Here is a 144179-nt window from a genome sequence, read left to right as displayed (position 1 = left end):
CAACCCTGGATGGTAAACGGATTAAGCAAGAAAGAAAGTGAAACTTAACTCTCTCCCAATATTTTATTCAATGAATATAATAAGATAACAAGATGCAAGAACAAGGTAGTATATGACATATTTAAGCACGTGCTATACTTACAAAATAATAATAATAATAATAATAATAATAATAATAATAATAATAATAATAATAATAATAATAATAATAATAATAATGGTTCATGTTTGTGGGTTACTGTAGTCACGTCCTAGTTCGTGAACCATGGGCAACGGCTGAGTGGCCTAGTAAGTGGTCCTGAGAGTCGGGATACCAGTTGCTATGGAATGGGAGTGGGCATCTCGGACATATTCTGAGTCGTGGCCCTCCTTGTGCTCAGGCGGCTAGGACTACACAATTCACCGGTGGTCCATAACCCGTTAGAGGAGAGATCCTCACTTGGACTATGTGCAAGTAGGGCAGCATCCTGCTTCATGAATTAACCGAGCTCAGAACACTTTAAGCAAGCCTCGGACCTATGGGAGTAATGGAGTCCCACTCCCATTTGACACGCGAGGGACTCCTTGGAAACAACTTGGCGAACGAAATGGAATTCGATGGGGAGCTATCAATATTAATGGGGCTTATGGAAGAAAGAAGGTAGAACTTGCTGAGTCAGCAAAGAGGATGCATCTGGATGTGCTAGGAGTAAGTGATATTCGGGTAAGGGGAGATAAGGAGGAAGAGATAGGAGATTATAAAGTGTACTTGACGGGTGTTAGAAAGGGAAGGGCAGAGTCTGGGGTAGGGCTCTTTATCAGGAATACCATTGCACGCAACATAGTTTCTGTCAGGCACGTAAGTGAGCGAATGATGTGGGTAGATTTGTCAGTGGGAGGAATTAGGACAAGAATTGTGTCCGTGTATTCACCATGTGAGGGTGCAGATGAGGATGAAGTTGACAAGTTTTATGAAGCATTGAGTGACATCGTGGTCAGGGTGAACAGCAAGGATAGAATAGTGCTAATGGGCGATTTCAATGCGAGAGTTGGGAATAGAACTGAAGGATACGAAAGGGTGATTGGTAAATGTGGGGAAGATATGGAAGCTAATGGGAATGGGAAGCGTTTGCTGGACTTCTGTGCTAGTATGGGTTTAGCTGTTACGAATACATTCTTCAAGCATAAGGCTATTCACCGCTACACATGGGAGGCTAGGGGTACCAGATCCATAATAGACTATATCTTAACAGACTTCGAATTCAGGAAATCTTTTAGGAATGTACGAGTTTTTCGGGGATTTTTCGATGATACAGACCATTATCTGATCTGTAGTGAACTAAGTATCTCTAGGCCTAGGGTAGAGAAAGTGAAATCTGTCTGCAAACGAATAAGGGTAGAAAATCTCCAGGACGAGGAAATTAGACAGAAGTACATGGGTATGATTAGTGAGAAGTTTCGAACAGTAGACAGTAAGCAGGTTCAGGATATAGAAAGTGAATGGGTGGCATACAGGGATGCTGTAGTAGAAACAGCAAGGGAATGCCTAGGAACAAGTGTGTGTAAGGATGGGAAAAGGCGAACATCTTGGTGGAATGATGAAGTGAGAGCAGCTTGTAAACGTAAAAAGAAGGCTTATCAGAAATGGCTCCAAACAAGGGCCGAGGCAGACAGGGATTTGTACGTAGATGAAAGAAACACAGCGAAACAAATAGTTGTTGAATCCAAAAATAAGTCATGGGAAGATTTTGGTAATAACCTGGAAAGGCTAGGTCAAGCAGCAGGGAAACCTTTCTGGACAGTAATAAAGAATCTTAGGAAGGGAGGGAAAAAGGAAATGAACAGTGTTTTGAGTAATTCAGGTGAACTCATAACAGATCCCAGGGAATCACTGGAGAGGTGGAGGGAATATTTTGAACATCTTCTCAATGTAAAAGGAAATCATCATGGTGGTGTTGCAAACAGTCAAGCTCATGGGGAGGAGGAAAATGATGTTGGTGAAATTATGCTTGAGGAAGTGGAAAGGATAGTAAATAAACTCCATTGTCATAAGGTAGCAGGAATAGATGAAATTAGACCTGAAATGGTGAAGTATAGTGGGAAGGCAGGGATGAAATGGCTTCATAGAGTAGTCAAATTAGCGTGGAGTGTTGGTAAGGTACCTTCAGATTGGACAAAAGCAGTAATTGCACCTATCTATAAGCAAGGGAACAGGAAGGATTGCAACAACTATCGAGGTATCTCACTGATTAGTATACCAGGCAAAGTATTCACAGGCATCTTGGAAGGGAGGGTGCGATCAGTCGTTGAGAGGAAGTTGGATGAAAACTAGTGTGGTTTCAGACCACAGAGAGGCTGTCAGGATCAGATTTTCAGTATGCGCCAGGTAATTGAAAAATGCTACGAGAGGAATAGGCAGTTGTGTTTATGTTTCGTAGATCTAGAGAAATCATATGACAGGGTACCGAGGGAAAAGATGTTCGCTATACTGGGGGACTATGGAATTAAAGGTAGATTATTAAAATCAATCAAAGGCATTTATGTTGACAATTGGGCTTCAGTGAGAGTTGATGGTAGAATGAGTTCTTGGTTCAGGGTACTTACAGGAGTTAGACAAGGCTGTAATCTTTCACCTTTGCTGTTTGTAGTTTACATGGATCATATGCTGAAAGGTATAAAATGGCAGGGAGGGATTCAGTTAGGTGGAAATGTAGTAAGCAGCCTGGCCTATGCTGACGACTTGGTCTTAATGGCAGACTGTGCCGAAAGCCTGCAGTCTAACATCTTGGAACTTGAAAATAGGTGCAATGAGTATGGTATGAAAATTAGCCTCTCGAAGACTAAATTGATGTCAGTAGGTAAGAAATCCAACAGAATTGAATGTCAGATTGGTGATACAAAGCTAGAACAGGTCGATAATTTCAAGTATTTAGGTTGTGTGTTTTCCCAGGATGGTAATATAGTAAGTGAGATTGAATCAAGGTGTAGTAAAGCTAATGCAGTGAGCTCGCAGTTGCGATCAGCAGTATTCTGTAAGAAGGAAGTCAGCTCCCAGACGAAACTATCTTTACATCGGTCTGTTTTCAGACCAACTTTGCTTTATGGGAGCGAAAGCTGGGTGGACTCAGGATATCTTATTCATAAGTTAGAAGTAACAGACATGAAAGTAGCAAGAATGTTTGCTGGTACAAACAGGTGGGAACAATGGCAGGAGGGAACTCGGAATGAAGAGATAAAGGCAAATTTAGGAATGAACTCGATGGATGAAGCTGTACGCATAAACCGGCTTCGGTGGTGGGGTCATGTGAGGCGAATGGAGGAGGATAGGTTACCTAGGAGAATAATGGACTCTGTTATGGAGGGTAAGAGAAGTAGAGGGAGACCAAGACGACGATGGTTAGACTCTGTTTCTAACGATTTAAAGATGAGAGGTATAGAACTAAATGAGGCCACAACACTAGTTGCAAATCGAGGATTGTGGCGACGTTTAGTAAATTCTCAGAGGCTTGCAGACTGAACGCTGAAAGGCATAACAGTGTATAATGATAATGTATGTATGTATAATAATAATAGGAATGAAAAAAGTATTTTAATTGTAAAATTTAATCCGCCAGCTCAGTTACCCCACCACACTAACGGTTAGCAACAAAACACCGGCCGGTACTACCTTTAAACCGATGGAAAAGCAACAAGAAATAAATCAAATTATTAAAACCAATCACAAGGGCAAGAAAAATTAACACCAAATAGGTACTTACAAAACAGCCCCAGTTAAAAAACACCCAGATAAAAAAGGAGAAATATACTTGCTTCGGCGTTGAACCACTCAGATAATGAAAGAAAACTCATGTTTCAATGAAATAAGATTTTAATTAAAGAAAAAATTAATCATGAAACCTAAAACGAATATTGTCCCGTTTAATAGAACAATAAGTAACTTAAGTGAATTGAAAACAATGAGTTAATAACAGAAAATAACACGGATTGAAAACATTAAGTCAATAACAGAAAATTACACGGGCCCGTTTACTAGACTCACTTAAATAAATTAAAATAAAAGTTCGTAAACCTTGGGAAAAACCATTCACTAAACAAGTTCCAGTGAAACTTATTGACAAGGTGAGGCTTCACAGGAGCATAGAATTCTAGCCCAATCAATGAATTACGAGGGCTCAAATAATTTCAAATAACAGAAATCAGAAATTAAAACAGGGAAAAGGCAGAATCTGAGAATTTGAAAGGAGCTGGGAAATGTTTCACAGGAAACCAAAATTCATGAGTAAACATCAGTCACACAGCCAACTCGCACAAACCAACCGGGCCACACCCACTATACCCCAAAACACAATCGTCACCCTAGCAACGAATACACACGCCAGCAAACGGCCAATCATGGGCCAAGGCCACAACAAAGGTCAGAAACATAAGATTATCAACAGAAAATTAGTCCACCCAAGGCATAAATTACTAGAAAATAGGGGAAAGAGGAATTCAAAGAGCAAATAAATAAATAGGACCTAGATTGTATTCCTCTGCAGAACCTCACGTAGCCTTAAACCACTGTGTACAAAAACATGATCTGAATTTACATAATCAGTTATAGTTCTTTAACGGCTGAAAAATGATGGTTAGAAAATTAAGAAGAAAGAATTTTGGCACTCTGCCGATTACTACCTGTACATGCCGTATTTTTTTACTATTAACTGTACTTCATCATCACGCAAGACGTTCAGAGCGAACTTGGTTTGTTTACATTCAGAGGAGCGAGCAGGCGAGCCAGCGACAGCTGCGTGTGTGACGTAGCTGCAGGGACAATGTAGACTACCCGCCTGACGCCACGTGTAGCCTGCCTGACCTGGTATGTTCTGGATATGAACGTCACCCCTTCGCGAACATTCGATTGAAAATTTTTTAAAACTTCTGTAATAATAATCACAGCGACTTGAGCGATACCTCATTTTGAAGAGGATAACGTAAACGTCTTGAATTGTGAATCTCAAGTAAATCCGTAGAGAGATTCACGAGATAATCAGCCTCAAGAGGTCACGCTATCTGATGACATAGGAGCCCCAAACTGAATAAAAGGAGAGCTCACTTTACCCAGATCAGACAGCCATAGCTGGGTGTCCAGTCTGACTCTCCACGCTGCAGTGTTCGTCGAAGTGCTGACAGAGGCTATCTTCGAATATTCAAAGTCTTCATGTGGGACTTAAACTCTGACAGGCATGTTGAACTTATAATTTGTGTGCGTGATGAACTACAAAGTAACCAAGACTTTATGAAGGACATTGAGTCTATTAGTCGAAGTTGAACATAGAATATTGGCGTGTGTTTAAGTTCTAATTATTCAAAGTCTTTTTATAGTAGACTTGGATTATATCCGTCAAGTTGAACTTATAGTCTGTGCGTGTGTTGGAACTCTGATTATGACAAGTCGCGTATTGGACTTAGGTGACAACAGTCAAGTCGAACTTATATTCTGTGCGCTTGTAGAAACTTCTCGATATAACTTAATTTCCTTCTCGTAGAACTGAGTTTATTACCATGTTGCCTATTTGAAGCTCAGCCTCTGAACAAACATGTCATTAATTACAATGTGGCACTACTAAATTATACTATTAACTGTGACAATTTGTTAAATCTCAGTCAGCATAATCTCCTTAATAGACAAGTGTTTATGAAAATGTTCTAACTTTTTCATGAATGTTAACTCAAGTGATTACCATAATCGTGTGCTACGACACCAAGGTTTAAATCCGAACTCAAACTGTGTTGTTTATCCAATTCAAACAAAATTGTGTATTATTTCTTCTGAGCAGTGTGTAAATTATTTGTGTGTGACTGACAGCAGTGTCTCTGATAAACTCTCGAACAGTCACCTATTTTATTTTATGTCAAGTGCCCCTAACAACGAACTGTACTTTTCATTTCAACCGTATTTCTTCGTGAAATTGTTTAGTGTTATTTCATGACTGACAGCAGTGTCTTTGATAAACTCTAGAGCAGTCATATATTTCTTCAATGTCAAGTGCTACTTTATTGCGTGGAAAATCACCACGAACTGTGCGTGAACAATTTTCAGTTTCATTATTTCTCTTTATGAACTGTGCTTTATTTTCTTCCAATCTCAATGCTACCTGCATCTTCATCTTTAGTGAACTTATAAATTCTGTCTACAAGATTAAGAGTGAATTCGACTGCATATCACAACCACATTAAATGAAACAGTGCTGTTAAACCAAAGTGTCGGGGGACTGTGTAATTCTGGACACTCGTATAAGTTATGTGACGAGTGATTACCCCGCAACATCGTCGGAGGTCGTCGGAGAACGTCGAAGATCGTCCAGAACGTCGATAGTTCGAGACTCAAACCCATATTGAACCAACCTGGGTGTTCCGGCCTTATCTCAACGTAATATTGGCAACTTCCAGAACATGTTCCAGCCCCGTTCAGCCTGGTGAACTGGGATCACGGGTCATCGAAAGGCGATGTTGAAGACCGCGACTATTAACAGTAAGGTGATGTGCACTTTGAAAAGCATTTTCTGAATAAAAAGTTATCATTCTAATTATTTAAATGTTTTCTTGTAGAAAGGACCCTGCCTCCTGTACCAAGCCCTAGCTAGAAACCACCCAGAATTGCCCTGAGACCTACTTCGTGCTAACTTTGATATTAATTCATAAAGTCGGGCTATTTTACTGGTACAGTACATACATGACATATATTACATTTCCTTGGGAGATTATCCTATATAATAGCATCTAATTATAATATTCAATATATAGTATTCAAACAGTTTTATCCGGCCTCATTTCACCCTACTGTATGGTTCCTTTTAAGTATGCACGGTTATATCTTACTATATTTAACAATAGACTTTTGCCTTTTATTACACATGGTTAGATGGTATTGTCACAGAGCTGGTTACACAGTGCGCATACACAGTTTTTGGATGGTTCGCGGTGTTTCTTGTTCTGACAGATTTTAAGGTGAAAACCATGGATTGCCAGTCTGGTGAGTACGTTCCTTAGTTTCTGGTTTATCAAATTACACGAAACAATCAGTGGTAACCAGAAAGAAATCTCCGCAAGCAGTGTATGTCTTACAGTGCTTGATATCAGCTGAAAATGTATTCCAAAGTTGGGACTCTGTCACATCGAATGATCTATTGTACAGCTAAACAACCTAACTTGACTTATAAAAAGACGGTCTGAAGAAAGGAAAAAGAAACATAGTGAAACAATGAAGGGGTATTGGAAGAAAAGAAGGAACAACAACAAAGGTTGAAGAACTGAAATTGTAACGTGGTCCCTAATAGGCCCTAACGCTACAAGAAGAAGAAGAAGAAGAAGAAGAAGAATAAAGCCCTGTATCGTGTAGATCGTCCTTCGATGAGTTGGGTACAGCTACAGCTAAAAAAGGTTTTGCAACTCGTTTATTTTATACACGTTCCTGACAAATGCGACTGTATTTACACAGTGCAACTATCCGCATATCAGGATAATATAAAATACTGCGAAATGGACGAGAAACTGTCTTAAAAAATTAAATGAATGTGTGAAGTGAGGGACGCCTGACAAGAGAAGCTCTACGTGAAGCACTTCACGGCGTGTGTCAGTGTACGGCAAAGGACCTTGGTTATCAACAAGGAGATTCAAGATGAGAATTCTGGTATCGGCAATTGTTTCTACTGGGGTCCGTTACTCTGTGTCTAACTGTATGATACTAACAGACTTTCCATTTCCATCTTCCTGGAAGGGCGGGTTACTGAGGAACGAGGTCCTAGGTAGAGAATCACGTAAGGCATACATGTAACATTCAATACTGTTTCACCCTTGTGCCTTAAGTTGTACGCAGACATATTTATTTTCCAGCCAAGTCATACTCCGGACCTATCCGCAATAATCGTCCCCATTATCATTAATATGAAATAATGGCATAATATTTACAGGGCTTCTGTATATAGGCGATAAACTATCAAATGGAATGACTCTGCACTTAGATTTAATTTTATGGAAATCTGATCACTTTATTTTCTTCCAATTATCCTGACGAGTATTTGGATTGTGGAAGAGGTTACATTACTTACGGTGTTTCATGCATACAACTCACTGCGTTGACTATAGATATCTACTAGTTTTCTATCCCTTAAATTATTCAAGAAATGGATAACGGACTTCACTTCGCACTGAGGAGCCTCGCGATTGTGTTTAGAAAAGTTAAACTCTCAGAAATATCTCCTCATAAACTGATTGTCTCGAAGTTATTTAAAGCCTGCCAATAGTTAAGGAAATTCTTTATGGATACTTCACAGCTGCAGCCACTGCATGTACGAATGTAACTTACGATTGTAATATCCTATGTACAATTTAAGCAGAAGGTTTTGGATTATGTCTCAGAAATGTATAGTTCTATATTTTAAATGACACGTTGGGTACCATTTATATACAGCAAAGAATATAAAAATTGATATTTCCTCTACCCTTTCATCTGTCATAATATTCAGTTGGGAAGAAACACTCAGGGAATTCGAAAGAGTTAGGTCATATCCACCCCAATAAAAAATTATTTCATTGTTACTAGTCAATGGGGATCAAGCAATCTTCAATATCAGGACGTCTCATCCTTTCACCACTGCCTCCACGGGAACTGTGTTAAAGTAGATGATATGACTTAACAAAGAATGTTCTCGAGGTGGGATCGACCGTAACATTGTCCCATAATCGAGAAAACTCGCAACGGTGGTGGTTCGTCTTGACGACGTATTATGAAAAAGCTTTTAGTGTCAAGATGTCATCTCCTTGCTATTTGTATCACGCTCCAAAAGCATGAAGATTCTATAAAAGTTTGGTGTTTCTCGTAAGAACCTGAGATGTCTCCAAGGAATCAATAAAGATAACCGTAAGCCCAAGTTTCAGTGCTGTCAGTAAGGCTGTTCTATCGAGATAGAGAGGATGTTACGGTATTGAGCACTCCCTTATGTCTTCCCATTCGCTGGTATCATCCGCTCTTCCTTGAGTACGTTCGTGAAAACAAATATTCAGGTCTCCTCAGTAATTTCTGTAATCGGTATAGTCAGTAAAACGAAATCAATTGAAATTCAAAATAATTATAAAATGTTAATAGAGCTGCTAAATATTTTAAGAAAACATGAAAACATACTTCAAAATTACCTCTTAGGCCTAAATAATCCAACTACTCTCACAAGGTGTTTAAGGGCAATTAGTTTATCTGTTTCATTAGTCTAAATTAACGCATAATGATTTCCTTCTGGGTTTGTGTTTCATTATTACCTCTCCTTTTCATCCATTTCTTACCAGTCTGTATCCTCCAATCGCATTTTTGCGAATTAGAGATATTTTATCGGAATCATCCTGCTTCTTCTAGTATTCACAATTGTTCAATACTAAAAATTTAAAATAAATTATTAATCTGTGAGCTTGCATCCGGGAGATAGTGGGTATGAACTCCAATGTCGGCAGCCCTGATGGTTTTCCGTGGTTTCCCATTCTCACACCAAGCAAATGCTGAGGCTTTACCTTAATTAAGGCCACGGCCGATTCCTTCCCATTCCCAGGCCTTTCCTATCCCATCGTTGCCATAAGACCTATCTGTGTCGGTGCACTATCTTTCTTCCTTTCCTTTCTTAATTTGTATTTTGAGATCCCTACTAATACAATAAATCTGAGAATATGTTTATAGAACTATCGCCTCTAAATGACTTGCTGCATCTAGATTACACCTGTGGAGTTGGGGGTATGTGTCTATATAGTGAATTTGATGGTGATGGTGCTATGTGTTGGTATTTATTTTTTTTTTTTTTTGCTATTTGCTTTACGTCGCACCGACACAGATAGGTCTTATGGCGACGATGGGACAGGAAAGGCCTAGGAGTTGGAAGGAAGCGGCCGTGGCCTTAATTAAGGTACAGCCCCAGCATTTGCCTGGTGTGAAAATGGAAAACCACGGAAAACCATCTTCAGGGCTGCCGATAGTGGGATTCGAACCTACTATCTCCCGGATGCAAGCTCACAGCCGCGCGCCTCTACGCGCACGGCCAACTCGCCCGGTATGTGTTGGTATAATAGGTATAGTGAAATAATAGAGTAAGTTGTAAGTGGTATATAGTAAGATAATTTTGAGTTGATTGGGAATGTTAAGGGTAAGTGAATAATTGCGGAGTTGGATGGAGTTTTCGGTAGGTAATGAAGTGTGTTTATTTATTGCTGAAATGTGGAGATGGAGAAGTGATGGTATATGTAATGGCAGAATTTAAGTGTTGAGAGGGATGAGAATTGAGAAGTGTTTGTTTGTAAATTTTGGTTTGGTGGACGTGATGGCAAATTTAATGTGGAGTTTGGCTTGGTATTTAAATTGATTATGCATGGTTGAATATGATCAGCAAACAGATAAGTAGTACAAGGATAAAGTTGCAACGTGAGCAGAATACGTAATGGCAGAATGTAAGTGTAGCGAAGACATTATGATGAGGTACACATACCCGGCTGGTGATCTAAGAGGAATGGAATGTGCAATGGTTTGCGTGTCTAGTCAAGAGGGGCATGAAGGTCTTTGACTTTCTTAATACCGCTTATTTTATTTCAACTTTATTATGTCTTTAAATTATATTTTATTTAAATTGCACATTCTGGAAAGGCAATAGAAATATTCAGGGGAGACGTTGGACGTGGCATGAAAGGACCGAGGATGACTGCCGTGGTGACCCTCACTTTAGGGGTTACGTTTCCGGAGTATCCCAGGAATTTCATGGCGTGTCTAAGGAGTACGTTTGATTCTTCTTATTTTTATTTTGTTTGTGCATTTCTGTTTATTGCGTGCATTATTTTTCTTTTCTTTTTTCTGTGCAGTATATGGGTTAGAAAGTGTGAATTTTGGCATAGGCTGGACATTGTTATTTTTCTCAATTAACGGATCAAATGGGTACTTGGTACTGTAGATCTAGAGAAAAATAATAATGTATCGTGTATCATATCTAGATTGCATTTCACGTAAAGTTAGACGGAATAAAATTTAAGCCACTTATTATCATTCTGCCTCTTATGGAGGCCATTGAGCGAAAGAAAATGAGAAGGAAGGTTGGCGAAAATGTACTCTGAGATCCTTAAAAGTGAAGACATAGTCTGAACGTTTAAGAAATAGAACCTACCAAGTGTGCTTAGAATGCAACATTTTACGAAGCAGTTCTTATGCATTTGCTGCCTAACCCGAACAGTCTTGCAGGAAAATACGCTTCTATGTGTATTGATGCATATTTCACACGAATAAACCAAAATAATGTACAAACTATTGGTCCAACTAGAAACAAAATAGAATAATAAGTTCAGGATTTAGAATAGAATTTGCTATGACAATGTTCGTAGGTTTACTAGAAAGGTTTACTAGAAAACTTAACGTGGTGTTATATTCAGCTGTTTTAACTACTTAAATACTTGTAAATATGAAATCGAACATGTTGTATCTCTTTAGGCTGTCTTCAGGTGTTCTATTTAGTAACAATTCCTGAGGAATAAAATCAATTTACTGAGGCTGGGGGATACAATTGGAGTTACATTTATAAAAAAACACACTGTACAACATGTTACATTTTCTGTGCATGTTTATAGGAAATGTAATTAATGGTACTATAAAAGTTAAGATGTGGAGTATTGCTATTGCGAACAGGACATGCCACTTTGTATGGGGTCTGCTCTGTGTTGTGAACCAGTGCTGTATAAAACAGATAAGTAGGGTTTGGAAGCTGAAAATTTATAAATTGCTTAAAAAATCTGTAAAGAAAGACGTAAAAATACACAGAAAACCCTAGAAATTGGCAAAGAGGACGTAAAACGCCATCCCAATTCATTCATAATATTAGTTGTACATCTGGTATATTTCACTAGGGAATATAATGTTTTAATATGGATAAAATGATGATATGCATTATACAGTACAAATATATATGAGTGGAATACTTCTTCTTTCAGACGTTGTACATTTTTAGATTAACATAGTTTAAAAACAATGAATTCCGTGTCTGTTAAAAAATTACTTTCAGAATTTAGAATGAAATGCTTTTTCCACCTAGAATAAATTCAGCGAACCCGAAATGGACATCCTAGAGAAATAACTTTAAATTACGATAACTGGAACCATATTTGGCTTAACCACACTAGGGTTACAGAAATTGGAATTCGGAAATCTTACCTCAGTCACAATACTCATCTCCAGGTTCTTAGGTGCAAAGGATCGTCGGTTTTCAGACAGCACGTTGCGAAACATCGAGAAAGTTCTCTCCACATCAACGGATGCTAAATGTTCATACTTGAAGCAAACGAGATCTTCCTCTTCAGAAACACTCACACCAAATTTTCTCTCTTCAATATTTCACATATTTTGCACATAGCTCGATACCCCTGATTTTTTTCAAGTATCAGTTTCTTTTTCATTTCACTTCACTTAGTTTTAGTTTCATTTTCTTTCTACAGAAAAGATGTTTAAGAGGTGTTAGATGAACTAATGAAGATTCGAATTGAGGACGTGCAGTACAAATTTAGTCGATACAAGGTGAATTTGCAAAAAAAAAACCATTATGGACTAAATATGGCTGTAAACCAAAACCCGTCAAGAAAGGCAAACAGGACAAATAAAACTCACCAATTTCAATCAATCAATCAATCAATCAATCAATCAATCAATCATTACTGATCTGCATTCAGGACAGTTGCCTAGGTGGCAGATTCCCTATCTGTTGTTTTCCTAGCATTTTCTTAACGATTGCAAAGGAATTGGACATTTATTGAACATCTCTCTTGGTAAGTTATTCGAATCCCAATCTCCCCTTTCTATAAACGAATATTTGCCCCAATTTCTCCTCTTAAATTCCAAATTTATCTTCATATTGTGATCTTTCCTACTTTTAAAGACACCACTCAAACTTATCCGTCTACTGATGTCATTCCAGGCCATCTCTACTGACAGCTCGGAAGATACACTTAGTCGAGCAGCTCGTCTCCTTTCTCCCAAGTCTTCCCAGCCCAAACTAGCAACATTTTTGTAATGCTACTCTTTTGTCGGAAATCACCCAGAACAAATCGAGCTGCTTTTCGTTGGATTTTTTCCAGTTTTTGAATCATCCTGGTGACTGTCCCATCCACTGGAACAACACTCTAGTTGGGATCTTGCCAGAGACTTAATACGCCCTCTCCTTTACATCTATACTACTACCACAGGCCTACGATGGCCTATAATGAACATACATTATGTTGCGCCTCGTCTATCCTGTACTCTCTGAAGTTGGTTAGCTGATGGATCGCTTACTTCAAGAAAACTCATTACAGATGCTAGCTCGTTGGTATTGTCCGTGATAGTGGATAGAGCCTCATCAATTTCCTTTTCCCAAAAAACTGGGATACAAGTAGGCAGTTCTAATGACTCTTGAAGTTTGGCTATATCTGCTACAACCGTGCCTCCAGATTGATCCTTTCTAATGAGTAACTTGTAAATCAATTCCTCCTTGCGCAAGTACCCAGGAGCGAGGACTTCGCGAGCACCAGACATGTTGACAGGAAGTTAATAATTTGAAAAAATTCCCTGCGACCGAGAAAATTCTTCGAGTTCGAAACAGAACCTACATTTTTTTGCTATTTAGCTTTACGTCGCACCGACACAGGTTTTATGGCGACACTGAACCTACTTTTAGCCGTCAAAATGAGTCTTAATCTTGACCCATTCAACCACGCTCTGTTACCACTTGTTCCGTGGGTTATCCGTGGAGCAGAAAGAGGTGAAAGAAAGTGCTGGGTAGAATGGGTCTATCTACGATATCAAAAATTGAATTAAAACTTTAAACAAAGGTCATATTTCTTTTCAAATAAACAAACTTAACAAATTTTCACTTAGTGAAATAACAATGACAAATTTGGGAAAAAATATAAAACCTCAGAATAGTAAATTTAACAATATTGGGCTTCGAGCCCTTTGTTTACACATTTACAATTACAGAAGAAAAATTGTTTAGACAAAGATAGAAATCTCCCAAAATTCAAGAGCACTTGCTCCAAAGGTTACAATCTCTAGCCTTCCAGAGGCATCCCTCACTATTACAGAAAACTCTGGAAAGATCTTACATGCTCTCCAACATCAACAAATTCCATGCAGCATCCTCAAGGCAACATTACATCAAAAATCTTACACTCTCTGGCCTCTTTAAGCATAATTTACAATTGAAATTACTTTTACACAGGGCTATCTGTTACCCAGACTACTGGGCCTTCGTAGAAAAGGAAACAGGTTAGATTACTGGTCCGAACACAAAATGAACTCCTAGATAATGAAGTATAAAATCCTAACTGGGCTCTCGACCAGATTATGCAGGGGCTAATCCCAAGCTACTGAGGTGACTTGAAAGAAGGTTACTTCAATGCATTACAGAAAAAAAAAACAGTTGCGAAATCGTAGTCACCTCAAACCAAGTTGAAGCGGAACTCGAGAGGGTAACGCAGTCTCTATCCCCGATTTACAGTTTTAAGACTTTATGGAATTTTACATTGGCCGAAAGAAAGTTTACATTTAAGAGAACACGAGGTTACATAATCGGAAATTAGGACCTTCCCTTCCTGTATATCAGCGGAGGCAGCTACAGAAAAATAAGTCTGGTGGTCATTACCTCGGCTGCTGGAGTGTCAGGTGAAGAATGAGGTGCCTCACCTCCTGTCTTAATACACACAATCAGAAATACGGTGATCAATAGACAAGGTAGCCAGAAAAACCGCAGTTTATATACGCGAGGGGACGGTTGTAGAGGGTTTTGGACTAATCCGGACACACCCTCTCAATTTTATTGGCAAATTCAAAAGTTACACCCAAAAACTAACAAGAAGCCTGTGATAGGCTGACAAATAATTACAGAAAATTCCTATTGGCTAGATTCAAAACTGGCGGAATGAGAAAGAAGTGTTGCAAACCTGGAAATATATTAAAAAATAAATGAACATTAATTTAGTTGGGAAACATAAGAACAACAAATTTCTTTAAATCACTAATTCCTCCGTCTCTCATCAGAGTGCATGACCACAGTTTTGTGTAGAGACATCTATGGAGATATGTTCAAACATCTTGATGTACATGAAAACAAAACAAAATAACCTCAATCAGTTTAGGAAACTTAGACATGACAAACTTCTCAATTATTCAGTAGTGACATCTTCTGATTAATATCCCAACTTCATGCAAAAGCAGTTTACATTTTGTTGGATAGATAGAGTTCATTAAGGCGCTTCTTTTGAATGCTCGGTGTTCAGATGTACCTCCCGGTACTATTATTATTATTATTATTATTATTATTATTATTATTATTATTATTATTATTATTATAACTGAGCCTTTGCCTCCTCATTTACCCTCCTGCAATTCACCTTATTTATTTGTACCAGCAATTATTCTCGTTACTTTCATGTCTGTTACTTCTAAATTATGAAAAGGACATCCTGATTCCACCCAGATTTCACTCCCATACAACAAAGCTGGTCTGAAAGCAGACTGGTGTAAAGGTGGTTTATTTCGAGTGCTAGCTTATTTGTTACAGAATACTGTTGATGGCAACTGCGAGCTCACTGCATTACCTTTGTTGCACTTGATCCAATCTCACTTACTATACCTCCATCCCAGAAGATTTGTATTCCCAACCTGACATACTGGAAATGCTCATTTACATTTCATACCTATTTTCAAGTTGGAAGGTATTATATTGCAGGTTTTCTTCACAGTCTGCCATTGAGCATAAGTCATCGGCATAGACCAAACTGCTTATTACATTTCCACTTAGCTTAATCATTCCTTGTCACTTTATATCTTTCAGTAAATGATTCCTGTAAACTATGAAGACAAAAGTAAAGGACTGCTGTAATGAACCTGTTTCGCTTCCCGTTATCTTTCATTTAAGCTTAATATTTGTAACTTTTCGCCGTATAAATTGATATGTTAATTTGTATACTACATATCGATAGAAAATCAAGTAATACATATCGACGTGCATATTTTTATTTTATTACAATGTGGAAATTATTTTAAATATGACATTTAATCTATCTAAGAATACTCACAAATATAGCTTAGACAAAAGTACGTTTCTTTATAGTTATTTAACCCTTGGCCGTCAAAATAGTCTTGGAATCAAACTGGCACAACAACGCTTTTTACGTTATGTTAGACCATCAGTCAATAATTGGAAGTTGATAAGTTAGGGGCCCATTACAGTGTAGACCATTATATTTTGTCCTACAGCTCAGTGATATCAGGACATTAGGCATTCGGGTGATCGTTCCTGCGTGTTCAATAACCACATAATTTTGCAACTCATAAAAATAAACACGACCACCTCATTACAAACTGAAATGAATGAACCTTCACTCCCCTGTAGGGTTGGCAACTTAGTAATGATATCACCACAGCGTGAATTCTGCAGTGGTGGGCATTATTTTAAATATGGCATACATTTCACTTAAATAAGAACACTGAGAAGTTATAGCACAGACAAAACTATATTGGATTGCTGTTACTGATCTTCATACTGTAATATCTTGCGTTGTAAAGAACAGCTCGGGAATGAGGGTATACAAATGTTATCCTCTTCCTGTAATCCAGTTTTATCAGCTTAAAGTATACTCATATTTCCATTATTTGTACAAGTGTATCTATTCTTATGTTAGGTTACACAGTTCGACTTCCAATCAATCAAGAAAATGAATGCATCACTCCTTTATAGCCTTCTCTCCAATCATGGATGAACAGCAACTGTGGCGAGATTATTAATTTATTATAATAGCTTTTAGCTTATGGGGCAAAATAGTAAACATACACCACCTAGCAACGTACTGCAAATGAGAATTTGTACACGCATCCATAACGAAAATCACGCACCAAGAAATTGTTGTTGCTTTTGCTGCCGAATTCGGCTTGAAGCTACATCTTGAGCAGATAGTCAAATATTGAATATAATGACGTAATTAGTTGGATGGTCTTGTCATCAGAGATCATGGCCAATGTGAAGGCTCTCAGACGGTGGGAACGTCCTGGAACGTTGCTTCCGGTTGGTGAAAGCTCGTGGACTACTCGACTTGCCCCTATGGCTTACCAGAAGAGATTTCTCTTAGTTGTAAGTGTCTGAGAGGAAGCGCATTGTTGGAAGGTCTGTGCCCGTGCAGCTGTTTTCCTAGTGACTACAACCTACGTGGAGTGAAAAGTTTTGTTTTCCGAAGAAGTCCACGATGGAGGAGAAACACATCGAGAGAGAAAACTTTTATATGACACCTCACATGCTGACTACTTGAAAATCAAATTGAAATCACAGTTGCAAGTTCTTTTAATTGTTTATTTAATTATGAATATTTTAGTAGACATTTTATATTCAGCAGACTCCCCATTTAACGGACGAATTTTTATTGTAAAAATAGCATATATTAGTATATTTTCTATATACATATGTATTTCATAACTTGTATGAACTATTAATAAGGACAAGAATTAATTAGTTGGGAGGATTCAGACTTGTCATGAAAAATAAAATAAACACGGTATCTTGAAATTTATTTTCTACTTCTACAAATTCTTTATAATTATTTACAGTAGACAGAAAATCAGCGTTCCTTCATGCTCATACTCCGTAACAGACTATTTAAAATTTTACTAGTATGACAAAATGTAGGAGTGGTATAGAACTATGCTGACACTGTGTGAAACATGTTAGTAGTTATATTAATATATAGTGCAATATAGTGAGTGGTTGTTATTGGTTGCTGTAGTACTTTAGCGGAGGTTTCATAACACCTATAGATGTGCGGTCCTCTTTAGAGCTGAGCGTACTGTAGATAAAAAGTGTATACAGTTCAATTTCGTTTCAAAATTTACGAATATTTCCCCCCATATATATGTACTTATCTGAGTTTTCACCTTTCTTTATCGTTATTCAGTAGATGTGTCATTTCCATACCCTTAATTTATAAGTCCACTTTCCTATTTTCTTGTGTAAGTACTTTACTCTTTTAAACCTCCCATCAACTATCAAATTGTTACTGTCATTTCCCTTTTACTTAACATTTTCGTCCATATTCACTCACCTGGATTATTTACTTGCTTGCTTACTTACTTTACATATGTCTACCAGTGTTATCTTGCTGTTACATTCTGTGCATATTATTTGTATTTCTATATCTGGTACGACGTGTCTACTGTCGGTCATATTCCAACCATGGGCGTGTATTATTGATGCCTCTAATGCTAAGTTAACGAACCTTGTACGATGCTTGCCGGCATGCCAGTTGAAATAGCCAGTCACTAGGTCTAATCGCTGGACAAGCCAGTGTGCCAGCACCTGCCCAAGTCATTTAAATCAAACATGAAGGAATTGCATGGCAACTGGCGTTCTTCCACTACTGATCACAAAACCTACACCACTGATTGGCCTCCTGTAAATATCCCTAGCAACTACATTTGAAGTGAAGTATTTGTAGACGCGAACAAACACTGACAGCATTCGAAGACTGGCTCTTGAAACAAGAAGAGCTACACTTGCAAGTGGTGTATCGTACATCACTTTATCAGATCACGTAATAATTGATGTTGTTAAACACAACAGTACCTCAATTGAGCTGTTGAAATCTTCAGACAGTTTCATACTCCTGAGAATCTCGATAATGCAGATCTATTTCGATATCTCAAGAAGTTACCGGTGATGATATTACACATGAAGTTTCGGACCATACCTTTCGTCCTTGTTTTTCTTTCTCTCCTCGATCAACAATTTCAATAACTGGACACACTACATTAATTTAAAACGTAGTAAGATATTTTTTTAAAGTTCTTTTCCCCTCGAGCATTTGGACAGCTTGTCCAACTTTGACTGTCTTTGCTACCGCCGGCATCCTCTAAACAGAGATTGCACTGGGTGGACGCAATTCGCACATCCAGTTACTGTGCAACTGACACACCATTCACTGGAAGCATGTAAATTACGCTTACCAGTGTTGCTTCTAAGCACCATTACCTAAAATTCAGTAGAATACAAGTAAAACATGTGTGACAATCATTTCAAATGCATATACTAATAATGTGCAAAAGAGGATTGGTTCTCACTGAGAGAACTGAATTATTATCACCAAGTATGTGCATATTGTGCCGAAGAGTGTTAACAGCAAGGGACGATTAATTTGAAACAGTCCAAAACCAGTGAATTTAATCACATTGCCCCTTAGTTGATTCGAGAAGAGTTTCAACTCTTCTGTACAAGGCATATCGTGTTTTACAAGCAGTAGTTTGTCAGCTAGAAACCTAGTTTCCTCTGCTTGGAGAATGGTTGAATGACAGGTGAAAGAAATACTTAATACATTAATGGAATTTAGTAAAACTATGAATAGAATTATCCAAGTTCCAGAGATGTGGTACTGAGATGTACGGACTAGCATATAGTATAAATTACATAATATATTAACAAAATTAAAGGAGAGCATGATGAGGACTGGAAAGCCGTATATGTTATCTATATGGCCACATAATTCACATAAGTGAAGGTGTATTGTTCGTAATATTGTCAGTTCTTCACAAAAGCCAACAGGTAATACCATTATTGAGATGTGTTGGTTGTGGTATGTGGGTGTGAAGGCTACTGACATTCCATGATTGTAAACAGAAGTCCTCTTACGTGATAAGATGTCTCTCATCTGCTCATTTACTTCCATAAACCTCCTCTTCACTGAGATTAGTACATTTATATATTGCATGCTAATGATGGCTTCCAAGCAACACGAGAAGAAAAGCGAGAACGTGCGAATGTACTGTGAGTACCAATGAACTATACCGAAGTACGTCATCACACTTATCACAAATATTGCCAGCAGACACTGCAACACAATACAGTGGCTCTTTTCTACAAAAGAAAGAGAACGAATATGCGAGATTTTAAAATCGATGTATTCTAATAACTGTAAAATACGTTGGTAATGCTTGAGGTTGACCATAATGTTCATTATGCAGTGACTGATGCCTATAAAATTTGATTGAACTATGTACATCAAATCTAGAGCACAGTCTATGCGAGAATTAATTTTACATTCGAAGAATATGGTGGAAATTACAGCCCCAAGAGTTACAGAGATATATACACCCAACAGGAGACACGAATAAACAAGTCTACATTTTGAATACATCAGAGTTCCAGTAGTGGTTATTGTGTACGGCAGAAGACCAAAAATAGCCGAGATGTACGCTAGAGACTTGAAAGCTCGCATGGTGATCCAGTAGCAGTATAACCGATATGTAACAGGTTTGTGTTCCCATTGGGTGACTTGCATTTAAGTTTGATCATTTTTTATTCAAAATGGAAGTTCAATAAAAATATTATAGTACGCAGAACTGACAGGAATGTTATCATACTTTTATTTGCTGTACTTTTGTATATTGTGATCGATCGGATGTGTGAAGGAAGAAATCCATTAGTGAATTCGAATACAAAGTCAAACTAAACAAGTGAAATAAGAGCTATTACTTTAAAGCGATGTTCAACGAGGGGAGTGACGGCGCTATAGATCCAAGTTATGTATTCGGGAGGTGAGTGGTTCAAACCCCACCGTCAGCTGTCCTTAGTATGACTTTATGTGATTTGCCATTTTTACTTCCAGGTAAAATGCCGGGAACAATTCATGTTCATAGGCCACAGCCGATTCGTTCCACCTTGTTACCCAATTTTATCAACCATCGTTCATTTCATCTTCATTAGCTCCTCAAGTGATATTGTTGTCAGGAAGAGCACCAGGCGGTAAAATGATGCCATAAAATATCATCTCACCTCATGCTGGACCCCGTATCAGGAGATATGCAGGGCTTTATTTTTAACACTTGACCGATGCGTACGCCTCTCGGCAACCAAGCGTGCGTGCAGTGCGCACTCTCGGACTACCTGCTTCAAATAGTGTGTATAAAAGACAATGCAGTCTTACACTATAAAAAATTCGCATCTGAAAAAGATGACCTGTGGGTCGATTAAACCATCAAGGACCGATGAAAGACACCATTGCTTCCGCTGGATCATCAGCACTTAAACAAAGAGCCTGTGTAAATGTTAACGGCTTGAGCTTTAGCAGCTTTGCTTATTTGTGTGCAGAAAAAACCGAAACCCGTACTTCTGCTAATTTCTGGATCGATTAGTTCGGTGATTGTTCAAGATTTGCACGAATCTCATGTAGATTTTACCCTGTTAAAACTGTTCGTTTGCGCTTGAATTTCTTGTTTTCCACCGAGTCAGTACTGTCAAATTCATTTGCGGTATTGTGAAATTCTCTTCCAGAAGGTGGCACTTCGCCAGGAGTGTTCCGAAACATTTCTACACGACCCGACGCGCAGATTCGTATTTACAATACTTTCTTATACACGAAGATGCGCTGCTATAATGAAAGCACCTTTGCAAATGAACAATTCAGGACTTATACCTTCGATTTAGCACTCGCCATCTCCCTCTACATATATACTTCAATGTGATGTTTAGTACCTACTTTATACACAGGTGTTGTTGTAACAAGTGTTGTTCATTTTCTGTCAAATCTGAGTGAGCACTTGGTCGAAGGAATCAGTGTCAAACTTTGTATTCGTCGTTCCGTTCTATAGCCTTTCGTAATAAAATGTTAACATACACTTTATCAGGTACGCATTCAAAATATGATTGCACTTTGCTCGGGAGACGCTAGAGTTTGCTGATGTCAGCTGTTAGACGACAGTGGGGAGAGCAGCAGGCACGTCAGTGAACCGAGTACGGTGTTCACTTGAGTCTGACATTACCCGCAGGACAAGATGAATTTTAGAGTAGAATTTGTGAGTTTTTCAAGTGCAAAAGCAATAGGACGAATCCGGTATGGATTGTGTGTTGATCGTTCAGGGCAGGGCCTCGGAGGACGCATGCGCCTTGTACATGCACTGTGCACGGTGCAAAAGACGACTTCGCGAGGTTGCCCAGAGTGCAGACCCCCACTCCTCGATTTGGAGCAATAGCGTTGTCTCTCTCTTTCCCCACGCCTGTCTCGCTCGCTGCCCCTGTCCCTTTTCCTCACTTGCTCCGTACCGCTCCAAATCCGAGCCGAGTTGAGCCGAGCTTAGCCAAGTACCCAAGAGACGAAACGTTGGTCCGAGCCGAACCGAGTGGAAACGGATGCACAGTGCACGGAGCTCTTGAGCGCGTGACATTTTGGGCGTTTGAGAGGCCCTGGTTCAGGGTCTACAAACGTTTTGCTCAACACCAAAAGGAGAGTATTGGAGCGAAAAGAAGCGCTGTACCATCAAGGGCTGACTGATTGACGAACTGAGCAGTCATAGATCAAGCTTAATGCTGCATCTGGCGATAGAGCCGGATGTCAGAACACCAGACGTAAACAAGCAGCTCCTGGCATGGCAGAGTTCAATCGTACTTTGGACGCGCAATACCAAAAAACTTGAGTAGTTCTCTTGCGTTGTGAAAACGATAAGTAGTGGTCAGGATAATTAGTGCTAAATGTTATCTTTTTACCTTATTCTAAAAGTGTAGAATAGCACACACTCAGCTGTAGAGAGAGCATCGTATTATGGTGAAGAAGGGATGATTAACACTTTTTAAACTCTTCATGTAACAATAATATAATTATGATGTCTCTGTTTTACTGTGATACCTCCATGCACTCACTCATTTGGCAATCATCATAACGTCAGCAAGACCAAGATTTTTCATTAATTTGTTCGCTAATGCGCCAGTATATCATGTGACGGCTGACGATACGTTTACCTCGCCACCCAATAGTATGTATTTTGTACGACATTTTCATCGTCATATTGGGTTTAGACAGTGGACAGCCTTTAAGTGGAATCCTCAGTTCTGTATGTTTCTAACCGTGGTTCTATTGGAATATCTTTATTTTAGATACCACATACTATCTTGAACGAGCCCAAAATTGGAGTACTTTCGACTTTACCTGAGAGCACTCTCTGGCGTTAGTACAAAGAACACCAATCGCTGTAAGTGGTTTGGAACTCAACTGACTTAAATTTACCACTGGATTATCCCACAAATTGGAGCTTAAACGTTAATTAACGTGTAATTTGAAAATCATACCTCCTATCAGCTTGCATTCGGGAGATAGTGGGTTCGAGTCCTACTATCGGCAGGCGTGAAGATGGTATTCCGTGGTTTCCCATTTTCACTCCGGACAAATCCGGGACTGTACCTTAGTTAAGGCCACGGTCGCTTCCTTTCCACTCCTAACTCTTTCCTATGCCATTGTCGCTATAAGACCTATCTGTGTCGGTGCGACGTTAAGCAAATTGTAAAAAAAATCCTACTAACTGCTATTTATTCTGATGATATGAAAGGAAGCTTATAGGGAACCGTATTGACATGCCCGGAATCAGCTGTTTCCTTCCATTTCGGTGATATGATGCCGTGTGGACTCAGAAGTGGCCTAGAGCAGATCTTCCTTCCTGACACTCATGGTTAACCAGGGCGCCTGCATGAGGGATATGATGGTGATGATGATGATGATGATGATGTCGATACGACGAGGAGATGGGGAAAGAGAACGTGAAACCTAGTGTTGGCACATAACCTACTCCTGTCGAAAAACACCAAGGGATCTGTCAAAGGCTTAACGTCCCCATCTGAAAGACGAATCGTATTCAAAAGCATCATACTCCCTCGCTCTATACGAACACTAGGGAGATTCGTGAAATTAAACCCAATCTTTTGATGCATAATCTACACTAGCGATTAGAGAAGAACTTTTCAAACAACGGGACTCGAACCAGTTAACCGCGGGCTAAGGCCATAACGACTTCACAGTACAACGATCATAGCCACCAAGTAGGTTCTCCCAGCTGCTCTGAAATGTCATTGTTTGTTGAATATAACTTATTCTTTCTTTAGATTTGTGAAAATGGGGAAGAATAGCATTGGATGGAATTGGAAATGGAGAGAAATAGGGATGTGGAAAGAACAAAAATACCGCCTCTTTCCTGAACTACTGAAAATATGGTAATACTTTATCTCAACCATTATTAACTTGAACATTTATTGATTTTGAAATTTAAAAGCATAATCTATATTTTATACATACAAATGTGCTTGTGTGTGTGTGTGTGTGTGTGTGTGTGTGTGTGTGTGTGTGTGTGTGTGTGTGTGTGTGTGTGTGTGTGTGTGTAAATTACGCATCTCTTCGTAAACCACTGGAGCAAATACAACCAAACTTAGTACACTTCTGACTTACCATTTGGAGATGAGCACAGTGGAGGTAAGCTATCCGTAGCACCCTTAGGGATTGAGGGTCAGGGGGGCGGGGTAGTTATAAAAATAATCGAAAATAGTGTCGAGTCCAAAGTTTTCAGGGTAGCTGAGATCAATAGTGACACTCCGGAGTTTTCGAAGTCCAAGTTGAGCCCCCTTTTGAGTGGGTGGCGACGGGGTGTGAGATATAAAAATAACCGAAAAGAGTGTCGAATCCATAGTTTTCGGGATCGCTGAGATGAATAGTAACACTTTGGATTTTTTTGAAGTCCAAGTTCATCCCCTTTTGACATAGGGGGTGATAACGGGTGAAAATTAAAATGACGAAAATGACAGAGGTTATGGTTGTATGTGTGTATTTTCCAGCATAACTGTCATCTAAATTTGATACAAATAGCTTTTTTAAAATAATTCCTAGTTCCAGCTGGCTAATGTGGAAAAAATGTAATGTTTGCTCCAAAAAGTTGGGGGAGGGTGCCACTGTCCCTCCTCGCCCCACCCCCTAATCACCGCTACTGTTTGTAAACACGCCAAAGATGCAGAAAAGGAAATTTAATTATTAAATTATAAACGTGTAGAAATTCCACTCGATAATAGAGTTGCTTGTATGAAACAAAAACTAATACTGTTCGGTGAAATACGTGTGTATGGGGCATTGACCTACGTCTGTTTGGAGCTTCGGCTGCAATCCGACCAGGTTGTCCAGATTAAAATAATGTCTGTGTATTTGTCGCTGCTGAACACACTATCCATTGCCGATATGCTGACAGCAAATATAGTGCGGCTGTACCATACACCAGCCTAGAAATATGCGGTGGAAAACGATGTTTACTATTGCAAGTGGTGCATTAGACCTGTAACGCTGAGTAACATGCTGCGAGCGAGAAGCTGATTCTTATCTCTTCATATTCTGACATAACTTACCCGCTGGCAGTAGAGCAGCTGTGAAAATCAGTTGGTAGACATCCCATTCACCATTTGTGTATGCGCGACATTTGTAAGTAAAAAGTACGGCGTTCTTGGGCCACCAGGTATATAGGCCTATACCCAAGCTATCATACATTACTACAGAGTGGTGGTGGTGATTACTGTTACAAGAGGAAGTACAACTGGGCAACCATCCTCTATAACACTATTCAGAAGGAAAATGGTGAAGATCCGATACTACCAAAAAAGAATGTACAGACAAAGAAAGGGAAGAAGCACAGTGGACGTAAAAAGTGTAGAAATACTGAAACTAGCCACGATAAGATACTATGATTACTTAGAATTTCAAATTCATATACAATGTCATCTTTTCCGAAGTGGTTAGAGACTTGACCATTAATCAATCGCTTGTGGAGTTTCACGACTCCTACATTAGGTGGGAAAAGAATCTCATCACAATCAACAGCAACATCTACTTAATGATGATCATTAGTGTTACGGAGTTTCCGTGGAACAGAGAGAGGTGAAAGAAGGTTTGGGCTTGAATGGGTTGACGATATCAAAAATTAAATTGAAACTTTAAAATAAAGGTTATATTTCTTTTCAAATCTCAAACTTAACAAAACTTTTCTCTTAGTGAAATAACAAGGTACAAAGCAATGTTGATACACGAAATTTACAAATTCTGAGCTTCAAGCTCCAACTTACAAGTTTACAACGCCTCAAATGTAGCGTTTAGATAGACAAGGAGATAAATCTCCCAAGACGGAGCACTTTGCTCCAACCGTTACAATTTACAGCCTTCCAGAGGCGCCTCTCAATGTTACAGCAATCTCAGAAAAGAACTTACATGCTCTCCAACTTCAGCCTAGGAGGCAGTGCTCCCAATTTCTTACAGCCTACTCAAAGCAACATTACACAAGAAACTTACTCTTCTGGTCTCTCTAGGCCCAATCTACAATTTACAATTTTTGTATACAGGGGTATCTATTACCCAAACTACGGAGCCTTCGTGGAAAAGAAGAACAGGTTAGATAACTGGCCCAAACTCAAAGTGTATGGAGGCGTACGCTTGCGCTCCAAGAAAACCAAGTATAAAACCCTACTTTGGCTCGCGGCCCGATGATGCAGAGGCTAATCCCAAGCTACTGAGGTGACTAGAAAAAAAGGTTAATTAATACTTTACAGGAAGAAAAACAGTTACAAAATAGTAGTCACTCCAAGATAAATTGAAAGAGAGCTCGAGAGGGTAAAGCACTCTCTATCCCCGATTGACAGTTTAAGTCTTTTTTGAAATTTTACATTAGCAGAAATAAAGTTTACATTTTAGAAAACGGGAGGTTACACAGTTAAAGATCAGGTTCTTCCCCTCGGGTAAGTTTGCGGAGATAGCTACAGAGATAGACAACTGCTAGCCATTACCTGGGCTGATTTTTCTGCCTGCCGAAGAATGAGGCACCGCGCCTCCTGTCTTCACATACACACTCAGATCTTCGACGATCAATAAGACAAGGTAGCTTGAAATACCCGCAGCTTATATACCCGAGGGGAGAGTCCGAGAAAGCTCTGGACTAAATCCGGACACACCCTGTCATTTTATTGGTTCACCCAAAAGCTACAAGAAGCCCCTGATAGGCTGAAAAATAATTACAGAAAATTTGTTATTGGCCAGACACCAAAGCTGGTGGGAAGGGAAGGAAGTATTGCAAACCTCGAAGAATCAAAATAAATGAAAGTCAATTTAGTTGAGAAAGCCTATAAACACCAAACTTCTTTAAATCACTAATTCTTCCACCTTGCGCCAGAGTTCCTTTTTTGCTAGTTGCTTTACGTCGTATCGACACAGATAGGTCTTATGGCGACGATGGGACAGGGAAGGGCTGGGAGTGAGAAGGAAGCGGCCGTGGCCTTAATTAAGGTACACCCACAGCATTTGCCTGGTGTGAAACTGGGAAACCACGGAAAACCATCTTCAGGGCTGCCGACAGTGGGGTTCGAACCTACTATCTCCCGAATACTGGAAACTGGCCGCACTTAAGCGACTGCAGCTATCGAGCTCGGTGCGCCAGAGTACACGACCTCAGTTTTTTGGTAAGGACATTTATGGAGAAAAGTTCAAACGTCTTGATGTACACCAAAACAAAACAAATAAATCCAATCAGTTTAGGAAACTTTAAAATAACACAATACTCTGTTACTTATGAGTGACCTCTTCTGATTAATGTCCCAACTTCATGCTCTAACTATTTCAAGATTTGAATGAGAGATAGCGTTCCATAAAGCACTTCTTTTAAATGTGCGGGGTTGAGGTGTACCTCCCGATACAATTAGTGTAAACTCCGTCTGTAACGCTATGAACGGAGAAATGGTAAGAATATAAATGAAGCATGGAGAAGAAAAGTCGTCAGTGAAGAGTGTGGATTTGTGACATCTCTCAAGAAGGAAAACTGTACGATTCCTTCAGACGTAAACCATAAATTCTGAGCGTCATGAAGAGCTGATAATTATTTTTTCAAGGACAGATGTAGAGAGTGATATTAAATAGGCCTAAATAATAAAGTGCAGAAAGTTTGAGGGATATATAAAAAATCTGAATGTGTTTGCAATCGAAGAAATCCTAACTTATGGCTAAATTTTCCTAGCGTGGTGGCTTATCTGGAAGGCTCAGATTCGAATTCCGGTCGATCTCAGGTTTAAATTTTCACCTAATATCCCGTGAGGAAAGACTTCCGGTCTTGAAACCCCTGCCATAACCAAAATGAGCCTAGGCTGATTCAGTGATCCCAGAAATACACGGGAAAAGCTAAGGAAATTTGTACCGACTCTTACTGTAGTGCGATCAATTGGGAAAATGCTGGAAGGAAGCTGAACAAAATAGCAGTTTTAAAAGGGATATATATATTAATAAAAGTAATCTTAAGCACATTACGTATTTCGGTGCAAGTAATGTATATGGTAATAATTTAAACCAACCTTTATCAACTGGAAAATAAATTTATTTTTATAAATTTAAGAGATAAATTACACTTCACACACACAGCCATTCTTTCCATTCAAAGGACTGCAAAGTAGATAGTCACATGTCAAATCGAACTTTTCTTTTGCTATTTGCTGTACGTCGCACCGACACAGATATATCTTACGGCGACGATAGGACAGGAAAGGCCTAAGAATTGGAAGGAAGCGGCCGTGGCCTTAATTAAGGTACAGCCCCGGCATTTGCCTGGTGTGAAAATGGGAAACCATGGAAAACCATCTTCAGGGCTGCCGGCAGTGGGGCTCGAACCCACTATCTCCCGATTACTGGATACTGACCGCACTTAAGCGACTGCAGCTATCGAGCTCGGTCATAACGAACTAAGTTCCAAAAGAATCATTCTCAGATATTATGGCTTGAAGTTAAATTTAAAAATCATGTAGTTGATTCCTGTTTCTAATACTTTATAACGACAATTTACATAGTTATAATTTTCTACTTTCGGGAAACACAGAGCACCTTTCTATTCTGAATTACGTTCGTTTATCTGATTTTTTGGTTATGTCCATTCTGGCATATGAAATACATTTGGCTTGTACTAGAATACGACCATATTCATTCTTGATTCACACATATACATTACAAACAGAGATGAATGAACAAAATTCATCAAGCGGCACGCTTGGTAATACAAAATACCAGGACCCTTTGAAATGGAATTGCAGATAGAGACCCTTGAAAATCATACTACATGAAAAATTCGGTACCGATATTCTCACAGGTGCTGTAACTCCAGTCATGTTCAAAAGCGATGATTACGCTAGCACTAGCGAGATTATCATAAAATGCATGGTATACTGCAGGGACGTACTTCAGGAGACTTCTCACATCTTTAATCTTGTGTTCACTCAGAAGCCTACAATTCGTGTAGAGTATAGGATTTAATTCCCTTCCCCCAAGTTTGTTGGTCTGCCCTATAACTTTTCATTAAAATTTACTGAAACGCATTCATAGCTCTTGTTGTGAGAGTTGTATATTCCATTATATAAAGCTTTTCTTTCGTAAGTCTCATTTATTTGATCTTAAACCATTCAACTTTATCGCCTGAGTCACTCTTTTTTTATGGTTAACTAGATGTTGCTGCAGAATTACCGTGGATTAGAAATCTTCTGTTCCCATTACACTTACTTCAAAAGTATTTTCCCTACTCTTTCATTTGCAATTGGAGAGCTTATTTCCAAAGTGACGTAAATCTACGAAATGCAAAACTTCAAAACTCATTATGTATTATTTTCTTATAATTAAATTTAGATATGCATATAATGTAGTTTCATTCATTACTTCTATACACATCTTGACACCATACATACATACATACATACATACATACATACATACATACATACATACATACATACTGTGCATACATACATACTGTGCATACATACATACATACTGTGCATACATACATACATACATACATACATACTGCACCGTTCCGCGTCCGGGTGAGGATACATGAGATCCAGACTAGCTCTTAATAAATAATTCTATCTGATTAATAGTGATGGGTTGTGGGTTCCGCTTGAGAAAGTACGCCGATGGCCTATGGTAAATCTCAACCTACGCGGAAGGACGTCTCCAACACGCCATCAGTCGGATACCATACTCGCATGTCGCCGTAATTAATCGCAAATTTCAGGTTACTACGATATTTCAAGTGATTCGTACGTGTTGCTAACGAAATCGCAATCAGAAAATGAGTCATTACAGCCTTATATCTAGTTTTTATACTAAGTAGGCATTAAAAGAATTATATATTTTCACTACTCAGCTTTTATTGACAATTCAGTCTAAGTATCAAGTAAATGTTATGTAAAATATCGTTAAAAGTTGCCTCGTATAACGTAGACAGTTTCATAATGTTTTAAACATCTCCATCAGTTGCAATTACGTTGAAACAAAGGAAAATAGGTTTGGAAAAACCCGTAACAAGTAGTTGAAAACTAGGCCTTAATCATCGATTCATTAACTCTGGCCTGTCGAAATACGAAGTCTTAGTTAGGTAATGTACATAGAAATCAAATGAAAAAGAAAAATTAAAATATATAAATCAAATGAAACATATTAAATATAGTTGAAAGAATTAGATGCATCCAATTGGTTAAAAATGAAAAGAAAATTATACTCCCTACTATATACATCATTTCAGATTATAGTTTAAAATAGAATGTAGAGCGCAGTGAAAATAACCAAATAAATAATTAATTAAGATCTGGAATCTCTTCTCAATGAGCTGAATTACTCCTCAAAGGTACCAAAAATTCTATCATTTAACCATTAATTCACATATGACTAGTGAAATGAATGACACTTTGCTAAAACTTAACATCTGTGTCCATACACAGTAGAAATTACATGGGAAAGCAATGTCTGTTTTCTGAGGACTTCAGTTAACTCATATGTTTGAAAATTTGCATGTATGTTTCATATTTCATAGGGTCTGATCTCCATATAAGCAAATTCAGGTCCACTCTAAGTCGTAATTAATCTCAAATCAATTCTATCATAAGGCTTATGTGGCTCATTCACTCAATTATTATCTTAATCCATGGTTAAAATTCAATTTAATGCGTATCTGGCTGAATGTAGCATTGCCAAGTGTATTTAATTAACTTTCTAACAAATTATACCATAAGTGGAAAAATTGGCATATTAAAACACTCTACCTTCATCTAAAAATCCATACATGAATGACTAAGTCACCAGTGATGTGTCAAACTGCTCCCATAAAATCATGAATTAGGTTACCATGTGTGAGAGTACTTGAAAATGGTCCTAAATAACTCAGTGAAGGCCTAAATATTAACGTTATTAGCCTCTTGGCTCATCTGATGATCCTACATACTCTAACAACTCTGTATCGATGGCATTGAGATCGTATCCTAACCTATTTTGTGTATCTGGGAATAAAAACAGCAATTGAAAACAGTACGTTTCAATATATACCTTAGCATGCGCAATTTACACATACTATCATCTCTCAGAAGAATACTATGACCAACCTTTCAAATAAAAATAAATATCACCATCACAACTTAACGTACGCTTATATTATTACTTCATTCACCATTTATCACTTCAAATATCACGTAACATTCATATTAGTGCATCTCAAGCACTCATCTCATTAAATACGCTGCATATGTGCCCTAACCTACACATATAAAAACATTATCCTTACCGTCATAGTATCAAAGAAAAGTGTATCACAATACTAAGCTGTATTACTATACTTCGTCGTAAACATTCCCTAAATACGATCTCCAGGCTTGTTATTTCGATAAGCCATCACACATGTATATTGACATTTATATTATACTCTAACACTTCACTGATAACGATTAAAAAATATCTATCACTTTCTCTCACACCACATTGATAAATTTGCGAACGGCTTTCACTGGTATTTTACGCCTATATATGGGATTAACAGTAACTTCAGATGAATACCTACTTCCATGTAATTACAGTTCAATATTATCTACGCACGCACAATGTTACAAATCATATCACACATAGCCAAAAATAAAGGTTTCTACTTACGAAAAACGACTCATAGGGGACTTAACTTTGCTTATTGGGCCCTGTCTGCCATCTCGCTGTTGATCATCGGGAATGGTAGGCCTCGCTCCATGGTTCTGCTTTAGGTAATCGGGTCCATCTCATCTTCTCAGCTGATTACCAACCCTCCTGGGTCATCAATCTCGTAAAGCGCCACCATAGTCGGAGTAGTCTCTGCCTTGATCTTTTAGAACATCATAGTGGTCTCTAGTACGTCAGGAACAGAATAATACAATGTATTAGTTAATGTTGACATGCTGCAATTTATCTTCGTTTCGTACTGCCTATGATATCAGAATATATGTGCTCTGGGCCGTCTAGTTTCGCTATAACAGTTCTAACAGTGCTATTATTTGTAAACTCTCTCGCATGCCAAGCAAATGCAATTTTTCCGTGTTTATTAGAATTGCACTTGACATCTGGTTGGATTCTGCTCTCTACGATGTGTAGTATCAGACAAATATAAAGCTTCCAAGTCCAGCCGTGACGTATTAGTTGTACCAGACTTGACGATTCCTTTTTGCTGGTCTTAAATTTCGCGCAGTTATATCAATCTATGCAGTGACGTTGAGCGGGCTGCCGCGGATTTTATTCTCCTTAAATAGTTGATCTTAAAATCAGATAAGCTGGCCAGTTTCTTTACTCGACTCCGTCTTATTTGCCGTAGTGCTGAATTGAGTCTAGTGTTCTAATGGAAGTCTCTTTTTTTAATAATTAGTTTAAAATAATCCGCTTCTGTCATTCTTTTCTCACAGCCTTCTAAGAATGGTTCTTTCGGTGACTACCGGTTTAAAGGATTATCATTTCGGCTCGTACCGATGTTAGTTGCTTTCACATTGACCTTTTAATGGTTTGAACGCCATTTTTGTTCCTACTGCTGCAAATATAGGACGGTGAAATGGCACAATACATATATACATACATACATACATACATACATAACTTTATCATTACGACCGTTATGCTTTTCAGCGTTCAGTCTGCAAGCCACTGTGAATTTAATAAACTTCGCCACAATCCTCTATTTGCAACTAGTGCTGTGGTCTCATTTACTTCTTTACCTCTTATCTTTAAATCGTTAGAAACTAAATATAACCATCGTCGTTTTGGTCTCTCTCTACTTCTCTTACCCTTCATAACACAGTCCATTATCCTCCTATGTAACCTACCCTGCTCCATTCGCCTCACATGACAACTCCACCGAAGTCGGTTTATGCGTACAGCTTCCTCCATCGAGTTCATTCCTAACTTAGCCTTTATCTCCTCATTCCGAGTACCCTCCTGCCATTGTTCTCACCTGTGTGTACCAGCAATCATTCTCGCTACTTTCATGTCTTTTACTTCTAACTTATGAATAAGATATCCTAAGTACACCCAGCTTTCACTCCCGTAAAGCAAAGTCCGTCTGAGAACGGACCGATGTAAGGGTAGTTTCGTAGGGGAGCTGACATCCTTATTACAGAACACTCGCAACTGCGAGCTCACTACATTAGCTTTACTACACCTTGATTCAATCTCACTATATTTCCATCCTGGGAGAACACACAACCTAAGTACTTAAAATATCTGCCTGTTCTAGCTTTGTACCACCAATATGACATTCAATTCAGTTAAATATCTGACCTACTGACATCAATTTAGTCTTCGAAAGGGTAATTTCCGTACCATACTCATTGCACCTATCTTCAAGTTAAAAGATATTTGACTGCAATCTTTGGGCACAATCTGCTATAAAGACCAAGTCGTTAGCATAGGCCAGGATGCTTACTACATTTCCACCTCACTGAATTCCCCCCTGCCACTTTATACCCTTCAACAGATGATCCATGTAAACTACGAACTGCAAAGGTGAAAGATTAGTCTTGTCTAAACCCTGTAAGTACCCTGAACCAAGAACTCTTTCTACCATCAATTTTCACTGCAGCTCAATAGTCAACATAAATGCCTTTGATTGCATTTAAAAAATCTACGCTGAATTCCATAGATCCCCAGTATGGCGAACATCTTTTCCCTCGGTACCCTGTCACATGCTTTTTTTAGATCTACGAAATATAAGCACAACTGTCTATTTCTCTCGTAAAATGTTTCAATTACCTGGCGCCTACTGAAAATCTGATCCTGACAGCCCCTCTGTGGCCTGAAACCACGCTGGTTTTCATCCAACTTTCTCTCAACCCAAGATGCCAGTGAATATTTTGTCTTATATAGTAATCAATGGCATACCTCCAAAGGTGTTACAATCCTTCCTGTTCCCTTGCTTATATTATGTAGATAGATGCAATTAATGGTTTTGTCCAATCTGAAAGTACCTTACCAACACTCCATGCTAATCTATGAAGCCATTTCATCCGTGCCTTCTCACTATACTTCACATTTTCAGGTCTAATTTTATGTATTCCTGCTGCTTTATGATAGTGGAGCTTATTCACCATCCTTTCCACTTCCTGAAGCGTAACTTCACCAACATCATTTTCCTCCTCCCTGTCAGCTTTGTTGTTCGCGACTCTACCAGGAATATTTCCTGTTACATTGAGAAGATTTTCAAAATATTCCCTCCACCTCTCCAGTGATTCCCTGGGATCTAGTATTAATTCACCTTAATTACCCAAACACTGTTTATTTCCTTTTTCCATCCCTTCTTGAGATTCTTTTCTACTGTCCAGAAAGGTTTCCCTGCTGCTTGACCTAGCATTTCCAAGTTATTACCAAAATCCTCCCACGATTTCTTTCTATTTGTTTCGCTCTGTTTCTTTCATCAACGTACAATTCCCTGTCAGCATCGGCCATTGTTTGGAGCCATTTCTGACAAGCCTTCTATTTACGTTTACATGCTTTTCTCATTTCATCATTCCACCAAGATGTTCGCTTTTCCCATCTTTACACACAATCGTTCCTATGCATTCCCTTGCTGTTTCTACTACAGTATCCCTGTATGCCACCCATTCTCTTTCTGTATCTTGAATCTGCTTACTGTCCACTGTTCGAAACTGCTCACTAATCATATCCGTGTACTTCCGTCTAATTTCCTCGTCCTGGAGATTTTCTACCCTTATTTTTTGCAGACGTATTTCACTTTCTCTATCCTAGGCCTAGAGATACTTAGCTCACTACAGATCAGATAGTGATCTGTATCATCGAGAAATCCCCGAAAAATCCGTACATTACTAACAGACATCCTGAAATCGAAATCGATTAAGATATAGTTTATTATGTATCTCGTACCCCTAGTTTCCCATGTGTAGCGGTGAATAGTCTTATGCTTGAAGAATGCATTCGTAACAGCTAAACCCATACTAGTACAGAAGTCCAGTAACGCTTCCCATTCCCATTAGCTTCCATATCTTCCCCAAATTTAAAAATCACCCTTTCGTATCCTTCAGTTCTATTTCCAACTCTCTCATTAAAATCGCCCATTAGCACTATCCTATCCTTGCTTTTGACCCGGACTACAATGTTACGCAATGCTTCATAAAACTTTTCAACTTCATCCTCATCTGCATCCTCACATGATGAGTAAACTAAGACAATTCTCAACCTAATTCCTCCAACTGCCAAATCTACCCACACCATTCGCTCATTTACATGCCTAACAGAAACTATGTTGCGTGCAATAGTATTCCTGATACAGAGCCCTACCCCACACTCTGACATTCGCTTTTAACACCCGTTAAGTACACTTTATAATCTCCTATCACTTATTCGTTATCTCCCCTTACCCCAATATCACTTACTCCTAGCCAATTCAGACGCATCCTTTTTGCTGACTCTGCCAGTTCTACTTTCTTTCTTCCAAAAGCGCCATTAATATTGATAGCTCCCCATCGAATTCCATTTCGTTCGCCAAGTTGTTTCCACGAAGTCCCTCGTTTGTCAAATGGGAGTGGGACTCCGTTACTCCCATAGGTCTGAGGCTTGCATAAAATGTTCTGAGCTCGGTAAATGCATGAAGCAAGTTGCTACCCTACTTACACATAGTCCAAATGAGTATCTCCCCTCTGACTGGTTAGGGACCACCGGTGGATTATATAGTCCTAGCCGCCTGAGCACAAGGAGGGTCATGACTCAGAATATGTCCGAGATGCCCACTCCCATTCCATAGCAATTGATATCTCGACTCTCAGGACCACTTAATAGGCCACTCAGCCGTTGCCCATGGTTCACGAACCAGGACGTGACTACAATAACCCACACCATGCTATGTTTTAAAAATATCCCATCACTGGAAATGGTCTTAATTACCTTATTTAAGTTGTAATTAGGACGTTTTGGAACTAAATCATTTATTGACAAATGTTTCGAATGACATTTATGAATACTGAATTTGCTTAAATACAACGATGATTACTTAAATGTAAAATACTGATAGAAAATACAGTCTCCGGAGGAGGACTTTTAGCCACTTAGTTTACATGCCATAAACACTATTCCTCTACCAGCTGAAAGCAAAAATATCTCTGCGTCTTATCACGTAACGTACAGAGAGCCAGCGGATCTCTTTTAACATGGGATATAAAACGTATTGAGACTTAAACGTTCCCTGTACGTTAAGAAACTATTTTATGAAAGCTAAAAATTACAAAGCATCAATTTTGAATTTACGTCACCATCGGAAATAAGTTCTTCAATTACGTCGTGCTACTAGGATGGAGCATAGACCTCTGAGTTATCTCTCTATATATCTCTGAATGCGCCGTCGTTTGGTAGGTAAGAATGTCCTGGTTCAACGAACATGTATATAGTTTCTTCAATGCTTATCTCTAGAGACTGTGCCACAAACATCTAGAAATAGACCATCTTGAAATTTCCGTTCTGACCACCATAGCTGTGAGACTATTAGCGTTTCTTCATGAATATTCAGGTAGCGTAAGATGCAAAATCCTATCCATTGTGTACCTCTGGATAACACTCTCTCATTCCATGGATGCATCGTGTCTTTATTAGAGCAAAAGTCTTGGATTCCTAGATTGAAAAAAAAAAGGAAACTATCTTTTATAGTAGACTTTGTTAGTGATTAAGCGAGGTCTTTATGTTGAATGAAATCACGCTGGACCATTGTCAGATTTACTCATCTGTTAATCATTCTTCGTAGCATCCCCTCCACGCCCTGTTTTAGGGTGATTACGTTCTAGCTTTCTCTTCAAATCTGACACATCATCAGCAAAATTACTGTCTTCAGCTCACAGAATTTTAATTTTCAGCAGAGAATCACATGTGTGGATATATCCTTCTTTTGGGGTACGGAAGCTTAAATAGAAGTCGCATCTGAACAGACTCGCATACAGCGACTTGTGAACACGACCTTCTTGATTAATGTTTTCAACATATAGTCAGTAAACTAAACTCAAACTCAGATTAATGCACAAGGACTTTTTGTTTGAATCTTTTCTGGTGCAGTGGCTGTAAATTGCAGGGATTTTTTCAATGTGTTTCTAATCACATCTACAGTACTGGAGGGAATTTTATTCTGTGGTTTATGTGCTCCACGCTGGTTTTTTTATGGTACCTCCCTTAGTCATCTGTAGTGTTCTATGAATTTTAGAGGCGCTTGTATGCATTGTCTTCATAAACATGTCTTTGAATACTTCTGTGTCCCCTTCTGCAAATGATCGTACGATGAAGTATTTTCGTCTGAGTTTTCTTTAAATAATGACTACATCCGTTACTTGCCTGTGGTTGACACCTTGGCTGTTTGTGTTTTCCAAGAATTAAAATTGTAAAACTTTTCAAAAACTGCTTTCTTATCGCCTTGGTACACTTTTGTGCGACACTTCTTTAAATATTTGCATTCATAGTCTATGAAGAGTTTTTGAAGAACTATCCTTCCTTTGACAGTTGTATATTTATTTCCTCTGGTTCTGTTGACCTTCTTAATGGGTTTATTCCACTTGGCAGGGTCCAATTCCTTCCTTTTTATGGGACTGAAAGTGGCACTCAAATCTTATTTTTCCTCCTTTCGCTTTCTGTACGATTTTCCTTCTTTCGTTTTCGTTAATTTCCTTCACCACTTAGTGTTACATAGTCTTACATGCATATATGACTCTTAACAATTTATATACAATATCTGTAACAATTTTTCATTGGTATTATTTGCCAAAGCGCTTGAACTCCAAATACAGGATCAAAACGACCATTGGAAATTTAATATGCCAAAGCGGACCAACTCCAAAGACAACACCACAATCACATCGATTCATGAATGCGCGCAACTAACTCAACTAAAATCTTTATTTGTTCCTGAGGATACAATGAATCGAGTATTATAACACTGGCTCGGAACAAAAGAGTATCTGTGTATATACGTGAAAGAAGCATGATCCACTTTGGCAAAGGATAACCTCAAACTAAACCTGGCAGAATGAATCTGTACATTTTAAGCAAGATTATGCCAGAACAACTTTGTGATGTCACTTCCTCTTGGTTAATGGTAACTTTAGGCCACCTTGGCACAAGATAAATATTAGTATTGACCTTAATGTTATGCCAGTCTGTAAAAAATGTCCCATTTTGGCGCTTTATTCGATTTTTCGCGTAACCATCCTATCATCCTGTTTGAGAAGAAATTCACGTGTTCCAGGACAAAGTACGAGTAGACTTTAAGTGTTACTGCCATATGCAATAGATTAAGTGGAATCAGAACTTAAATATGCTAAGTGTGTGTTTGTGATGATCGATGCATCAAATCACAAAAGCTTAAAATTAATCCTACCTAAAGTGTTCAGAGCAAAGTAATGTATTTTCAGAACATCGGTGGAGAAACAACAGAATTATTTTCTAATTATCTTCTGGAAATCTTAAGAGAAAATTAATGAAGTTGAAAGATCGTCGTGTTTTGCCAAGATAACTGTAACACTAACTTTGGTGGGTATAAGAGGGCCGGAACAAACTACTGGTTTTTTTTCCTAAATTGAACATTGTACTAAAATTAAACATGCAAGGCATGTGTTGTGCAGCTCATGTGTGTACAAAGTGGTCTACAGACAAGTGCAGGCAGTCAGGAGCATAACGAATGTGACACAGGCCCTCCTGCCAAAATAAAAATTCGGCCCCACTGAAATACAGTGTAAAAGCTATTAATAACTTAATATAAATTTAATTACATCAAGTAGAAGTAATGCAATAAATTGTCAACTTATACGAACAAAGGAATTATTCGTTATTGTAAGATAATTAAAAACAATGCTTAAAAGGTTTCATTTGTCTGCTTCTGTACTTCAATGGCTAAGCTGCTGAACTCCAACCATGCACCACTTAGATGCTCGTACTTAACTTTAATTGGTTTCATTTTTCAATAACTCTGTATCCAATACCGAAGTCTCGGTTATAATCACTTATTCTGTTACAACACAGAAAAATAAACGAACAAAATTAAATCAACAACTTTTGAAAAATTTGAAAATATCAAACTGCACAAGTGATAAGCCTGTTATTAACTTCACGCAAAGAGAGCTCGTTCGAAACTGAGTTGAGTGACTTTTACTACAACTTATTTCTGTCATTGTACAATATTTCCGAGTAAATATGTGACAAAGTAAAATGTTCTACAAAATTTGTGCGTGATAGTATCGCAGGTGCACATCACGTAAGGAAAGTGTTATTTCCTAAATTTGGTACAAATTTTCATTGCTGTAATTATTTTAAAGTAATTTGGTGCAGGTCTTTTCTGAGGAACGTGTTGCGATGAGGCGATAGACTGCAATAAACTGCTGCTAGATGCAACCAAACGGCAATTCCTCTGCGTACAATTTGTAAAATACTAACTACGATATTTCGATTGATTCTTCAAAACCGCACAGACCATGTCCTTGCAAAGGGACATTAGGCTAGGATTCTGCGGGGCCTCTTAAAGGCCCCGGGCCCGCCTATACTGCAGGCCCTAACGTTACGCCCCTGCAGACACTATTGAACATCATATTTCAATATTTTCACATTTATGCCGTGCGTGTGGAGGAACTGGAATTGTTTTGTTATTTTTTTTTTTTTGCTACTGAATGTAAGCAGGTTCTGGGTAGCATTATCACTTATTGTTACCAGATGGGTTTTTTTTTTGCTAGTTACTTCACGTCACACCGACACAAATAGGTCTTATGGCGACAGTGGGACGGGAAAGGGCTAGGAGTGGGAAGGAAGAGGCCGTGGCCTTAATTAAGGTACAGCCTGGTGTGAAAATGGGAAACCACGGGAAACCATCTTCAGGGCTGCCGACAGTGGGGTTCGAACCTAATGTCTCCCGAATACTGGATACTGGCCGCACTTAAGCGACTGCCGCTATCGAGCTCGTTACCAGAAGTTATAAGGGTTATTGGTATGTATGAAGCATGTTTCAGTCTAAGTGTCCTACATTGCTAAAAACAATTTTTGAGAATGTACAGTCATTTCTGTGACTTAATATTTTACAAAGCTAATTGAAAAAGTTTACAAATTTGGACAGAATTAATATCTCAGCCATTGAATTACATTATGAATTAGATTGCTTAAAGAAAAGAAAGAAATCAGTAATAGGAAATGTAGTAAGTTTGAAACTTCATATTTTCACCCATTGGAAACATGCCACTATTAGCAATTTATTTTATAACTAGCTGATGTACTGTGTCGTTTTCGATGTATTTTTGTTCTACCTGTAGTAAGAAGTGTGAACATTCTCTTCTAGATGGCACTACTGAAGGACTACAATTATGCACCCTAGTGAGAAGTGAAAGAACTGTGTTTTTGGAGAAATTTAGTATTTATAAGTTTGTTCCTTATTAAATTTCTTTCAGCTTGTGTTTAAGTTGGCAACGTTAACCCTTTCTTTCTGCCAGTTTTGAAATTGGCCAATCATAAATTTCTGTAATTAATTTTCCACCAATCCGGGTTTTCTTCTTCAATCCTGACATGTAATCTTTTGGTCGTCCAATAAAAAGCTTGTGGGCGGGTGTTCTCATTCATGAAAGGTCTCGAATGTTCCGCGAGGGTATATAAACTGCTGATTTTCTGGTCTCTGCGCCACTTCAGTAACATCTCTCAAAGTGTAAAGTATGTAGCAGGGGGCGGGAAGCGCCTCTTTCTTCGGGTAGCAGTTCAACCACCAGGTAATGGCCGTTTTATAACTTATTTTCTTGCCAGCTCAGCAGTTTAACCCTCGGGGCGGGTTCGAAACCTTTTACCATGTAATTTTCATCTAAAATGTAATAGGCTCTTGGAAAAAAATTCTATCTCTTTAAACTACATATTGGGATAGAGAGTGCTTAACCCTCTCGAGCTCCCACTCATATTGCTTTGAGGTGAACTTATTTTCACAACCGTTTCTTACCTTCTAATGTAAAGTAAATCGTTTTCTCATATAAGTCACCTCTTTAGGATGGGATTAGCCCTTGCATTAACGGCCTAGTGCCAAGTAGGTTTTAAACAAAGTGTATTAGGAGTGCAAGGACGCCTCCTCTCAAGTTGGTATTTTTGGAGGCCATGTAATTGTCCTGTTTCTTCACTGAATAGGCCTCAGTAGGTTGGGTATTTTTGACCCCTGTGTTATTGTAATTGGAGGACAGCTTAAAGGTGGAGTTCGGTGTGGCCTTTGATAGGCTTGAATTTTGAGAGCGGGTTTGCTCTTTCTTAAAAGTTGATTTTGTGTGCCTCGAGGAGGCTTTATTAGGTAATTGGGAGCAAGTGCTCCTGGGCATGATTGGGGTTTTCTGCCCCTTGTCGAATCTTGCATACGGATAAAGTTGGGCTTACTGCTCAAGAATTGTGTGTCTGGCTCTCGGAGCCCAAATCCTGTAACACTGTAATTGTACATTCTCGATTTGTTGTTAGGCTACTGAGTACCTGTTATATTTGTTATTTCTTGATCTTGAAAAGAAAAATATAACCTTGTTAAATTTTAAAATTTACTTTAATTTCGTAGATTGAGTCCTATTCATCCCAGCACCTTCTTTCACCTCTAACTACCACGGATAACTCCGTAACACAAACAATGGTCAATTTGTTGTTGATCAATGTTATGCGCTTTCGATATTGTAGGCCTTCAAATTTAATTTTCTTCCGACTCTGAAATACCACTCTTACCATAGTAAGGTATGGTAAAACCGAATAAAACATAAATGATCGGAAAATGTATTCTCTATAACGTTTGTTATGTACTACGTTTCGATAGGACCAAAAACGTAGGTATTTAAAAGTTAAATTGTAGGTGCATTCTCCTAAACTACCATTTCATCTAGGGCGAATAAAATTGTATATAGCTTAAACTGTAGTTTCTTATTCCCCGACTATATTTACTGATTTTCATTAAATTCTGTTTACTCATTTTCTCGTGGCTCGGCGTTGATATGGACTTAGGAACACATATACAAATTCATGAATATCTGTGTTATCATAGCCGGTACAGTAAAAATGTATAATACATAAATAATCGGAAATTTATTTCTATATAACTTTAGTTATGTAGTATTTATCGATAGGACCACTAATAATATAAATATTGAGAATTACATTTTAGGCCTTCCCCAAAACTAGCATTTCACTCAGCGTGAATAAAATTATTTATAGCCTAGACTGTAGTGGCTCATCCCCCAACTTTACATACCGATTTTCACTACATTCTCTTCAGCCGTTTTCTCGTGATGCGCGTACAATTCATACATACATACATACAGACAGACAGACAGACAGACAGACAGACATAAATTACGGGAAGGTAAGCTGTGCATTTCCTTGTTACTATGGATATGACCGATACATAAATACCATTATTTTCAAATTCTGAGCAATATACAGACAAAACTCGTGTATATATATATACTAGCAAATGTACCCGTTCTTCGCTATGGTATTCTACAATGTATACGGATATCGAAGTAAATTGCTGTACATGAAGTGAATATAAAGAATTCATTGCATGTCTCTTGGCAATATCCGAGAAAAAGTATAGGGAGGTCCGCAGACGTTGTTTCCAGTGTGAAGTGCGAGTTGCAGAGTTGTGATGATAACGACAGGTCTACTTGTCTGCCGCAATTCACTATGCCTAACGTCAGTCACATTTTGATGGGTAAATTGGTTTATAATCGTGGGCACCCATACCTAATGATAAAGAGAATCAGGTAAAAGAGGTTTTTTTAAAATGCACGCTCCCTTGCCTTCTGCTAGTCAAATCAAGAAGGGAAGTATGCATTACAATGGTACACAGGCGTTGGAGAACTATCCTATTCTTATTGGTAGTTAAAGTCGATGTGGGGAGTACTGATTACAACAGCAGACGCCCTCCTGCTGAGAGTTACTATTGATTTGTAAAGTATTAATTACAATGTAAGACAAACCCCTTTCTAGATAGCTACAAATCGACTTAAATTAATAAATGTAGATCGACATACGGAAGTATATGCATGTTCACCTTCATTTACATAATAACTGCTGCTAAACGGTGCAGTCATATTGAAAAACGGATTGTATAAAAAGACGACTCTGGCCCCATTTAGCTATCTAAATGGCTGGCCCTATGATACTTCCTCGTATCTCATCTATTTAAAGGCAAGAATATTTTAGAAACGTTGAATAGGGGGAAATTTGTGTAAGGTTTTCACACAGTGAATTACTTTTCGGATACTTATGCGACAGCTTCAGACATATAATTTGTCTGGTGGGACAATATTCGTGTAGAATTTGATGATCCCATCTTTCCTATAAGTGAATCAAACCATCAATTATAAGTGTACAAAGTGCAAAATTTACGTAAATCCAGAATTAGAGCCAAATTTAACATAAGAGGTCGAGATACGACAGAAAGTCATAGGACCAAAGTTGTAGATCACTGCAAATTGAACGGAGATTGTGCCATCCGTTTAGTGATACGACTTAACGTTTAGCCACCAAATACCTCGAAAGGAAGGTCTGCACCGTCATTAATATTGCCTCCATATTTCGATACTTTTTGGGGTTAAAATATATATTTTTAAACATTTCGTAAATTTTCCATCGGTTACAGTCAAAAAGCAATAATTTTGCCAAATTTCTATTTTCTAACTCGTCTGGGAGATTGTGCTGCCATCTTGATATGGGAGAGGGGGTTAAAAATTAGGACTTTCAGGAAACTTTTAAGCCCATGAAACCTATAGGTTATCGTTCAGGATAAATATCACCGACTGTGTTCTTGGGCAGATTTGAAACTCTTAGCGTGTCCCTCTCAGAGAATTTTGAGAATTATGGATTTTTCTAGGGATACTGAAGTCATCAGGTCGTCTGGTACCAAGTTTTAAGTTTCTAGGATGCCTAGAATGGTCTCATTAATTCACGTCTGTTTTCATTATTATGCCTTAATTTATATATGTATAGTACAGTATCTATAGATCGCGCCAAACTGACTTCTATTTATTAATATGGATTTCTGTACATATTTCACCCGCTTCCGAAGTGGTTCTAGGGGCGTATTACTCCCACAATACGTTTTCCATGGAGTAAGTCATAATTGAAAGTCATACTGGAACATACACACGTCTATTACCTTGGGCATTCTCGACCATTTATTTCTTCAGCCTTTCTCACCCTCATGTTTGTGGGTTACTGTAGTCACGTCCTAGTTCGTGAACCATGGGCAACGGCTGAGTGGCCTAGTAAGTGGTCCTGTGAGTCGGGATACCAGTTGCTATGGAATGGGAGTGGACATCTCGGACATAATCTGAGTCGTGGCCCTCCTTGTGCTCAGGCGGCCAGGACTATACAATTCACCGGTGGCCCATAACCCGTTAGAGGAGAGATCCTCACTTGGACTATGTGCAAGTAGGGTGGCATCCTGCTTCATGAATTTACCGAGCTCAGAACATTTTAAGCAAGCCTCGGACCTATGGGAGTAACGGGGTCCCACTCCCATTTGACAGGCGAGGGACTCCTTGGAAACAACTTGGCGAACGAAATGGAATTCGATGGGAAGCTATCAATATTAATGGGGCTTATGGAAGAAAGAAAGTAGAACTGGCTGAGTCAGCAAAGAGGATGCATTTCGATGTGCTAGGGGTAAGTAATATTCGGGTAAGGGGAGATAACGAGGAAGAGAGAGGAGATTATAATAAAGTGTACTTGACGGGTGTTAGAAAGGGAAGGGCAGAGTCTGGGGTAGGGCTCTTTATCAGGAATACCATTGCACGCAACATAGTTTCTGGTAGGCACGTAAATGAGCTAATGATGTGGGTAGATTTGTCAGTTGGAGGAATTAAGTCTAGAATTGTGTCCGTGTATTCACCATGTGAGGGTGCAGATGAGGATGACGTTGACAAGTTTTATGAAGCATTGAGTGACATCGTGGTCAGGATCAACAGCAAGGACAGAATAGTGCTAATGGGCGATTTCAATGCGAGAGTTGGGAATAGAACTGAAGGATACGAAAGGGCGATTGTTAAATGTGGGGAAGATATGGAAGCTAATGGGAATGGGAAACGTTTGCTGGACTTCTGTGCTAGTATGGGATTAGCTGTTACGAATACATTCTTCAAGCATAAGGCTATTCACCGCTACACATGGGAGGCTAGGGGTACCAGATCCATAATAGACTATATCTTAACAGACTTCGAATTCAAGAAAATCTGTTAGGAATGTACGAGTTTTCCGCTGATTTTTGGATGATACAGACCACTATCTGATCAGTAGTGAACTAAGTATCTCTAGGCCTAGGGTAGAGAAAGTGAAATCTGTCTGCAAACGAATAAGCGTAGAAAATCCCCAGGACGAGGAAATTAGACAGAAGTAGATGGATATTAGTGACAAGTTTTAAACAGTAGACAGTAAGCAGGTTCAGGATATAGAAATTGAATGGGTGACATACAGAGATTCTGTAGTAGAAACAGCAAGGGAATGCCTAGGAACAACTGTGTGTAAAGATGGGAAAAGGCGAACATCTTGGTGGAATGATGAAGTGAGAGCAGCTTGTAAACGTAAAAAGAAGGCTTATCAGAAATGGCTCCAAACAAGGACCGAGACAGACAGGGATTTGTACGTAGATGAAAGAAACAGAGCGAAACAAATAGTTGTTGAATCCAAAAAGAAATCATGGGAAGATTTTTGTAACAACCTGGAAAAGGCTAGGTCAAGCAGCAGGGAAACCTTTCTGGACAGTAATAAAGAATCTTAGGAAGGGAGGGAAAAAGGAAATGAACAGTGTTTCGAGTAATTCAGGTGAACTCATAATAGATCCCAGGGAATCACTGGAGAGGTGGAGGGAATATTTTGAACATCTTCTCAATGTAAAAGGAATTCATCCTGGTGGTGTTGCGAACAGCCAAGCTCATGGGGAGGAGGAAAATTATGTTGGTGAAATTATGCTTGAGGAAGAGGAAAGGGTGGTAAATAAACTCCATTGTCATAAGGCAGCAGGAATAGATGAAATTAGACCTGAAATGGTGAAGTATAGTGGGAAGGCAGGGATGAAAAGGCTTCATAGAGTAGTAAAATGAGCATGGAGTGTTGGTAAGGTACCTTCAGATTGGACAAAAGCAAAAATTGCATCTATCTATAAGCAAGAGAACAGGAAGGATTGCAACAACTATCGAGGTATATCATTGATTAGTATACCAGGCAAAGTATTCACTGGCATCTTGGAAGGGAGGGTGCGATCAGTCGTTGAGAGGAAGTTGGATGAAACCCAGTGTGGTTTCAGACCACAGAGAGGCTGTCAGGATCAGATTTTCAGTACGCGCCAGGTAATTGAGAAATGCTACGAGCGGAATAGGCAGTTGTGTTTATGTTTCGTACATCTAGAGAAAGCATATGACAGGATACCGAGGGAAAAGATGTTCGCCATACTGGGGGACTATGAATTAAAGGTAGATTATTAAAATCAATCAAAGGTATTTATGTTGACAATTGGGCTTCAGTGAGAATTGATGGTAGAATGAGTTCTTGGTTCAGGGTACTTACAGGGGTATAGACAAGGCTGTAATCTTCCACCTTTGCTGTTCGTAGTTTACATGGATCATCTGCTGATAAGTATAAAATGGCAGGGAGGGATTCAGTTAGGTGGAAATGTAATAAGCAGTCTGGCCTATGCTGACGACTTGGTCATAATGGCAGATTGTGCCGAAGGCCTGCAGTGTAATATCTTGGAACTTGAAATTAGGTGCAATGAGTATGGTATGAAAATTAGCCTCTCGAAGACTAAAGTGATGTCAGTAGGTAAGAAATTCAACAGAACTGAATGTCAGATTGGTGATACAAAGCTAGAACAGGTAGATAATTTCAAGTATTTAGGTTGTGTGTTCTCCCAGGATGGTAATATAGTAAGTGAGATTGAATCAAGGTGTTGTAAAGCTAATGCAGTGAGCTCGCAGTTGCGATCAACAGTATTCTGTAAGAAGGAAGTCAGCTCCCAGACGAAACTATCTTTACATCGGTCTGTTTTCAGACCAACTTTGCTTTACGGGAGCGAAAGCTGGGTGGACTCAGGATATCGTATTTATAATTTTGAAGTAACAGACATGAAAGTAGCAAGAATGATTGCTGTTACACACAGGTGAGAACAATGGCAGGATGGTACTCGGAATGAGGAGATAAAGGCTAATTTAGGGATGCACTCGATGGATGAAGCTGTACGCATAAACCGGCTTCGGTGGTGGGGTCATGTGAGGCGAATGGATTAGGATAGGCTCCATAGGAGAATAATGGTCTCTGTTATGGAGGGTAAGAGAAGTAGAGGTAGACCAAGACGACGATGGTTAGTCTCGGTTTCTAATGATTTAAAGATAAGAGGTATAGAACTAAATGAGACCACAACACTAGTTGCAAATCGAGGATTGTGGCGACGTTTAGTAAATTCGCAGAGGCTTGCAGACTGTACGCTGAAAGGCATAACAGTCTATAATTATAATGTATGTATGTATGTATGTATGTATGTATGTATGTTCTCACCCTCTGTGCCAAAGGGGGCCAATTTTGACAATTTATTTTTTCACACTTTCTCACCCTCTTTGCCAAAGGGGGCTGAAGCTGGACTTAAAAAATTCGGAATGTTACTATTTATCTCAGCGACCCGGAAAACTATGGATTAGGCAGTATATGTGATTATTATTATATCTCACTCCCCCTCCCCCTAAAAGGGGGTCAAACTTTGAGTTTTAAAAAACCGGGAGTGTTACTATTCATCTCAGCGACCACGAAAACTATGGCTTCGACACTATTTTCGATTATTTTAAAATCTGAATCCCCCTCAACCCCACCAGAAAGGGGGATGAACTTGGACTTGTAAAATATCCGGGGTCTCATCATTCATCTCAGCGACCCCGTCAACTATGGATTCAACATTATTTTCGGTTTTTTTAATATATCACTCTCCAATTGCCACCCAACACGAAGGGGGCTGAACTTTAAAAAAATCCGGAGTGCCATTATTCATCTCAGCGACCCCAAAAATTACGGATTCGACACTACCTTCGATGATTTTTATATCACTTCCCCCTCGCCCCCCATCCCAAAGGGGGATGAACTTATAAAATATGCGGAGTCTCACTATTCATCTCAGCGACCCCGACAACTATGGATTCGACACTCTTTTCGATTCCCAGCGACCCCGAAAAGTATGAATTCGACACTATTTTTGTTCATTTGTATATCTGACCCCCTCACTCCCCGCCCCTATGGGTTCCTGTGCTGTCTTACCCCCACGTGGTTTATCTCCTGATACTAAACATCCGAAGTGTACAATTCCCCTCGGCGACCCCGAAAACTATGTATTCGACACTATTTTCGTTTATTTTTATATACCACTCCCCCCCTCACCCCCCAAAGGGGCTGAACTTGGACTTTAAAAAACCCGGAGTGTCACTATTCATCTCAGCGACCCTGAAAAGTATGGATTCGACTCTATTTTCATTAATTTGTATATCTGACCCCCTTGCCCCCCCCGGCCCTATGGTTTCTTGGGCTGTCTTACCCCCACGTATTTTGTCTCCTGATGCTAAAATCTGGAGTGTATAATTCACCTCGACGACCCCGAAAACTATGTCTTCGACACTATTTTATATATCAGACCCCCCTCGCCCCCCCACCCAAATGGGAGCAGAAATTTGACTTCGAAAACTTCGGGAGTGTCACTGTTCACCTCAGCGACCCCAAAAGCTATGGATTCGACACTTTTTTCGATTTTTTACCTGACTCCCCTCACCCCCCCCCCATCACTAAGGGGGCTAGAGGTGGCTTACCCCCACAGTGCTCATCTCCAGATAGCAAAGAATAAGTTTCAAAATTTGATTGACATTGCTCCAGTTGTTTAGGAGGAGATGTGTCATTTACTCACATACATCCATCGTCAGTCCCCCCCCCCCCCGTCGCTCCCCACCCAAATGGGAGCAGAAATTTGACTTTTAAAAAATCGGGAGTGCCACTATTCACCTCAGACATTTTGTTATTTAAAGTGGGGTTCTGCATATCAGCCTCTCAAAACATTTCAGTGGATAACATTGAAGATATTGTGTATCTTGGGATGAGTTAGTAAAATGTCTGAAAATTCTTCAGATAGTTAATTCAGATTTGATGTGATAAAACATGTGAACAACATTTCATCTAGAATAATCTTAGGAATGGAATAAAATGAATGTGAAAATTGACAAGAAATGGTGTAATATCTTCTACATATTTAAAAGTGTAGACATCCCGTGTAAAAACATAGAGATGATTGTGAGTTTTGCTCTGGCTGTGCATGCTAGATATAATTAATCAGAGCCTACGGTAAAATGTGGATATCCTTTTGAAACGTCACCAGCTTCCAGGATAATAATTAGAAGACAGATAGGATAATCCGTAGCTCCTTCAAAGAAATGTTGCTTTTATCTTCTGATATACCTAACAGCATGTTACGTACCTGTAAGAAGTTCAGAGGTACGAACACCTTGGTAGTGTTGCCTTCAAAATTGTAATACAGTATTACTAGTTTACTAATCTGTAACAACCCCCATGTGAATACTTTAAAACCTTACTCTAAAACCTCTCTAAGACGAGTATAAAGCATTATGTAATCATCTGGATCTATCCTATCTAACGGAAAATCGTAAATCAGCTACCAGAATACTCGGGAAAAACTTCGTCAGGGAGAATATGACATTAGGAAAATTTAACCTCAAAGGGCAAGTAGGTCTAATTGTACAATGAGGTCACCGAAGCCAATACTTGAATATGCCACAAGTTCGGATTCTATACCTCAGATAGCGCTGCGAGTTTTAAAATGAATGGAAATGTTGCGGGAGTGTAATTGTTGGTCGGTCCTTGAGGTTCAAATATGGATTCCCGGAGAATGAAGCCGTTGCTCATGTTCAAGGACATTGTGATCTTGGGTTATTACTTAGAAACGATCAACACCATAAGGCAATGATACTAATTGGTGCAGAATTGAACGACGGACCATATGAAGTTGAGGAAGAAGCACACTGTGTTGCAACAAACAGCTCCTCTAGATGCAATGACACTAATTGGTGCAGAATTGAACGACGGACCATATGAAGTTGAGGAAGAAGCACACTGTGTTGCAACAAACAGCTCCTCTAGATGCAATGATACTAATTGGTGCAGAATTGAACGACGGACCATATGAAGTTGAGGAAGAAGCACACTGTGTTGCAACAAACAGCTCCTCTAGATGCAATGACACTAATTGGTGCAGAATTGAATGACGGACCATATGAAGTTGAGGAAGAAGCACACTGTGTTGCAACAAACAGCTCCTCTAGATGCAATGACACTAATTGGTGCAGAATTGAACGACAGACCATATGAAGTTGAGGAAGAAGCACACTGTGTTGCAACAAACAGCTCCTCTAGATGCAATGACACTAATTGGTGCAGAATTGAACGACAGACCATATGAAGTTGAGGAAGAAGCACACTGTGTTGCAACAAACAGCTCCTCTAGATGCAATGACACTAATTGGTGCAGAATTGAACGACAGACCATATGAAGTTGAGGAAGAAGCACACTGTGTTGCAACAAACAGCTCCTCTAGATGCAATGACACTAATTGGTGCAGAATTGAACAACAGACCATATGAAGTTGAGGAAGAAGCACACTGTGTTGCAACAAACAGCTCCTCTAGATGCAATGACACATTGTCATACTCAAACTTCACTAGAAACGGATTCAATATAGACCCAACAATTAGATTTCAAACTGGATGGTATCAACCAGAAGGATTATTTGTTGAAAAGAAATGCATATAGAAGCCAACGATTATTTCTAGAAAAGGTTTCTCAGAACATCTAGAAATAATACTTCTACTAGTGTATCACGGTGTGATTTTTAAATTATTTGAATATCTTCGAAAACAATTCGGACAATCTCGGTCTTTAAGATACGAAATCATTGCAACAGTACTGAATGAATTATGCCAAATATTAATAAATTTCATGCACAAATGTATCAAACGGACTGTGGGACTATCTCCACAGAGAGTCAGTTTTGAAATATTAAGTGTATGAAAGTAAAATGCAATGGACCCAAATCTTATTAGCATTTGGCTTATGGAACAAGTGACGTTAAATATATATTTATGTAACGCATAGATATTTTTAATATAAAGTACCCATGTTCATCGTACACAGAACACTTCTTGACAAAACTCAGTCTTCAGGAAATGATTGTCTCCGATTAAAACCACGACCGAAAGCAAGGAGCGCATTATCAGAAATATTTCTTGCCCAGTTTTTATACGGAGGTTCTTCAACGCTCCCTTGCTCTTAGAATGAATTTAAATGATCACATTTGCTGAAAACTGCCCTAAACTCTGCCTGTTACTTTTCTGACGCAAACAAAATAATACACAAGTTAAGTGGCAGGATTCATATTACAGAAATGCGTCGTAAGTAGCTAGAACATAAATATTTTATTACTGAAGATCGTTGTACCGGGACCAGGTGGAGAACTTTTGACGTAGATACTTTTCTTCGAGGGTTCGTTAAGTTTAGGGGTCATACAATGTACATCTTCCATTACATAATTTAGTACAAATGATTTGAGATATTTTTAGTTACATGACCAATACGTAAGTCAGCAATTTAACACCAAATTAGAGTGATAGCCCTTATTGCATCAGCTTTGTTTGTGTTTGTATTCGAATTCACTAATGGATTTTCTCTTTAGCGTGATAACAATTTCCGATCGATTGTAATATACTAAGGTACATTAGATAATAGGATTATCACATTATTGTCAGCTGTACATACTATAATATTAAAGACCTGTCATTTTGCACATAAATTCGATTATCAGCATTAAGGTCAAGTTGCTGAGTGGGAACACAAGTCTTTCGGATACCTGGATCGCCACACCTGGATCACCATGAACGATCTCATGTCTGTTGCGCGCATCTCAGCTATTTTTGGTATTTTTCCGTATACACTGACCTCTTCTGGAACTCTGAAATACTCGAAGTGTGGTATTGTTTATTCTTGTCTACTATTGGGTGTGTATACATTCGTAGCTCTTGGGTCTATAATTTCTACCATATTATTTGAATGTGAAATCAATTCTCGTATGGACTGTGCTTTGGATTTGGTGTACTCCGTTCAATCAAGCCTTATAGGTATCAGTCACTGCACAATGAACATTGCGATAAATCTCAAGCATTACCAACGTATTTTAAAGTTGTTACAATACATAGATTTTAAAATGTCACATATCCGTTCTCTTTATTCAGTTGAGAAAAGCCACCATATTGTGTTGCAATGTCTGGTGATGTTATTTATAGTAAGTTTAACGACATACTTCGGCATACATACTTGGTACCCGCAGAAAATTCGCGTGTTCTCTCTTTCCATCGCGTGTTGCTTGGAAGCCATCTTTAGTATGCAATATATAAATGCACTGATCTCAGTAAAAAGGAGATTTAATGAAGTACAAGAACATCTTAGAGACATATTATCACGTAAAACTACTTCTATTTACGATCTTGAATTGTTTGTCCAATTCGCTCCTTCATACAGTAACCAACACACCTCAATAATGGTATCACCTGTTGGCTTTAGTGAAGAGTTGACAATATTACGAACAATACATCTCCACTTATGTGAAATATGTCACCATTTAGATACCGTCTACGGTTTTCCAGTTCTCCTCATGTTTTCCTATAATTTTATTATGATGTTGTGTATTTTATATTATATGCTGGTCAGTAAATCTCAGTACCACATGTCAGGAGTAGTGCCATTTCTATTTGTACTCTTCAAAAATTCCCTTTATATTTTGAGTATTTCTTTCACGTGTCACTCAACCGTTTTCCAGGCAGAAGACTCCAGATTTCTCGTTGATAAATTACTGCTTTTGAAACAAGAATTACCTTTCGCAGAAGAGTTGAAACTCTTCTCGAATCAACTCAGGGGCAAAGTCGTCAAATTCACTGGCTTCGGACTGTTTGAAATTGATCGTTCCATATTGTTGGCATTCTTCGGCACAATATTCACGTACTTAGTAATAATCATTCAGTTCTCTCAGGAAAAATGAATCCCCATTTGTAATTAAAGTGTTATATGGGGTAGAGTTCATTGCTCGGGGGTACAAACGTGACCCCTAACGCATTAATATCCGAGACTCATAAAATATCAAGATAGAGATAAACAATAGTGTTATTATTCTTGTGCTATAGTGTATTTCATGTAGTACTTCATAAATGTGCAATGTACTTATCAAATTCCAAATCTCCCTTTTAGTTGCTAAATAAGCAATGAAAATGTACAGTTGTATTATTTCCTATAATAAATTTTTAATTTTCTCATGCGATATAATATTTTCATTTACACCACTTATCACTATGAAATTCTAAAATGCATACTCGGTATGATAGATTTGTTATAACGTGCGATTACTCATGCATCGGAAAGTTATGGAAATACTCGCTTTGTTAGCTTGAATACACAAGCACTTCACCTTCAAAATATTAATCCTTAATCTAATTATTGTTTTATTGCCTTTTACGTAATGTTATTTTGCTTTATTGCATTATCATTATGTCCCAAAAGTTATTATCACTTTTAAATACAAGGAACATATCTCCACTACAGCTCCAGTTAGTAATTTCGCAGACATGTCTAATATAAAAATAAATTCATACCCAAAGATTGCAAACGACACATATCAAGCGGACTGGCCTATAATAATCGGCTTTATGCTTATCACCATTTCCTTTGTACACAAGGACACTGTATCAATTTTCCATTCGTTTGGTGTAGCTCCGTTTTGCAAACAGTAATAAAATAAGAATTTAAGGTATGGTACTAGTACAGCAGCACGTCTCCACTCTCTCAAGTCTTCCTAGCCTGAAGTGTGAAACATTTTCGTAACGCTACTCTTTTACTGGAAATGACCAGAAACAAATCGTGCTACATTTTGGGTTTTTCATTTCTCTAATCAAGTAATCCTGATGAGGATCTAATATACTGAAACCATGCTATAATTGTGGCCTTATCAAAGACTTATATATATATATACCGAGCTCGATAGCTGCAGTCGCTAAAGTGCGGCCAGTATCCAGTATTCGGGAGATCGTGGGTTCGAACCCCACTGTCGGCAGCCCTGAAGATGGTTTTCCGTGGTTTCCCATTTTCACACCATGCAAATGCTTAATTAAGGCCACGGCCACTTCTTTCCCATTCCTAGACCTTTCCTATCCCGTCGTCGCCATATGACCTATCTGTGTCGGTGTGACGAAAAGCAAGTAGCAAAAAAAAAAGACTTATATACACTCTTCTTTAGATGCTTACTACAATCCCTAAATAGCCGATAACCATACGCAAATATCTATAAACTTAATTTACAATGCCGCTCATATTATTACCCCAGTGAATATATTCCCTTACAGGAACTTAGAGTGACGCCGTAGAGGAACGTTCACCGCATCAACTCAGCAATTACAGTAAAAGTGAGAGGGCATTTCCTCTGGGTGAAACTCACAACCTCACGTTTCACCCCGTTTATAGTCATACCACTGCCTGCTGTCCATCTCACAAGATTTCCGAGGCATTTTGTAGTCGTTCACAGTGCTATAATGTGTATTACTTTATACAATACCAGCAGTTACCCACGGCTTCGCCCGCGATGATTTCGTAAGTTGATGAAAATTAATTGTTCCTCGGTACTGCACTAAAACATTATCTGAAAATCCCTAAAGTATAAATACTCGCCTAAAAATTGCATTTCATTTATCCCAGAACCTCTTTGCAAACCACGTTTGTGGCATTGTCTTTTGAGGCTAAGATGACCAAGCTACTGGCAGAGCTAAATCTGGAACGTGCGACATGGAACTATACATGTGAGAAAGAGTCCTCTTTTAAGTCGGAAAAAAATAAAGGGTTTCCTTATTTCTAAAGGAAATTCCAAATACCAATTTTCACGTCTGTAACAATTTAGTTTTAGAGATGTTAGTATCCTCATCAAGTGAATTCAACCCCTTCTTCACTTTTTTTCGATCTCCAGCTTAAGTTGATTCTCCGAAAACAAAAAGTACGTGTTTTTTTATTTTTAATAAAGGAGATTACAAATACCCATTTTTACGTCTGTAACATGTTAAGTTTTTGAGATATACTGTAGGTATACTCATTTTAAAAACTAACCCACTCCTTGGCGGAGTGGTCAGCGTTGAGGCCTTTGGTTCACAGGATTCCGGGTTCGCTTTCAGGCTGAGTCGGGGAACTAAATCGCGTGTGAGTAATTCTTCTCGCTCGGGGACAGGTTGTTTGTGTTTCTTCCAACACTCACCTCTTCAAGTTCACTCAACACACCACTTTACCAGCCTCAACAGGAACACGCAATAGTAATTACATCCCTAGACATAGGGTTGGCGCCAGGAAGGGCAACCAGCCGTAAACCAGGGTCAAATCCACATTTGCGACACAGCACACATCTGCGACCTCACACGTGTGGGAAAAGTTGTAGAAGAAGAAGATACTCATTTTAAAAATTCACCCGCTTTTATTATTATTTCACCCCCTTAAGTGGATTTTCCTAAAAAAATATGTTCATTTATTTTGAAGGAGATTCTAAGTACCAATTTGAACGTCTGTAACATCTTAAGTTCCTGAGATAGGCTATATGTATCCTCATATACATAATTCAAATCTTTCCTCACTTCTTTTCACCTTCACCCCACCCCGCAATCAACCCTTAAGTGTATTTTCTGAAAACAAAAATCTGTGTTCTTTTATTTTTAAAGGAGACTCTAAATACCAGTTTCATACCTGTAACATGTTAGGTTTTTGTGATATATTGTAGATAATCTCGCTGCTGTAAAATTTTGGAGCAGACCTTGTCATGGTTACGGCAGTTTCTTTCTTTATCCAATTCCTAGAGCAGGGGTATTCTGGTGCAAATATCTCCATAACAGTTCGTTTTAGGGCCTTAAAACGAGTTTTTTCAGGCCCGTAGGACTTACCGAGTTTTGTTCTTTGCGTAAAGGGGCTTAAATTGAGCTTTGTCTCGTCGTTGTACGATAAATTGGATATTTCACCTATATTAGCCTAGTATTTTTATATCTCCCCCTGCCCCCCTCGAATTGTTTTGAAAATAAAATACAGCCCATGTCCGTCAGGAATAATAAATATTTACGTTATTAAATAATTTTTAGAATCGGTCCAATAGCTTCTGAGATTAGCCATTACATACAAACAAACTTTAGCTGTTATATTACCGTAGTGATCCCTTTCCTTTGCACATTTAATTTTTATGTATATATAATTATAAAGTTCCAGTAATACTGCCTTCAGAAATAACACTCTTAATGCTTACAGGATTAGGTAAAGATTCCTCTCCTTTAATTCTCCGAGTTCTACTTCCTAGAAATATACTCATTTAGTCATTCTTTTTTCTAGTAGAATTGCACTCATTTCTGTCAGTAGTCTCCCATGTTCTACCCTGACAAAAGCCTTGAATAGGTCGATACGAATACAGTCCATTTGACCTCGCAAATCCAAAATATCTTCTATTAATATTAAAAGTTGAGTTTCAGTGGAATAACTTTTCCTAAACCCAAACTGTCTTCTATAAAACCAGTTAGTAATTTCGCAGACATGTCTAATATGAATATAAATTAATTCCCAAAGATTACAAGCGACACATATCAAGCTGACTGGCCTGTAGTTATCGGCTTTATGCTTATCACCCTGTTTGTACACAAGGCCACTGTATCAATTTTCCATTCATTTGGTGTAGCTCCTGTTTTACAAACAGTAATCAAATAAGTACTTAAGGCATGGTACTATATCCAAACACATTGCCTTTATTATAACCCCAAAATTCTTATGAATTCTAGCTGCCCTTTCCAGTTTTTCACTTCAATTACTTATTCTAAATGTCTTTGTTATCGTAGGTAAATTTAAAATCTTCGTTAGTATTAGCCTCCTCCTCTACCTGGACACAATGCTTGTAACCAAAAAATTTACCTACTGCTGGCGGAAAAATGATCTGTGATTCCTGTTCTTTACTCATTTCGTATATAGGATATTCTCCAAAGTCATATTTGTACCACGTTTTTGGAAAGCTTGTTGAAAGGTACACACAGATACTTTACATCCATAAGATCGGTCATTTTAGGAGAATTTCTTCACGCTCTCTATACCGATGGGGAATAAACTTCCGGCTTAAAAGGCATCCAGAGTGTCACAGTGTCGCTGATCATCTCACCGACACCGAAAACTGTGAATTCAACACTATTTACGATTAGTTTTATATGCCACCCCATTCACACTCCCAACTCTAAGGGTGATAGGGGTAGCTTACCCGACAGTGTTTGTCTCCAGATAGTAAGTCGCAAGTGTAGCAAGATTGGTTGAAATTGCTTCAGTAGTTTAGGAAATGTGGAAAGGTACTTGATAATTCTACTACTATGGGCTTTACGTCGCACCGACACAGAAAGGTCTTATGGCGACGATGGGATAGGAAAGGCCTAGGAGTTGGAAGGAAGCGGCCGTGGCCTTAATTAAGGTACAGCCCCAGCATTTGCCTGGTGTGAAAATGGGAAACCACGGAAAACCATTTTCAGGGCTGCCGATAGTGGGATTCGAACCTACTATCTCCCGGATGCAAGCTCACAGCCGCGCGCCTCTACGCGCACGGCCAGCTCACCCGGTACTTGATAATTCAGGGTGGCGTGTTCCCATCCTCCTATATACAACCACGGTCATGAACCTCCTATCAAGAAAAGGTACTTCCACGATGGCGTGTTCCTATCCTCCAACATACAGCATTTTTACTGGACTGTCATGATAAATCACTGTCGCTAGGCAACAATCTGTCCATCAAGATCGATCCAAGTCATGTGGGCGATTGTGTAATTAAATTAATTATATATAATTACTCATCATAAAACTACCAGTCGGAATTCGTTCAAACTACTTCGCAAACCCTTTCAGGAGTAATGAGAAAAATTTTGAAATTTTCAGCGATATTGGTCCAGTTTTTGACTCCTTTTGAGACGAACAAACATATTCATTTTTGTAAATTAAGAATATAAGAAAACATAAAGGTCCAATAATACTGCCTTGAGGGACTCCCGTATTAATGATTACTAAAATGATTCTTCTCGTCTAATTCTCTGAGTTCTATTTTCCAGAAGTATGCCCATTTAGCCATTTCTTCCTAGTCCTGGAAGGTCATTCTTGAAATCTGCTCATGTCTTAACGTACCTACCTATACATATTTTTCATTAACATTTGTATTACTGCCAACTGCGCTTGTCATCATGTTATCCTTAGCTGACTTCTTTGTTAGATACAATTTCCTAGTAAGTACCTTTAATTTCTCCTTACTTCCACAGCCATTCCTAACTATTCCTTTCCATCCTGCACCTCCTTCTTAAACTGTTTATTTCTCAGTTATAATATAGCAGATATTTACAATTCCTCACCATGTTTAAAGGTACGTACCTGTTTTCACATTGCTTTATACCCATCCCACAGGCTGTTTACATTTTTATTCATAAAAATCTTCCGCCGATCATTATTACCTTTTAAAATCTCTCTCATGCCTCTCTTATCAACCGTGTGGTACTGCCTATTAATTCTACTTTTACAGCCTTCCTTTCTATTTTATTTATTCTTACTTTGGCAAAAACCGCTTCGTGATAACTTATACGCTCTATCACTTCAGTTTCTCTATAGAGACCAGCTGATTTTACCAGCACCAAGTACAAGAATATTCTTTCTAGTTGATTCCATCACTTCAGCTGTCCTTCCCAGTTTAACTAATTTATCATTAGTTTTCCATGCTTTCAGTCATTCCTATTAACTGCCCAATTGATATTTGGTGAAGTGAGATTACCCGCTATATGTAAGACACAGACTTAATCACACTCACGCGCAGTAATAATGAAAGTGATGTGCCGTTTAACGCGCTCATTCTATCACTCGTTTCTGCCGTCGCAAGTACCGCACATCCTCCACGTGTCCAATGATTCGAATGGAAAGTTCGTGATAAAGGCAATAATTAAAACAGAAGGTAAGTATATTGTAGTAAGAAGTGTAAACATTTTAGACGTGAACTCATAGGGTAAGTGTTCGCACGTTAGAACTGTAAGACAAAAAAAAAACGCTGAAAATGTCCTCTTTTACTTCCATTTTATGGAACTGATTATACATAGTCATTGATTTATTACTACGTCTATGCACTTCCTACCATTGCAGACGTGCACTCAGACTGTAGGGTGCGAAACTGTCTGCAACCAGAACCCTTCATGACTCCAACAACTCCAAATCAAAAATTGGTTTATACTGTGGCAACCACATTTCTACTAAGAAAATCGGAAGCTTTCTGACTAACAATCACATTTATATGAATTACTGAAACCTTAAACCTTGTACTCTTAACACCGCTCCCTATACTAGTCTTAATTCGGTAACACACGATTTAATTAAGATTTGAAAATATGTTCGTACGAACATGGATCGTCGTCAAAGTCAAATATTTTCCACAAGATCGTCCTGAGCACAATACTCACTGCAATGTATTCTTACAGCTAAGATCATAAACTGCATGGCCTTATGTTAAACTGAACCAATAGATATTATCAAAAAGGAGCTGTTCATGACATCGAACGTAATCTTGAAGCAAGCTCTTTCTTATGTCAGAGAGAACCATGCTTTATCTGTACTCTAACAGAAGAGAGAGAATTACAGTTGGACGGTAATGCCTATGTTTATTAGGGGTTGAAAGATCTCCCGTATTTCCCGGGTTCTCCACTGTTTGAGCCTTATTTTACAATTCTCCCGTCTCCAAAATTAAAAAAAGACATTTCCCCTACATTTTTGCTGAGTTTGTTTTCATTATGCAAGTTAGAAATATAACTCGATATTTTGTAGAAAATGGAAAGCAAATTCTATACTTCCGGTACTTTCCATTTAAACTTTAATGTTAGATTATTGTGATCGTAAGCCTCTGACCTCAGATACACTTGTGTGAGTAAATTTCTTCGCCCTTATATGTGGTTGTAACTCAGGTAATTAATCCAAAAGCGTGGGTGAAGAAACAAGCAAAATGAAGTTTGTGCTCGCAGTTCAGAGAAACTTTTGTGTTTTGTAATGACCATATAAGCTCAAATACTCTTATTGAAAGAATGTTTTCATTAGCGAATAAAAATGGACAAATGAGAGAAATAGTTCTCTTAAAACATAAAAGCAGAGTTGAAAATTGTCGTAAATTTCAGTTATTGTTAAAACAGCTTCCTTTCTTCTTTTTATTTTTGATATCCAAGCTAGATTTTCTTCACGCAGCCAAGTCAAGTTGAAAATACTAAGTGTACTAAGTAAGTCCTTTACATCCCCTAAATACTCTCATAACCATGTGAAGAGATCTGTAACCTTTCTTAACTACCTCTTTAATATGATTACCCCAATGAAGAACATTCCTCCCTAGGTACTTACATTGTTCCCCATGATGTACTATCATCCCATCAACACAATAATTAAAACTGAGATGACGTTCATCTCATTTTCATTCCTACCACTGTCTGCTGTCCATCTCACAATACTGTTCAAGTCCCCCTTCAGTCGCTCACAATCCTGCAACTCATTTACTACTCTATACACTGTATCATCATAAGCAAATATCCTTATCTGTGATTCCATATCATTTATTTATATATATATAAAACATAAAGGTCCAATAACAATGCCCTGCGGGATCCCCTCTTAATCATTACACGATTAGATAACACTTCACCTACTCTAATTCTCTGAGTTCTGTTTTCTAGAAATGTAGCCACCCATTCAACCACTCTTTTGTCTAGTCCAATTCCCTTCATTTTTGTCAGTAATATCCCATGATCTACCCTATCAAAAGACTTGGACAGGTAAATAGCGATGCAGTCCATTTGGCCTTCTGAATCTAAAATATCTGCTGTACCTTGCTGGAATCCTACAAGTTGAGCGTCGCTGGAATAACTTCTCCTACACACGAACTGCCTTCTACCAAACCGGTTAGCAATTTTGAAAACGTGTCCAATATAATCAGAAATAATAAGACGGAATCTGGTATGGTGAAGTGTGATCGTACACAAATCTATGTGAAAGGAGGGTAGAGGTGATGTCTGATGATGGATATGGAAACCTTTAGAGCAGGGTCGGCCAACTGGCTGGCGTGTGATGTAAGAAAGACCGTGTGACGTCGGAGACACCATGTGACGTAAGAGCGCAGAAGGTGGGGAGCCGCTGTCGTAGACTGGAGACGAAGAGACAACCTCGCTTTGTAGTAAACACGTGAAGTGCCATACATGCTGGTGGCTACGGCTTTTATAGACACTTTTAACAAAATGCCACACAAATCCTCCTTATTTAAAAAATTATCTCTTAGTTCTCGATCACACTGTAAATCTAATAACTCTAACTGTAAGTCTAGATCAACGTTATCTGCAACAACTGAAAATGGCGTGGTTAAAAGTTGAATATAAGTTTCCAGACACTCCAAAGTGTTAAATCTAGGATCAAATTCCGAATAAAGGTTTTTTTATGATTTTAACGTACCTATCAATATCCTCAGCCGTATGGTGTTAGTGGTACAGTACAGTACATAAGTTTGGACGAACCGGGCACATCACGGTGCGAGAAGCTATCTACGCCTCCGATCTTTTTATCTTAATGGGAAGATCTATATTTATTTGTTCAAAATGATAGGATTGCTACAGCTAAATGTTTAGTTTGTAGAAAAGAGCTACAGTATGTAAAAATATATAATTTACAACGGCACTACAGTGTGTATCACGCTGCAGATTATGATCAGTATCAAGGCGAGGAATAGTAACTAAAAGGTAAACTAAATAACCATGTCGAGCATTAGATCAGTGAGTCAGTAGTTCGACTGAGTTATAAAATTTCATATTTAATTGCAAAGAAACTTAAACCGTTCAGTGGTGGTGAATTCGTACAGGAATGCTTAATTCTAGCAGGTGAGGAAATATCATTCATGAATTCGAAGCTACCAGCTTGTCCGCGCACACAGTGTCAACAAAAATTCAAGACCTATCTGATGATGTCCACCTACAATTATTAGAACTGACAAAAAGCTTCCGTGCATACTCTTTAGCAATTGACGAGGGCACAGATATTTCTGACACGGCCCAGCTAGCCGTTTTCATACGAGGGGTTGACAAAAACTTTACAATTTGGGAGGAAATACTGGATTTAGTGCCTATGAAGAATACCACGAAAGGCATCGACATTTTCAACTGCATTGTAAGTGTTGTTGAAAATTCTTCTTTGCCATGGAACAAACTAGTTTCAATAGCAACAGATGGTGCACCTTCTATGGTAGGGAACAATTCTGGAGTAGTTGGGCTCATAATATTTAAAAAAAGGTTTCCCCGATTGCATACGTTTGCAGCGAGAATGTTGATTATTTTCGGTTCCACGAATGCCTGTGAACGAATCTTTTCTATTTTAAATCAACAAAAACAAAACATTGAAGCCACTTGTCTGATCACGATTTGAAGTGTGCTCTTAAACTTAGTGTTTCCTCAAACATTAACTCCAAATATTGCAAAACTAGTAAACGAAACAAGACTACAAAAATCAAAGAAACCCACGAGTGGCAACTGAGTATCAATATCATGAGATAAAACGTATGTTTTGAGTTTAGAGATTACTCTCTGTACTATTTGCGTTGTATAACTGTGCTGTTTGTTACTATTAGCACTATTTTTACAGTGGGTGATATTGTAAAACACAGTAACTTTGTGTTCAATATCAGTTCCGAAGATGCACCGGAAAAAGCTAGTTTGTATGTGTATAAATAAAGTTTCTTTATATCTTTTATGTTAATTCGTAACAAAGTTACGTTACAATAAATTATGTGGAGTGAAATATGTACTACACATACCGCATTGTACTACCTGCGGCCCTTGGGCCTACCTCTACGAATAAAGTTGCGTTTCCCCTCGCCCCTCTAGCCTTGACTTCTCAGTTACAGTACTAAGCACTTCGTTTCGCTGCCCGAGCAGAGTGTGTGACGTGTTACCTGACATCACACGTACACGCAGTTGGCTGACCCTGCTTTAGAGTGATTATTCTCCACATGATGATTGTTTAATGCGTTACGTAGAAATATATCATGGTGATGACTTTCTTGGAACTGGTACCCCTCACACCCCAGCATTAGTTTAGTGATTTCTTTACCTGTTAAGTATTTCTTCAGGTAGTATGGAACGGTAAAGGTGTATATCTTTCTTTTTTTGTACAGTCTGCTTTACGTCGCACGGACACAGATAGGTCTTACGGCGAGCATGGGATAGGAGTGGGAAGGAAGCGGCCGTGGGCTTAATTTAGGTATATACCGAGAAGTTACCTGTGTGAAAATAGGAAACCACGGTAAACTATATTCAAGGCTGCCGAGAGTGGGGATTGAACCCACTATCTCCCGCTCACAGCGTCGCGCTCCTAACCGCATGGCCAAGTTGCTAGATATACACTCATGGTTATAAAAACCAAAATACCTTCAAGGACTAGAGATGAGAAGTTCATATTCACAGGACATCTGCACTAGTACATTCTAAAGAAGTGATTAGCATTTGAACCATGGCGGCCCTCAGGTTCAAGGTCCACACCGATATCTCGGCGTGCCACCACCGACTGATAAAATGTGCCTGCGGCTCTCGTTGTCGCTATAAACCGAAGGTAATGGATCAGTGTGACATGAGCAGATGTGCATTATGCCTCGCAGATGTATGCGAGAACCGTACGGTCAAATGAGTGAGTTTGAAAGAGGACAAATTATAGGCATTTTTAATTTTCTAAATTTAATTTCGTGTGGTTATTTCTAGCCGAGTGCATCCCTTGTAAGCCTGACCCCCCCCCCCGATGAGGGTGGGCGGCATCTTCCATGTGTAGGCAACTGCGTGTTATTGTGGGGTAGGGTAGTGTTATGTGTAGTGTGTGAGTTGCAGGGATGTTGGGGACAGCACAAACACCCAGCCCCCGGGCCATTGGAATTAACCAATTAAGGTAAAATCCCCGACTCGGCCGGGAATCGAACCCGGGACCCTCTGAACCGAAGGCCAGTACGCTGACCATTCAGCCAACGAGTCGGACTATTATGGGCATAAGAGAACGTGATGCACCCATCCGGGAAATTGCTGCTCGTGCGGGACGAAGTGTGTCGGTAGTACAACGGGTGTGTACAGAATTGTTCAGAGAAGGCCGTAGAACACGACGGGATGGGTCTGGTCGCACCACCCAGACCAACCTCCGAGAAGATCGACACCTCATCCGAATAGTTGCTCTGGCGCAACAGTGGAACAGTGTAACACATCGTACACTATTACAAGTGCCCGTCCGTCGCCGCTTATTACGGTCTGGGTTACCGGCGTTCCGACCACTTCTCCACCTACCTTTGTCTAAAACGCATAAACATGCTAGACTGCAATGGTGTGTGGAACAACGTCACTGGGGACAGGAATGGCAGCAATAATAGGTTATTTTAAGATAAGGCACAGTACTTACTGTACCTCTGATGGTCGTGATTGTGTTCATGGAAGCCATTTCAGAGACATGACGCAATACAGTTCTTACTTTTCATAAACGCTAAGCACACTGAAGGTTTCTAGAGTTTAAGTTCCTCCCTCTGTGTGTCAATTGTAGCGTGTTAGTATTAAAATATCAAGGTCGCGAGTTCAAACCCGGTGGAGGTAGTTAATGTTTGAAGAGCGGAGAGATGTCCTTTCGATACTCATTGTTGTACGATGTCGATATTTAAAAGTACACTGGCGACACATCACTTGGTGTTCATCCGACAAAATTAATTGGAACTCATCAGCAGTTCACCCAGCACTATACTAGTTCATACTTGACGGTTATGCTATGGTCCTCTAAGTGTTATATTTCGTGTTTCGACAGACTGAAAAGTTAGAAGGTCTATTATCGTTAAATATGTTATTCTTATGCACCAGCTGTAACCCATTTGGTATGATAGTAAAGATGTAATCATCATCAAGACACTATATTGGACTAAACACCTCACGTCAAAATTAGAGACCACGTTACTGAAGTGACCAGGATGAAGAAATAGAGTCAGACAAGGTTGTATCCACTCACCTTTCCTTTTGAAATTGAACTCTGAAGGTATTTCTCGCACTACACTTGGTGAAACTGATGAAGGAATCAAGGTTAACAGAAAGTGAATAAATACCATTCGCTACGCAGACGGCGCACAGTGCGTAATTTCAGGAATCTAGCGGCCAAAAATCGTATCACGGAAACTAATGGACCGATTTACATAAAACTTAGTATGTAACTGCTATTATTGGAGATAATTAAGTGTGTGGTCAATCAAGTACAAAGAACAAATTACTACGCCAGGAATACAATTAGAAATCTTTGTAATTTTAATAATTTTTCGTTATAGCTTTAAGAAATTAAATAGATGTTAATAGTGGGACATGCTGTTTAGAATGTTTAAAAACAGATACAGGAATACATGTACTTGCCAAACAATTTATTCATTAGATGCAGTTACATCAGAATCGCTATCGTCACTTTCATTATCTCTTTCGGCAGAACCAGATACAGGAGGCTCAGAGAGGAAGTTGAGCACTTCTCGTGAAAGCGAAATCAACTTCCTCCTCCTTGATCCCCCTAAGCTGGTAATATAAGGGTCAGTATTTGTGTCTTTCTGGAAGGATTCCTATTATCTTTATTCCTGGTCTCCTGGGCTTCCTCGGAGAGGTGTCCAATAGGTACAATACAGTGCCATGATCCAAGAGTTTGTGCAAAGTTACAGGAATGTTGTACGATTTGTATTTTTGTAAGTATAATTGTATAGTTTCCTTTGCGTACATGCCAATGTTACTTTATCAATGGCATACCCACACGAATGAGTTTCTACGATGGCACGTAGACGGTTTATTGAATTTATATCTACTCCAGTAATATCCGCAGAAGTGGAAGCCTCTCTGAAGAATCTTCTAGCGGTTTCCAACATTGGTATTGCCAACACTTTGCTTCGGATATCAACCAATAGACGCGTTTCCTCCCTGAACTTCTGTAGTGAAGTCATCTACAGTATTTATTTATTGCGTGTGTATTTTAGGCTTTAAATCAGTGCGTAAATGTATTGTGTTGAATGAGAGTTATGCGATAAGCCTACGTGTGTGTTTTATTTCTTTAACATTAATACTGTGATCTTTTGTAATCATCTGCAGTATTTATTTACTGCGTATGTTTTCTAGCTTTTATTGTCTGGATAAATTTATTAAATGCAATTAAATACATCACCCGCCCCTCAAGTCCATAAAAATTATTTGTCTATTTTCTCTCGCACTTTGCCTTATACTGTATTTCAGTGCTGAGGTCTCATATGTGCCGTAGTTTACCTCTGATTCTGTACGAACCGAAAGTGGCCCCTGTAAACCCCATGTCCCCTTCAGTTCATAAAAGTAATTTTTAGCTTAGTTTCTTGAGCCTTTTGTCTTGAACTTACATACTGAATTTCACAAATGCATGCGCCGCCGTTTTCCCGTGATGGCGTTGAGCGGAACGTTCGATATGGCAACCCTGTTGTCATAAGAGCAATACTGTTTTCTTAACATGGAATGAGCTATAGTAGGCTAATGGCAGGCTCGTCCTGGCATTGTTGTGATGCACGTCCTTCTGCACGGCTCATTCTCTGCTCGAACCAACTTTTATTGTACTTCAGCAATTTGTCCCTTTTTCTACCATATTTTGTCCAGCGTGATCGAATTTTAGCACACAAAATACTGACAGATTTCCTTATTGACTTGGATATATCCCCGGAACAATCCTCAAAGCCTAAATGTTCAATTATAACATTCGAAATATCATCGTTCCGCTTATATTCCCTGCTGTTCCTCAACAGCACGAAAACCGACCTTCGGGTTACAGAGTACATGGCTTCTTAAAAAATTAATTACTCTCATGGTCGCGCCTGGTCGCAGCAAAAAGTCACAGTTTTATATTCTTTGAAGTATAGTTAACTCATCTAAAAGACTTTCATTGCGGAAATCAAAGGCAATCCATTTTGAAAGTCAGATCGAATATGTATAATTAGATAGCGCTTGGACACCGTGTACCTGAATTTTAAGTGCATATTTCGGACAACAATATAGTAATTTTCAGAAAATGTTACATACTGTATAAAAATACATACCTTCATCTAATATTGAATTGAAAGCTAAAGAAATATTTAGTTCTGACGTCTTTACTGAGCCCTCACATAATAACAACTGCGCGCTCACCTCGCCAGAATATGATGCCCTAACGGAGGAGAGCCACTTTAGGCCTTCGGTGAGATTAGATAATCAGACAGCGCGACTTTTCAATACTTAATTACTGTACCCAAGAGTCTTATAAACACGACTCACAGAAAATGCGCACCAAAGACAAGGGTTGAAAATATTATTTTTGGCCGGCTGGATGTTAGAAATTACCCACTGTGCGGCGTTGCTGCAGGCATCAGTGAAGTAACCAAGGAGTCTGACCTGAAAATAAACAAATTCATAGTCACTGGAAAGTAGGAAGTAATTGCTGTCACCGCCCTGTCCCTGTGCAATTTCAAGTGCCTGGCTGATGCTGGCTAACACAGAAATGGGATCTAAATGTAGAAATCAAAACCAGAAGTGTGTTGCTTTTCCTCAATGAACCGACTCCAGGCCTTTCAAATGAGGATGTATTGTAGAATTTTTAAAATGGGTAGACCAATTCAAAAAACAGGAGGTTTGCCGTTGTGCCGGCAAATCACATGATATCCTAACTCACGGAAAACGCGAATGTTTAATCATAATCGGAGGTTCCACGCCCAGGATAATCTTATCCGCCCTGGCCACTTTTGCCTTCTATCGTGTCTTCAACGATCCGTTGTAGTAGTCAACTTTAGTCATATCGGAAGGTATGACTGAAATTGTCTGCTTTTCTGCGTTTTCCTCACGTCAACTATGATACGGGAAAACAAAATAGGGAAACTTACTCCAAGGTTGTCGCTTAGCCTCTGTAAGGAGACGACACCACAATAATAATAATAATAATAATATGCCAGACAAGGTTGTATCCACTGTCCATTCGTTCTGAAACGATACCCTGAAGATCTTTCTCGCACCGCACTTCGTGAAATTGAAGAAATTTACATCCAGTTTTATATGTAATGCTATAAATAATGAACACTTGAACACAGCATGCTGCACTAGATTTTGTTCAGGCGTTGGGTATTTTGTATCATCACACCACATTTTGTACCAATATAAGTTGACATGCATGCTAAGATCCATTCATGACATTCCTTTTCCAGTTGTATTAAGCATTATTTTAATGAAATGAAATGGAAAACGTTTCTGTTCCCCAAAATAGCATGTAAGATAACGCTATCCCTTCACAGTGCACGTAGGACCCATGTTTGAAAGAAGTGTTACTCTTGACTAGAATGCCCAAAATTACCTATTAAAGGGGATCTCTTCAACAAAAAGGAGCGATAAAACCCAAAATTATGATTTATTCTACAAAGGAAGGCTAACTAGGGAGATAATACGTAATATTCTACAGGGAGATGAACACAATATCTCTAACCTACAGGCTGAAACGTTGGATGTTTTCCTTTGTATGAGTATCCAAAGTTCAATTTTACTTAGCGTGATACGAAATTCGTGAATTCCACGAAACATTACAGGACTTAACTGTTATATTTGCATATTAGGAGGGTATTATTATTGTTACGGAGTTTCAGTGGAGCGGAAAGAGGTGAAAGAAGGTGCTGGTGTAAATGGCTATGACTACGACATCAAAAATTAATTTACAACTTTAAATAAAGGTTATATTTCTATTAGAATCTTAACCTTAACAAACAATATTTTCAGGTACTGGTAATTAGGTACAAAATAGCAGTAGAGATACAAATTAGAATCTAAGGATAGGTAGTTTACAAATTTTGAGCTTCAGGCTCCAAATTTACAAGTCTCCCAAATGTTGCGCTAGCCAGATAAGGAGAGATATCTACCAATACACAGTGTGCACGAGCACTTAGCTCCAACAGTAACAGTTTATGGCCTTCCAAAGGCACCCCTCAATATTACAGAAAACTTAGAAAAGAGCTTACATACTCCCCAACATTAACCAATTTCTACCAGCTCGCTTAGGGCAACATTCCACAAAACCTTACAATCTCTAGCCTCTCTCGGCCCAATTTAAAATTTCTTTTACACAGAGGTATCTATTATCCAACCTTCTGGGCCTTCGTGGAAAAAGAACAGGTTAAATTACTGTCCCGAACACAAACTGAATGGAGGCGTACACTTGCACTCCTAGATAATGAAATATAAAGTCCTAACGGGGCTCTTGGCCCGATGATACGGGGGATAATCCCAAGCTACTGAATGACTCGAATGAAGGATAATTTAATGCATTACAGGAAATAAACACAGTTACAAAATCGTAGTCACCTCAAACCAAGTTGAATGGGAACTCGAGAGGGTAACGCACTTTCTGTCCCCGATTTACAGTTAAAGACTTTATGAAATTTTACATTAACCGAAAGAAAATTTACATTTTAGGAAAGGTTGGTTGCATAATTATAAATTTGAACCTTCCTCTCGCGTAAGTCTGCGGAGGTAGCTACAGAAAAATCTGATGGTAATTACCTTGGCTGATGGACTGGCGGGCGAAGAATGAGGCGCCCCACCTCCTGTCTTAACACACACACTCTCAGAAATACGGTGATCCAAAGACAAGGTAGCCTGCAAGGCCGCAGGTTATATACGCAAGGGGACGGTTCTAGAGTGTTCTGGACTAATCCGGACACACCCTCTCAATTTTATTGGCAGAATCAAAAGTTATACCCAAAGACCAACACGAAGCCTGTGATATGCTGAAAAACTAATTACAGAAAATTCGTTATTGGCTAGAACTGGCGGAATGAAAAGGAAGTGTTGCAAACCTTGAAATTTAAAAAAATGAAAGTTAATTACTTGAGAAAAACTATATACACAAAATGTCTTTCAATAACAAATTATTCCACTTTGCACCAGAGTGCGTGACCTCAGTTTGTAGAGACATCGATGGAGAAAAGTTCAAACTTCTTGAAGTAAACAAACACAAAGCAAATAGTTTCAGTCAGTTTAGGCAACTTCACAACAACACAATTACTGAATACTTCAGTAGTGACATCTTCTGATTAATGTCGCAACTTCATGCAGTGGCAGTTTCACGTTTTGATTGATAGATAGAGTTCTTTAAGGCGCTTCTTTTGAATGTGCGGAGTTGAGGTGTACCTCCTGGTACAATTATTATTATTATTATTATTATTATTATTATTATTATTATTATTATTATTATTATTATTATTATTATTATTATTATTATTATTATTATTATTATTATTACGATATTGTATGTTCTCGGCTACTGTGTGTAACAATTCGGATTTGACGCTATCTAAAAGGTAATTTCATCGTATTCTACTCGTTAGACAGCGGAGGGGCGATCTGAGTTTTAATAATTAATGATGATTAAAATTATCTCCTTCACACTTAAACATTCTGACTGCCTCAATGGAACAGTGGTTGGGCTCTGGATATGAAAACCGTGAGTTCAAAATTGTCAGGTACAGACTATGACTTGTATTTAAAATACTGTGTTCGGTATAAACATTGAGTATTTTCCGTGGTTTCCCATTTTCACACCAGTCAAATGCCGGGGCTGTACCATAATTAAGGCCACGGCCGCTTCCTTCCAACTCCTAGGCCTTTCCTATCCCATCGTCGCCATAAGACCTATCTGTGTCAGTGCGACGTAAAGCAAATAGCAAAAAAAACATTGAGTATGAAATGAATTACTGTTAGGAATGTTGTATGCTTCCTAAATTAGATATATGCTATCTTCGATCACGTGAATTGCCTATTAACATAATATTCAACGTATGAAATCTTTTAAATTGACTTAACCTACTGTCAACTGAGTCTCCAGTACGAATCTGATTATATATAATACATTTAGCAAGTGTTGTATAAACCCAGAAATTAGAAAATTCTATGTAAAATAAAACCAATTTCTTCCTTATGCATACCGCGATTTATGGAGGACACAATACTAATGTTAATCACGCATTACGGTTGTTCACCATGAAAGCAATTGACAGAAACCCAATAGTGACGATGAAGCCGTTCATGTGCTCAACAAGCTACATCATCAGGGGCAAACAAAGGTTAGGTGACCAACAGTACACATCATCAACGCCCCGACACTCTCGCAATCTGCTATAAGCACACCGATGTTTGCTGTCGACAACCATGGGATGAAGCTAACCTGTCATTATCATGTGCCGATGTCCAGAGTGAACAGAATATCTGAACGTTATATACTTTATTTTTGGGTCATTGTCTGTGTTACATTCGTTCTAAGGATAAGTATCTAGACAAGACAACGGATTTCATTTTACCAGGTGAATCAGCTGCCCCTACTAATATAGCTTTATGCAAACCGCAGTTTTATATAGGTCCTGAAAACGCCTGTCTTTCCGGTACGTAAACACAGTAAAACGGATATCTTGGTATTTATAGCTCACATAAAAATAGGAAGGTGTTATGCCGCAATATTATCAAATAATAGAAACCACGAGTGCGCTCTGTCAGTGATCTGACATGTGAATGAAACGTCTGTGAAACACGAAGTGGACCGTGTTAAAACTACCACATGGGCAATAACCACACGTCATCCAGGATATAGTGGGTTCCAGTCTCAATGTCGGCAGCCCTGAAGATAGTTTTCCTTCGTTTCCCATTTTCACACCAGTCAAATTCTGAGGCTGTACCTTAATTAAATCACCGAGCAAGCTGGATACGTGGTTTGGGTCACGTAGCTAGTAGCTTGCATTCGTGAAAGAGTGGGTTCGAATCCCCATTGTCGACAGTCCTGGTTTTCCATGGTACACCATTTTTATCATGCAAGTACCCGGGCTATACTATACTTAAAGCCAGATCGCTTCATTCCTGATCCTTCACCTGCTCCATCGCATTGTTCCTCTGTGACCTGTCTATACTGCTGCGACGAAAATCATACATACATACATACATACATACATACATACATACATACATACATTATCATTATAGACTGTTATGCCTTTCAGCGTTCAGTCTGCAAGCTTCTGAGAATTTACTAAACGTCGCCATAATCCTTGATTTGCAACTAGTATTGTGGCCTCATTTAGTTCTATACCTCTTATCCTTAAATCGTTAGAAACAGAGTCTAACTATCGTCGTCTTGGTCTCCCTCTACTTCTCTTACCCTCCATAGCAGAGTCCATTATTCTCCTAGGTAACCTATCCTCCTCCATTCGCCTCACATGACCCCACCACCAAAGCTGGTTTATGCGTACAGCTTCATCCATCGAGTTCATTCCTAAATTAGCCTTTATCTCATCATTCTGAGTACCCTCCTGACATTGTTCCCAACTGCTTTTAACAACAATCATTCTTGCTATTTGCATGTCTGTTACTTCTAACTTATGAATAAGATATCCTGAGTCCACCCAGATTTCGCTCCCGTAAAGCAAAATTGGTCTGAAAACAGACCGATGTAAACATAGTTTCGTCTGGGAGCTGACTTCCTTCTTACAGAATACTGCTGATCGCAACTGCGAGCTCACTGCATTAGCTTTACTACACCTTGATTCAATCTCACTATATTACCACCCTGAGAGAACACACGACCTAAAAACTTAAAATTATCGACCTGGTCTAGCTTTGTATCACCAATCTGACATTCAGTTCTGTTGAATTTCTTACCTACTCTCATCAATTTATTCTTCGAGAGGCTAATTTTCATACCATACTCATTGCACCTATTTTCAAGTTCCAAGATATTAGACTGCAGGCTTTCGGTACAGTCTGCCATTGAGACCAAGTCGTCAGCAAAGGCCAAACTGCTTACTACATTTCCACCTAACTGAATCCCTCCCTGCCATTTTATACCTTTCAGCAGATGATCCATGTAAACTACGAACAGCAAAGGTGAAAGATTACAGCCTTGTCTAACCCCTGTAAGTACCCTGAACCAAGAACTCATTCTACTATCAATTCTCACTGAAGCCCAATTGTCAACATAAATGCCTTTGATTGATTTTAATAATCTACCTTTAATTCCATAGTCCCCCAGTATAGTGAACATCTCTTTTCCCTCGGTACCCTGTCATATACTTTCTCTAGATCTACGAAATATAAACACAACTGCCTATTCCTCTCGTATTATTTTTCCGTTATCTGGCGCATACTGAAAATATGATACTGACAGCCTCTCTGTGGACTGAAACCACACTAGTTTTCAACCAACTTCCTCTCAACGACTGATCGCACCCTCCCTTCCAAGATGCTAGTGAATACTTTTCCTGGTATACTAATCAATGTGATACCTCGATAGTTGTTGCAATCCTTCCTGTTCCCTTGCTTGTAGATAGGTGCAATTACTGCTTTTGTCCAATCTGAAGGTACCTTACCAACACTCCACGCTAGTTTTACTACTGTATGAAGCCATTTCATCTCTGCCTTCCCACTATACTTCACCATTTCAGGTCTAATTTCATCTATTCCTGCTGCCTTATGACAATGGAGTTTATTTTCCACTTCCTCAAGCATAATTTCACCAACATAACTTTCCTCCTTCCCATGAGCTTGGCTGTTTGCAACACCACCAGGACGATTTCCTTTTACATTGAGAATATATTCAAAATATTCCCTCCACCTCTCCAGGGAAAATCAAATATTAAGAAAATAAATCACTGCTGGTAGTAAACTCATGAACCAGGCTATCAATATGACGACTGTCAAATTCGCATTCGCATTCGCATTCGCAAATTCACACTGATTAACAAAGGGTAGATATTTGACATGAGATTTAGTGTTTCTAGTGCAGTTTATCAAGCTAATTATAAATTTGCTCTATTACGTCAGGTTTTTAATATGTTGACAAAGTTATTTTTATTGTACAGCGTTCATGAAGAAATGTTTTTTGTTCCGGGGTTATCTGTGGAAAGCAGAGGTGAAAGAAGGTGCTGGCGGGAATGTTTCTACCTACGATATCAAGGATTTAAAATTTAAAATAAGATTTTATTTCTTTTCAGATCTCAAACATAACAAAATTCTTCACTAGGTGAAGAAAAAAAGGTCAGGTACAAAGCAATTTTGATACGAGAATAGAAAACCCTAAAATAGGGAATTTACCAGTTATGAACTTCAAGCTCCAAATTTACAATTCCCAAATGTTGCGTTTAGTTAGATAAGGAGATATATCCCCCAATACACAGTGTTCACGGGCACTTAGCTCCAACAATAACAATTTACGGCCTTCCAAAGGCGCCACTCAAAATTTACACACATCTCAGGAAAGAGCATACATGCTCTACAAAGTCAACAAAGGAGACTGCGCTCCAAATTCCTTACAGCCTACTCAAGGTAACTTTACATAAAACTTTACAATCTCTGGCCCCTCTAGGCACAACCTACAATTTACAATTCCATGTGGTTTACACAGGGGTATCTAGTACCTATGATACTGGGCCTTCGTGAAAAGAAAGAACAGGTTAATATTACTGGCCCAGGCTCAAAATGTATGGAGGCTTATACTTGCGCTCCTTGAAAACCAAGTTTTTAAAAACCTACTTGGGCTTGTGGCCCGATTATGCAGAGGCTAATCCCACACTACTGAGGTGACTAGAAGAACAAGTTACTTGGTAATTTACAGGAGAAAAACGGTTACAAAATCTTAGTCACCTCAAGATAAGGGGACCTTGAGAGGGTAACGCACTCTCTTTCCCCGATTTACGGTTTAAGTCTTTTATGAAATCTTACATTAGCCGAAGGAAAGTATACATTTTATAAAACAGGTGGTTACATACTTAAAGATCAGAACCTTCCCATCGGGAAAGTTTGCGGAGATAGCTACAGAATAGAAAACTGGTGACCATTACCTGGGCTGATGTGCTGCCTGCCGAAGAGTGAGGTACACCGCCTCCTGTCTTAACACACACACTCAAAACTTCGACGATCAATAAGACAAGGTAGCTTGGAAAAGCCGCAGCTTATATACCCGAGAGGAGGGTTCGAGAAGGCTCTGGAGTAAATCCGAACACACCCTCTCATTTTTATTGGCAGAATAAAAAGCTAGAAGAAGCCTCTGATAGAGCAAACGCACCATAGGGCACATACTGCGTTTGTCTGATACATAGCCGCAAAACGCCATAATGTCCGCGGTCACTGACAATTTAAAAAAAAAGTGAACATTTCTTATTGGCCAGACTCAAAAACTGGCGGGATGAGAAGGAAGTGTTACAAACCTTGAAGTACCAAAATAAATGAAAATTAATTCAGTTGCGAAAACTTATAACCACAAACCTTCTTCTAATCATTAGTTATTCCACCTTGCACCAGACTGCATGACCTCCGTTCTTATAGTAGAGACATCTATGGAGAAAAGTTGAAACTTCTTGATGTACACCAAAACCAAAACAAACAAGTCCAGTCAGTTTAGGAAACTTCGAAATAACATATTACTCAATTATTCCGTAGTGACATATTCTGAACAATGTCCCAACGTTATGCATTAACTGTTTTAAGATTCGTCTGATAGGTAGCGTTCTTTAAGTTAAATGTGCGAGGTTGAGCTCTACTTCCTAGTCTTTCGTTATCTTTCATACAAAGCCGAACATTTTCATTCACTTTTTTTTTTAAATTGTCAGTGACCGCGGACATTATGGCGTTTTGCGGCTATGTATCAGACAAACGCAGTATGTGCCCTATGGTGCGTTTGCTCTATAATCTTAGCTAAAGCCATGTTGCTAAGTACTCCATGTAGCAATTAATGTTAAACATAATATTTGTAAATGATTGATGTCTTATATCTCAAGAACGGTGGATGATAAAGACAAATGTTTTGCATATTTTGAATCAAGATGTTCCAGTTGTCTTAGAACGCGTGTTGGATACCAAGATATCCGCCGAAAGTCATTTTTTGTTGATCAGTATAATCTAACATCATTGCTATGCTTACATAACCACGTTTTCTGGTCTGGGAGTCAGTTATTACGCGATTATTTGTAAACAATATCCCAAATAAGTTTTCATGTCCATATTTTGAAATGAAACAGTCGTGTAACAGATCCTTCTGTGAACGTTTCTGCAAAATTTCATGAAGATCCGCTCAGCGGTTTAGACGTGATGTCATTCGGTAGACAGACAGATGGACAGAGAAATGTACATCGCCTCATTTTTATCTATAGAAATATATTTCATCCCATTGATAGTATTTCTTGTACGTATATCGAGGAGAACGTTTGCCGGTAGTGGATATTGACATTAGAAAGACGTCCCATGAACTGTCCTTATAGATTGTGACGCTTCATTCAGTGACGTAATATAGGCAAATAACATTTACTACAGAGGTCTTTGTGGTTAAATATTGCACACTATTGGAATAGAGATGAATGGACTGTATTAAAAAATGTATATAAGAAAAGACTGATTTGGTTAAATTCGTTTAGAAGTATATAAAGCGTTTTCGAAACAAATATTTGGACATTCCTTACTTATTTATTTGTAAGCATGCCTTTTCCAGATACGTTAGATTCCAGAAGTAATTTGAAACGTGCACGTTAGTACGAGATAAGATGCTGTGGGGGTTAACATCGAATCAATCAATTGGCGCCAATAACATGAGGGTCCACAAAATTCCGAATAGCAGCGATGAGGATTCGAGCCCGGTAAAAGAGATCATAGAACATAAGAGGAAAATCATAGAACAATCCAAAAATTCTGCAACAACAAGGAGGTATGGCAGATTTGATGAGCCGGAATTCCAGCCGAACTTGGTGTTCTAGAACTGTTCTCTACAGCCCCCTGCAGAAATCGTGCACTTCGAAGACCAGCCAGAGAGTGAATACCATGATGATGTTGGTGGTCATAGCTGAGTCTTACTTACGCCAGTGTCCTCATTTCTACCCTTAGCTAACCTTACTTAATCAACCTTTGTTCTCTTCTGACCCCCATGGTATTAAATTAGCTAGGCCGAAAGAGTCTTTCTTTTTCACCTTCATGTGCCTTGTTTTTATTTTATAATACATTCATAAAAATTACGATACTAAAAATGTCAGACCTTCTCAATTTTTTCTCTCATTGGTGTTATGAGAGGATGTTTGCCCATTTGCAGTTACTCTTAAGACAATTATCACCACCACATTTAGAACTTCCTTAAATCGTTTCACTGTCCTCCCAGACTAAATTATCCCTCCTTCAATTGAGAATGCATAACTTGCATTCGAAGGCGTCTGTGTGTTAGCGTTCCCGGTCAGTCGAAATTGGTGTTTGTTAATCATCATTGATAATGATTATAATTGATCATTGTGATTATAATCATTGCTTCAGAGTATGTTGTATTGTCATCCTCCAGAACACTGATAACCGTTGGAAGGACCTGCCATTTTACTCTATGTACTGTCTATATTTTTCTAGACATTTTGACAGCCTTCTGCAAGTAATGCAAGTCCTATATCCATAATTAAGTTCTGTTTCTAGGTTCAACATTTCTTGTAACAATTTCCTCATTTTTCTTCATAATTAGTTAATCTCTATTACTTTGGTTAGTCAATTATACTTATAGACTACTAGTATTTAAGTTACTGTTATTTCGTAATTTCTGAAGGTTGTCATGTAAACATCATACGCTAAGTAAATAAAAGTTCTGCTAATACAGTGACATATTAAACATACAGCTTGGTCTGTATTCTGTGGTGATAATTGCCGAAGAACCTTTTAATGGGACGACCAAATGTCGTGCTATCACATTTTTTGCAATATTATATTTCAGCGTCTATCTCAGGATTTATCGAAAAGCAGCCGTCAAGGTACCGGTAAGGAAAATGTTCTTTATTGTGCAGGGACTCGCTAGTGCCCATGTTATTTCTAGTTAGATGCAGATTGATGAAGAACTTGTGTTTTATTAGCCAAGTTTTTCTACTTGTTTAATGTCTCAGTAACACAGTGCCGGGGACGGAAGGATGGTAAAGGGCTAGGTAGTGGCTGTGGCCTTAATTAAGGTACAGCTCCAGCGTTTGCCTGGTGTAAAAATGGGAAACCACGGAAAACCATATTCAGGGTTGTCAACGGTGAGATTAGATTCACCGTCTCCCGAGTGCAAGCTCACAGCTGCGCGACCCTAACCGCATGGCCAGCTCGCTCGGTTAGCCATAAGTCTAAGCTGATATGCTAAGTGTATTGTGGAAGGTAGTAATTTTTGAACAGCTCATCTATTTCCACTTCCATGACTTACATACGCTAAGGAGAGATTAGGGAGGCAGCAGTATTATTGTGCTAAGTGATACAGCTCTAGTTAATCATGAACACACTGTGGGATACTATGTATGAGACAGTTATTTGAACATTCTATAGCTGCATTTCCAATGGATATCACATCTTCGATATGTATTATGGATATTACATTCCCAAGATCCGTATATACAGTACATTAGAGGTGTAACATTCAATATTCTCTGTTATCAGGGATGCAATAGCCACATTTCCATCTAGATGTAGTCTAGTTCCCAAGAGAAGCCATTATATGTTCGTGGCAGATGTGACATTATTCATAGACAGTGTTACTACCTGTCGTCCACGCTATGAATGTTCTATGTGTAAGATACCCGCGGTAATCAATCATGTAGTTACGGATTGTGATTCGTAACGTTGATGAATTGAAAGACAAAACAAAATAACATGTACGTTTAAATGGAAATTGCATTGAAGTATAATCACTAATTTAGTGTGAATAGAGAGGCATGGTGTATAAGTAAATTATTTTTCACCAATACGGAGGCCCTCAGTTCAATTAACAACACGTAGTCTCAACAAAGGAAATGTGTGAAACCTATAGCAGTATACTCGGTGAAGAAATGCAAGGAGTTGTAATGCTGACCAAGTATCACTTGAGATTTTAGTATACCAAGGTCCAAAGTCGTTACTACTCGACGTTTCCAGCGGTCAAAGTATTTTATAGCAGTGAGAGCCATGAGGGAAATGTTACAATATACTTTCACATCAATCCAGAGTTCCAGTAAAATCGCCTCGATCTGTTGCTAAATACACCATGGGTCACCGGGCGAGTTGGCCGTGGGGTTAGGAGCGCGCAACTGTGAGTTTGCATCCGGGAGATAGTGGGTTCGAACCCCATCTCCGTCGATGTGACGTAAAACAAATAGCAAAAAATACATCATTGAATCGGTCGGTGAAACTTCGGAAGAACAAGTTAGAATTCTTCGAAAGAACATACATCGTGTCTTCATTGCAATGTCCACGTCAACTATCTTCTTCCGCCAAGGTGACCAACAGTTTGGAATGAAATATTGTGGAAAATGTTTCTTGAAATAGCATATTGGAGAATGAAATGGAGAATTCTTTTCTCATTTCGCTAGCCGTTTTGAAGTAATAATTCGGAGCCTTTATTTGTTAAATAAAATAATCATGTGCAAGTACGTAATTAGTCCGTTTAAAGGGGCTGTGTCACTAACCCATTAATAAAATAGAACGTAAATTACGGAGCTCGATAGCTGTAGTCGCTTAAGTGCGGCCAGTATCCAGTATTCGGGAGATAGTGTGTTTGAACCCCACTGTCGGCAGTCCTGAATATGGCTTTCCGTAGTTTCCATTTTAACACCAGGCAAATGCTGGGGCAGTACCTTAATTAAGGTCACGGCCGCTTCCTTCCCACTCCTAGTCTTTCCCTGACCCATCGTCGCCATAAAACCTATCTGTGTCGGTGAGACGTAAAGCAAATAGCAATAAAAAAGAACATAAATTACAAATGTGTTCTGTTTACAGGCCACTGTCACTGAACTTAGGAACTATTTTGAGCAGACCAAAGAACACCGCATGCTAATAACTCTACTTCAATGAACTAGAAGTAAAGAGTTAATTTCAGTCACCAATACCTACCGAAATTAGAATTCTCTGTCAACTTACTTTCTTTCTCTTCATTATGGAGTGAAGCTTCCTCTCGTTTCCCGCATGAAGTGCAGTAATATATAGAGCTCTCCGCGGAAGTACAAAATATTGTCCGCATCCGTTCCACATCCACACTTCCTTCATCCGTACACAACCGAGCTTGATAGCTGCAGTCTCTTAAGTGCGGCCAGTATCCAGTATTAGGGACATAGTAGGTTCGAACCCCACAGTCGGCAGCCCTGGAAATGGTTTTCCGTGGTTTCCCATTTTCACACCAGGCAAATGTTGGGGCTGTACCTTAATTGCGGCCACGGCCGCTTCCTTCCCACTCCTAGTCCTTCCCTGCCCCATCGTCGCCGTAAAACCTATCATTGTCGGTGCGACGTAAAGCAACTAGCAAAAAAAAAATTGCATCCGCACACACTCCACATCGTTATCCGTATCCGCGAATGTTTATCCGCGGTTATTGTACGTATCTGTTAACATAATACAAGAGGCCTCATATCTGGCACCAGAAGAAGTCAAAATCGAAGGATTAAAGAGGGTGTGAAGGAGCCGCCAAATCAATCTCCTGGATAACTTGTAACTGTCATCTCTCCTAAACTTCACACTTGGGGAGACGAAAGTTAATAGCTGGGGACACATGAATATAAATATAAACTATATGTGGCTTGCCCGCATATTGCCACGGAAATAGAATCAATTATCACTCCATGGTTTCCCATTTCTCTACGTAATGTTTGGGCGCCAGCTTTACAGTTTTAAACAAAACTGTACAGCAAAATTTATATTTACTAGCATAGAGACTTATACTTAAATCACAGGGGTAGGATTTTAAATAATTAACCATTAAGTATCGCTTTGAGAAAGAAATTAACGCAATATCTGGTCAAATGAATTTATTAAACAAAAGAAATGATATGAGTCGGAAAAGTACCTTATAGCTTGGAGGTAATTAAGAATTTAACGTTACTGTAATTTACTATTGCTTACATTGTCTAATTGTGGCTCACCAATTTGTAGCTTCCGTTGAGGTCATCTGTATTCCGTGGTTACTCGTTCCCCTTTTCTCGTTGCAGACTGCCTCAATGGACATCCTTCCTTTCTGCGATATAGTTTGGGCTATCTGGACTAGCACTCCCTAATTGCCTAGTTTTTAAATTAGAAATTGCCCCTATGCTTGCGAAAATGGATCACCTTGATCGTGTGAGGAGAAAATTCAGTGTTGTGAATTTTTCCATGTTATCAGAAATCTCGATCAAATTTAGCTGTTCTACTGATACAATACAGACTTGTACCAAGTACCGTGAACTTGAACTAATGTAGTTCTTCGTCCAGAATAATATAGAATATCTCACAAGCCGTATGCTTGTTTCGTCTCACCCTGACCCGACAACACCACAGCAGCTACGTACTGTTTCTTGAAGCAACAACACACTGTACCGAAAATAACTATGTCTCGAAGTGAACAATAACTGTCCCAAAAATAAATTGTAGTTGTGTCTTGAGGATTTCTCCACGCAAGATAATATACAGGAGCTCTCCCCACTCTTGGTAATTGCTCCATACCCAGTCTCTATACAACGAAGCATCCGATTTGTAGATCTCATATCATATCTCCCCTATGTTCATTCTTTACCCGTAACCTGTAGGCGTGTCGATGATGTAGTCTACTAGCTTGCTAGCCTTGCACGCGGGTCGCTGTATAGTACAGTACTCATGAGTTAAACCCAATGATTCATCATAACCTCCCCGCTTCAAGAATAACTTTTCCGTGTACACAATATGAGATGAAATGACACAAACTCAGACTCAACATATTGATCATATTTACAGTACATAATGAATTCCTATCTTATAATTTGTATAATAAATGATGTTCTAATATATACAATACGATTCCAAAAGCCTTATTTACAATTGATTGAAGTTAAATTAATATATCTTAATGAATAATTGCCGATGGCAGATACTCTTGATATCGAGTGATATCACGTAATAGGACTGTACAATAAATTAGTATGGTTGGGGAAGCCTGGACGGTTACAAACTCTTCTTGTCAAAGTAGCACAAGAGTGTGCATTATCGTGCAATAGATACACTTGACGTCGTCTCGACCAGTTTTTTTTTCAGTCGCAATGGCGTCCCAGTTGTTGACAATAAATGTCTGCATTGAAGGTTACGTTTCTTTGAAGCAGCTCCCAGAAGACGATATCCTCCGATGGTCTTCCTGAATGTGAATTCTCTTTCAGGTCAAACTCACCCCATTTCAAAAGATTAAACTGCTTTCGTGCCGTACTTTTCCCGACAGCAGCATCCCCGTGCACGGTTCGAGCTGCGTCAGCTCCTGTGTGAAACTCGAACAGAAGAACATGACGACCGAACTATTTGAGTCACGTAGCTGTGAGTTCAAACAACAATGTTGACAACGCTTAATATGGCTTCCCGTGGTTTCAAATTTTCACACCATGTTAAGGCCATGGTCGTTTCCTTTCCAGCTCTAGGCCTGTCCTATCCCATCGTCACCACAAAACCTGTCTGTGTCACTGTGACGTAAAACAAATAGCAAAAAGAGATAAAGGAACATGTCGGAAATGTTCATTTCTAACCATTTGACACTGCATCTTCGACCATTCTTCTAACACTTCAGCTTTTCAGAGCAATGCAATTCAAAGCGTACCCACAAGCACAACAATGGCATTCCCGATGACAACTGACAAGCGATGAATGAGCTCCTATTACATTTGGGAGATAGAGGGTTCGAACCCCACTGTCGCCAGGCCTGAAGATGATTTTCTTTAGATTCCCACTTTCACACCAAGGAAATGCTGGGGATGTACTTCAATTAAGGACACTGCCGCTTCCTTCCCACTCATAGCCCTTCCGTATCCCATCGTCGCCATAAGACCTAACAGTTTCGATGCGCCGTAAAGCAAATTATTTGAATTATTTTGAAAGAAAATAAACTCCAAACTATCCCAGTGGTACCAACTTGCATCCAAACGCTACGGACTTTTGCATCAGCCTAATAAGTTAGCCCGTATCTATAGGCCCCCAGCTTAATATCCAGTTGTGAACATGTAAAATGTTAGAAAATCATGTTCATTGTTGCAGACGGTGGAGTTTGAACCTCCCAGCTTCATGGCTTTTACATTAGCAGCCAACTCGCTCAGTGTTAACAATTACTCATGTGACCCTATTATGAAGCCTCAACAACTAATTTGGCGAGGAAATTACTTTGCCACCGAGAGCGCTCACTTTATGAATTTTCAGTAATTCTTGATGACGCCTTTGTAACTCCACAAGACTCAAAATTTTTCTGGTGCTTTTATTACTGTAGCATTATTTACAATACAGTTCTCCAATAACTTCAGTATGGGTAGTCGGGTATTTGAAGGGCTCCCCATTCGGCAACCAGTGTGCACGATTCCAACGTGTAAATGATTTTTGGCGACACATTAATTAAACATTGGACAAAATTAGTTATACAGAGAGTCCTTGAAAAAGGTTCCAATATTCACAGAGGAGGCAGCACGCACCAAACGAAGGAAAAATGGTCCTATAAACATTGGTCGTAAACTGTATATCTTCGGAGTTATGGTCCGTTACCACTACCTTCAATGATCCCGATGTTCCAATAATTTACGGAGGGTCGTATGCAACAAAAGACGAAAATACGATTCTACCTAAACATTGGTCACAAACGACTGCAAATGTGGCACATGCATGATGGGACACCGGCCCATATTCATCATAGGGTTAGGCGACATCTAACACGGGTCTTCCATGAGAAATAGATTGGTCAGGGAGGATCAATACTTTGGCCTGACCGTTCGCCTGACCTTATGCCTTTTTATTTTTGACTTTGGGGACATGTAAAGACCATGGTGTATGCTGCCCCCATAAATGATGTGTATGTACCAAGAGAACGCGTGTTCAGTGTCTGCGATGCAATTCGTTGGGGAGATACAACGTGATTCATTGTGACGTAGGATAGCTGCATTGCAATGGATGATGGTCACATCGAGCAAATGTTGTGAAGAGTAGATCAAAGACATGGTATCATTGATAGTAGTGCTAGCAGACTATAAGGCCGAAGATGTTGGGTTTGCGTCCTATGTTTATAGGACATTTCTTTCTTTGTTTCTTGCCTGCTGCCTGCTCTCTAAATATGGAAACCTGTATAACAGCGGTAGGTCACCTATAGTGGAGTTCTAGTTCCTCAAACTTTTAGTACTGAATATACAATCGACAGCGTACACAGTGTCAGATCAAATGGCCTTCCCACAATAGCTGAGGCCAAATAATAATAATAATAATAATAATAATAATAATAATAATAATAATAATAATAATAATAATAATAATAATGTCAGACTCCTTAGCAGAATGGTCAGCGTACTGGCCATCAGTTCAGAACGCTCGGGGTTAGATTCCCGTTCGGCCCGAGGATTTCAACTACCTATGGTTTATTCGTCTGGATCGTGGACTGGGTGTTTGTGTTTGTCGTAATGTGCTTCTCTCCACCTACATAAAACACACCAGAGAAACAACATAGGGTTGTCGTCAGAAAGAGCATCCGGCACTATGGCCAAATCTACGACAAGGACCGACCATATAAAGTAAAAAAATATGGCCAGGAATAACAAGAATAACCTACAAAACAAACCCCGTCGCACTGTAGCTCTGATAGGCTTTAGTTTACCAAGGAACCACTGTTGAGTCTGAAGGTCTGTAGATTACGATGTGACACGTGTTTAGCTTAAAGAAACCTCTTGGCCGTTATTCTGGATTCCTATGACTGGGGTCGTTATCTTACCACCGAATAGCTCGGACCTCGTACTAGCTTTCAGATCCAGTTAAAAATCCCTCATGCGGCCGGACATCTACCTAGAGCCTTACGATAATATCGCTACCAATAGACCCTGCGGCTGGATTAATAATACTGTTGTAATAAATTCCGTTGATTATAGAAAATTATGAGAAAGCCACAGAAACCATGGTGATGAAAATTATCTTCATCAATTCGTTAAATCGAAATATTTGCGAAAATTATTGAAATACGAAATATGTTCATTATTTTAATAGATATGTATATAATATGTGGATACAATAACGAGCTCTTTGTGGCGCGTGCAAACGAGACTCTCTATCTCTCTCTCTCTCTCTCTCTCTCTCTCTCTCTCTCTCTCTCTCTCTTTACAACGTTATCTGTTTCAATTTTAATCTAGCCGATTCGGAATTAATATACAGCATTTTTAATAAATACGTAGTAGCGTTGGCAATAATGCAGGTCCTATCAGGCTGATGCGGAATATTTTTTCGTCTGTTCGTAATGGTTGGCCTACGTGTAGAATCTACTAAGTACACTATTAAACATAAGTCGAAGTTTAGCAAAGAAGTAGGTAATGAAATGGAAGGAGATGAGTTACACTATTAAATCGTCGCTGTTCGGGCATTATTGCACTGCACAATTTTCCTTAAGACTGGTCACACCTCCCAGCCACATATGGATATTTAGACCACCAGATCACTATTCGTTGTGTTTAGTTTCTTATGCTTACGTGTAAAGGAAAATGAACCTTACAGTATCGCACTCTAGGAATGTATGTTATTTACTTATTTACGCCCTCCTACAGTATAATGCACTTATGGTTCATACGGACAAATATCGCGAAGGCAGGCCCGCAACGTCCAGTACTGTTGCAAATGTTGACTGTGTGGATGGGACCATTAGAGAGAATCGGCGCATAACACTGCATGAAATCGCCAGCATGCCGAACATTTCGTACGGCAATGTGTTCTCCATTGTTTACCAGCACCTTGGATTTCGTAAACTGTGTCAAAAATGGGACCCACGTCTGCTTACCGATGTTCACAAGGGACAACGTTTCCAATCATCACTGGTATTTTGCAACGGTATTCTGTGGAGGACAACGAGTTTCTGCGGCGAATCATCACAGGGGATAAAACGTGGGTCCACCATATCACCCCCGAAATAAAATAGAACGTCGATGGAATGGGTGCACACCAGATCACCACCACGAAAGAAGGCCAAGGTCCAACCTTCAGTAGGAAACGTAACGGCGAAGTGTTCTTTGACATGGAGGGTGTGGTGTACGTGGAATTTATTCCGAAAGGAACGACAATCAACTCGGCTTCGTACTGTAAAACGTTGAAGTGGTTACATAAGGCATTTAAAGAAAAGCGGCGGGGAAAATTGAGCGCCGGTGTGATTTTGTTGCACGATGACACAAGACCTCACACGGCCCGCCAAACGTCCGGCAGCGATTCAAGTGGGAGGTATGGCAACATCCCCCATACATCCCAAACTTAGTGCCATGCGATTACCGTGTGTTCGGTAAATAAGCTGAAAAAGGATGTCGGTGGATGACGATTCCGAACGATGAGGAGTTGAAAGCAGCTGTCTCCAGGAGGTTACATAGCGCTGTAGGTGATTTCTACACATCCGGATTCGAAAAGTTGTCTGACCGTTCCGAGAAATATTTACAGTCTGTTGGGGTGTATGTGGAAAATTGAACTTACATTGCATGTTGTCATAGCTGTGTGTAGATGGTTTCATAAATGGCCATAACCTGGAAGTGTAACCTACATTTTTATTCGCCCTCGTATCATCTGTCCCAGTTCCTGAGTGTTTTGACTCAAATCTTTTCTTTAATTCTTTACGGGAATTTGAACGCAAGATATTAATCTCTGTTTCCCGTCTTCCGTTTATTTCTGTTCATATATTCTAGACTGGAAGTCTCCCACAATTCTGGCAATGTTTTGTACAGCTCGATAAACTGTTGTAATAACTCACGATCACCTGGCGGTTCCACAAGCACCATTACTTGGCCTTGAAAAGCACGTACGTCGTCCATCGCTGCTCCGTTATACTGAGAGAAATAATGATAAACGCACTCACACGGCCAGTATCACCTTCAGTATCCGCACCACTCTACAGTAGATGCTCGCAGATCAAGAAATTCGGATCTGCTTCAGTACTAGTCTTCATTCCATCATTCCAGTCCACACACGATCAGTATTATTGTCAGTATTTGTCGGTACTGACAGTTTTATTGACCGTGTACGGTCAGCTTTTGGGATTCAGTATGAAAATATGTTGGCTGTCGGCTTCATCATAATAACACAACTACGTAAAAATAACACCGAGGACATGAAGCAAGATTTAACAGCAAGTAAGCTATTCTGATAAATTTATATAGTAGTTAATTAATAATTATAAATGTTAATGACCGAGATCGATAGCTGCAGTCACTTAAGTGCGGCCAGTATACAGTATTCGGGAGATAGTGGGTTCGAACCCCACTGTCGACAGCTCTGAGGATGTTTTTCCGTAATTTCCCATTTTCACACCAGGCAAATGCTGGGCCTGTACCTTAATTAAGGCCACGACCTGTTCCTTCCCACTCCTAGCCCTTTCCTATCCCAACGTCGCCATAAGACCTATCTGTGTCGGTGCGACGTAAAGCAACTTGTAAAAAACATTTATTGTTTTAACGTCTCACTAACTACTTTGTGACGGTTTTCGGAGGGAGTAACGGAAATTTGTTTCGCAAGAGTTCTTTTTCGTGCCACTAAACCTACCAATTCGAGGCTAACATATTTGAGCACGTTCAAATACCACCGGACTGAGCCAGGATCGAACTTGCAAAGTTGGGGTCAGAAGGCAAGCGCCTCAACCGTCTGAAACCATTCATCCCGGCTTTATATAATAGCAGGTGAACGCCGGTGTGAAAATACGAAGTCTTAATACGAAATCGATCACTCTCTCGCGAAAACACAGCTCTTGATTGGTTGAAATTTCCGATTCTTATACCGGATTGACCACTCCAGACATAAGCTAACTAGCCATCGAAAATTTAAGACTCATTACGATTTCTACGTGCTATTAGTGGTCTGCAGGGTAATTCGTAAGGCATGGTATAACATTTGAGGGTGTAATTTAAACTTTAAAATAAAATAGATGAACATTTCTTTTCTTAAATTGCTTTATTTCAGACACAAACAAAATATATTAGCTCCAGAGTTTCAATCAATCAATCAATCAATCAATCAATCAATCAATCAATCAATCAATCAATCAATCAATCAATCAATCAATCAATCACTACTGATCTACATTTAGGGCAGTCGCCCAGGTGACAGATTCCCTGTCTGTAGTTTTCTAGCCCATTTTTAAATGATTGCAAAGAAATTGGAAATGTATTGAACATATCCCTTGGTAAGTTATTCCAATCCCTAACTACCCTTCCTATAAATGAATATTTTCCCCAATTTGTCCCCTTGAATTCCAACTTTATCTTCATATTGTGATCTTTCCTACTTTTAAAGACACCACTCAAACTTATTCGTCTACTGATGTCATTCCACGCCATATCTCCATTGACAGCTCGGAACATACCACTTAGTCGAGCAGCTCGTCTCCTTTCTCCCAAGTCTTCCCAGCCCAAACTTTGCAACATTTTTGTAACGCTGCTCTTTTGTAGGAAATCACCCAGAAGAAATCGAGCTGATTTTCTTTGGATCTTTTCTAGTTCTTGAATCATTTAATCCTGGTGAGGGTCCCATGCACTGGAACCATACTCTAGTTGGGGTATTATCAGAGACGTATATGCCCTCTTCTTTACATTCTTACTACAACCCCTAAATATCCTCATAACCATGTGCAGAGATCTGTGCCCTTTATTTACAGTCATATTTCTGTGATTACCCCAATGAAGATCTTTCCTTATATTAACACCTAGATACTTACAATGATCCTCAAAGGAAACTTTCACCCCCATCAACGCAGTAATTGTAACTGAGATGACTTTTCTTATTTGTGAAACTCACAACCTGATTTTTAACCCCGTTTATCATCATACCATTGCCTGCTGCCCATCTCACATTATCGAGGTCATTTTGCAGTTGCTCACAATCTTGTAACATATTTATTACTCTATACAGAATAACATCATCCGGAAAAAGCCGTATCTCTGATTCCACTTCTTTACACACATCATTGATATATATAAGAAAACACAAAGGTCCAATAATACTGCCTTGATAAATTCCCCTCTTAATTATTACAGGGACAGATAAAGCTTCGCCTATTCTAATTCTCTCAGTTTTATTACTTTTATTAGTTTAGGAATCACAAATTAAACTGAGGTACTGTACGTAGTGTAAAAGAACAGTAAATGCATTCTAATGAGAATGGAATTCCACCCAGTCGAACATAAACACCGCAAAATCAATTATCGGTACGTCCAAGAGTTCAAGTAAATAGAGGGATCACGAAGTCAACACAGACAACGTACTGAAACAGTATATTCCATTTACCCCTAAAGCAAGTTCAAAGTAACGTCCATGAGACTGCAGACAGAGACATATTCGTAGCCGTATTGCTAGTGGAATGTGACAGTCCCCATTCAGCCGTACGTACAATAAACATAATAATATTATTGCTATTTACGTCCCGCTAACTGCTTTAATAGTTTTTGGAGACCCCGAGTTGCTGGAATTTTGTCACAAAGGAGTTCGTTCACGTGCCTGTAAATCTACCAACACGAGGCTGACGTATTTGAGCACCTTCAAATATTACCGGACTGAGCCAGAATCGAACTTGCGAAGTTGGCCTCCTATGACCAGCGCTCTGTCGTCCTAGTTACTCATCCCGGCTGCAGTAAACAAAGTTGTTTCTTGATGGAATCAACTGTGCGTAATGGGGTGTTCAAACGAATTGCAAACATACTGTGTACGTTTCTGTAGTCGCTAGTGAACAGAACATACTCTTATCAAGGGACCTGTTCATACTGTCATATCGAAATCGACAATGAAACCACGAGGAGACCCATAAAATGGCGATGTACAAAAATGTAGCTGCCATTTCGAACTGGAAAGTTTCGAAATCTTGATACAAAATCCGTGTGACACGCAGCTTACTGGACAACCCTTGCTTCTTGCTGGCTCGCGCGGCGCACAGCGGAATGGAGTTGCAGTTGTGCTGGAGAGGGAGAGAACGAACTGGCAGGCTGTCACGCGCCAAGTTCACATTACTGTTACGGAACGAATGTGAAACATAAAAGGTGCGTTAATCGCATGATATAAACACAAATTTTGGCAGCACGCACAACAAATATGCACTTTGAGATTTACTTGTTTGAAGGCAATATTTCATAGGCACTTCGAACTCGGGAGGTCTCTCCGTTGTATAATTGGTTTCGAACCACGATTTTTTTTTTGCTAGGGGCTTTACGTCGCACCTACACAGGTAGGTCTTATGGCGACGATGGGATAGGAATGGCCTAGGAGTTGGAAGGAAGTGGCCGTGGCCTTAATTAAGGTACAGCCCCAGCATTTGCCTGGTGTGAAAATGGGAAACCACGGAAAACCATCTTCAGGGCTGCCGACAGTGGGATTCGAACCCCCTATCTCCCGGATGCAAGCTCACAGCCGCGCGCCTCTACGCGCACGGCCAACTCGCCCGGTACCATGAATATTTAATCATGTCCTTGAACCGTGGCGAAAATAATGAAAATGAATGAACGACTGCATTTCAGTATGCTGTTTCTCTGATAAACATCAAACATCTTCACAAGTCGGCACAATGTCTGTTAAGCGGCGGTGCAAAGCCTTCCTCTGCTGGAAGAAAAACTTGTCCAAGGGCTGTATTTTCCCTGTAGTGCTGGGAGGAATCTGGAGGATTTCTATACTGTTGCTTGGAGGAATGTATTCAAGACAGCTCCTATCACTAAAAGTAGTCCAGGAATCTAGCAGTACCAAACATGTCTCTTCCGCAAATAGGAAGAATGAACCAGTACTTTAATTCTTTTTTCCCCATTTTCTCTAATTTTGTGGCTGTTACAATTATATTTCTGGCATGAAACATTTCTTTGGAACTCTCGGACTGAAAGTTCCAATTGCCTCATGTAATACAATGAATAAGTTCGGGAAAAGAGTGCCGGCCATACTAATTGTAGGCATAATTGTGTACGAATGGGTGAGTGCACTAACTGACTGAGCAATTGTTTCTGTATGTTTCTCACCAACAAACGACAGAGTCATTTTCGTTTTCATTTCGCGCACGAAACCACTCCGATCAGTGTTGTATATTGAAGAAGGGTTGTAGTCTAAAATCACCCTGTAGCTGCTTCCACAAATTTCTTTGCTACTTTATCTTTTGCGTCTTCTTCTTGGAGATACGTACGGGATACAAATTTCGTATTTTTTTTACTTTTTTCTGTACTTTTTCTTGAATCGATTCAACCAACTAGCGCATGCGCTGAAATTAGCTCGCCCCATTGAAATCTTTCTTGAAATTTCCAAGGCCCACAGTCGCTGGTCTTCATCGCATACATTCCGCCTTAGTCTTCTTGCTTCTGTAAAGCGAGTAAATAATGTTGTATGCATCAATTTCCTGTGTTCAATGGGGCTTACTGGTGTAGGTTGTAATTGGTTCTTCCACCTGTACAGTTGTCGTAGTGACTTCACCTTGCGACACATTTTGCGAACGGTGGTTAATGTAAACCGCTTCTTACCCCCCCCCCCACCTCATTTAATCGTGGGGGCTGATGACCTTTATATTAGGCCCCTTTAAACAATAAGCAAGCAAGAATTTAATCGTAAATGTACAGCTTTTCTCTTGTAGGCAAGATCTACGATTTGCTTCACTTTCTGCTGTGGACTCGAAGCATAGCTTGAACTAGTAGATTTGCTAGGTGACTGCGGTGTCTCTTCACTGGATTGACGGGAATCAGACTTAGGGCTCAAAATCGGATTCGTAACACACCTTGTTCCTGGCAATAATGTGCTGCCTTCCCTTTCAGATAATGCAGATGAGGTGTCACTGCTTCCACTATCACTTTCACTGTCACTATTTCTCTCCAGACACGACTCCGAGACGATGCTGGCACCCATGGGATGATTTTCAATTAGTTCGATCACATCCGGACCGATCTCCCTTCTTCCGAAGTTATTCCACGGAAATAACGTAAAGCATAACCTAGAACATTAGCCAGATTCACGACTGCTCTTTCAAAGGAACATGTATCAACTGGCTAGCCCAGAAAGCTCAGGGCAACCCGGACGCTTCAACTGGTCACCAGGGCTGTCCACGTCGAGCTATACGCTAACGCGAGCAATTCTATTAGGCATTTCCGTATAGATTTCAGGAACTTACAGATCAAAATGGCAGCTGAATTTTCGTACATTGATTTTTTATGGATCCCTCATCCTCTCCACCAAATTTCATTGTCGATTTCGATATGACAGTATGGACAGTTCCCTTGTAAGTATTAAAGAACCATTTATATAGTCAATAGCATCGTATGCGTACTTTCTGCTTGTAAGTTCCTCTTTGTACTGTGTGTGAAATACATTTCACATCCCATGCTAATATGATTTACTACGTAGTATTTTTAATGTTGGAAAAATGTGTCTTAGCAGACCAAAGTAGGTGTCCTCATACTTCGAAAAACGTAAAATTAAGCCCCAAAGTTGAAGGGCTAAATGGCCTGGAAAGGTTTCAAATTTTGAGTCTTGGATATCTTTAACAAACAAAAAAAGGAAAATTTCGAAAAGCACTTCCGGCCTATATTCAGTTTAAAAAAACAGCTTAAAATTGCTTGTTTCTTTACTCGTTTTCCTTTTCATTCAAATCATAGAGATTTACATAAATCTTTCTCTAATGTACTCCTTGCTTCATTACCCTCAAGATTTTTTGACTTTTTGAAAAATGTCGACACCGTATGTAGTTATAAGGGCTTAAGTGAAACTCTGCAATGGCTCATATTAACGTTCGTTATAGTAGAAAAAGGATAAATGCTAATTTAATCGACCGGATAACGATGATTAAGAAAAGGATTGTAATTTTTAGGAATCAATAAAGAACCTATTCTCATTCTTTATTATATTTTATTTACCTAAAATTCTTACCTCATATCCGTTGTATGTTTGCAACTTTAATTTGCTTGACTGAAGGGCAAGAACTGTGGATTTCTTACAACCTGTTAATAAGTGATGGTAAGTTGTGTATTGGAAAATGAAGTATACTTTGTCCTAGGCGAAAACCTAATAATTATTGAAGTTATAGAATAAAATAAAGCAATTCTATAAAAAGTTTCATATTACATTTAAGTCTTATTTCTACCTCTACATTGCACCCACAATGTTTGCATAGTGACTTGTGAATCAACCTGTATAAGGGAAATTTGTTTGTATGCTCGTAAATATGTTGGCTACACATGTGTCACAATTTGACAGTGAATTACTAGATTGTTAATTCCTGAACACGTTCATTAATAGCCTCATCACAAGCAAGGAGGGAGAGCCTTGGCTGTGCAGCACCATGCATCACGATCGGAGACACAGATGAATAGCCGCGCGCGCCAGTGCATGGCGGTTTCCGCCAGTGTCAGCGCCACGAGCACAGAGAAATATTTGCTTCACTTGAGTGGGAAACAATGTGTAGCTGTTCGAGCCAACTCTTATGGGAGTTCTGGTTGTCAATACGGGAAAAACATCGAGGTGAAACGACACTACGTAACTACAAATTTACAATTTCCCACACCGTCAACAGCAGTTGATTTTACGAATAATTTATAACCGAAACTTGAAATAAAACATTATTTAATTTAATTTCCGGGTTGAACCGTGTTGTACTTGTACGCACATCACGTACAGTTTGCCGACGTTTCGAATACATTGCAGTTTTCTTTGTCAAGGCGACTGAAATACCCCTACTCGATCCGAGGTAAACAGTCTCCCAGGCAGAAATTACACTACTAGAGTGGCCTTGATCCTGGCCTTTTATATCCTAGCCTTTCTGGCTGACGTAAGCCTTGGCTGTCTCGCGAGAATTCTGGAAAGTATGCCTCACGGCCAGGTAGTGGGGACTTGCCCGCGCTGTTATGTAATGGGGTTGCGGCCCGTGTGTTTATGTTGTGGTCTGTATGTCTTAAACTATGAATGATAGGCATCCAAGAATGACTGATTTTATATCCTTCTTCTAAATTTATGTTGTTCGGATGTTTCTTGATTTCGATAGCCTCGCGGATTTTCCTTTCCAGATTTCAAGGGATAGCTGCTAGGATCTTGGAATCTGGAAAGGAAAATCCGCGAGGCTATCGAAATCAAGAAACATCCGAACAACATAAATTTAGAAGAAGAATGTAAAATCAGTAATTCTTGGATGCCTATCATTCATAGTTTAAGACATACAGACCACAACATTAACACACGGGCCGCAACCCCATTACATAACAGCGCGGGCAAGTCCCCACTACCTGGCCGTGCGACATACTTTCCAGAATTCTCGCGAGACAGCCAGGGCTTACGTCAGCCAGAAAGGCTAGGTTATAAAAGGCCAAGATCAGGGCCACTCTAGTAGTGTAATTTCTGCCTGGGAGACTGATTACCTCGGATCGAGTAGGGGTATTTCAGTCGCCTTGACAAAGAATACTGCAATGTATTCGAAACGTCGGCAAACTGTACGTGATGTGCGTACAAGTACAACACGGTTCAACCCGGAAATTATATTAAAAAATTCTTCACACCGTGGAAGCTTCACTTCTAAGATTTGAAATAAAACATTTTTGGTACAGAGGAATATTTCCTAAAGAGATCGGGTATCATTTCCTATTTAGTGAACATACAAACATGCTATTTGAAAACAGTATTTTCAGGCAAAGAAGTCAATTTACTGGAATTAATAGGGACTGATGTTGGGAATGTACATGAATAAAGAAAACTGAATACAGTCCGGATGATGGATTATTCTGATTTCCTCATTTTACTTTGAATAAACTTTGTTTACTAGGTAGTGTCGTACACATAAATGCACACAAGAAAAGTTTTGCACGATGCTGTTTCTTTTCAGACAGTAATCCGTATGATCAGTTAAGGATAGGTGCATGATATTCGACAAATTATACAACAAGGAAACATAATATTTTGCAAACGCAAACAAACAGAGCCCAAAATAAATCTCTCCTTTCAGAAAGCTGTCCTCTTCCAAATAAATCCAAATCTCTCAATTGATGCATTGATGCACGCCTTCACCCTTTCAGCTGTCCGCTAATTCATCTAGGTGTCCTTAATCCAGTCTGTCCCAATCTTTGACGACATTCCTAATGAAGTCCGACGTTCGTGGAGGGTCCTTACGGCCCCGGATAACCTTTTTTCAAATGGCCCAAGTATGTTCAATAGGATTCAGATCCGGGGAACATTCAGGCCACTCCGTCCGAGTTATCCCAACCTCCTGGAAGTAGTCGGTTACCAGACGCGCACGGTGCTCTCTCGTGTTGCGTTCTGTAGGTGGAAACCATCCCCAAATTGTTGATGGAAAGGAACCACACACGATTCGTTTGAGGATGGTGTCCGATATGCCTCTGACCGCAGGTGGCCTTCAACATTAATGAGTAGCGTACGGCAGCCAGACATTTTTCGGGCCCAGACGATTACAGAACCTCCCTTACTCTGGATCCGTGGGACAGAGTGACGGAGGCATTCGAAGTTTCCAGGCCGTCTGCGTACACGACTTTAATGATTGTCATGGGGTAAGAACGATCCTGCAATCATCCGTAAAAAGGGACCCGTTGCCATTGATTCAGGGTCAAACCTTCGTTCCCTCTCACTCACCTGTACCTGGCACTACGGTGCTGCGAGTTGAGTAAGGGTGATCGCCATGGATGTCTAGCATGCTGATTCACGTCGTGAGGACAATTGTGGAAGATTCGTGGTATAACAGCCGTGGCAGTGGCCTCCAAGAGTCATTGCTCATCTGTGTTGTGTTGTCACCAATGTTTCTGACAGCCCTAATCTGAAGATATCGGTTCTGAGCGCTTGCCAATGACTGTTGTCCCGTACCAGGCAAATCCTCGACATTTCACATTTCTTGGATGTTATAGCAGATCATCAAGATATCAGTATGGTTCTTCTCGATCACTTGGACTACGTTCCGATTGGACAGCCTTAGGTCACGCAGAGTAACAATCAATCAATCAATCAATCAATCAATCAATCAATCAATCAATCAATCAATCAATCAATCAATCAATCAATCAATCAATACTGATCTGCATTTAGGGCAGTCGCCCAGGTGGCAGATTCCCTATCTGTTGCTTTCCTAGCCTTTTCCGAAATGATTTCAAAGAAATTGGAAATTTATTGAACATCTCCCTTGGTAAGTTATTCCAATCCCTAACTCCCCTTCCTATAAATGAATATCTGCCCCAGTTTGTCCTCTTGAATTCCAACTTTATCTTCATATTGTGATCTTTCCAACTTTTATAAACGCTATTCAAACGTATTCGTCTACTAATGTCATTCCACGCCATCTTTCCGCTGACAGCTCGGAACATACCACTTAGACGAGCACCTCTTCTTCTTTCTCTCAATTCTTCCCAACCCAAACATTGCAACATTTTCGTAACGCTACTCTTTTGTCGGAAATCACCCAGAACAAATCGAGCTGCTTTTCTTTGGATTTTTTCCAGTTCTTGAATCAGGTAATCCTGGTGAGGGTCCCATACACTGGAACCATACTCTAGTTGGGGTCTTACCAGAGACTTATATGCACTCTCCTTTACATCCTTACTACAACCCCTAAACACCCTCATAACCATGTGCAGAGATCGGTACCCTTTATTTACAATCCCATTTATGTGATTACCCCAGTGAAGATCTTTCCTTATATTAACACCTAGATACTTACAATGATCCCCAAAAGGAACTTTCACCCCATCAGCGCAGTAATAAAAACTGAGAAGACTTTTCCTATTTGTGAAACTCACAACCTGACTTTTAACCCGTTTATCAACATACCATTGCCTGCTGTCCATCTCACAACATATTCGAGGTCACGTTGCAGTTGCTCACAATCTTGTAACGTATTTATCACTCTATAGAGAATAACATCATCCGCAAAAAGCCTTACCTCCGATTCCACTCCTTTACTCATATCATTTATATATATAAGAAAACATAGTCCAATAATACTACCTTGAGGAATTCCCCTCTTAATTATTACAGGGTCAGATAAAGCTTTGCCTACTCTAATTCTCTGAGATCTAGTTTCTAGAAATATAGCAACCCATTCAGTCACTCTTTTGTCTAGTCCAATTGCACTCATTTTTGCCAGTAGTCTCCCATGATCCACCCTATCAAATGCTTTAGACAGGTCAATCGCGATACAGTCCATTTGACCTCCTAAATCCAAGATATCTGCTATATCTTGCTGGAATCCTACAAGTTGAGCTTCAGTGGAATAACCCTTCCTAAAACCGAATTGCCTTCTATCGAACCAGTTATTAACTTCACAAACATGTCTAATATAATCAGAAAGAATGCCTTCCCAAAGCTTACATACAATGCATGTCAAACTTACTGGCCTGTAATTTTCAGCTTTATGTCTATCACCCTTTCCTTTATACACAGGGGCTACTATAGCAACTCTCCATTCATCTGGTATAGCTCCTCCGACCAAACAATAATCAAATAAGTACTTCAGATATGGTACTATATCCCAACCCATTGTCTTTAGTATATCCCCAGAAATCTGATCAATTCCAGCCGCTTTTCTAGTTTTCAACTTTTGTATCTTATTGTAAATGTCATTGTTATCATACGTAAATTTTATTACTTCTTTGGCCTTAGTCTCCTCCTCTATCTCGACATCATCCTTGTAACCAACAATCTTTACATACTGCTGACTGAATACTTCTGCCTTTTGAAGATCATCACATACACACTCCCCTTGTTCATTAATTATTCCTGGAATGTCCTTCTTGGAACCTGTTTCTGCCTTAAAATACCTATACATACCCTTCCATTTTTCACTAAAATTCGTATGACTGCCAATTATGCTTGCCATCATGTTATCCTTAGCTGCCTTCTTTGCTACATTCAATTTTCTAGTAAGTTCCTTCAATTTCTCCTTACTTCCACAGCCATTTCTAACTCTATTTCTTTCCAGTCTGCACCTCCTTCTTAGTCTCTTTATTTCTCTATTATAATATGGTGGGTCTTTACTATTCCTTACCACCCTTAATGCTACAAACCTGTTTTCGCATTCCTCAACAATTTCTTTAAACCCATCCCAGAGTCTGTTTACATTTTTATTTACCGTTCTCCGCCGATCATAGCTACTTTTTAGAAACTGCCTCATGCCTTTATCAGCCATATGGTACTGCCTAACAGTCCTACTTTTAAGACCTTCCTTTCTATCACATTTATTTTTAACTACCACAAAAACAGCTTCATGATCACTAATACCATCTATTACTTCAGTTTTCCTATAGAGCTCATCTGGTTTTATCAGCACCACATCCAGGATATTTCTCCCTCTGGTTGGTTCCATCACTTTCTGAATCAGCTGTCCTTCCTATAATAACTTATTTGCCATTTGTTGGTCATGCTTCCTGTCGTTCGCATTTCCTTCCCAACTGACATCTGGCAAATTCAGATCTCCCGCTACAATCACATTTCTTTGCATGTCGTTTCCCACATACCTGACTATCCTATCAAATAGTTCCGAATCCGCGTCAGTGCTACCCTTTCCCGGTCTGTACACTCCAAATATATCAAGTTGCCTATTATCTTTAGAAATGAGCCTTACACCTAGAATTTCATGTGTCTCATCTAACTTTTTCGTAGCTTACAAATTCTTCTTTCACCAGAATGAACACTCCCCCTCCCACCCTTCCTATCCTATCTCTACGATACACACTCCAGTGCCGTGAGAAAATTTCTGCATCCATTATATCATTTCTCAGCCATGATTCAACTCCTATTGCAATATCTGGTAAATATATATCTATTAAATTACTTAATTCTATTCCTTTCCTTACAATACTTCTACAGTTCAACACTAACAATTTTATGTCATCCCTACTTGATTTCCAGTTCCCTGTTCCCTTATCACCGCTCCCTAGGCCATCCCGTTTCCCTGAATGTACCTCCCTATTACCCTTCCAAACAAATTACCTAATTTATACGTACCACTGCGGTTTAAATGAAGGCCATCTGAGCGCAGATCCCTATCTCCTACCCACCCATTAGGATCTAGAAATTTCACTCCCAGTTTCCCACATACCCACTCCATAGTCTCATTTATATCCCCAATCACCCTCCAGTCAGTATCCCTTCTACACAGTATTCCACTAATAACAATCTCCGCTTTCTTAAACCTCACCCGTGCTGCATTTACCAGATCCCACACATCTCCAACTATGCTGGTACTTATATCACCTTGCCTTACATTGTTGGTACCAACGTGAAACACTACCACCTTCTCCTTCCCCTCCTCCCTCTCTTCTACTTTCCTCAACATCTGCCTCAACCTAATTCCTGGATAACACTCTACCCTGGTACCCTTTCCCCCACACACATTCCCCACGTGTCTAACGATGGAATCCCCCACGACCAGAGCCTCAACCCTACTCACCTCATTTGATCCCCTCCCCTCCTGGTCAGCCCTATCTTTCCTGATAGCTGCAGAAGCTACTTCCTCCTCCCTTTTCTCCTTCCCATGACCCTGTTCCACCTGTCTTTTCCTATCCTCTACTCTACATTTTCCTTTCCTACCTTTTCCCTTCCTCCTACTTCCACACATCTCAGCAACAGTTCCCTGTCCCTCATCTTCCCTCTGTTGTTCTACCTGGAGTGACTCGTACCGATTTCGCACAGATACCTGTCCTGAATTCTGATCCTGAATAGAGCCCTTAGCCTGCAATCTCCTTCCCCTTAGAACATTAGACCACCTGTCTTCTACAACTCCTCCCTTTCCTTCCCCTCCCTCTTGTACACCTACTGTAACCTGTACATTGTTTGAGGGAGTCCTATCTTCCTTCCTGTCTTCTGTGAGAATCCTAATTATCTCCCTCAAACTTTCCAACTCCTCCCTCATACCCCTCAATGCCTCGCCACATCCACAGTAAGTACACTCGCGCTCCTTAGCCATTCTTTACGGGGGGGAAAATGAAATTAAAAATAAAATAACTTATTTGCAAAAAATAAATGAACGGAGGGATATATTGTCTGGGATAGTACACAACAATAAGGTAATTAATATACGACTACACTACAATACTACTTAGTCTTGCTCTATGTTTTTTATCCTACAACCCCTGATAGGATAAAAACTGCTGTTAATTACTGAATATCGAAAGTAATAGCCTACACAAGAACTACACAATTCCAAACTGCAATTAAGCCTATTCTAATTACAACAACAGTATTTTAGTAAGAGTTTCTACGGATACCTCTACTACACCAGTACTACACAAATATTTTACAATAATAAAATAATCACACTAAATTCTAATAGGATATTACTCGTATACTACTGTACAGTACACTACAGTAATTTTAAACTACTTTCAGACGTATCCTAATTACGATACCGGTACCGTACCGTATGTCACTAAACTACGCACAACAGAAATGAAATTTGCAAGAACTACTGTACTCAAAGATTACCAACGAAGCTAAATGCTTAGACAAATTATTATTAGTATTACGGTCTAATAGATACACATGAAAAATAACACACGAATATAGCGGGAAAGATACGGCACTATCTAAATGTACTGTATCTATACTACAATGTATCTACACTACACTACACTGCGTTTGGTTAAATGCTTAAGTATCGAAAGGATTGCCGTACACGAAGAAAAACACGAATATAACTGGCAAGATACTATCTAATATATTATACCTTATCTTCACTACAATTCTACTGAAATGTGGTTATGTGATTATTACAGCTGGTGGATTACTATTATTTTCCCTACTCCATGGGACGGAGAATGAAAGTGTCCTTAATTAGGCCTACTGAAAAATACGAGGTTGTCTACAGTGATTTCTCAAATATTTCTATCAAAACTACTACTACTACTCCAGGGACTTGAACTGCAATTTCTGGGATATATGAACTTTATTATTATTAGCTAACCGTTCATAAATACTGAAAGATCGAGGGAGCGAAATATAGATTACGGATACTTTAACTACCTACTCAGAAGAACAAATGAATGGAATACAAGGTCAGCTGATTTTTATTTATATTTACTTGACTACACTACACCCTTTGTTCACGACTGTAGCCAGCAATGCAATATTTGAATATGAGGAGCGACAATAATCAATAACAATACGACTGTTAACTATTACCGTGTAATCTCTTTAACTTCTTTTTAAATGAAAGTTTACAGGCCTATCGTGTTTTTTAATGTCGTAAATTATTACCTTCGCGATAGTTTGAACGGATATCTATACGAAATACCGGAGAAGTTGCTGCAGAAGTTACGGTACTATTCCTTATGATAATCTGCCTTTGTAAGTATAACCAACGAACCTACAGATATTTACAAATATTTTTAAAGTTAATATTATTACCTAAAGTATTTCCTAAACCTAAATTCGAAACAAGGTACACCTAGCTAGCCTACTTAACCTAGAAAACTTAATTTACTGAAGACCAACTGAATTTCTTGTTACAAAATTTAAATAAATATCACTACTCCCAATTTCTACCAACAAGCACTAAACACCACTATATAAACAGCACTAAATGAATCAGATATACACAAAATTTAGCTATTTCAATAGGTTTTCACTACTTCAAATGATGTGATCGTCTTACGAGATATGTTGACACACTGACCGGATACTCCAGTTCGACGTGTTTTTCCTAACTTCGGTTTGTAACATTAAGCTAGTATCCAGATGAAATGATCTTAAATGTGGTTGCCCCTGCAGCCCAGTTTCCTTCAACGAGAGTTGCTTAAGCAGTTGGTCATGAGAGAAGACTATAAGGGTTTCCCCAGAATTATGAATGCACGTTAGAGGGTGGTGCTGCAAAACTTTTCTTGATGTACATAGTACATGCCAGAAAAATGTTCAGTAAAAATGAACGGGCGCGTGTCCAAGCCATGGCTGCATATTTTTTAAATGTAAAATACGCAACATTGAGTAGGTGTTTGAATAAGCGAATGCTCAGAGTTAAGGTTTGGTGAGATTTATTTTTCTGACAGCTCTTCTCTCGCAAATGTTGTGAAATCACATTATTACCAATGTCCACCGACTCGATTGTTCTATATTTTGTGGATAGGTTCGGGCTTGACTTACGTAGTAAGTTAGGACCTCCTCGCTTGCGGCTTGCGGCGCTCGTCCTTCTCCGCTTTCTTACACAGGTTCTCCTACACCCATTGTTGGAGGTCTTGCGCTTGTTCAGTTCTACTTGACTTCATAGTTGTTTAAATTTCTTTAAATTAGTTGGAATTGTTCAAAAATTTCTCAAATGTTTTACAATACCTTAATACACCGCAGTACGTTCTATAACAACGCACGGCTGCTATACACTTACCTCGACTCGAGAAAAGACAAATAACTTTCACGAGCAACTACGTGACCCCTCCAAAAACCAAACTCTTGGCTCACGACTCGTAAATGACTACCCAACACTCACCACAACAATAAAACCAACTCAACTAACACCGCATGTTTTGTGGCGAGCCTGCCTTTATGAAGCTCTAGTATTTCCGGGATTCGGCCTAAATTGGAGCACTCTATTTTCGCCTTCCAGAAAATCTGTGGAGACACCAGACGGAAAGTACTCGAGAAGCAGAATTAATCCCATGCTCTTGGCCCAGATGAGAGCTCCCCAGCTTAACTTAGTCATCTCTTCCAGGAAATACTGGAAGGACTACCAGAGGACAGGCAGTCGCGTGACGATGTAACAGTGTGGTCCTTATGAGTGGTTTCACATATGATCCCCCTACACTGAAAGAGTTCCAATTTAAATGGAGTGAACGTTCGTGATCACTGAAGAGATTTATTCTTCATTCGCTGCTCATTGTGCAACTCAGGAGTCCCATTTGATAATTATGTGATCGCTGATGATGACCACATTATGAATAACTCATAGCTGCTATGGATCGTCGCTGGTAAAAGATTTTTACACACTAAAGAGTAACCTTTCCATCGTTCTATTTTGAAGGAGATTTTCCATTAGTAGCTGTCTCTGTTCATGCGGCCTTTATATTGGGTGACACTTCCAGTGACGGCAAACAACATTGTGTTTTCGTCATCTCGAAATTAGAAATGTTCCTCGTAAGTATCAATTGTAGAACATTTAGAAAATATGAGTTATCACCATTTGGATGACTTACAATGTTCCTACCCTTGACATTGTGTGCAGTGGAATACATCCACTGTATCCCCTGCATATCGTAGAATTCTAGGGTCTCTCATATAAGGAGCGTGGATGGCTACAACAGGCCCCCGAGCTGAGTATGGTATTGCTTCCGCTCACCTGTTTAAAGTTCCAAGTTGCAGACGTTTGTTAACCGTTGTTTGCGAAGGATCCTTAACATTTACTGGCCGGAAGTAATCTCTAACCATGAACTCTGGAGCAGGACGGGAGAGAATGAGATGGCTTCACAGATAAAGCGGCGGAAATGGAAATGGATCGCACATACATTGAGGAAGGGGAGCGAAGCAATTGAGAGGGAGACACTGGACTGGAACCCGTAGGGTAAAAGGAAGAGAGGGAGACCCAAGCAAACATGGCGAAGATCTGTTCACATGGAAACGATGGAAGATGGCAAGACCTGGAGTGAGGTAAAGAGGCTGGCTGTCAACAGGACCCATTGGAGATGCTTTGTTGGGGCCCTACGCTCCACGAGGAACAACAGGAATTAAGTCAAGTAAGTCACTTGTGTAAAGTTCCTCATCTTCATCCTTTATGTATGGTCTCCTTCGGTCAACTCTTGTTCTGCTCCCACCCCAATAGTATTAGGTTTTAGAGGCCTAGAGATCCTTTCATTTTCACCCCCTTCGTAGCCCTTCCCTGTCTTTCATCGATACCTTCATCTTGAAGGGTACTTTTTCCATTTGTCCCTTGTATTAGGATATTTTCCCAGTAATACTTCCTCGTAATAATGACTACCACATTGCTTAACACCAAAGTTATATTTTCAGTCAGACCTTCAAGAATTGTTCTACATTATGTTCGTTTCCTAGTGGTTTAACGTTGCAGGTTTTCGGCAACGCCAGTTGGGAAAGGGCTAGGATTGGAAAGGAAGTGGCCATGGCATTAATTAAGTCACAGCCCCAACATTCGCGTGGATGTGAATATGGTAAACCATGGAAAACAATCTTCAGGGCTGCCGACAGTGCAATTCGAACTCTCGAACCCACCGCCTCCCAAATGCAAGTTCACGCCTTCCAGGAGTTTTTAAATGGTACATGTACTGATGAAAACAGTATGGTGAGCTGTGGATTTTCCCTTCTACAGTAATCCAGTAAACTCAGCTGTGGTCGAACTGCAGTATTGAAACAACCTCTCAACTACTGGTGCCAACATTACAGCTAATAACAAGTCATGGAAATTGGGAGTTTCACTTTTCTTAAGACAATGAAGTACTTGCGCTTCTCATGAACATCTCAGTTTTACTGAAGATGAGTAGATTGGATTACAAATTAAGAGATAGGGAATCGAGTTTATGAGAGAAGAATGATGTTATAAAAATAACCGGAAGAAGAACTAGATTGATAGGGCGCATCTTTATACATCCAGGATTACTTCAGTTGGTTTTCGAGAGAAGTTTTGGGGACACAAATGGCAGGGGTAGATCCGATCATGAGTAATGATTAACATATTAGAGTAGATGTAGGATAAAGTGGTTACAAAGAAGATAATTGGTCGGTAGCCTACAGGATTCCGTGACATGGAGGGCTGCATCACACAAGTATATGGACTAGTGACCCATAGAAGAACAACCACAAGCAGATGTTACGTGTTTTTCTGTATGTTACAAGTTTGCTTTTTGTACCCTTGGTTATAAGATCGAAGACTGGAGCAGTCGAGGTGTAGATGGGAGGCAGACTTCAGCAGTTATACTGGAAAACTTATCGTATAAACTTTCGGCACAGCGGGGTCTTGTAATTAAATTTGCAGCTAAAGAGACGTAGTTAATGAAAAATTCCGAGTAAAGCGCAGGAAAGGGATCTCTTTTGTAGGTAGTCGAGTCATCATCGCCAAAGCAATTACAATACAAGATTGTGTCTAACATGCAATAGCGTACTGGTATTGCAAGAACTGCCTGAATACAATTGTGAAAAATTTAGTGTACTCTGTAGCACAAGAGTCTGAAACCGGAAGGAATCTACCCATACGCAAATTCTCTTTAGCGGGCGAGTTGGCCGTGCGGTTAAGAGCACGCGGCTGTGAGCTTTCATCCGGGAGATATGGATTCGAACCCCGCTGTCAGCAGCTCTGAAAATGGCTTTCCGTGGTTTCCCATTTTCAAACCAGAAAAATGCTGGGGCTGTACCTTAATTAAGACCACGGCCGCTTCCTTCCCACTCCTAGGCCTTTCCTATCCCTTTGTCGCCATAAGGCCTATCAGTATCGGTGCGACGTAAAACAAATAGCATATCCCCTTACGTCCAAGAGTTGGGATCGCATGAATGCAGAGACCTGCAATGTTCCCCATTAGTATGCATGGGATATGTTCAAAAGTACCAAAGTACCAGAAGGTAAAACACTCCTCTGCCTGTATCGGTTAAAAACTATGAGAGTTTTGAAAGAAGAGTGGGATGAAAATGACATGTCGTATGGCAGTGCCGGGATACTCCAGAAAGGGTTCGGCCCGCCAGGTGCAGGTCTTTCTATTTGACTCCCGTAGGCGACCTGCACGGCTTGATAATGATGAAATGATGATGAAGACAACACATACACCAAGCTCCTGTGCCATTGGAATTAACCAATTAAGGTTAAAATTCCCTACCCGGCCGGGAATCGAACCCGGGACCCTCTGAACCGAAGGCCAGTACGCTGACCGTTCACCCAACGAGTCGGACAGAAGAGTGGGATAAGTTGGCGTAGGGAAGCCTGTTAACTCCTGATCAGTGATTTGCCTATAAGCAAACATACCGCTTACGTATCAGAAAAAAGGGCCTGGAACAGCGTACGGTTTCAATGAGCACCGCTAACTAGCAACTGTCGCCTTGGTCGACACTCCGATACTGACACAACATTTGTGCGACAAAAATAACTTTTTGCTATTGTGTTACACGTATAGTGTTCTTTTAGTATATATTACTTGTATTCCTATCCCATTCCTCAATTCCGGTACAACCCGGTGGTAAAATGACATGAAATGAAATGAAATTAAATTAAATGAAATGGCGTATGGGTATTAGTGCTGGGAGTGTCCGAGGACAAGTTCGGCTAGCCAGGTGTAGGTCTTTTTGATTTGACGACCGTAGGTGACCTGCGCGTCGTGATGAGGATGAAATTATGATGAAAACGACACATACACCCAGCCCCCGTGCCAGCGAAATTAACGAATTATGGTTAAAATTCCGGACCCTGCCGGGAATCGAACCCGTAACCCCAGTGACCAAAGGCCAGCACGCTAACCATTTAGCCATGGAGCCGGACAACCCGGTGGCGGAAAACGTATTTTATTTTTGAGCACTGAAAATGACCCCATGTGTCTTGGTGCAGAGTAAGTTTAATTTCAGGCATATTCACCTACAAACCTTTTCTTCGAATGCTTTATGTACAGTGTGGCAGGATCATGAAAGGGAAATGTGTCACATATGTAGATTTGGTCCTATTCTACTGCCGGATGCCCTTTCTGAATTCAATCTTATATTGAAGGATAAATTTCTGTATAGTTGGTAGTGTATATTGTATGTATATGATAAATTGTGTGATAAGACAAACACACACAAACACATTCAATCCCCTAGCAAGAGGGGTTACTCAGACACGGCTAATAACCTCGACGTGGACGGATTTGAAGGAAAATCATGCCACGTGGAAATTGAGCCCCGGATACAACAGATGTGCACTCATTGGTCCATTCCGTTCGTGCATAATTTTATCTTGAGCGTAACTGATAAATTTATATTAACAAACACTGATGACCGAGGTTGAATTGCACTTGTATTTACTCACTTAAATTCTTGGCAGAAACGGACCTTGAGACCAGCCAACTGCTCTCTATAACTGTGTTAATTGTTTCCTTATAAGACAATAACTTAAGGGAGAATGAAGTTAACTCGTTCAGGCCTATTGAACGTATGTAATGATGTACACCAATTTATCATTAATTCCTGTTGTTTCACCTGATTTTTTTCAATTTGTTAAGTGTATTGTACTTATTCATGGACTTCTCTAGTCCTGTATTTGGTAGGAAAGTGTCATCTATCGTGGTTTATGGCACTTAGAAGACTTTGTGTATACAGGAAGGATGTGAAAAGCAGGGACCCTGAGCCACTTATTTTGACAGTGTTATAAAGGAGAAATACTGATGAATTCAGGTCACCACAAAGTACGATCGTCAACAGCAACCTCATTAAGAAACGTTCAAAGGGAAGTTTATGAAAAGGTCCATAGTATTGGCGAAGATGGTAGCAACCGCTGAGCCGGTATCATCTTCATCAATAAAACAAAGAGAAGAGCATTCATTGGTTTTAGGCCCAACGGTGGGAATGAAACAAGATGACCATCAAATAATAATGTTATTGGTTTTACGTCACACTATTTTTACGATTTTCGGAGACGCTGAGGTGTCGGAATTTAGACCCGCAGGAATTCTTATATGTGCCACTAAATCGACCGACAAGAGGCTGGCGTATTTCAGCAATCAAATACCACCGGACTGAGCCAGGATCGAAGCTGCCAAGTTGGAGTCTAAAGGCCAGCGCCTCAACCGTCTGAGTCACTCTGCCCGGCATGATAACCAGCAAGGAGTTCGTGCATGCACACCTCGCGTATCTAAGAGATATAGCCTACCTGCGAATGCATCGACAGTAAAGGGGAGGAACGGTCTTCAAAGACACGGTGACAAACCATATCGATTATATTAGTAGAACATTTTCTCTCATTTCACATATTACACAACCATTTGTGTGGCAATTTTTTGTGCAAATGTTTGCATACATGTTTATCCATTATTTTAAAATATTAATGTAGTTTCTCTTCTGTACACTCGTGGTCATTTGAAACGTTGGGAATATGTTTTCCCTATGGCACTACAGCCCTTGAAGGGCCTTGGCCTACCAAGCGACCGCTGCACAGCCCGAAGGCCTGCAGATTACGAGGTGTCGTGTGGTCAGCACGACGAATCCCCTCGGCTATTATTCTTTGCTTTCGAGACCTGGGCCGCTATCTCACCGTCAGATAGCTCCTCAATTCTAATCACGTAGGCTGAGTGGACCTCGAACCAGCCCGAAGGTTCCAGGTAAAAATCCCTGACCTGGCGGGGATCGAACCCGGGACCTCCGACTAAGAGGCAGGCACGCTAACCCTACACCACGAGGCCGGCCGGGAAGATGTTTGGTTGAAGAAAAACATCATTTTTCAAACATGGTTGAACATGCTCCGTATAAATCCATCAAAATATTTTAGACTTTTTAAGTAAACTAGCAAATGTACCCGTGCCTCGCTACGGCATTCTACATTGTACACGGATATCGAAGAAAAGTACTCTTCACGCAGTGAATAAGATTTTTCTAAATTGCGTGTCTCTTAGCGTCAGCCAAGAAAGAGCGTGGGGAGGTCCCCATAGGTTGTTTCCAATGAAAAGTGCAAGATGCCTACTGCCATTCACAATCGAGTTGGAAAGTTTTCATTCTAATGGAAAGCCCCATTATCTACTATGCAGTCATGAATTATACGTGTAAAAACTGCAGAATTTACGTACAATCGAGAAACGCAGCCAAATCTATCGCATAAGGTACAGAGATACAACAAAATGTCATAAGACCAAAGTCGTAGATCACTCCAAATTGAACGGAGATTGTGCCATCCGTTTTGTGATACGACTTACCGTTTACCCACGAAACACATCGAAACGAAGGCCTGCACCGTCATTAAAATTGCCTTCGTTTTTCAATATTTTCAGGGGGTAAAAAGTGAAAAATTTAAACATCTTGGATTTTTTCCTACTGTTACGGGCTAAAACCTACAATTTGGCCAAATTTTGAATTTTCTATCGCGTCTGGCAGATTGTGCCGCCATCTTGAATTTGGGCAGAAAGGTAAAAATGAGCACCTTAAGGATAACGAAAGCTAAAATATATATGCAGATGATCATTATTACTTCTGAAACGGATTAATGTACGATCATTTCTCCAAAATAGTCTATGTACAGACACACGGTCGTTAGATTTTATTTATATAGATAAGTATCATAATAAAAACACTTGAACCCCTATTTCACTTCTTTACAAGCCTCCACCCCCTGTTAAGTGGATTTTATGAAAAAAATCGTTTTTAGTTATTTTTAATGATTCCTGTACCGGGGCTACATCTTTCCTGGCCAGTTAAACTGCGCGCCTTCTCTAAGGCCATCTACGTAAATAAACTGGAAGTGATGTACTACAAGATACTTTGGTCTTCAACTGTTACATGTCTTTTTCATCGGTTTAATCGCTCCCTCTAGCGGGATGAACTTTAATTATTTCATAAAGGAATGTTTATTTTTGCAGTTGGCTGACCATAGGTTTTGAGGATTGTTTTGTTTATGTATTGAAGTTGTCAGTCCTTCAACTAGTTCCTTCTTCAATTATAATGAACCTATCAGAAACTTGTAAATATTATCTCTAGCCTATAAAAACTGGGGCTGTATACAGGAATCCAGCTTATCAGTACAGAGTTCTGGAAGCTTCACCTTAAAAGTACTATAATAGTAGGGGGCGTTAGGGCCGTATTGTTTGAATTTCTCCAGTTATTGTGAGTGCGGCGTGTCCATACAAAGGCTGATGTGCGGTCTGCGTGAGGAAGGCCCAGCGACTCAAGGTAACGACAGAATTTTCATAGACACGTGATAGATCCTGCGGATAGTGTGAGGGGAAGGTTTCAATCTATTTTATTTCATGTAAATTTTTAAATTTGGTGGTTTAAATGTAGAATTTTCGGCAAGTATGAGGACTCAGAACTTTACTGGGAAATATGTAATGTAAGGGAACAAAGTGTAATTACCCTCTGTCTGTTCCCATTCAACTTAGCATAGGGTGAGTAAAGTTTTGAAAACCTCTAAATTTCCTAAAACTTATCTGGCATTAATGTTTCTCATTTAGTCGCCCACGGTGTAGTACAGGACTAGGCTCTGTATCCTTGGGCCATAATCCCACTTAGCATTTTAACTATTTCTAGAGGAGTGCACGTGTTTCACCTCCTTGTATTTTGTTTATGGCCGGTTATAACCAACCTCTTTATTTTATCAATAAGGTCTTTAGTATGAGCAATCGTGCCCCGGATTATTTTGTAATTGCTTCTGGTGTTAGTTCCCTTCGGGAACAGTGAATTATATCACTGTTGAGCAATAAGATAAGCCCACATCGGGGCAACTGTGTACAAATACTTTAATTGAGGCCAACCGATAGGGTACAGGACAGAATTTGAGTGCTCTATAAGAAACGAACGCCTCTTCGATGCGGGACTATGATATTTTTAGCACACTACTATGTTGTGTAAGTGATCGGAGCAAAACATGCTCTTGTAAAATATTGTTCCTATGAAGAGTAATAATGGTCTTTTCTATGTAAATCAACCAAACTCTTAACGATCGCCAATTTGTACGTGATTTTCGGACTTGTAAGTCCCTGTTATTGGTAGATCTGACGAGCTCTTTAATATTGTTATTATTCATTCAGATTTTCTATTTATCAGTTAACTGGTAAAATGAAAAGGAAAGAAATTCTGTTTCAAAATTTGTTGTCTTAAGTTCTGCTCTAGTTAATTCCTTATCCAGCCATTCAAACCAGGCGCTTCTTATCCCTCTGTGATCCACGAAAATTCCTTAATAATTTCGCCAAAATAATTAATGTACAGACACACGGTCATTACGATTTTACTTATCTGTACAGATAAATATCATAATAAAAATACTTCAACCCGTATTTCACTTCTTTTCAAGCGCCCCCCGCCCCTCAAATGGATATTAAGAAAACAAATAAATATCGGTACATGTTTCTTTATCTTTAATAAAGATTCCAAATACCAATTTTCACACCTGTAACATTAATTTTTTTAGATGTACTGTATATATTTTCATTTTAAAAAATCACCCTCTTTTTCACTTCCCCTTAATTTGATTTCCCGAAAACAAATTACCATGCGTGTTTCTTTATTTTTACCGGAGATTCCAAATACCAATTTTCACCTCCGTAGAATGTCACATTTTTAGATATACTCTTGATATTTTTCACTCCTGTTCATGCCCCATTAAGTGTATTTTCCGAAAACAAAGAAAACCGTGTTTCTTTATTTTTAAAGTAGATTCCAAATAGCAGTTTTTACTCCTGTAAACTGTTTTTATTTATAGGTGTGCTCATTTAAACCGTTCAACCCCCTTTTCACCCCCTTAGCGACGAAATATCCAAAAAATCCTCCCTTAGTGAGCATCTACACTGTAATATAAATGAATCCCCAAACTGTCATTTCTTTATGTTGCATAGTTTTGGCTGGGCGTTGGTTAGAGCCAGTCTGAGTTAGCCTTTTATATATAGACGAGCGAATGTACCCGTGCTTCGCTACGGTATTCTACATTGTATACGAATTTCTCCGTAAATTACTGTGAAGGCAGATCATATTAAATTGCACGTCACTTAGCGGTATTAGAAACATAACAGGGAGGACGTAATACGTTGTTCCCGATGTAAGGTAGGCATTGGGGAAGTTTTGTTGATAATGTCAGGCTACATTTCTTACTCCACATCACAATTGAGTTCAGAGGTTTCTACAATAATGGCAGGCTCACTTGGCAACCGCCATTCACAGTAGAGAAAGAGAGATTTCAGTGTAAAGATAGCCCCTTCCCCTAATGCCAGTCAAAATCTAGTTGGAGATATTTTATTATAATCGAGAAAAGCAGTGCTATCTAACGTATCAACAATCGAGGCATGATAATAAGTAAAAGTACCAAGGTGGTAGATCTCTCCAAATTGAACGGCGATAGTGCTATCTATTTTGTAATACGACTCGCCGTTTAGCCACCAACTACCCCGAAACGAAGGTCTGCACCGTCATTAAAAAGGAACCATATTTCGATATTTTCCGGGTCCAAAAGTTATACGATTCACCCATTTTTCACTCCTGTTTAACCCGTTAAGTGGATTTTCCAAAATCGAAAAGTACATGTTTCTTCATTTTTACGGCATTCTACATTGTATACGGATTTCTCCGTAAATTATATTAAATTGCATGTCTCCTAATGGTATCCGAGAATTGTTCTTCAAAGGAAAGAGTGTCCAGGTTTTGCGATTAGAACTCGCGTACAAACGGAGTAATTAAGGAAGAAAGTAATACAGTTAAGGAAGTTGAAATAACAGAAAATAGAATTATAATTGTGGAAAGTCGGACAGGGCAAATATGTAAATATCAAGTGGATGTATTGGAAAATAAAATGCCCGTCAATAAATTGTGTTTTGGAATGAGTTACGGATATAAGAATATGGTAACAGAAAAGAAATTTAGGCACAAGGATTCTTAGGTAAACAGATAAGAAGATGACTTGTGGTGATATTACTGAAGCATAAAAAGGCAATAATGGGCCACACTCCACGGTACTGTTGAAATATTAACATCGCCCCTTTGTGCTATTCGAGGACGACTTTTACCTCCAAGGGTATTCCGCCAATATCCCGCAAAATGGCCGCTTGATATCTCGCTCGCCTTTTTCCCAAGGAACAACCACGAGTTTAGAGGAATGATGTCGAAAATGGCAATAGTAAGCAGTAAGAGACGTTACCATGGTAACCTGCAGGTTCGTCGACGGTCTATCCGACACTCAATGCAGAGCGTGAGACCTGCAGAAAATATTAACTTTCTCCACCATTTGAGGAGTAAGCGAAATTATGTACATAACAAACTTTGTTTATAACGCGTGGATGTTTCACATATAGTTCACGGATTTTACAGAAAATCGCTACTTGCTAGTAGCTGTTTTACGTCGCAGCGACACAGATAGGTCTTATGGCGATGATGGGACAGGAAAGGGCTAGGAGTGGGAAGGAAGCGGCCGTGGCCTTAATTAAGGTACAGCCCCGGCATTTGCCTGGCGTGAAAATGGGAAACCACGGAAAACAATTTTCAGGGCTGCCGACAGTCGGGTTCGAACTTAATATCTCCCGAATACTGGATACTGGCCGTACTTAAGCGAGCTAGGTTTACAGAAAATCAATAATATAAGAGGAAATGGAAGAAAAATGTTCTGCTTTTCCTATAAACCCCCGTCTGTTCAGAAATTCTTAATGCATATGCATATCAAAACCTTTCCTGTGATGTATATACTGTAAATATGAAGTTTGGCCGAGATCTATAGAGCCGTTTTGCCGTGATGGCGGAACAAACAAACTGACACGAAAAATCAAAACCACAGAAACGGTCCTCAGTATCTGAAAAATTGGGAAAACAAACGAAATTAAGGACAGTGGACACCTACAACTTTATTTATAAAATACATATGAAGGGTCACGGCAAAGAAAAAAGCTATTAGGGCAACCTTTTTTCATAATTAAAATCTACAGCCTGTTTCCAGTTATTTGACTGGGTCAGGAATAGAATGAATGAAGCCGCCATCTAGCGGTGAGGATAGGAATTGTGCCGACTTACGAAGCCTGTAGCACTCCTCTGGGGCAATAATTAATGACTGACAGATGATAGGATATGATATCACCTAGTTTTTAACTTTCTATTTGTTTATCTAGTAGCGTTTTGAAATTAAATTTTCGTTTTACTGAGTTCTGAAGAATGTTGACTTACCTGCTGTTTTGCCCCGACCCTTCATGTGTGGCTATGTGACATTGTTTCGATTGATCAGTCATGTGAGGAGAATAGCTGGTTAGTTTTAGATGCCGTGGAATGTGTGTTTTAACTCGTAAGTTACAACACGAAAGTTACAAAGAAATTTCATACGTCCTATTTTATTTTTCAGTAAACTGCATTTTAAGTGCACATGTTGGTCTTCAGTTTGTGACAGGACAAACCATTTACGCATTTTTATAGCGTATATAACATACTGAACTGGAGTAAATATCTGCATTTTAATAGCCGCCGTACTGAAAGGTTAATTATTGAAAATCATAATAGACTTGGATTTCAACTGAATATCTGTGATATATCCACAATGAATTTCAGCTCAATTGATTCAGTAGTTCAGTTCAGTTCAGTTCAGTTTGAATTAAATTATAGTACCCTCCGAGGCAGAATGTTTGTGCAGAATTTCGATAAAGTTTGACTAATACATTAAATGTGACGTTGAGATTGTAGAAGACATCAATTTTGTATGTAATACACCTCTTGTACATAATTTAGTCGTACACAATGTCATCTATCAGAGAAACTTGTATAATAATATGTGTGTGTCATGAATAAACTTACCGTATATCTTTAAAGATTTCACAGGATGCTAATCATTTTGTTTCCATTGTGGAGATAGCCTTTTATTTTAAAAAAGTTTATAACTGAGGATAATGCACCGAGCTCGATAGCTGCAGTCGCTTAAGTGCGGCCAGTATCCAGTATTCGGGAGGTAGTAGGTTCGAACCCCACTATCGGCAGCCCTGAAGATAGTTTTCCGTGGTTTCCCATTTTCACACCAGGCAAATGCTGGGGTTGTACCTTAATTAAGGCCAGGGCCGCTTCCTTCCCACTCCTAGCCCTTTCCTGTCCCATCGTCGCCATAAGACTTATCTGTGTCGGTGCGACGCAAAGCAACTAGCAAATAAAAAAGAAAAAAAAAGGATAACGCTTTGCTGGCAGGACCTAGTGTTTACAGTGAACTATGTCTTCTGGTATGGGATAGCGCTTTTTTGTTACTTTCATTGATCTGTCTTAGCTTTATCGTTAGCTTTGATAAAATGAAATTGACGGAGGTATGAGCGATGCTAGTAATGCCATTCCGTATGCAGCCAGTCCCTGCTATGAATGGTGTTAAAATGTTGCGCGTAGGGTCGGTTAGTGCATGCATTTCAGTGGGCTTGGCAGACTGATATGTAATAGCAACTTCTGGCTACGGGAAACTACCTCACTCCCCATTTTCCTAGTACGACTCTTCAGTGATGCCTAGGTCATCTAGGACAGCTGATGACGGAGCTATTGAGGATCCAGCCAACCTTAGGGTTGAGGACTAAACAAACAAACAAACAAACAAACAAACAAACATACATACATACAACTGAGGATAATATTGACGCCTGCGAAGGTTAAATTATTCAAATATTACAGAAATAACTTAGGAGATCATTTTAACTCAATTCCATTGACGTAACATTCCAGTTCTGTGAAGAGAGGAGACCCCCTGGACAGTTACCAGCATGATAACAGTTTTTCTCCATTTTCAGCATTAATTACGCGTTAATTGAATTACATCACAATGCCTATATTTGTGGCAGTATGGTGTGATTTAGAGTAACAATCACCTCGCTGTTATCTGCATCCTTGCAGCCTCACGTAAACACGCGACCGGGTTAGCTATAATTTCAAACGTTTATACGAGCATGTTTCAATAGTAGAAATATAATCCTCCTGTATGAAATAAGCCACGTTTAAATCTCACACCATATTTGTTTCACCAAATTCAATATAAGCTGTAACATAACACTGTATTCGTCACAAATAAACGCAGCCATATGGAATAGCGTTTTTTATTTTGAAAATTTAGCGTGTATGGTTCGATATCAAAGAGTCCTGCAGGCTACTCATATTTTCATCCGCGATAACCTCAGTTATTCCCGGAGTTTGAAGTTTAACAAGTCCGATATTGCAGTAAAATAGGCCTGTACAATATCTAGCGATCACAGGCCCTGCAGACCACACGCTGCTTCTACAGACTGCCCTCAGACCCCTCTGAGAGGCTGCCTTCAGTACCGTCTGACAGGGTGCCTTCAGTCCCTTCTGCTCTAGGCTATGTTCTTCCACGTGTCGTCCAGGCCGAGAACTATTGGGTCCTTTGCCAGGTCATTAATCCAGCGTAGTCTTGGTCGTCCATGCGGACGCCTGGTATTCGGCGTCCCCTCGAGTGCCTTCTTCACCGATGACTCACCCACTGGATTCTTTTGCAGGATTATTGGCTGTTGCATAAGGAGATCTTGATTCCTCCTTCTTCTTGCGGTTCTGTTTCCAATTACAGGATCCTAAATCTTCCTCCCATCCTTTCTCCCAAACATAAGTAGTTTCAATTCCACCATTATTCAAGCCCCAGATTTTAGTGCCATACGTGACTATTGGGCATATCATCACGTTGTAGATTCTCTCCTGAGCGATCATTTATATTGATTTTGAGTTGAAAATTAGTTCACAAATCTAGTTTTAAATATAAACTGTTGTACAAAATTGTTCTAAATCACTTTCGAAATTTTCAATAGTTGAGAATAGCAGACCACCAATAACTATATTATCAAATGCGCTGAGAAAGTCATACGTTTCGTTGTTTGTTCACATAGGAGCACAGAAGCTTTTCGTGGAGGAGAAATATTAGAGGGTGAGAGGCTCATATCAAAGGCGATGAAATGTGATATCACCTAAAAACTGGAAAGGTCAAGATAACTTCTTAATGAATGTTGGAAATGAAGTTTAACAGTGCCGGGGAGACTTGTGCGCGATATGATCAACAAAGTGGAACATTAATCTAAGACGTACCTGCTTCGATTGCTCTAGGAACGGGATATTGAGACTCAGTGAAATGAATAAGATGGCCGTAAGTCACAAACATTAACATAGCCGTTAGAGAAAACTTTTCTTAATTTTAAATGTGCGTTCACTGTCTCCATTTGGTTTGGTTGTTGGCCGTGTCGGAGTATAGAATACGTCACCTCATCATTACTGACGACTCTGTACTACTCGCTGATTGCGGAAAGACTGCAAAGAATAGTTGATTGAGTAGGAAGTGTCAGTAAAAGACATGGAATGGATATTAATACACTGAAAATGAAAATGGTCTTAAGTTAGAGCTGTGACAAAAATATAATCCGATCTGTGTCAGCGGTAAACTAAGAAAACAGAGTATAGATTATTTAGGCTGATCACTAAATAAGAGATGAGACGAATATCAAGAAATAAACATTAGAGTTGAGAAAGCACGGGCGGCATTCCATCGGATGAGGAAAGTATTATGTAATCTTCTTATAAATAAAGTTGTTCGTGTCTGTTTGTCTGTTTGTTTGTTCCACGATCACGTCGAAACGGCTGGATAGATCTCAACCAAACTTCATATTTAGAGTATACTCACCCCGGGGAAGGTTTCGATATGCATATCATTTTAAAATCTTTGAAAAGACGGGGGTTTTATAGGAAAACCACAACGGTTTTATACTTTTATAGGCAAAATTTGTAAAGCTCAATTTAATCCTCTTGACGCAAAGAACAAAACTCGGTAAGCCCTACGGGCCCGAAAACCATGTTTTAAGGCCCTAAAACCAACCGTTACGGAGATATTGGAACCACAATACCCCTGCTCTAGCAATCGGATAAAGAAATGAACTGCCGTAACCATGGCAACGTCAGCTCCAGGATTCTAGAGCAGTGAGATTATGTATGTACGTTTGGGCATAGCTGGCAACCAAAATTGGTACAAATAAGACTTAATATCTGGAAAAAATATACTGTTGTGTAAGGCACTCATAGGACTCCGTTGGGCGGGGATGGAAAGGGGGTGAAGTACGAGTATAAAAATCTTACTATATATAGAAATGGAAGTGTGTGTGTAAATGACACATCTCCTCCTAAACCACTGGAGCAATTTCAACCAAACTTGGTACACGTATTACTTACTATCGGGAGACGATCACTGTGGGGGGTAAGCCATCCCTAGCGCCCTTAAGAGAGTGGGTCAAGGGGCGGTGTAGTTACAATAATAATCGAGAATAGTGTCGAATTCATAGTTTTCGGGGTCAATGAGTTGAAAAGTAATACTCTAGAATTTTTTAAAGTCCAGCCCCCTTTTAGGTAGGGAGCAAATGGGGGGGTGAGATATAGAAATAATTAAAAACAGGTTTGAATCCATAGATTTCAGGGTCTCTGAGATGAATAGTATTACCCCGGATTTTTTGCAAGTCCAAGTGGAGAGCGAAGGGGGTGAGATATAAAATTAATCGAAAAACTACATATAAAAATATTATCTTATTCTTACTATATATAAAAATTGATGTATGTGTGTGCGTGGGTGTGTGGGTGTAGGTGTGTAAATGACACATCTCCTCCTAAACCACTGGAGCAATTTCACCAAACTTGGTACACTTATCAATTAGTATCAGGAGACAAACCGCGTGAGGGTAAGACACCCCTAGCACCCTTATGGGCAGGGGGCGAGGGGGGTGGTATAAAAATAATCTAGAATATTATCGAATCCATAGTTTTCGTGGTAGCGGAAATAATTAGTGACACTCCGAATTTTTTTAAATTCATGTTCAGCCCCCTTTGGGGTGTGGGTGAGGGGGAGTGTGATATAAAAGTAATCGAAAACAGTGTCGAATCTACAGTTTTCTGGGTCACTGAGATGAATGATGACAATCCAGATTTTATATCTCTTAATGGTGGAGAGCGGGAGGGGGACAGTCTCATTGACAGTTTAAATCCTGTACATCGTATCTATAGTGCGACGGCTAAATACATATAGTTATCGCTTATGAATTTTTGACAGGATCAAATACTTCCCAGTCGATTCGGGCTTCCATAAGGACGAAGTTTTACTCGAAAATTAAATAATCTAAAACTTGAAATCAAACACATCTAAATAATTTAAAAACTACATAATAGATAATAACATATCAATCTGCAAGTTAAAAAGGAATTCTATAAAAATTCACATCACACATAACTAACTGGTAATGCAAATCTTAAAGGTAAATATTCAGAAACTACCCGGGCAACGCCGGGTACTACAGCTAGTCTGAACTTAAACCTTCGTGTTAAAATCCGAGTCCATAAGTTTTATGTTTTCTCCACTTTGTATTACGGCGTGGAGGCTTCGACACTCAGGTGCGTAATAATTAAACGGTTAACTGCCTTTGAGCGCTGGTGTTATCGTTGTAAGCTCAGGATATCTTGTTTGTGTAACGTAAAGAACGACGTAGTTTTACAGCGCATTATAAAACAATTAGAAGTAACAAATACCATCAAAGAAAAGAAGTCAGCACACTTTGGCCACATTATGTGTAACGGGAAATATCACCTCCAACGACTATTACTTCAAGGAAAAGTAAATGGAAGAAGAGGCGCTGGACGACGACGCATTTCCTGGTTGGGAAACTTGCGCGGTGGTCCAACTCATCTTCAGCTGGCTTTTTAGAGCAGCTGTTAGTAGGAGGTCTGAACCAGATTTACCGCCAACGTCCATTGACGATGTGGCACTTAGAGAAGAAGAAGAAGAAGAAGAAGAAGAAGACGAAGAAGATCATTACTTAGGTCATACCTTTGGTCTCTTTCTGACGTCTTCCACTGTAAAGTCCAGCTTTCGAATTGTATCGGCTTCTGCTCGCAGTATATATCCGTAATAAGTTAGTTAGTTTTTACGTATTTTATCCTCGATTCACACAATGCCAAATCACGTAATTATATCTACGTTTAAAATATGACATAACCAAAGATACCAGACAATAATCGAAGCAGCCTTGTCTCCCCTAAGCTGAGTTGACGTTTTGCCTTTTTGATAGTCGGCCATCATTTTGTATCACCTACAGAACCCTGATGAGACAAAATTAATCGGAATTTGTCAGTGGATTCAAAATAACATAGAAATTCTGGATATGTTAAAGTCATATTAGTCAGGATAACTGAAAGCCCAGAATTTCGGGTGTGTTATTACTTGGGCCAGACTTCTTTCATGATAATTCAAAACTTATGATAAATTAGGATATTCATGGAGTTTGTGGAGAACTTTGACGACTTGCAACTATGACAAGAATATTTCCAGCAAGATGGGTGAATTATCATAAAGCAAATGTCTCAATGACATCTGCTGTTATTTTGAGAACCAAGTCATTTCTTGCCTCTGGCCACTACGGTCGCTTGATTTTATCAGCCTTCTTAGTGAGTGATTTCCTGTAACATCTCTTAAGAAATCGCACGCATTGGTGGCGCGATGTAGGTATATGGCAAGAAAATCACAGCGCACCACGTCGAAATGTGCATAAAGTGAACGGTGGTCATTTCCACCACCCTGTTTGTGTTATGAATATGTTTCACGTGATTATAGAGCTCCAGAAACATGTACCACATTAAGTAAATTCATTCGTTAATTATTCACAAAATATTGATTCGGGTTCTAAGAACACCGTTCCGTGACTTCATTGTGATATTCGCCTATATATTGGACAAGCAGGAGTTTAACCTTGGATTTTTATTATATTTCTCAAATAAATACCTTCTGACCTGTCAAGGACAGCAGTTTTCCGTTTCCATCTTAGTCAATAGTAGTAACTGAAGCACGAAATGAGGTGAGATGACTTCTCAGGGCATAAATGCACGTTAGTTTACAGTTAACAAATTTGTGTTTAAAATGCTGTACTAAATTCTGGCACTTGAATAACTGGAGTTATTTACAACGGCAGACATACTTGGATTAAGGAAATACACTGACTGACAGAGCAAATGCAACACCAAGAAGGAGTGGTCAGAACTTTATGCCAATTGCAGGGTAGACTGACGTCACTGAGGTATGCTCATGATGTGAAATGCGCCGCTGTGCTGCGCACGTAGCGAACGATAAATGGGACACGGCGTTGGCGAATGGCCCACTTCGTACCGTGATTTCTCAGCCGACAGTCATTGTAGAACGTGTTGTCGTGTGCCACAGGACACGTGTATAGCTAAGAATGCCAGGCCGCCGTCAATGGAGGCATTTCCAGCAGACAGACGATTTTACGAGGGGTATGGTGATCGGGCTGAGAAGGGCAGGTTGGTCGCTTCGTCAAATCGCAGCCGATACCCATAGGGATGTGTCCACGGTACAGCGCCTGTGGCGAAGATGGTTGGCGCAGGGACATGTGGCACGTGCGAGGGGTCCAGGCGCAGCCCGAGTGACGTCAGCACGCGAGGATCGGCGCATCCGCCGCCAAGCGGTGGCAGCCCCGCACGCCACGTCAACCGCCATTCTTCAGCATGTGCAAGACACCCTGGCTGTTCCAATATCGACCAGAACAATTTCCCGTCGATTGGTTGAAGGAGGCCTGCACTCCCGGCGTCCGCTCAGAAGACTACCATTGACTCCACAGCATAGACGTGCACGCCTGGCATGGTGCCGGGCTAGAGCGACTTGGATGAAGGAATGGCGGAACGTCGTGTTCTCCGATGAGTCACGATTCAGTTCTGTCAGTGATAGTCACCGCAGACGAGTGTGACGTCGGCGTGGAGAAAGGTCAAATCCAGCAGTAACTGTGAAGCGCCCTACCGCTAGACAACGCGGCATCATGGTTTGGGGCGCTATTGCGTATGATTCCACGTCACCTCTAGTGCGTATTCAAGGCACGTTAAATGCCCACCGCTACGTGCAGCATGTGCTGCGGCCGGTGGCACTCCCGTACCTTCAGGGGCTGCCCAATGCTCTGTTTCAGCAGGATAATGCCCGCCACACACTGCTCGCATCTCCCAACAGGCTCTACGAGGTGTACAGATGCTTCCGTGGCCAGCGTACTCTCCGGATCTCTCACCAATCGAACACGTGTGGGATCTCATTGGACGCCGTTTGCAAACTCTGCCCCAGCCTCGTACGGACGACCAACTGTGGCAAACGGTTGACAGAGAATGGAGAAGCATCCCTCAGGACACCATCCGCACTCTTATTGACTCTGTACCTCGACGTGTTTCTGCGTGCATCGCCGCTCGCGGTGGTCCTACATCCTACTGAGTCGATGCCGTGCGCATTGTGTAACCTGCATATCGGTTTGAAATAAACATCAATTATTCGTCCGTGCCGTCTCTGTTTTTTCCCCAACTTTCATCCCTTTCGAACCACTCCTCCTTGGTGTTGCATTGTCACTGTCAGTCAGTGTATATTAAAATGTTCATGTCTTCGAATGTGATGGCATCATACTTGAATGGTTTAAAGATAAACAATGTATGAATCATTCACTGATAAGTTCTATCAGTGATCGTGCCCAAGCTTCTCAACCAGGCTATTTTCTGTTTTCTAAGTGGCCCAGTCCAAATTGCATTAATTATAAGTACTAGTAGTATCTTACACGAAGTCTAATTTGTAATTTCCTTCCTCCATCCTTCAGCTTATCCCAGTTATTTCTGGGATCGCTGGAGCAACCGAGGCCCATCTTGGTTTTGACCAGGGGTTTAAGGTCGGGTGTCCTTTCTGGCGCCACGTGTTTTTTGGGATGAATATATCAACTCAGGATTGACCGAGGTTCAAACCTCAGCTTTCTGGGCGGTAATCCTGTAGTAAAGCCATTGTGCTAATCATTTCCGTCCTCCCTTTCCTTTCTCCATCCATATAATTATTTTATTATACACTGACTGACAGAGCAAATGCAACACCAAGAAGGAGTGGTTCGAAAGGGATGAAAGTTGGGGAAAAACAGAGACGGCACGGACGAATAATTGATGTTTATTTCAAACCGATATGCAGGTTACACAATGCGCACGGCATCGACTCAGTACGATGTAGGACCACCGCGAGCGGCGATGCACGCAGAAACACGTCGAGGTACAGAGTCAATAAGAGTGCGGATGGTGTCCTGAGGGATGGTTCTCCATTCTCTGTCAACCATCTGCCACAGTTGGTCGTCCGTACGAGGCTGGGGCAGAGTTTGCAAACGGCGTCCAATGAGATCCCACACCTGTTCGATTGGTGAGAGATCCGGAGAGTACGCTGGCCACGGAAGCATCTGTACACCTCGTAGAGCCTGTTGGGAGATGCAAGCAGTGTGTGGGCAGGCATTATCCTGCTGAAACAGAGCATTGGGCAGCCCCTGAAGGTACGGGAGTGCTACCGGCCGCAGCACATGCTGCACGTAGCGTAGGGCATTTAACGTGCCTTGAATACGCACTAGAGGTGACGTGGAATCATACGCAATAGCGCCCCAAACCATGATGCCGCGTTGTCTAGCGGTAGGGCGCTCCACAGTTACTGCCGGATTTGACCTTTCTCCACGCCGACGCCACACTCGTCTGCGGTGACTGTCACTGACAGAACAGAAGCGTGACTCATCGGAGAACACGACGTTCCGCCATTCCCTCATCCAAGTCGCTCTAGCCCGGCACCATGCCAGGCGTGCACGTCTATGCTGTGAAGTCAATGGTAGTCTTCTGAGCGGACGCCGGGAGTGCAGGCCTCCTTCAACCAATCGACGGGAAATTGTTCTGGTCGATATTGGAACAGCCAGGGTGTCTTGCACATGCTGAAGAATGGCGGTTGACGTGGCGTGCGGGGCTGCCACCGCTTGGCGGCGGATGCGCCGATCCTCGCATGCTGACGTCACTCGGGCTGTGCCTGGACCCCTCGCACGTGCCACATGTCCCTGCGCCAACCATCTTCGCCACAGGCGCTGCACCGTGGACACATCCCTATGGGTATCGGCTGCGATTTGACGAAGCGACCAACCTGCCCTTCTCAGCCCAATCACCATACCCCTCGTAAAGTCGTCTGTCTGCTGGAAATGCCTCCGTTGACGGCGGCCTGGCATTCTTAGCTATACACGTGTCCTGTGGCACACGACAACACGTTCTACAATGACTGTCGGCTGAGAAATCACGGTACGAAGTGGGCCATTCGCCAACGCCGTGTCCCATTTATCGTTCGCTACGTGCGCAGCACAGCGGCGCATTTCACATCATGAGCATACCTCAGTGACGTCAGTCTACCCTGCAATTGGCATAAAGTTCTGACCACTCCTTCTTGATGTTGCATTTGCTCTGTCAGTCAGTGTATATTACTTTTTCGTATAAGTAGGAGAAGGTGTCCTCCGCTGACAAACCAGTTGTTTATGATGTCACTGGCTTTCGTCTCGATGGTTACCTTGCTTCGCTTCGAAGTAACGATCGACAGTGTCAGTTTAGTTCTTTCTGCAGTAGGAAGGAGACTGGAGTTAAAATTTGCACTAAAACATCAACATAATTAAAAAGTAATCTAATCCAGATTTCTTCAGATCTTGGCCTTTTGTTTTTGTGTATAGACATAAACAAAGTTACCTTTCTGAATGGTCAGCGTACAGGTATTCATTTAAAATCCCCGACCCGACTGGATGCGAACTCGGGGATATGATGTGATCAATGCTTCTGGTTTGAGAATAACTGTTTGTGTTCGTCTTAATACACTCCATTCCATTTACCTAATATACAACGGAAACACACAATTATGGATACATACCTCCACATAGGGTTAGCGTTAGAAACAGCATCCATTCGTAAAGCTTTGCTAAATCTACATCATGTGCCGACCCAAAGAAATAGGAAAGAATCCAAGAAAGAAGAAGGCATTACCTAAGTTGTCGTGGTAGACTTGGCTCTCACACGTCCTGGTCGTTCTGGGGGAATTCGCAAGTTTCAAACACTTCATCCAACCAAAAACTTGCACTGAACAAATATTGCTTAGAATCACATTTAAACCATTCGTATTAATTAGCGTTGCTAACAACCCAAACATCACTGGATATTTTTGGAATTCTTGGCGGCGTATCTTATGAAAACTCCCCATACATTCAGGCAATTCGAAATGATAATGTATCTACAGAACTGGCCTTGAGCTAGTACGTTCTAAACATAATGTTGGCTGAAATTCCTCCAGTAGTTCCGACAGGTATTAACAGACGGACACAGATAGATACGAATAGTTTTACGAGCATTGATATTCAATCAGTATAGAAAATGGCTAACATATTGCGAATTCGCAAGAAAAGAAACAGACAAACTTTTAATTGATTATGAATTGTATTTACTTTCCTAATATTGTAATTATTATCTACTTTACTTGATAGTATGAGTAGGCGGAAAGTACACACTATCTTTTGAACGGAGTATTGAAGCGTTTTGAAAACCTTCTTCAGTCTTATTTCCATCTCACGCTAGTTTGTTTAATTTGATGCTCGGTTGCGCACCATGCTGTTCATATGCGAGCAGTGCTATGTTTGCTTGAGCTCCACAATTTCAATATGAGGCGAGATTCTACTCTTTCGTCTCCGTTATCTGCTTCAACGAGGATATCGTCGAGTTATGCTAGAGTTCACTCTGCCTTGATCTCCGAGATCTTGGTTTCATTTTCCATCTCACTGGCAATTCTTGTTTAAAGGAGGGTATGTGAAACATATTCTCAAGAAGTGCCTGATATCACATGGCTCTGCAGTTTGACAACTTCCCCCTTGAAACATACTACGGAAAAATGACGTTCCTGTATTCAGGATAAGAATGACATAGAAGAAGCCTTAAAGAAACCAGGGGGTAAATTGCATGCCATCTTTATAGATTATTCGAAAGCTTTTGACACCATAAGCAGAACCATACTGTTAGAAAAATTGGAGAGTATCATTGGTAGTACGAACTACCTTATAGCGCTGATTAGGAACTTACTGCTCAACAATTCAATAGAATTACAAGTTGTCCATTTCATGACCGTATCGATGTTTAATCAAGAAGTATAAATAACCACCTAATCGATACTTTATTATTGCCTCAGGCAAAATTGAATAAAATTAAAACTTACAGGACATGTTTCGACCACTTAATGGTCCTCTTCAGCTGTATAAATAAAGAACTGAAAAGATAAAAACATTGTGACAATAAGCACAAATAAAAGTTCTTTGGAGACTCCTTTTGATAAAAATGGAGGTCATCAGAATAGAACATCTTGCCTCTCGTTCTTGTTTGGAAAAGATGTTTATTCTGCGCTGTCTAGAGGGTCTGACTTTGAGCGCGACCTGGTGAAGTAACGATGTGATACAGTTTGACAGTTCATGGAAAGCTCTGGAGAGAAGGGAAGTAGAGTTTTTTCGTCATCTAAAATAACATGTGAGGGAGGAGGGAGATTGGGCTGTGCTTCTGCGATGTCGTGTTTGATTATATCTCTTGTTCGTCTAGTCTGTTTCATGTCTACCCATTCTAAGTATTTGCTAATATTCTCATATAAGATGTTTTTATGCTCGTTGTTTTCGTTGAGATTCTCTTCACCGTTTTCCAATTTATCAAGAACAATGTGGATGTTTTCCAGGTTGTTTATAAGATTACCTTTATTTATCATACAGATAATTTGAAGGTCTAACGTCAACGCTGAAAAATACAAAAGATTCTTTCACATGGGATCCCATATGAAAGAGTCCAACTACAAATTCACCGATATAAAACAGGACCTTCATTGGTTAATTCCAGTGGCCCAGTGCTGGTTATTTGTTCTGTCTCCAACATCCCTGCAACTCACACACCACACACAACACTATCCTCCACCACAATAACACGCAGTTACCTCCACATGGCAGATGCCGCCCACCCTCATCGGAGGGTCTGACTTACAAGGGCTGCACTCGCCTAGAAATAGCCACACGAAATGATTATTATGACCACGGTGGGACATGAAAGGTCTAGGAGCTGGAAGGAAGTGACCGTGGCCTTAATTAAGGTACAGCCCCAGCATTTGCCTGGTATATATATATATATATCGTATGGCTTTACAAGTACACAAAAAAAATATCAAATGGAAATGTCCAAATTTGACAACCAGTCCAGAGCACTCGGAGTCACTTGATGTAGAAGCCTCAGATCACCATTAAATGCTCGAAGTGGGCACTCCTTAACGATGTGTTCCATTGTCTGCTCCTCCGCTCCACAGTCGCAGTCAGCAGACGAACGGAAACCCCATTTCTTTAACATGTAGCCACACCTCCCTTGACCCGTCCTAATTCGGTTCAGCTTCGACCAGGTTTGACGCGGCAGTTGGAATCCATCAACCTTCTTTGTTGGATCTTGAACCAAGTGAGCGTTGTTGGGTGGATGTTCATGCCAACGCTGTCGCCACTCAGAGGTCATGTCGAAAGAGCCGATACTTTTAAAATCAGTCCAGGGTGGTTTGCGTGATTTCAGACGAGTTGTTGGTGGGTGTTGTAGGGCATCGTACAAGGGAGAGTTCTTATGAGAAGAGATCTTCTTGAGCAAGTTTACCCTAGCTGCTTTCCTCCTTAGATCTGGCGGGGCAATATTAGCTAAGACAGGTAACCACTGAATGGGAGTAGATCTGACAGTACCAGTGATCACTCTCATGGCTTCATTAAGCTGGACATCAATCTTTGTTGTGTGAATGCTGTTTTGCCATACAGGAGCACAGTATTTACCAGCAGAATACACAAGAGCGAGTGCAGCAGTGCGTAGGGTATTGGCGTCCGCACCCCAGCTACTTCCGGCAATCTTGCGGAGTAGATTCACTCTGGAGCCAAGTTTCTTAGATAACGTGATGCACTGTTGTTTGAATGTCAAGGACCGATCCAGAGTGATTCCTAGATATTTGGGATTGTAGTTATGCGGTACTTAGGTTCCGTCGAAAGTCACATGTAGCTTCCTATGGGCTTCCTTATTATTTAGATGGAATGCAGTAACCTCAGTTTTATTTGGGTTAGGTTGAAGTCTCCATTTATGGAAGTAGTCATTCAATTTCGTCAGATCACTTGTCAGTACATTCTCACAGTGCATAAGACCTTTACTCTGGAAGACTAACGCTAGATCATCTGCATACTGGATTTTCAATGAGTCAGTGTCTGACATATCATGAATATACAAGTTAAACAGAATGGGGGCCAGAACTGATCCCTGAGGTAGGCCATTGTTTAGAGTCCTCCATCTGCTAGACTGTCCGATCAGAAACACCTTAAAGCGTCTGTCAGAGAGCATGTTGTTCACTAGAAACGCCAGCTTTTGACATGGGATGATTTTAATAAACTTCGACATCAAGCCAACCCTCCACACAGTGTCATAAGCTGCTGTAAGGTCCACAAAAACTGCAGCTGATCGGAGACCTCGTTGAAATCCAGCTTCAACTAGAGTTGTCAATGTTAAAACCTGGTCGCAGCAGCTCCGATGTTTCCTAAAGCCACCTTGTTCAACAGGGATGGTTTGATCAATGGCCTCTTGAATGCGATTTAGAATAAGCCTTTCTAGTAGCTTATAGGTCACGCTGAGTAGCGATACTGGCCGGTAGTGAGAAGCATCCATTCCGTCTTTGCCTGGTTTCAGGATGGCAATTATCTTAGCCTGCTTGAAAAGCTTTGGTAATCTTCCAATTCGTAGAATTTCATTGAAGAACTCAATGAGCCACAATTTTGTTTTAGGTCATATGGCTTTAAGAAACTCTGGATATACGCCATCAAAGCCAACAGCTTTATTTACCTTTAGCATATTCAAGGCTATATCAAGTTCCTCAATGCTGAAGTCACCTGAGTAGTCAGGATGTGGTGTTAGATTGGATCTCTTTATGTACAATTCATTTCTCACGATTCGTGTATGTGCTTTGTCAATTTTAGCTTTCGAATTCTTCATTAGTCTGGATGCAACAGCATTGGCATTCACACGTGGGACTGTGCTTGACAGCCTTGGATCTGTACCAAGTTTTCTTATAAGGTTCCAGGCTTTGCGACTAGAATGTGTAAAGTTAAGTTCTGCCACTGTTTTATGCCATTTTTCTCTTCTGTTCTTATTGAGAGCTCTCAAAAGGTTATCAGCTGTTGTGTCATCGTGAGATTCTTGATATTTAACATACAAATCATTGCATTCTTGAGACCATCCGGGGATGTATTCCTTCCGAAACCCACGTGGAATATAGTTTTTGGCATTAACTTTAATAGCACGCACAAATCGTTCATAATTGGATCGAATTGGGGGAATCCACTGAACGGTGTTATCAAGACCTTTCTGAAACAGTTCCCAGTTCGCAAGTTGAAAATTCCATCGAGGTTGTGGGATGGAGGTTACTAGTGGAATTTCTGTACCATAATAAATAATTACTGGCCTATGTTGGCTGTGTGGGAAAGACTTGATGACTTTTCGTTGTGTCATATCGTTATTTCCAGATTTAGATACGATGCACAGATCAGAGGAATAATCCTTTAACCACCTACCAGATCGGAAAGTTCCTGGATCTTTAGCATTGTACACAAGCTGAAGATTGTACAGATCCATCCATTCATTTAGAACTGCCCCACTGTCGTCTTCATTCAGATATCCCCATACATAAGTATGGCTGTTGAAATCACCGACATACACTACTGGGTGACTGAAGGATCTTACAGGAGGATTTGGCCAGCTGACTTGTGGAGGTTTATAAATATTTACTACAGTGATGCCGGCAATCTCTACAGCCAAAACAAAGACATCTGCTGTTCTGTCTTGATAAGTTACTTTGTAGTCGGTGAGATGGGACCTGACATATGTAGCAATACCGTATTGTTCATCATTTATGGCTCCAGCCAGATCATAACCATATATCCTTCCTCTTCTGTAAAGATCTGTGTCATCCTTGGTGTGAGTCTCCTGTATTGCTATTATATCTACAGTATTCTGCAGCATCAGGCGTGAGAGATATTGACTCTTAGCAGTTGAAATCGATTCGATGTTTAAGTGACATATCCGTAAGTTGTTACCAATGGAAATTGATGAGTGTTCCGTGCTTGGTTGGTCCTGAAAAGGACTATGCGTAGATTTCTCTTGCATACTTGTTGCTGTGTAGCAGCATCTTTGTGGAAGAATCAGCCGGTCAAACCGTTGCCCAGGGAACGCCCGATTGCATTAACCACAATCTTCGGGGAGGCTTCTTCCTTGTTCCCCATTTGCCTGGTGTGAAAATGGGAAACCTCGGAAAACTATCTTTAGGGCTACCGACAGTGGGATTCGAACCCACTGTCTCCCGGATCCAAGCTCACAGTCACGCGCCCCTAACCGCACGGCCAACTCGCCCGGTCAGTTTTATTTTTCCCACCCGATACATACCTGGCAATCCCATCAAGCCACCTATGCAGAGTAGTCATAGTTGCTATCCATTAAAACAAAATTAACTTCAAGCACGTCTTCGCTTGATCACACATTCACCGCCTTCCCCATCTTAATACCAGCTGTGTATTATAATCGGTATCTATAAAATCAGAAGTAAGAATGTTTATTCATTATACAAACCTTACATGCCTCCACTGAACAGTACCACAATTTACACCAAGCTGCATGGGGCACTCTGAATGATCGTATAGGTAGTTATATTGTCAAAATTTAATGTGAACTCTATGTTGTAGGGGCACACGGAGCAGTGCACTTCTAAGGGTACAGAAAACAAAAATATTGAAAGACGTCATCTGCCATGTGGACGCTAGCCTCCGATCTCAAATTGGTAGGTATAGCTTTGGGATCGTTTCAATAACAATAATTCGCAATAATTTCAAAAGGTTATCTAACTACAATTCCATTTCCATTTGTGATGTACTTGAAAGTGTTTGTTGATATACCATCACATTCCACATTGCCACAAGGGAAAATGCGTATTATTCCATTACCTCGAAACTTCGCAACTCGGCTACATGAACAACGTGATTCATTGCGGGCGGAGCCCATGGGTAGTTGCTAGTAAAATTATATAAATGGCTATTTCAAACAATTAAAAATATTTCCCTAATTCAGGTAGGTATCTGCATCAAAGCCGACCCCGCGTTGTAAGGATAGCGTGCCTGCCTCTTACCCGGAGGCCCTGGGTTCGATTCCCGGGCAGGTCAGGGATTTTTACATAGATTTGACGACTGATTCGAGGTCCACTCAGCCTACGCTATTACGATTGGGGAGCCACCTTACGGTGAGATGGCGACCCCGGTCTAGAAACCCAAGAATAATGGCGGAGAGGATTCGTCGTGCCGACCACTCGATCTGCAGGCCTTCGGGCTGAGCAGCAGTCACTAGGTAAACCATGACCCTCCGTGCCAGTAGCACCATAGGGGTGGGTTTGGTTTGGTTTTTAGATGTGATTAGAATATGCAAGTATTTTTTAGGATATTTATAAAAACTATACTTACCTGAATAACAAATATTGTTACGGTCACAAAGTCAGAATTCTGTTATTTCAGTACTGGTAAAAGTAATTTCCCCCCATTGAAATTTCACAGCATATCTTTCTTCTTTGTGTAAATATACTGTTACCGTTGTTTGGTGGATTAGCAGAGGTGAAAGAAGGTGCGGGGGTGAACAGATCTCAGGCTACGAAATTGAAATTAATTTAAAATTTAACAAGGTTATATTTTCTTTTCAAAATCAGGAAATAACAAGCATGGCAGGTACAGAGTAGCAAGGCAACAAAAGTACAATTACAGTATTTACCGGATTTGGGCTTCGAACCCCGAACTCACAATTCTTGGGCAATTAGCCCAACTTTACTCCAAAATAAGTTTTAACAGAGGGGCAGAAAACCCCATTCATGCCCAGGAGCACTTGCTCCAAATTACACAGTAAAGCCTCCTCGAGGCATACAACAACTCAATTTTCAAGAAAGAGCAACTCGCTCTCAAACTTTAAGCCTATCAAAAGCCACACCAAACTCCACATTCAAGTTGTCCTTTAAGGACATAAACGCAGGGGTAAAATACCCAACCTACTGAGGCCTATTAAGTGAGAAAAGGTTAATTACATGGCCTCTAAAATACCAATTTGAGAGGAGGCGATCTGCACTCCTAATACATTTTGTTTAAAACCTAATCTGGCTCAAGGCCGCTAATGCAAGGGCTAATCCCATACTAAAGAGGTGACTTTAGAAAGAAACAATTTACATTACGTTAAGGAAGAATCAGATGGGAAAATTAAGTTCACCTCAAAACAATATGAGTGGGAGCTCGAGAGGGTTAAGCACTCTCTATCCCAATATGTAGCATTAAAAGAGAATAGAAGCTAAGAGACTTTACATTTTAGGGAAAGTTACATGGTGGAAACGCTTCGGACCCGCCCCGAGAGTTAAACTGCTGAGCTAGCAAGAAAAGAAGTTATTAAACGGCCATTACCTTGTTGTTGAACTGCTGCCCGAAGAAAGAGGCGCTTCCCGCCCCCTGCTACGTACTTTACACTTTGAAAGTTGGTACTGAAGTGGCGCAGAGACCCGAAAATCAGCAGTTTATATACTCTCGTGGAAAGTTCGCGGCGTTTCAGGAATGAAGACACCCGCCCACAATCATTTTATTGGATAACCAAGAAAACCCCTACACAATATGAAGCAGAAACACATAATTGGTGGAAAATTAACTCAAGAAATTCGGGATTGGCTAAATTCAAAACAAGGGGAAAGAAAGGGTTAATATTGCCAACTTAAACAATGACTGAAAGAAATTTAACAAGGAACAAACTTATGAATTCAAAATTTCTCCAAAAACATAGTTCTTTCACTTCGCACTAGGGTGCACCATTGTAGTTCTTCAGTAGTGTCCTCTAGAAGAGAATGTTCACACTTCTTAAAACAAAAATACGTCGAAAACGACCCAGTTCAGAAACTCCAAAATTTCCAAGTAGTGACATCTTCTGAGAAACTTGAAAATTAACACCTTAGATAAAGTTCAGACTTCCTCCAGTAGGGGAGTTTCAACTGGCGCAAAGTTTGAATTAGCGGCGTGGAGGTGTACCGCCCGGTACAGACCTCCCCCCCCCCAAAAGTCCCTCCAGGGGTGACACATGAAATTGTTTGAAAACAAGGTCCAAGTTATGATGTTGCTATGGAGAGGAATTGCAGAAGCCTTTATAAAAATTGTCTAAATTTGGTTTGATCCAGGTTCAAAATTCTTGTAGTAACTGTTGAAGTAATGTCTTTATGTTTGTAGAAGTTGAATTCAGGAGGAAAAACATTAAATTCTTGAAAGAGAAGAAAATTTTCTAAGTCCACCAGATATTGCATTAAAATCCCAAAAGGGTAATAATTGTTGAACAGGAATGTCCATATAGCTGAATATGTACTTTAAACGTCGATCAGTTTGACGGCCAAACCAGCCGCCGCTGCTTGAGTTCAGAGGAGGCCGCTCGGACCCCTCAAGTACCCTGAGATACCGCTCGCCCGCACTATGAGGGGAGTAGAGGTGTTGAAGCACGCCGCGCCCGCGGTGAACATATACAGGCTGCGGGCCAGTAGCAGGTTGTGCGCCGCACATCAGCCTTGACCGGGAGGAGGGCTCCGGCTCGCCGTACACAGGTTGGCCTAACTGGGGAAGGGCGGGCCCGTATCCTGCCTCAGGAGCGGTACGGCGCTGCGCTGCTGCGGGGGCACTGAAACATTAAAGCTCGGCGGCAGAATTTTGTTGGACCATCATCTTTTGAGGGCATAGGCTTTGTGGAGAGGGTGAGGGGCCAGCGGCGTGCAGATATTCACGGCATTCTCACCGCTCACCACCCTCTAGGACCCCGGTACCACCTAGGGGTGATGAGGTGAATAACCTTACCCACCAGGGTGAGAGAAGAAGAGAGAGGAAGAGAGAGAGAGAGAGAGAGAGATAGAGACCCTGGCGAGAAGGTTGTTAGCGTGCCCGCCCCAAAATGGGAGTTATAGCGAACACGAGGAAGGGTGATGGGCACAAGAAGAACAACAACAAGTACAGTCACAAAAAACAAGAAACCATAGAAAAACTTACCGGAAACAGCGGAGGAAGACGACTAAAAGGCCGTGGAAGAAAAGGCACAAGAAAAACGGTGGCAGTGCTCCACCGAACGTGGCGAATGAAAACCGACACTTCAATTAAGTTGAAAAAATTTAATGGAAGGGCAAAAGGGTGGTAACAAACCAAGTCATAAAGATGATAAAGCCTAAGTTTATTTTAAAACGTAATGCCAAAATGTAAATAAAATCAACGTAAGGTTGAAAAAAGGAAAAGGTAATCAACAATAAGTAAAATAAATTAGAATATGCCCAGGTAGGGTTTAAAAGACAATTAATTCGTTACTAATTAACAATTAATGGAAAATAAATACTCTTTAACAGATAATAAATAGAGAACTTTATGAAAACAACAAGAAAGAAAGGATGACCTCCGTACCTAATAAAATGTGATCAGAAAACAACGGAAAACCAATAGACTGTCTTACATAAATGTTACCTTGAAATTAAATGTGATCGATCACGGATAGCTATTTAATAGAAAAAACTAAGTTAACAATTATTCAATAAAATGGATCTTCAACGCGGCCGTTTCTCATAATTACCAAATTTGAAAACGTTCAGTTTTCACCAAGGACAGTTTCCAAGACAAACAGAATTTTACGTTAAAATACCTCCTCACGCGGGGCAAGGAAATGGTAACACAACATAAAAGGAGGAGAAAATAAAATAAATTAATTAATTTAAACAGTAAACGATACACTCAACCCCGAAATATATAATTCAAGATCCACACCGGCTCAACACGCCAGACAACTCTTAACCCGACAACAATACACACACGAACCGTTGCCAAGGTAACCACTAAACAAAAGCAACGCCTCCTAAAACACGGAGGAAACCAGGCAAGAGAAAATAAATTTAATTCACCCCAAAAACCCCAGAAGGGGGAGGGGAGAAGAAAACATACCAAACAAATTAGAAAACAAAACACAGGAAAGCAAACAGAAAGCCGAAGAAGGTAAAGCTCGGTACCTTGGAGACTGTACCTTGGTTTACAAAGAAGGTTACAATTTGAAGTGCCAAAAGTAGATCAGTAAAATTTTAAATTAATAATTCCAATTTAGTTCATGGTGAACCTTCTACATTACTGTGATTAGCTGCCGAAACTGTTTTTCAGATTTTCGATACCACACACGCAAATAGGAATTAATTTAACGACGAAGTCCAAATATTTATTATTATTATTATTATTATTTTTCCAGAAATCTTCGAAAATATCAAAATCCTCTTCAGGACGACGTTTAAAATGATTTCAAACACTGGTACATACCTTTGGTGATGAAGAAATGAAAGGAACTTTAACCTGACATTGTTGACGGAGAAATACAGTCACACGACCGGCATCCAGACCTCGTTGGGAAGTATCCAGACGAAAAATAAATCCTAAAACATGATCAGAAGAAAAGGCAGGAGGTCTCCAACTGGTTCACACGGGGAAAATCCCCATTAACGTAGAGATTACGGTGGTTTCCTGGTACTCAACCACTTCATGACGCCGGACACAAATACACACCAGCTCGACATGGCTGACTGAAGCTAACTGCCTCTCGCGTCGGCAAGCAAGGAGCGGGCAAGTTTGCCTGGTCGTAGGCCAGCGCATGCGCAACCAAACAGAGCTAGGAGATACTGCGCGCGGCCTACATTAGTTTAAAACGGTATGTCGAGCAGTCAATTGACACAGATATTCTAGGGCTCACAGGCCAGTTCAAAATGTTTATAAGGGGGAGGCTCACATTATTTAATATTGTCTCAGCCCTCCCGCCCCGAAACGACGACAAAATCTCATGCATATGCCATCAATGATGAGGTGGTCACACCTACACTAAATTTGGGCGGAGTAGTCCAACAGAAAACGACCACCAAGATTAACTAGTTTTAGTTAGAAGTTCACATGACCAGGTTAATAGACCAAGACACAGTTTCACATCACATAGTTTTTAGAAATAATTGGCGGGGTGCAATCAACATCAGTGTCCAGAAACGTTACCGAGCACTCGGAAAATCACCAGAGTAATGTTTGTCATCAAATAGAGAGCACAATGACCAGAGTTCACCAAATATTCAGGTTCACCCAATACACATTGTTTCAATGCATCACACAATGATATAGTTTATGACACATGACGCAGTTCACCTTGAGGTTTGGCAACTCTCACACTAATCACAGATATACTGACCAAAATTAAACAAAACCACATGATTATAAGTCCACGCATCCAGGTTATTTTCTCAAGCACGGTGGTAAATTAATTTTTAATGCATGAATACCTTTACAAGTCTCCTTTGATATTAAGGGAATGCATGATCTCGAGTTGCAAAAGGGTGACAACAGGTGAAAGAAACGCACAACGGGATCAGGGGAGGACCAAAGAAGGCGCAATTGGTGAATGTAATCTTCAAAATAAGTGAACCGCAAATTTTAGATCAATACAGTTTTGTTACGCTTGATTGAGTCAGGGCCACGGTACACCACTCAAAACACAGCAGTAGGTAGTCAACGAGGTAAGCGCCAGATAGTACACGTAGTATCCATAATACCAGAATGGAACGAGCAACCACACCCATCACCATAGCCAAACAAGACCTCAAACTTCAACACTCGGTTCGGTTAGCAATTAAATACCCAGAATTAAAATCACCGCAAAAACAACAACCCATAATCAAGAGCATCAACCACAACATAAGGTGCCATGACCGCAGTGCCAAATAGCGATTTTCCACAGAAGTTCAGATCAGAAACTCTGAGTGAAACAACACCTAGTCCACAAGTACCATCACAACAGTACAACGGCTTACCACCACTAACTAAACATAAATAAATATAACATAGGTCAAGAAGGTTTTTCATCTAGACAAAGATCATTATACAGGCGTACCCCAAAGAAAGCAAGTTAAGTCCAAGATTTAGAATTTAGTAGATACAGGGCTACGACACAGTGAAGAATCGACCACTAACAGATTCCGAGATCCACTGACGAGAGCATTAGGGCAAAAAAAATTCAAATACAGGTTCAACTTCCCACATCAAAATACACCACCTAGTTGAATAAGAGTGAGGACAAGAAACCAAAACGCAATAGATAAATCCAGCTTCAAGAAGTCAGAGTTAGGATATAAAATATGGAAAATCCAAGGCTTAAAAGGGTAAACATGTTTAGAGCAAGGGAAGGATTGACTGGACCAGTTGGAGACTTCTTAAGGTATCCAGATGGAGGGTTCGCGAACAGTCTGTCATCGACAACCGATCAGACAAGCAACACCAAGCAACCGCACACATCATTAGTCACAAATAAGCAACCTGGAATTAACGGAACAGAAATAGGGATAGAAAAATCACAGGAGGGAACACAATCTGGAATCAGTAACCAACCTACTACACAGAATCTTAAATACAATTAATTTCACAACGGCCAGCCAATCAAATTAAAAGGCTAAGTAAAACCTCAGATCGGAAGACCAAAATGGAAAATATCGAGCAATGACGCACACAACGTACACCACCGGATACCCAATAGGGTCTCGGCATTACCCGGTCTACAAATACGTGACTTTCCCATCACACTGTCCCAATACGGCCACAGGTACTTTCTCCTATCCACCAGGAGAGCAAGCAAATAAAACATAAGTGGCGGAATACGAGGCGAGTCCATGGAAAATGCTCACAGTAGCATGAAGAAGGCAGTACTCTACAAGGAGACCCCATAATCTACTTGCAGGAAGATTCCAGTACCGACCAAGGGAGCACTACTCCGTCCCATACCAGAGTAGCAAACCCAGAGCACGGTAAGATGACAAACACCAAGGTCAACAGACACAAGAGATCCACTGTGAACAATGAAACACCATAGAGTGGTAAGTAAAATTAAAATGAGCATTACAGTAGAAGAAGTTACAGACACGACATCAGATCAATAGGAAATGCATGGGAGACAGGGAAAGAAAACCCGAGCAAACCAAACAGACACATTACTGAAGACCAACAAGCTAATTCTGAGAGTAGTAGATTCATGTAGAAGAAATGGCCATATCCACAGAACACGGAGGTAAATCAAAGACAGACACGAACACTGCCCATACCAAGGTGCCAACATCACCAAATAATACAACACAAAAGAATACCCCAACCATGACAAACCACACCGGACATGTGTCAGCTCCACCAAGGGATTAAAGGAACACAAACATCCTCAACAACATGCCGTGAAGTTCTCATGCCACCCCAAAATACATCCCCAAAAATAATCCACGGTACCGTCACAACACAACCACCTTACATATGTCCAAAGCCATCCCAATGAAGGTTCAAAAGGGCATATACCACCCCTCAGGCAGAGGATCATCAACAACACAACACAAGACCCGACAAGTAGATATGGTAAGGAATACTTGAACCCACAACTCAAAGGAATTAGATAAATACCAATAGGTTAACAAAATTTTGACAACACATATTCTAGGCCTATAATTACCATGGCAGAGTATAATACCAAAGTGGAGAGAATAATTAGGCATAAGAAACACCAAGTTACCAAATAATGTTTACAACAGGATGAAATCCAAAGCAGTAGTTCAGAAAAGGTCAGTAGATTAATTAATACACAGCAAGACAAGTTACAAGTAGGAAAACTAGAAGTGGCTCAGACACCAGATAAATGTACTTCAACTAGCTGATAGGTTACACGAGGAAGATGGTTCACGACACACCAGAAATAGCTAAACACGTCCGACCAATAACCAGGAAGGGAAAAACCAGTTAAAACTATAATAGCTCAGGCACAAGGCCATCCAGTTATCCCAACCTAATACCGGCCAACATGGCCCAACCATAACTGATGACTGCCTCACAACCAGTTGACAGAAAAGGATTACTCCAATCACAAACCAAGACCAGGCATACATACACATATTCACGGATGGGATGATGAAATGAAAAGACACTCAAGCCAACAACACACAGCACTCAGCCAAGGCACAAACACACAAAAGCTCGGTAATGATTGAGGCACATCATATAGGCAGATTCAATATACCAAATTCCACACAAGGATGGGAACACGTCTCTAGTAACAGGTCAAATAAACCAGACATGATCTCACAAGGGTGCATATTTAACGGCACACTAAAAGCCAACTACACTTCGGATAACAGAAACTTAAACGAAATTTAAAGAAATAATAAAAGACAAGTAAGGTTAAGCAAATTTCCAAATTTAAACAACCAACCAAAGAGCACAGAAACATCACAGGCTTGATAAGTTTCAAAATACCATGATGTTGCCCACTAGATTATCAGATACTAACAGCCAAGAACGGTTACTGGCATGGAAACAACAGAGGTTAGCCATAAGTTAGTAGGGGCAAATAACTTTACCCACACAGCACCAATTAAATGAAAAGCACATACGACCACCAACGCCATAACACCAGGTCACAGTTCAAAACCATGAAAGGGCATAACACATCACCGTACACCTTAGCACATAACCGATTACACATATAAGTAGGCATATTTGGACATGCTTAGTGGCCAGGTCAAATTATAATCAGAATCACACACCAGAGTTAACGCAGTAAGAAGGTATTAAATTTAGAAGACAAATAAACGGTTAGCATGTACACCACCGAGGTACCATACAGGAAATATGCTAGAAATGATAATAACAACATTAAGTCTCGGAGCCCAAAGCAAGGCCAGAGCGGGTAACACAACAAGGTGATCCCAGGACACACTATATCACTCTCCAAAAGCAACCAAGCAACCTTCACATAACATAATGATCAGAAAAGCTCTCCACGACAAAACCAGATTAATTCCCACCGAAATCGCAACCACAGTATGCAGGTAGGCAGCAAAAATACAAGGTTGACAGCCAGTACAGATAATACAGGACATGTACCAAGCGGTAGTACACCAGTAGCCCTGAGTCAACCAAGTCATACTCCAATACAAGTTGTTCAATTATTACAACTTCCACCAACCCAGAATAATTAATTACATGCAATCACTCACCAAATCCGCCATGAAAAAGGAAGAAAAATTTACAGGTCACCTCGAAACAGCAAGGCAGAAGCAGAATTCACAGCACAGGTACCCAAAGGGTTTCAAAATCATAATCAGCAAGTAGATAAGTCCATACAGCTCAGCATAAACACAGTTGAAAGCAACAGGGAACTCCAAAACACAGGTACATGAAACAAATAACATAGGGAATTACACGAGATCCTTGCATTTCCTTTTACAATAGTTATTGACAATAACACTTTTTTGTTTCTTAAGTCTTTGATTTTCATTCACCAACATTCACTACAGCACTGCACCAAGCAAGGATAGGAGGGGAGGAAAGTTAGGCTGCACAAGGCAGAAACAACAGAGATTAGGCAGCAGAGCAACAACAGTGGAACAACAAACAACCACGCTCTGCTACCACTCTCACCGCTCACCACCCTCTAGGAACCCGGTACCACCTAGGGGTGATGAGGTGAATAACCTTACCCACCAGGGTGAGAGAAGAAGAGAGAGGAAGAGAGAGAGAGAGAGAGAGAGAGAGAGATAGAGACCCTGGCGAGAAGGTTGTTAGCGTGCCCGCCCCAAAATGGGAGTTATAGCGAACACGAGGAAGGGTGATGGGCACAAGAAGAACAACAACAAGTACAGTCACAAAAAACAAGAAACCATAGAAAAACTTACCGGAAACAGCGGAGGAAGACGACTAAAAGGCCGTGGAAGAAAAGGCACAAGAAAAACGGTGGCAGTGCTCCACCGAACGTGGCGAATGAAAACCGACACTTCAATTAAGTTGAAAAAATTTAATGGAAGGGCAAAAGGGTGGTAACAAACCAAGTCATAAAGATGATAAAGCCTAAGTTTATTTTAAAACGTAATGCCAAAATGTAAATAAAATCAGCGTAAGGTTGAAAAACGGAAAAGGTAATCAACAATAAGTAAAATAAATTAGAATATGCCCAGGTAGGGTTTAAAAGACAATTAATTCGTTACTAATTAACAATTAATGGAAAATAAATACTCTTTAACAGATAATAGAGAACTTTATGAAAACAACAAGAAAGAAAGGATGACCTCCGTACCTAATAAAATGTGATCAGAAAACAACGGAAAACCAATAGACTTTCTTACATAAATGTTACCTTGAAATTAAATGTGATCGATCACGGATAGCTATTTAATAGAAAAAACTAAGTTAACAATTATTCAATAAAATGGATCTTCAACGCGGCCGTTTCTCATAATTACCAAATTTGAAAACGTTCAGTTTTCACCAAGGACAGTTTCCAAGACAAACAGAATTTTACGTTAAAATACCTCCTCACGCGGGGCAAGGAAATGGTAACACAACATAAAAGGAGGAGAAAATAAAATAAATTAATTAATTTAAACAGTAAACGATACACTCAACCCCGAAATATATAATTCAAGATCCACACCGGCTCAACACGCCAGACAACTCTTAACCCGACAACAATACACACACGAACCGTTGCCAAGGTAACCACTAAACAAAAGCAACGCCTCCTAAAACACGGAGGAAACCAGGCAAGAGAAAATAAATTTAATTCACCCCAAAAACCCCAGAAGGGGGAGGGGAGAAGAAAACATACCAAACAAATTAGAAAACAAAACACAGGAAAGCAAACAGAAAGCCGAAGAAGGTAAAGCTCGGTACCTTGGAGACTGTACCTTGGTTTACAAAGAAGGTTACAATTTGAAGTGCCAAAAGTAGATCAGTAAAATTTTAAATTAATAATTCCAATTTAGTTCATGGTGAACCTTCTACATTACTGTGATTAGCTGCCGAAACTGTTTTTCAGATTTTCGATACCACACACGCAAATAGGAATTAATTTAACGACGAAGTCCAAATATTTATTATTATTATTATTATTATTTTTCCAGAAATCTTCGAAAATATCAAAATCCTCTTCAGGACGACGTTTAAAATGATTTCAAACACTGGTACATACCTTTGGTGATGAAGAAATGAAAGGAACTTTAACCTGACATTGTTGACGGAGAAATACAGTCACACGACCGGCATCCAGACCTCGTTGGGAAGTATCCAGACGAAAAATAAATCCTAAAACATGATCAGAAGAAAAGGCAGGAGGTCTCCAACTGGTTCACACGGGGAAAATCCCCATTAACGTAGAGATTACGGTGGTTTCCTGGTACTCAACCACTTCATGACGCCGGACACAAATACACACCAGCTCGACATGGCTGACTGAAGCTAACTGCCTCTCGCGTCGGCAAGCAAGGAGCGGGCAAGTTTGCCTGGTCGTAGGCCAGCGCATGCGCAACCAAACAGAGCTAGGAGATACTGCGCGCGGCCTACATTAGTTTAAAACGGTATGTCGAGCAGTCAATTGACACAGATATTCTAGGGCTCACAGGCCAGTTCAAAATGTTTATAAGGGGGAGGCTCACATTATTTAATATTGTCTCAGCATATATAAGCCACTGTGTGTTATGGAGCAGGAGACGGGAGCGTGGTAATGGCCGTGGCAAGGACAGGATGGCAGTTTAACTGTGCTAGGAGGGTTTACAATAAATGCTTAAATATAAAAAAATATTATAGAAGGGCAGAAGGCCTTAAAAGTGAAACCCCTAAAAAAATATAACCTTCATATTTCTTTCAAAATCATATGAAGCAAGTTAGCACAGAACTTATACCGGTTTCACCTGCGACAGGTGAACCCTAAATATCCTCTCGGTGGCTGGATTGCTTAATAACAACGTAACTGGCGTAAGGAAATCGAGAATGATACACCGCCCATGAAATCTGGGGGCAAGCTTGCCCGCGGGAACAAAATTCTTGACCATCACCTGGTCACCTACCTTCAAATGGGTGGGTCTCCGTCCACGATCATATCTTTCCCTAACCTTTTCGTGAGACACTTTAAGATTGGCTTTAGCCTTCTTCCAAAGATCTTTAATGTTGTCCGGGTCTATTGTATCAGGTAGAATATCACTCAGAGACCAGAGGTTAGAGAGCGGCGTGTTGGGAACAAACTTGAACATCAAAGAAGTTGGAGTAAACTTGTGAGATTCATGGACCGCCGAATTCAAAGCAAAAGCTAACCAATGCAGGGACGTGTCCCACCTGGAATGATCTTCATGATGATAGGCAATAAGCGCGGACCTGAGATTACGATTAACCGTTCAGCCAGAGATGGTTGAGGGTAATAAGCAGAAGTCGTCACATGAGAGATGGGCAGGTCAAAACAGAATTTACGAAAAAGATTTGATGTAAAAGCCTTAGCATTATCAGACACAATATATTGACACGGACCAAAAGAAGCAAAGATAGAATTTAGACAAGTAATGGTGGACTGAGCGGTAGCCAGCTTAGTCGGAAATAACCAGGAAAATCTTGTAAAACCGTCTACGCATACAAAGATGAACTTGTTGGCATTTCCCTTTGACTGGGGGAAGGGTCCTACATAATCAATATACAGGCGTTCCATGGGGCGCGACGCTTGATGAGAAGACAACAGGCCTACCTTGGTGGACATGGTTGGTAACTAAGCAAACAGGATTTACAAGCCTTTACTAGTTCACGGATTTCACCGTCCATACCCTTCCAGATGAAGCTTTCACGAATCTTTTCACGAGTTTTAAAGATTCCAAGATGCCCGCCTAATGGGGCCTCATGATAGTACTTGAAGATCATAGGTACAAGAACAGCTGGAACGACAACCTTCATCATCTTATCATGCCTCGATGGGCAACATAAAACACCATTCCTCAGAACATAAGGGACGACATGTTCCCCAGAAGAAAGGGTTTCCATTATCGGAGCCAGCGTCGGATCTTCACGTTGGTATTTCTCGATATCCCTAAAGAGCATGGGAGCATCAGTTAAGATGGCATTAACATCAAATAGTATGGACTCGGGAGGTGATGAACTGTCGACCGGTTCATGGGTCTCAACGTCGTTGGAAAACATACGGCTGAGTCCATCAGCAACAACATTTTCGGTACCTCTGATATGCCTGACATCGAATTGAAAGGCAGAAATACGGATGGCCCAACGGGCTATACGACCAGTACGACGCGGCCTACCTAAGACCCAGCTTAAGGCTTGATTATCTGTCTCCAGGTCGAATTTGACATGTTCCAGATAGAGACGGAACTTTTCCAAGGCAAATAAGACTGCCAAACCTTCGAGCTCATAGATGGAATACTTGGCTTCTTGAGCCGACAGAGTCCTGGATGCATAGGCGATGGGTCGCCTCCCTAGTTCAGTCTCTTGAAGAAGGACTGCCGCTACCGCCGACGACGACGCGTCGGTTTGGACGATGAATTTCTTTGAGAAATCAGGCATAGCAAGGACAGGGGCATTACAGAGAGCTAATTTAAGATCTTCAAAAGCGGC

This window comes from Anabrus simplex, chromosome 5 (assembly GCF_040414725.1).
Source record: "Anabrus simplex isolate iqAnaSimp1 chromosome 5, ASM4041472v1, whole genome shotgun sequence".
Taxonomy (NCBI): Eukaryota; Metazoa; Arthropoda; class Insecta; order Orthoptera; family Tettigoniidae; genus Anabrus; species Anabrus simplex.
The sequence above is the reverse complement of the archived record's forward strand: the minus strand, read 5'-3'. Positions refer to the sequence as shown.